The sequence below is a fragment of the Triticum aestivum genome, chromosome 7A (assembly GCF_018294505.1).
Source record: "Triticum aestivum cultivar Chinese Spring chromosome 7A, IWGSC CS RefSeq v2.1, whole genome shotgun sequence".
Lineage (NCBI taxonomy): Eukaryota > Viridiplantae > Streptophyta > Magnoliopsida > Poales > Poaceae > Triticum > Triticum aestivum.
The window spans coordinates 9,082,232-9,226,410 of NC_057812.1; the positions used below are offsets into that span (position 1 = coordinate 9,082,232).

Here is a 144,179-nt window from a genome sequence, read left to right on the forward strand (position 1 = left end):
GTCAGAAAACATCTTAACGACAAGTCGAGCTTTCTTAATGGTGACATTTACCATCATCGTCCGTCTTCCTTTTAAAACCCATATGTACCTAATAGCCTTATGACCATCAAGTAGTTCTTCCAAAGTCTACACTTTGTTTTCATACATGGATCCTCTCTCGGATTTTATGGCCTTGAGCCATTTATCGGAATCCAGGCCCACCATCGCTTCTCCATAGCTCGTAGGTTCATTGTTGTCTAGCAACATGACTTCCAAGACAGGATTACGTACCACTCTGAAGTAGTACGCATCCTTGTCATCCTACGAGGTTTGGGAGTGACTTGATCCGAAGTCTCATGATCAATATCATAAGCTTCCACTTCAATTGGTGTAGGTGACACAGGAACAACTTCCTGTGCCCTGCTACACACTAGTTGAAGTGACGGTTCAGTAACCTCATCAAGTCTCCACCATCCTCCCACTCAACTTTCCGAGACAAACTTTTCCTCGAGAAAGGACCCGATTCAAGAAACAATCCATATTGCTTTCGGATCTGAATTAGGAGGTATACCCAACTGTTTTGGGTGTCCTATGAAGATGCATTTTATCCGCTTTGGGTTCGAGCTTATCAATCCTGAAACTTTTCACATAAGCGTCGCAGCCCCAAACCTTTAAGAAACGACAACTTAGGTTTCTCTAAACCATAATTCATACGGTGTCATCTCAACGGAATTACGTGGTACCCTATTAAAGTGAATGTGGTTGTCTCTAATGCCTAACCCATGAACAATAGTGGTAATTCGATAAGAGACATCATGGTACGCACCATATCCAATAGGGTGCAACTATGATGTTCGGACACACCATCACACTATGGTGTTCCAGGCGGTATTCATTGCGAAACAATTTCCACAATGTCTTAATTGTGTGCCAAAACTCGTAACTCAGATATTCATCTCTATGATCATATCATAGACATTTTATCCTCTTGTCACAATGATCTTCTACTTCACTCTGAAATTACTTGAACCATTCAATAATTCAGACTTGTGTTTCATCAAGTAAATATTCTCAACATCTACTCGAATCATCTGTGAAGTAAGAACATAACGATATTCACTGCATGCCTCAGCACTCATTGGACTGCACACATCAAAATGTGTTACTTTCAACAAGTTGTTATCTTGTTCCATCTTACTGAAACCGAGGCTTTTCAGTCATCTTGTCCATGTGGTATGATTTGCATATCTCAAGTGATTCAAAATCAAGTGAGTCTAAACGATCCATCCGCATGGAGTTTCTTCATGCGTGTACACCAATAGACATGGTTCGCATGTCTCAAACTTTTCAAAAATGAGTGAGTCCAAAGATCCATCAACATGGAGCTTCTTCATGCGTTTTATACCATTATGACTTACATGGCAGTGCCACAAGTAAGTGGTACTATCATTACTATCTTATATCTTTTGGCATGAAAATGTGTATCACTACGATCGAGATTCAATAAACCATTCCTTTAGGTGCAAGACCATTGAAGGTATTATTCAAATAAATAGAGTAACCATTATTCTCTTTAAATGAATAACCGTATTGCGATAGACATAATCCAATCATGTCTATGCTCAACGCAAACACACAATGACAGTTATTCAGGTTTAATAATAATCTTGATGGTAGAGGGAGCGTGCGATGTTTGATCACATCAAACTTGGAAACACTTCCAACACATATCGTCAGCTCACCTTTAGCTAGTCTCCGTTTATTCCGTAGCTCTTTTATTTCGAGTTACTAACACTTAGCAACCGAACCGGTATCTAATACCCTGGTGCTACTAGGAGTACTAGTAAAGTGCACATCAACACAATGTATATCCAATATACTTCTATCGACCTTGCCAGCCTTCTCATCTACCAAGTATCTAGGGTAATTCTGCTCCAGTGGCTGTTCCCTTTATTACAGAAGCACTTAGTCTCGGGTTTGGGTTCAACCTTGGGTTTCTTCACTAGAGCAGCAGCTGAATTGCCGTTTCATGAAGTATCCCTTTGTTCCCTTGCCCTTCTTGAAACTAGTGGTTTCACCAACCATCAACAATTGATGCTCCTTCTTGATTTCTACTTTCGCGGTGTCAAACATCGCGAATATTTCAAGGATCATCATATCTATCCCTGATATGTTATAGTTCATCACGAAGCTCTAGCAGCTTGGTGGCAATTACTTTGGGGAAACATCACTATCTCATCTGGAAGATCAACTCCCACTCGATTCAAGTGATTGTTGTACTCAGACAATCTGAGCACAAGCTCAACGATTGAGATTTTCTCCCTTAGTTTGCAGGCTAAGAAAATCGTCGGAGGTCTCATACCTCTTGACGTGGGCACGAGCCTGAAATCCCAATTTCAGCCCTCGAAAACATCTCATATGTTCCACGACGTTTCGAAAACGTCTTTGGTGCCTCAACTCTAAACCGTTTAACTGAACTATCACGTAGTTATCAAAACGTGTATGTCCGATGTTCGCAACATCCACAAACGACGTTTGGGGTTCAGCACACTGAGCGGTGCATTAAGGACATAAGCTTTCTACTATCCGCATAATCGTTACTGTCAACTTTCAACTATATTTTCTCTAGGAACATATCTAAGCAGTGGAACTAAAACGCGAGCTTACGACATAATTTGCAAAGATCTTTTGACTATGTTCAGGATAATTAAGTTCATCTTATGAACTCCCACTCAGATAGACATCCCTCTGGTCATCTAAGTGATTACATGATCCGAGTCAACTAGGCCGTGTCCGATCATCACGTGAGACGGACTAGTCATCATCGGTGAACATCTTCATGTTGATCGTATCTACTATACGACTCATGCTCGACCTTTCGGTCTCCGTGTTCCGAGGCCATGTCTGTACATGCTAGGCTCGTCAAGTTAACCCTAAGTGTTTTCGCTGTGTAAAACTGTCTTACACCCGTTGTATGTGAACGTAAGAATCCATCACACCCGATCATCACGTGGTGCTTAGAAGCGACGAACTGTAGCAACGGTGCACAGTTAGGGGAGAACACTTCTTGAAATTTTGTAAGGGATCATCTTATTTACTACCGTCGTCCTAAGTAAACAAGATGCATAATCATAATAAACATCACATGCAATTATATAGTTGTGACATGATATGGCCAATATCATATAGCTCCATTGATCTCCATCTTCGGGGCTCCATGATCATCTTGTCACCGGCTTGACACCATGATCTCCATCATCGTGTCTTCATGAAGTTGTCACGCCAACGACTACTTCTACTTCTATGGCTAACGCGTTTAGCAATAAAGTAAAGTAAGTTACATGGCGTTTTTCAATGACACGCAGGTCATACAATAAATAAAGACAACTCCTATGGCTCCTGCCGGTTGTCATACTCATCGACATGCAAGTCGTGATTCCTATTACAAGAACATGATCAATCTCATACATCACATATCATTCATCACATTCTTCTTGGCCATATCACATCACATAGCATACCCTGCAAAAACAAGTTAGACGTCCTCTAATTGTTGTTTGCATGTTTTACGTGGCTGCTATGGGTTTCTAGCAAGAACGTTTCTTACCTACGCAAAACCACAACGTGATATGCCAATTGCTATTTACCCTTCATAAGGACCCTTTTCATCGAATCCGTTCCGACTAAAGTGGGAGAGACTGGCACCCGCTAGCCACCTTATGCACCAAGTGCATGTCAATCGGTGGAACCTGTCTCACGTAAGAGTACGTGTAAGGTCGGTCCGGGCCGCTTCATCCCACAATACCGTCGAAACAAGATTGGACTAGTAACGGTAAGCATATTGAACAACATCAACACCCACAACTACTTTGTGTTCTACTCGTGCAAAGAATCTACGCAATAGACCTAGCTCATGATGCCACTGTTGGGGAACGTAGCAGAAATTCAAAATTTTCCTACGTGTCACCAAGATCTATCTATATAGAAACCAGCAACGAGGGGAAGGAGAGTGCATCTACATACCCTTGTAGATCGCTAAGCGGAAGCGTTCAAGTGAACGGGGTTGATGGAGTCGTACTCGTCGTGATCCAAATCACCGATGACCAAGTGCCGAACGGACGGCACCTCCGCGTTCAACACACGTACAGCCCGGTGACGTCTCCCATGCCTTGATCCAGCAAGGAGAGAGGGAGAGGTTGAGGAAGACTTCGTCCAGGAGCAGCACAACGGTGTGGTGGTGATGGAGGAGCGTGGCAATCCAGCAGGGCTTCGCCAAGCACCACAGGAGAGGAGGAGTATGGAGAGAGGTAGGGCTGCACCAAGAGGAGAAGTTCTCATCTGTTTAGCAGCCCCAAACCTCAACTATATATAGGGGGAAGGGGGGGCTGCGCCCCCTTTAGGGTTTCCCACCCCAAGGGGTGCGGCCAAGGGGGGAGGAGTGCCTCCCAAGTCAAGTGGAGGCCTCACCCTTTAGGGTTTCCCCCTTCCCATGCGCATGGGCCTTGGGGGGCTGGTTCCCTTGGCCCATAAAGGCTAGGGCGCCCCCTTACAGCCCATGCTACTGTATTGGACGTGGTGGAACAATTTCCGGACCTCCGGACCCCTCCGGAATCCTCTGGAAGCTTCCCGGTACAATACCGAAAAAACCCGAACCTTTTCCGGAACCCGAACAACAACTTTCCATATATAAATCTTTACCTCCGGACTATTTCGGAACTCCTCGTGACGTCCGGGATCTCATCCGGGACTCCGAACAACATTCGGTAACCACATACAAACTTCCTTTATAACCCTAGCGTCATCGAACCTTAAGTGGGTAGACCCTACGGGTTCGGGAGACATGCAGACATGACCGAGACGTTCTCCGGTCAATAACCAACAGCGGGATCTGGATACCCATGTTGGCTCCCACATGTTCCACGATGATCTCATCGGATGAACCACGATGTCAAGGACTCAATCGATCCCGTATACAATTCCCTTTGTCTAGCGGTATTATACTTGCCCGAGATTCGATCGTTGGTATACCGATACCTTGTTCAATCTCGTTACCGGCAAGTCTCTTTACTCGTTTCTGTAACACATCATCCCGTGATCAACCCCTTGGTCACATTGTGCACATTATGATGATGTCCTACCGAGTGGGCCCAGAGATACCTCTTCGTTTACACGGAGTGACAAATCCCAGTCTCGATTCGTGCCAACCCAACAGACACTTTCGGAGATACCTGTAATGCACCTTTATAGCCACCCAGTTACGTTGTGACGTTTGGTACACCCAAAGCATTCCTACGGTATCCGGGAGTTGCACAATCTCATGGTCTAAGGAAAAGATACTTGACATTAGAAAAGCTTTAGCATACGAACTACACGATCTTTGTGCTAGGCTTAGGATTGGGTCTTGTCCATCACATCATTCTCCTAATGATGTGATCCCGTTATCAACGACATCCAATGTCCATAGCCAGGAAACCATGACTATCTGTTGATCACAACGAGCTAGTCAACTAGAGGCTCACTAGGGACATATTGTGGTCTATGTATTCACACGTGTATTACGATTTCCGGATAATACAATTATAGCATGAATAAAAGACTATTATCATGAACAAAGAAATATAATAATAACACTTTTATTATTGCCTCTAGGGCATATTTCCAACAGTCTCCCACTTGCACTAGAGTCAATAATCTAGTTCACATCACCATGTGATTAACACTGACAGGTCACATCACCATGTGACCAACATCCAGAGAGTCTTGGGTTTGATCATGTTGCTTGTGAGAGAGGTTTTTAGTCAACGGGTCTGAACCTTTCAGATCCGTGTGTGCTTTACAAATCTCTATGTCATCTCCTAGATGTAGCTACCACGTTCTACTTGGAGCCATTCCAAATAACTGTTCCACTTGGAGCTATTCTAAATTGTTGCCCCATTATACGTATCTGGTATCTCTACTTAGAGCTATCCGGATAGGTGTTAAGCTTTCATCGACGTAACCTTTACGACGAACTCTTTTACCACCTCCATAATCGAGAAAATTCCTTAGTTCACTAGTTACTAAGGATAACTTTGACCGATGTCTGTGATCCATTCTTGGATCACTCTTGTACCCCTTGACTAACTCATGGCAAGGCACACTTCAGGTGCGGTACACAGCATAGCATACTGTAGAGCCTATGTCTTAAGCATAGGAGACGACCTTCGTCCTTTCTCTCTATTCTGCCATGGTCGAGCTTTAAGTCTTAACTTCGTACCTTACAACTCAGGCAAGAACTTCTTCTTTGACTGATCCATCTTGAATACCTTCAAGATCATGTCAAGGTATGTGCTCATTTGAAAGTACCATTAAGCGTTTTGATCCATCCTCATAGATCTTGATGCTCAATGTTCAAGTAGCTTAATCCAGGCTTTCCATTGAAAAACACTTTCAAATAACCCTATATGCTTTCCAGAAATTCTACGTCATTTTTGATCCATAATATGTCAACAACATATACTCATCAGAAATTCTATAGTGCTCCCACTCACTTCTTTGGAAATACAAGTTTCTCATAAACTTTGTATAAACCCAAAATCTTTGATCATCTTATCAAAGTGCACATTCCAACTCCGAGATGCTCACTCCAGTCCTTAGAAGGATTGCTGGAGCTTTGCATACTTATTAGCATCTTTCGGGATTGACAAAACCTTCCGGTTGTATCACATACAACCTTTCCTCAAGAAAAATCGTCGAGGAAACAATGTTTTGACATCCTATCTGCAAGATTTCATAAATAATGCAGTAATCGCTAATATAATTCCAACAGACTCTTAGCATCGCTACGAGTGAGAAAGTCTCACCGTAGTCAACTCCTTGAACTTGTCAGAAAACATCTTAACGACAAGTCGAGCTTTCTTAATGGTGACATTTACCATCATCGTCCGTCTTCCTTTTAAAACCCATATGTACCTAATAGCCTTATGACCATCAAGTAGTTCTTCCAAAGTCTACACTTTGTTTTCATACATGGATCCTCTCTCGGATTTTATGGCCTTGAGCCATTTATCGGAATCCAGGCCCACCATCGCTTCTCCATAGCTCGTAGGTTCATTGTTGTCTAGCAACATGACTTCCAAGACAGGATTACGTACCACTCTGAAGTAGTACGCATCCTTGTCATCCTACGAGGTTTGGGAGTGACTTGATCCGAAGTCTCATGATCAATATCATAAGCTTCCACTTCAATTGGTGTAGGTGACACAGGAACAACTTCCTGTGCCCTGCTACACACTAGTTGAAGTGACGGTTCAGTAACCTCATCAAGTCTCCACCATCCTCCCACTCAACTTTCCGAGACAAACTTTTCCTCGAGAAAGGACCCGATTCAAGAAACAATCCATATTGCTTTCGGATCTGAATTAGGAGGTATACCCAACTGTTTTGGGTGTCCTATGAAGATGCATTTTATCCGCTTTGGGTTCGAGCTTATCAATCCTGAAACTTTTCACATAAGCGTCGCAGCCCCAAACCTTTAAGAAACGACAACTTAGGTTTCTCTAAACCATAATTCATACGGTGTCATCTCAACGGAATTACGTGGTACCCTATTAAAGTGAATGTGGTTGTCTCTAATGCCTAACCCATGAACAATAGTGGTAATTCGATAAGAGACATCATGGTACGCACCATATCCAATAGGGTGCAACTATGATGTTCGGACACACCATCACACTATGGTGTTCCAGGCGGTATTCATTGCGAAACAATTTCCACAATGTCTTAATTGTGTGCCAAAACTCGTAACTCAGATATTCATCTCTATGATCATATCATAGACATTTTATCCTCTTGTCACAATGATCTTCTACTTCACTCTGAAATTACTTGAACCATTCAATAATTCAGACTTGTGTTTCATCAAGTAAATATTCTCAACATCTACTCGAATCATCTGTGAAGTAAGAACATAACGATATTCACTGCATGCCTCAGCACTCATTGGACTGCACACATCAAAATGTGTTACTTCCAACAAGTTGTTATCTTGTTCCATCTTACTGAAACCGAGGCTTTTCAGTCATCTTGTCCATGTGGTATGATTTGCATATCTCAAGTGATTCAAAATCAAGTGAGTCTAAACGATCCATCCGCATGGAGTTTCTTCATGCGTGTACACCAATAGACATGGTTCGCATGTCTCAAACTTTTCAAAAACGAGTGAGTCCAAAGATCCATCAACATGGAGCTTCTTCATGCGTTTTATACCATTAAGACTTACATGGCAGTGCCACAAGTAAGTGGTACTATCATTACTATCTTATATCTTTTGGCATGAAAATGTGTATCACTACGATCGAGATTCAATAAACCATTCCTTTAGGTGCAAGACCATTGAAGGTATTATTCAAATAAATAGAGTAACCATTATTCTCTTTAAATGAATAACCGTATTGCGATAGACATAATCCAATCATGTCTATGCTCAACGCAAACACACAATGACAATTATTCAGGTTTAATAATAATCTTGATGGTAGAGGGAGCGTGCGATGTTTGATCACATCAAACTTGGAAACACTTCCAACACATATCGTCAGCTCACCTTTAGCTAGTCTCCGTTTATTCCGTAGCTCTTTTATTTCGAGTTACTAACACTTAGCAACCGAACCGGTATCTAATACCCTGGTGCTACTAGGAGTACTAGTAAAGTGCACATCAACACAATGTATATCCAATATACTTCTATCGACCTTGCCAGCCTTCTCATCTACCAAGTATCTAGGGTAATTCTGCTCCAGTGGCTGTTCCCTTTATTACAGAAGCACTTAGTCTCGGGTTTGGGTTCAACCTTGGGTTTCTTCACTAGAGCAGCAGCTGAATTGCCGTTTCATGAAGTATCCCTTTGTTCCCTTGCCCTTCTTGAAACTAGTGGTTTCACCAACCATCAACAATTGATGCTCCTTCTTGATTTCTACTTTCGCGGTGTCAAACATCGCGAATATTTCAAGGATCATCATATCTATCCCTGATATGTTATAGTTCATCACGAAGCTCTAGCAGCTTGGTGGCAATTACTTTGGGGAAACATCACTATCTCATCTGGAAGATCAACTCCCACTCGATTCAAGTGATTGTTGTACTCAGACAATCTGAGCACAAGCTCAACGATTGAGATTTTCTCCCTTAGTTTGCAGGCTAAGAAAATCGTCGGAGGTCTCATACCTCTTGACGTGGGCACGAGCCTGAAATCCCAATTTCAGCCCTCGAAAACATCTCATATGTTCCACGACGTTTCGAAAACGTCTTTGGTGCCTCAACTCTAAACCGTTTAACTGAACTATCACGTAGTTATCAAAACGTGTATGTCCGATGTTCGCAACATCCACAAACGACGTTTGGGGTTCAGCACACTGAGCGGTGCATTAAGGACATAAGCTTTCTACTATCCGCATAATCGTTACTGTCAACTTTCAACTATATTTTCTCTAGGAACATATCTAAGCAGTGGAACTAAAACGCGAGCTTACGACATAATTTGCAAAGATCTTTTGACTATGTTCAGGATAATTAAGTTCATCTTATGAACTCCCACTCAGATAGACATCCCTCTGGTCATCTAAGTGATTACATGATCCGAGTCAACTAGGCCGTGTCCGATCATCACGTGAGACGGACTAGTCATCATCGGTGAACATCTTCATGTTGATCGTATCTACTATACGACTCATGCTCGACCTTTCGGTCTCCGTGTTCCGAGGCCATGTCTGTACATGCTAGGCTCGTCAAGTTAACCCTAAGTGTTTTCGCTGTGTAAAACTGTCTTACACCCGTTGTATGTGAACGTAAGAATCCATCACACCCGATCATCACGTGGTGCTTAGAAGCGACGAACTGTAGCAACGGTGCACAGTTAGGGGAGAACACTTCTTGAAATTTTGTAAGGGATCATCTTATTTACTACCGTCGTCCTAAGTAAACAAGATGCATAATCATAATAAACATCACATGCAATTATATAGTTGTGACATGATATGGCCAATATCATATAGCTCCATTGATCTCCATCTTCGGGGCTCCATGATCATCTTGTCACCGGCTTGACACCATGATCTCCATCATCGTGTCTTCATGAAGTTGTCACGCCAACGACTACTTCTACTTCTATGGCTAACGCGTTTAGCAATAAAGTAAAGTAAGTTACATGGCGTTTTTCAATGACACGCAGGTCATACAATAAATAAAGACAACTCCTATGGCTCCTGCCGGTTGTCATACTCATCGACATGCAAGTCGTGATTCCTATTACAAGAACATGATCAATCTCATACATCACATATCATTCATCACATTCTTCTTGGCCATATCACATCACATAGCATACCCTGCAAAAACAAGTTAGACGTCCTCTAATTGTTGTTTGCATGTTTTACGTGGCTGCTATGGGTTTCTAGCAAGAACGTTTCTTACCTACGCAAAACCACAACGTGATATGCCAATTGCTATTTACCCTTCATAAGGACCCTTTTCATCGAATCCGTTCCGACTAAAGTGGGAGAGACTGGCACCCGCTAGCCACCTTATGCACCAAGTGCATGTCAATCGGTGGAACCTGTCTCACGTAAGAGTACGTGTAAGGTCGGTCCGGGCCGCTTCATCCCACAATACCGTCGAAACAAGATTGGACTAGTAACGGTAAGCATATTGAACAACATCAACACCCACAACTACTTTGTGTTCTACTCGTGCAAAGAATCTACGCAATAGACCTAGCTCATGATGCCACTGTTGGGGAACGTAGCAGAAATTCAAAATTTTCCTACGTGTCACCAAGATCTATCTATATAGAAACCAGCAACGAGGGGAAGGAGAGTGCATCTACATACCCTTATAGATCGCTAAGCGGAAGCGTTCAAGTGAACGGGGTTGATGGAGTCGTACTCGTCGTGATCCAAATCACCGATGACCAAGTGCCGAACGGACGGCACCTCCGCGTTCAACACACGTACAGCCCGGTGACGTCTCCCATGCCTTGATCCAGCAAGGAGAGAGGGAGAGGTTGAGGAAGACTTCGTCCAGCAGCAGCACAAAGGCGTGGTGGTGATGGAGGAGCGTGGCAATCCAGCAGGGCTTCCCCAAGCACCACAGGAGAGGAGGAGTATGGAGAGAGGTAGGGCTGCACCAAGAGGAGAAGTTCTCATCTGTTTAGCAGCCCCAAACCTCAACTATATATAGGGGGAAGGGGGGGCTGCGCCCCCTTTAGGGTTTCCCACCCCAAGGGGTGCGGCCAAGGGGGGAGGAGTGCCTCCCAAGTCAAGTGGAGGCCTCCCCCTTTAGGGTTTCCCCCTTCCCATGCGCATGGGCCTTGGGGGGCTGGTTCCCTTGGCCCATAAAGGCTAGGGCGCCCCCTTACAGCCCATGCTACTGTATTGGACGTGGTGGAACAATTTTCGGACCTCCGAACCCCTCCGGAATCCTTCGGAACCTTCTGGAAGCTCCCCGGTACAATACCGAAAAAACCCGAACCTTTTCCGGAACCCGAACAACAACTTTCCATATATAAATCTTTACCTCCGGACTATTCCGGAACTCCTCGTGACGTCCGGGATCTCATCCGGGACTCCGAACAACATTCGGTAACCACATACAAACTTCCTTTATAACCCTAGCGTCATCGAACCTTAAGTGTGTAGACCCTACGGGTTCGGGAGACATGCAGACATGACCGAGACGTTCTCCGGTCAATAACCAACAGCGGGATCTGGATACCCATGTTGGCTCCCACATGTTCCACGATGATCTCATCGGATGAACCACGATGTCAAGGACTCAATCGATCCCGTATACAATTCCCTTTGTCTAGCGGTATTATACTTGCCCGAGATTCGATCGTTGGTATACCGATACCTTGTTCAATCTCGTTACCGGCAAGTCTCTTTACTCGTTTCTGTAACACATCATCCCGTGATCAACCCCTTGGTCACATTGTGCACATTATGATGATGTCCTACCGAGTGGGCCCAGAGATACCTCTTCGTTTACACGGAGTGACAAATCCCAGTCTCGATTCGTGCCAACCCAACAGACACTTTCGGAGATACCTGTAATGCACCTTTATAGCCACTCAGTTACGTTGTGACGTTTGGTACACCCAAAGCATTCCTACGGTATCCGGGAGTTGCACAATCTCATGGTCTAAGGAAAAGATACTTGACATTAGAAAAGCTTTAGCATATGAACTACACGATCTTTGTGCTAGGCTTAGGATTGGGTCTTGTCCATCACATCATTCTCCTAATGATGTGATCCCGTTATCAACGACATCCAATGTCCATAGCCAGGAAACCATGACTATCTGTTGATCACAACGAGCTAGTCAACTAGAGGCTCACTAGGGACATATTGTGGTCTATGTATTCACACGTGTATTACGATTTTCGGATAATACAGTTATAGCATGAATAAAAGACTATTATCATGAACAAAGAAATATAATAATAACACTTTTATTATTGCCTCTAGGGCATATTTCCAACACCCAGTCGTCGCCCCCAGGCGCCGAAATTGGCCCACTTTACAGCCCCATTTCGGCGAATAGAGGGCCCATATGGGCGAGAATAGGCCCATATTCGGTGTGGTTCGCCGTGTCTCGGCGTTCAATTATCTAACACAATTTTTTCTTTTCACATATTTCATCACAGAAAAATCAAATACTTCAACAAAATAGTACAACAACAAATAGTTCAATACAAATTATATAGTTCAACAAATAAAAACTCATATTTCATCACACGGCGTCCCCCTTGAGCCTCCATAGGTGCTCAATCAGATATTTCTGTAGTTGATGATGCACCTGTGGGTCTTGGATCTCCTGACGCATACTGAGATATGCAGTCCAGATTGCCGGTATTGGTGATCAACTTCGGCTAGAGGACCATGCCTGTAATATGGTTCAGTGTCAAACACTGGGTCTTCTTGCTCGCCCTCGATGATCATGTTGTGCAATATGACACAGCAAGTCATAATCTCTCACATTTGATATTTGGACCAGGTCTGAGCGGGGTACCGGACAATAGCAAATCGAGATTGGAGCACACCAAATGCCCGCTCGACATCCTTCCTGCAAGCCTCCTGAAGCTTCGCAAACCAGGCGTTCTTGCCTCCTTCCACTGGGTTTGAGATCGTCTTCACAAATGTCGACCATCTCGGATAGATGCCGTCAGCTAGATAGTACCCCTTGTTGTAGTGTCGTCCATTGATCTCGAAATTCACTGGAGGAGAATGACCTTCAACAAGCTTGGCAAAGACAGGAGAGCACTGCAGCACGTTGATGTCATTGTGAGTTCCTGGCATACCAAAGAAGGAGTGCCAAATCTAGAGGTCCTGTGTGGACTCGGCCATGCGCCCATAGTCGTCGAGTGAATCACCGGGAGCTATGTATGCAAGCATCCTCATCGCTGTCGTGCACTTCTGGATGGAGGTCAATCCAAGAGCGCCGGTGCAATCCATCTTGTACTTGAAGTAGTTGTCGAACTCCCGGATGGAATTCACAATCCTGAGGAAGAGCTTTCGGCTCATCCGATAACGGCCCGAAATGTTTTCTCGCTATGAAGTGGAGTAGAGCATGCAGTAGCCTTCGAGACGATGCCTGTTCTTTGCTTTCACCCGCCCCGCTGCCGAGCCACCTCGCCGTGGCTTTTCATTGCTCGCCAGCAGCTGGGCGAGGGCGGCGAGCACCATGAGATGCTCTTCTTCCTGGACGTCGGCCTCGGCTTCCTCGTCCAGCAGCGCGGCGAGCGCTTCCTCGTCATCCGAGGCAGGCAAATCCCCGAACACCTTGCGCCCGGTGGGCGTGTACCCGCCGCTAAACTGCTCCTCCGCGTCCGGAAACGCCCAGCTGCTGTTGGATGGGCTGCCGCGGCGAAGTGCTGCTATTTTTCCGACGGGGAATGGCTATCTAGCGGTGAAGGGCGGCAGGCGGCGCCGGGATATAGCTATTGACGGCTGAGGGCGCGGGGCGTGGGAGGCGAGTCGGGGAAGAAAACCTTGACTTTTCCCCTGACGGTGTGGGCCAGCCGTGCTTTTCCCTTGCGCCGGAGCCCCCAATTGCTCCCCAGTGCGCCGAGTTCAGCCTGTGACCGCCGGACGGAAAAAAGGCCGAACCGACGATTTTCGGCGTTCTGGGGCGCGACCGAGGAGTTTTTTTTGCGCCGGCGCCGAAAAAGTGGCCTGAGGGGGCCTGTTGGAGGCGCGGCTGGAGATGCTCTAAGGACGCCCACACCTCCAGCGATGGAACAGCCGACAACTCATCCTCCTTCCACGACTTCCGTGGCGCCCGAAGCGCCGCCGAGCCAGAATCCTCAGCAATGTCAGCAACCCAATCCGAGGCCGAGAGCATGCTGCGCCATAGGGAGAAAAAGGTCTTCCTGAACAATCAAGGTTTCACAGCTCAACAGCGAGAGGCTCCTCGGTCGGTGGATGTACATATCGATGCCATCCATATGGGCCTTAAAAACGTTGTCGAGTTCTTTGCTGCAGATTTAGAGGTAAGATATTTCATTAATGGGAATCGTGAGCACTATCGTGAGTCCCATAAGCCCTCAGTAGCCTTCCAGGTGAGCCCGTGTTCTTGCTCGCTAGCGCCTGCCTCACGTACGGCCTTGTAGGCGTCCGCTTGGAGGAGGGCGACGGAGGCGAGCGTGCTCGTCACCACGCCACCGGAGCTGCCGTCGGCGGCAAGGTCGAACGCCCCATCGGGGATCCCGCTAGGGCCTGTCCGTCAACCTGTATGGAGGTGAGCTTGGGGTAGTAGACATCGGGGAACGCGGTGCCCCTAAGCAGGGGCGTCGAGCGGCCGCCGCGCCTGGTCTGCGGCACGGCGGGGTCGCCGAGGAGCACGACGCACTCGCAATTGGATCTGCCGGCTTCGTCGGCGGCCAGGTAGTAGAACTTGTTGACGCTGAGCTGCGACACCAAGGAGAGTGACCCCCTGATGAAGCCGAAGCTGCCCGGCTCGCATTCGAGGGGCACCGTGCTGTTGGCGGCGCTGCACCCCAACACCGCGCTGCCGGCGATGCCCCCCACCGCCACGGCGACACACTCTTTGGCGACGAAGCCGGTGGTGTTGATCCCCGGCCCATACACGTAGACGTACCTGCAGCGATCGTCGCCATTGGGGTTGCCGCCGCAGGCGTCGGTGGTGTCGTTGGCCAGGAGGCTCCGGCACGTCTGGCTGGCGCATGGGAGCATGAACGCCGCTACGCACTGCGTTGTCCAGACGAAATCGTTGAGGAGGTCGACGATGCCGGAGACGTCGTTCTGCGTGGCCCCGATGGAGACGTTGTAGAGGACGATGTAACCGGCGTCGTCCGCCGCCGCGCTACCCAGAATGTCCGTGTTGCGGTTCCGACGGCGCGCCTTTTTGAGCAGGGCGTTGGTGCCTGACCTGGGCGGCTTTGTGGACAGAGAGTTGGGCGCCTGGTTGAGGTTGACGGTGGTCGCCCTCCTCGCGGCCGCAGGCGCCGGCGCCAGGAGGAGAAGCTGGAGAACAAGTAGCCAAGCTAGCAGCGTGACGGCCAACGCACTGCCAATAGTGCTTCTCCTTGCAGCGGGGCGCGCCATTTTTTCTAGCTAACTAAAGTAGTAATTTAAATGCTTTTGTATTAGTTTACAGAGGAAGTAGCACGTAATTAGCTAGCTAGTATCCGCTGCAGTATACACACGCGCGTACTGATAAACATGTACTTCCTTCGTTCCTAAATATAAGTCTTTTTAGTGATTTGAAATGAACAACCATATACAGATGTATATAGATATATTTTAGAGTATGACATGATTCACTCATTTTGCTCCGTATATAGTCATTTGTTGACATCTTTAGAAAGACCTATATTTAAGAACTGAGGGAGTACGTATGTAGGAAGCATTGGCTGAGAATCAACCGGGGGTCGGATCGGATGCCATTAATCGCAAGGGTACAGCGAGAAGATGAGCGCCCTGCCTTTGACAGCGATGAAGAACGCTCACGATAATGCGGCGAGTGTGACTGCGTCGGCCTCCAATCATCCGTCAAGGAAGAAGACAACACAACGCACGTATTGAAATTCCAGAGGGAGAAAGGCCTCCTGCTAAGCGGACGAAGCCGAAGGTCCTGGCATCAGGATCAGGTTGCTGGTGATGTTTCAGGTCAGCAGCCTACCCAGAGTTTTTTTTCTTCTTTTTTTCCCCAAGAGGCCAGAGGCCCAGAGGTATAGCCACTTTGTCCCGCTCTTCAAAATATACATGTTCCCGCTCTTGAACCTCCTGTGTGCGTACTTGAACAAGGCCTTGAGTCACGTATGGGCCAATACTTCGGCCAGCCTATCCAGCCCACGATCCCACGTAGGCTTTCGGCTTTTTTTAGAGAGGACAAAGCCCAGGCACAAACGCGGCTCGTTTCGAGCGTGCGAGTCCACACTCTGGCTGAAGCGAACGAACAAGCAGACAGAGAAGCAATTTTTAGTCCCACATGGCTTAGCTTAACGTAAGCACTCCAATTCATAAGCGCGCCAGGCTGTTCAGGAGGCGTGCCTTAAAGAGAGCACATCCATCCCAACCTGTGCGGTCTGCACATTTTATTTTTCATAAGTTTTTCTCAAACATTATTGTGCAGCCTACTAATAATTTCTTTTTTTTAGAGAAGAGGCATGAGCCCGACTTTATAAATAAACCCACACGACACGCAGGCCAGAAATGAGAGAAGAGCAGTCACCACAGAGACGACGAAGCCACCAACTAAGTCAAAAAGATCATCAAGGCAACTATACAGCTGCCTCGTGCCTTGATAAGGAAGACGCCGATGCCCGAATTTTAGAGAATAGAAGATCAAATGCATCCCGGTCTTCCGTCTTAGTCAATGATATCTCCACTGCTGCAGGAACATGTAAGATTTAAATAAGCAGTCAGCAGGTTTAGCAGGAAAAACATGCTCAATGGTAAACTTGTTTCTGGTATTCCTCAAGGCCCAACAAATCGCCCCCAGACCAACCCAAAATAGCCGCTTAGTGACCCCAACCAGGCCATTGGCGAGGAACCGAAGCTCAGAGAAGGAGGAAGGAGCCCAAGACACCTGAAGCCACGACCTAAAACAGCTCCAAACCAGCTTAGCCAGCACACACTCAAAGAAAATATGGTTCGTGTCCTCCAAGGAATCGCATAATGCACAGCGCTCCGAGCTGGGCCATTACGTTTGCGAATTTGGTCAGCCGCAAGGAGACGGCCTTTGAAAGCTTGCCAGAGGAAAATCTTCACTTTAAGAGGAATCCAAGCACGCCAAATCGGACTAAATTTGTTAGTGGGGGAGCCACCAATAAGTTTAGTATAGAGAGACTTAACAGAAAAGCGACCAGAAGAAGTGTGGGGCCAAACCACCGAGTCAACAGTCTTCGAGAGCACGGAAAAGAGAGCAGCAAGCCGCTGCCATTCCTCCAACTCTACAGGGGACAGCGAGCGCCGGAAGGCAAGGTACCTATTATTAGCCGAAAGCTCTGCGATGGAGATGTTCGGATTGGGGCAGTAAGAAAACAACGTGGGGAAGACCACCGAGAGGGGTGAGTCTCCACACCCCAGTCCAGCCAAAAGCGAATGGAAGCTCCATTACCTACCACAAACTTGACGTGGTCCTAAAAAAAGGCCGAACCTTGACAAGGTCTTTCCAAAACTGAGACCCTCCCCTAGAGGAGGCGAACATAGGGTTTGAAGTTGGGAAATACTTAACTTTGAGAATAGAAAACCACATAGTGGCTGTAATAATTCATGCTGAAGCTCATTACACTGTTGAGGAACAGTTGTGGACAACCGGTGGTACATGCTGATATTTTCCGATGATCAGTCTGTCATTGCAAATACCTTCTCATTATAAGCTAAGGGAATATTTCCACTGGTCTTTTCCCCGCAAAATATAACAACCCTTATTATTTTTTCTTTTGAATTAAGGGAGCTCTCTTTGCTTCCTGGTTTCAATTACAAAACCGATAAACCCCACATTATATTGTTCTTTACATAGAAAAGTTGTTTCTTTTCTCTTTTCTAAGAGTACGCAGATTGCGTATCATATTTTATAGAAGGCAGAGAATATGTTACAAGCAGTGCGGGAAGCAAAACAAGCTAAGGTACTGGCAAACATCCACAGACCCACAAGAAAATTACAGGCTACTCTCTCAGAAAAAATCGAAAATACCGAGGTCCAGCCGCTCTCCAAGTCTGAACCTCATCAAGAATGAGGTTTACAAATTGAGCTCCTGCCGCCGGAATACTTGGAGTACTCTGGCTGATCTGCGGGCCCCAATTTTCATATTTTTCTCTTCCGATGACTGCTTCTCTGAAGCTTTGTACTGTGCTGGTTGACGGAGCTTCAGTTTCTTCAATTCCAACCTGCCCGTGCTGCCGTTCAGCTTCAGCACGTCGCTTCTCCCGTTTGGGCTGCATCTGCGTGTTACTACAATCTCACTATTGTAGTTTCATGTACCAAAAAATTCAAACGGTGTTGGTGAATCTAATCCAGTGCAGATTGTGCTAAGCGCAGCGAGCCAGTACTGCATTGCATCAGTGGTTCCAGATTAATGAGCCTTGCGCTGCAGCACCCCATTTAAATAAAGCAATAAACCTCTGATTATGATTAGATATGTGCCTTGGCTACATGATTCAGTCGTGTGTCGAGTATTGACCTGCACTTCAGCAAAGACAATAGATGATGTAGTGATTGCGTACCTTTTATTGGTTCAGAAACTCTTTTTTTTCTCGAAGTAGTTCAGAAACTTCAGACTATTGTTTCACTAAAAAAATGATGTTTTAAAATCGTTCTCATCCATATGTTTGCAACCTTGCGATTATGATGGTCGTGTCATCTGTTTTTCCTCTCGGAGGTATGTCCAGCTTCTTAATTATTTTTCATTCAACCATCAGAACAGCAGAACTAATACTGTTGGCACGAAAAAAGCTGGTGCAAACATCATTTCCATGCATCAGGTATAATCAAACTTTTCTCCAATTGAAAAAATATGTTTATATGGACATACCTCCGAAGTAGTCCAGAAACTCTTTTTTTCCGAAGTAGTTCAGAAATTTCAGACTATTGTTTAACCAAAAGATGATGTTTTAAAATCCTCATCATCAATATGTTTTCAACCTATGCGGTTATGATTGTCGTGTCATCTATTTTTCCTCACGGAGGTATGTCTAGCTTCTCAATTATTTATTATTCAACGGTCATAATAGCAGAAATTAATACCGTCGGTACAAACAAAGCTGGTGCAAAAATCCTTTCCATGCATCATGTACAGTTGAACGTTTCTCAAATTCAAAAATCTGTTTATCTCATAACTCTGGGCTCGCTGAACTAATTCACCAAGTATGATTTTTTGTTTTTTAATGTATAATTGTAGTGACATATAGCAAAAAAAATTAAAAATAGGATTACCAAGTCCGTGTGCCGCGCCTCCCGTCTAGTACGCCATGGAACAAGTGACAGGTCCAAAACAACGTTTTGCCTATTTGCTGCAGAACCGTTATACAAGTCTTCACGGCGGACGCATGCATGTCTCACTTATTGTACTCTCTGACAAGTTGGAAAAATAATGCATGCCCAAAGTTGGTTATTGTTCAGAACCGTTAGACTTGTCATGATGGTATGACTCCGTTTGGTTTCATCCTCTCACTCCAGGAACCACACAATCACATGGCAGCCTTGATGTTATATTATGTTTCCGAACTTCCCTGTTTATTTAACTAATCATGCTTGAATCTTATCAGAAAACATGCATATTGTGTCTCCTCGTACATACTCTTGTCTAGCATCAGGGTCTCCCATCTTTCGTGATGATAAGCATGACATGGTGATGATGATAAGTTCATTTTAAGACAATCCAGCCTTATCATTTTGCAGCTGCTGCTACTTTTATTTCACCATTATATCGTACTATATTTGTTTGTCCCGATGACCGCAAATTTGACCTATACCATACCTCATTGTGCAGTTGCAGATGAATGCCTATGCAACCCTGAAGAAGGTTCAGCAAACAATCGCATGATGTCTGCACAGGAAGAAATTCGATCAGCTGACCGTAAGTAGCACATTCTCTAGCAATACACTGAGAGTGAGGACGTGACATCTGGTTTCGAAACTGATAATTTTGCGCTGCAGATAATTTATCTTAATCCAGTGCCCTTTATAATACAAGTTTACTTATATGCTCCAGCAGCCATTGTTAACACTGATATTTATTTGGTGATCTAAGCTCTAGAGGTAGAGAATTGAGTTGTATATGGGCCGATACGCCACGAAAATAATTGACGCAGGAGCCCCTCTTCAGAGTTTTCTTGCAATAACATAGGCAATACATTCCACACAGAAATTTTTCCTGCTGGTTATGAGATTTCTGGTGTCAATTTGTTCTGGAGCCGTAGCCAACAGAAAAAAAAAATGGAAAGATGGTTTCATATAGCAAACCAAATATGATACGGATCAATTCCCAGATCTGAGTGCCGCGCCTCCCATCTTGTATGCCCATAGAACAAGTGACAGATCGATAACAATGTCTTGCCTATTCCTGCAGAACCGTTAGTGACAGAGTGAGAACAAGTCTTGAGTCTTCAAAGCAGATACATCGATGTCTCCCTTATTGTCCTATCGACAAGTTGAAAAATGAAGTGATGGGTATAGGCAATTGTTTGTATATGAAAGTTGCAAAATATATAAAATTAAGGAAATTATAGAAATATACAATAATAGTGATGTATGGCTGCAAATAAATGAGGGACCACCGGTAGGTACATGTATCAGTCAGTCAGTCAATATACAGCTCATGGATTCCCTGTTCTTATCTCCATTTGCTTCCATCCTCTCTCCAGCAACCACAGAATTCCATAGCAGCCTTGGCGTGTGAAGAGACCTACAGAGGGGTGGCGAAGGAACGAGCAGCAGTACGCTGCTCTTTCAACAATTTGGAGAAGATAAAATTTGGGCATTGTTGAGGTGAATTCTCTGCTCAATCCTTGGCCTTGTTTGTTGTTCTTCGATTGTTCATGTTATGTTTTTATAGCTGTACAGCAGGCCAAAACGCCACTAGATTTTTTATGTATATGTATCAAAAAGTATGTACAAGAGGTATATACAGGAGCTATACAAGCTAAGCTATTAGGGAAAGTAGTGGCTGCACCCACCTTCGGTGCACCCACGCAAGAAAACATAGCAAAACATTTCAAAAAAATCTGAAACTTCGTGAAAATGATCATCAACAAATGTTAGAGAGGCTTGCAAAATTTGGTGGTCAAATAACATTCGAGGAGGTCTATACAAAAAAGACAAATTCATTGAGAATTAGTCAAAATGTAAGTACACTGTTTGACCACATTTTGTAATTTTGTCTTCTTTGTAGAGAGTTTCTCGAATGTTATTTGACCACCAAATTTTGCAAGCCTCTCTAACATTTGTTGATGATCATATCCACAAAGTTTCAGATTTTTTTGAAATGTTTTGATATGTTTTCTTGCGTAGGTGCACCGTGGGTGCACCGAGAGTGGGTATGGAAGAACCACACTCAAGCTATTATGGAACTATAAAATATAAAATAGGAGGATTACAAGGTTGTTCATGTTCTATCAGTGCTTAACCTCTCTTCTTTCTTGCGCTGCAGTTTCTTCTTGCTCCGACCTGCAAGCTCATGGCAGAGTCGCTGCTTCTCCCTCTAGTGCGCAGCATGGCTGGCAAGGCTGCAGATGCACTCATCGAGACGGTGAGTCGTATGTGTGGCCTCGACGATGATCGCCAAACGCTCGAGCGGCATCTACTAGCCGTCGAGTGCAAGCTGGCAAACGCCGAGGAGATGAGCGAGACAAATCGCTATGTCAAGAGCTGGATGAAGGAGCTCAAGTCCATCGCCTACCAGGCTGATGACGTGCTCGACGACTTCCAGTATGAGGCGCTGCGCCGCGAGTCTAAGGTTGGCAAGTCCACTACCCGAAAGGCACTCAGCTACATCACGTGCCACAGCCCGCTGCTCTTCCGCTTTGAAATGAGCAGGAAACTCAAGAACGTCCTCAAGAAGATCAATAAATTTTTTTGAGGAAAAAGAAGATCAATAAGTTGGTTGAGGAGATGAACAAGTTTGGCCTGGAAAATTCTGCCAGTAGGGAGAAGCGGCAACATCCTTGCCAGCAAACACACTCAAAACTGGATGACTGTACCAAAATCTTTGGAAGAGATGATGATAAGATGATGGTGGTGAAGCAACTGCTAGACCAACAAGACCAGCAGAAGGTGCAGGTGCTGTCCATCTTTGGGATGGGTGGTCTTGGCAAGACGACTCTTGCTAAGATGGTGCACAATGAACAAGAGGTCCACGAACATTTCCAGTTGAAGATGTGGCACTGCGTGTCTGAAAATTTTGATGTTATTGCTTTTGTGAAATCCCTAATTGAATTGGCCACAAATGGAAGCTCTCCCATGACTGGCAACATTGAACTATTGCAGAAGTAACTTGATGAAGTCATTGGCCAGAAAAGGTTTTTTTACTTGTTCTCGATGATGTATGGAATGAAGATAAAGAGAATGTGGGAGGATGAACTGAAGCCACTATTGTGTTCTGTTGGTGGACCAGGAAGTGTTATAGTGGTCACATGTCGAAGCAAACAAGTGGCCTCTATAATGTGCACTGTCAAGCCCCACGAGCTAGTATTTCTGAGTGAAGAAGACTCATGGGAATTGTTTTTGAACAAAGCATTTAGCAATGGTGTTGATGACCAACCAGAGTTGGTCGCCATCTTAAGGCGTATTGTCAATAAATGTGAGGGGTTGCCTCTTGCTCTTAAGATGATGGGCGGATTGCTGAGTTCAAAGGAAAAAGTACAGGAATGGAAGGCCATCCAAGAAAGTAACATTAGGGATAATGATGGAGGCAAATATGAGGTAATGCCCATACTGAAGTTAAGCTACAAACACATGTCCTCTGAAATGAAGCAATGTTTTGCATTCTGTGCGGTTTTTCGCAAGGATTATGAGATGGAGAAGGATAGGTTGATGCAACTATGGATGGCAAATGGCTTTATTCAAGAAGAGGGAACAATGGATTTAGTGCATAAAGGAGAATTCATTTTTGATGAGTTGGTTTGGAGGTCCTTCCTCCAAGATAAGAAAGTGGTAGTCAAACCTGCTGTCTATGATGGTGACACACAATATGAGACAATTGTATGTAAAATGCACGACTTAATGCACGATCTAGCAAAAGATGTCACTGATGAATGTGTATGTAAAATGCACGACTTAAAGTATTGTTAAAAGGTGTTCATCACATGCAAATGTCAAAGGCTGAATTGGAAAAAATCAGTGGTTTATGCAAAGGCAGAACATACCTCCGCACGATGTTAGCTCCTTCAGAATCATGGGCGGAGCATAATTATAAATTTTCGAGAAGATCACACAAGGATATTAAGGAGTTGCAACATGTATTGGCATCACTAAGAGCATTGCATTGCTCCCCTGCTCCACTTGTCATTTGCAAGGCCATAAATGCAAAACATTTACGGTATCTTGACCTCTCTGGGTCTGACATCGTTAGGTTGCCAGATCCAATATGTATGTTGTATAACCTGCAAACACTAAGGCTCATATATTGCCAGAAGTTGCAACAGTTACCAGAAGACACGACAAGATTGAGAAAGCTCATCCATCTTTACCGAAAAAGGCTTTCGCCCCGCTTTATAAATAAAGCACCCACCAAGCACAAAGTATCAAGGTAACAACAGAACACAGCGCACACACAAAGGCAACGCCACCGCAAGTCAGGAACCACACCAACAAGCACAGACACACACACAATACCCAAGTTCCGCTGTGGGCACAACACATCACGCCCAACACAAAAGGACGAAGACACAATCCCAGACGGTGGCGGCGGAGTCGACGACATGATGATCTAATCTGGTTCCAGAGGAGGTGGGGGAAGCGGCGGCGTCAATCGGAGGGCCATCGCACGGAGCTGGGTGATGATGGAGGTGATGACGTTTCTCTCCCTGGGCCGGCTAAGCGGCTGGCAAAGCTGCAAGTAACCAGACCATTTGAACAAAGCATCAGTCGCACGACGAAGAGGAATATGCTGAATCACAAGTTTATTCCTAACAGTCCACAGCGTCCAGGCCAGGACCCCAATGGTCAGCCACCTAGTGTGGCGCAACGCGGGAGGGATCGCCTGGAGTTCGGCAAAGAGAGCGGGGAAATTGTTATGGTCCCAGTTTCCACCCACAATCTCGCGGAAACAGCTCCAGAGAAACTACGCGGACATGCAGGTGAAGAAGATATGGTTCGAATCTTCTTCAGGTCCACAGAGCGGGCATCACCCGTCTGCAGGGCCATTGCGCTTCAGAACCTCAACACCAGAAGGGAGGCGGCCACGAATCCATTGCCACAAGAAGATCCTAATCTTCAGGGGGAGGCGAATCTCCCAAATGGAGGAAAGCGCCTCGTGACCAAGCGAAGGGGCGATGGCGAGGTAGAGAGATTTGGTGGAGAATTGCCCAGATGGCTCTAACCGCCATCTGGCACGGTCGTCGTCTGTCGAGAGTTCAGGTTCGTGAAGAGCAGTCGAGCAGCTCCTTCCAGTCCTCGATCTCAGCCGGACCGAAAGGTCTCCGGAACGCTAGTTGCCCTAGTCAGTAAGGGCGGCTGCCACGGAGATCTGTGGCGCGACCGCGATGGAGAAGAGGTTCGGGAAGCGGGCCGCAAGGGGCGAGTCGCCCGCCCATCTGTCAAACCAGAACAAGGTGGCAGTGCTGGAGCCAATCTCGATCAAGGTTCCGATCCGAAGGACAGGGAGGAGCTGGATGATGGACTGCCAGAACTGTGATCCCCCAGAACGCTGGCAGAAGGCGAGGGGCTGACCGCGGAGGTATTTCTGCTGAATAATGCGGAGCCACAGTCCACCTTCTCCATTAGCGATCCGCCATAGCCACTTAGTCAGTAAGGCAATGTTCATGCGTTTGGAGGACATGATACCCAAACCGCCCTGGTCGCAGGGTTTGCAGATCTCCGACCACTTGACCATGTGGTACTTCTGCTTATCACCCTCGCCGGCCCAGTAGAAACACCCCTGGACGGTGGCAATCTCGTGATGGAGGGTCTCGGGAAGGCTGCAGAAGCTCATGATGAATAACAGTAGGCTGGAGAGGGAGGAGTTAATGAGCACCGTTCAGGCTGCTTTCCAGAGCCATCTACCCTGCCAGGGTTCGATCCGGTGCTGAAGCTTCCCCACCGTGGGGCGCAGCTCGGCCACCGTAAGCCTGGAGTCGCTAATGGGGATCCCCAGGTAAGTCGTGGGGAAGCACCCGAGGTGGTAGTTAAGCCGATCCGCAATGCTCTGGCGCTCTTCCTGGGTGTAGCCCAAGACCATCACCTCACTCTTGTCGAAGTTGATCTTCAGGACGGCCATTTGCTGGAAGCACAGCAGGAGGAACTTGAGGTTGGCGATATCACTCTCCGAGCCCTCCACCATGATAATGGTGTCATCCGCATATTGGAGGAGGGATACACCGTTCCACCCAACCAGATGCAAAACTACTCCCTTAATGTGGCCGGCCGCCTTGGCCCTTTCAAGGATGGCCGCCAGGGCATCTACCACCATGTTAAATAGGAACGGAGAGAAGGGGTCACCCTGACGAACCCCACAAAATGTGGGGAAAAAAGGGCCGATCTCCCCATTAATGTTAACTGCAGTGCGCCCCGAGGACACCATCTGCATCACCCTAGTCACCCACCGGTCGTCGAAGCCCTTACGGAGAAGACATTTCCGAAGGAAGGTCCAACTGACCGTCTCGTAGGCCTTGTGGAAATCCAGTTTTAGGAAGACTGCCTTGAGGTATTTGGAGTGCACCTCATGGAGCGCTTCATGGAACACAGTGTGGGAGAGCCTGGAGATATGGGCAGAAAATAGTGTGGGAGAGCTTTGTGATAGCCTGGTAAAGTTCCCGATGCTTGAATTGCTAAGGATAGAAAATTGCCCCAAGCTTGCAAGTATTCCAGTGATCCCTGTCGTCAACGTGTTGAAAATAGTTGGGGTTCACAATACTGTAGTCGGTTTAGTGTTTATGGGCATCCGTTTGGGCTCCTGGCCATTTCTCGTCAGCTTAACTCTTGGGTCCCCAACTAAGACCAAACAGCTAACTTGGCTCTTGGCGGCGGCTCGGGCGGAACCCTAGCCGCAGCCACCGCCGCCCCCCTCCCCTACTTCCTCCTCCATCGCCGTTGCCGGAGGACGCCAGCGGGCTAAGCCCGGCTGGCCGACGGCGGCGGCGGGGCGCTTCCTCGCCCTGTGGTGTGCTCTCGCGGTAGGGGAGGCTTGGTCCTTCCGCGGCCTCTGCACGGCGTGGCGTCGCCGGCGCCGGCGAGTCTTCTTCGCGCCGTGTGGTGGCTCTCCTCCGGCAGTTCTTGGCGGGGTGGCGGCCCCCTTTTCCTCAGATGCGAGCTCCTGCAGGTGCTCGTCGTCGGATGTGGCGACTCGCCGGATCTGGCCCAGCTTCGGCCGGTTCTGGCCCCGTCGGGAGGCAGCCCTGGCTAGGGGCCCTGGTCTTCAGCTTGGATGCGGTGCGGGGCGGTGTTTTGCATGGATTCGGCCCGGTTCTGGAGGGTTGGAGATGAAGTGCAAGTGCTCCGGCTCGGCTCTTGGTGCTGTGCATCAGCCGCGTGGTGGAGGTCTGCGGTTGCCGGCGGCCCCGGATTTGGTGGTGGCGGCTTCGGCCAGGGGGCGGTGAGTGTCTGGACGTGGCGGATTGAGGGATCTCGTGGCCAGATCGGAGTCAGACGGCAGGCGGACCCAGGTTCCGGCAGCGCTGCGGCTGCTGGCCTGGTGGTCGCGCAGGACGGCCTCAGCAGGGGCGGGCACTGGAGGGAGGTGCTCTGGGAGGTTTGGTGGGCAGCGGTTCGTGGCCGGCCGGTTCGGGCAGTTGGTGGTCGAGCTTCACTGGGAGAAATCCTATCTCCGACTTTGCTGGATACGACGACGGCGACGCCCGCGGGCGTCGTGCTCTTTCTTGAAAGCGTCGCTGATGTGTGCTGCTCCTCCCCTCCTCTCCGTGGCTATAGCTCCGGAGGGAAACCTTAGATCTGCAAGATTGGGCGATGAAGGCGTCTTCGCGTCTTCTACCTCCTTGGGGGCAACGCCTTGGAGCCGGCTACAACTGGAGACCAGTGGATGGCGTCATCTTCGCCGCGGTGGATGCGGCATCTTCGCCGCGTGGTTTGCTGAGGCGGCCGTTTCGGGGGCGCTGATTTCTGTTTGGTAACGACAATGGCGCCGAGAGGAGCATGGGTCGCGGCTCGGGCTTCGGTAGTCGGATCTTCCTGGCGTGTCCGAGGTGCTCTTCCGTGGGTTGCTTGGTTGCTTTGAAATCGGAGCTGCGGTGGAGCGAGTCCAGGCGGCAACGATGACAGGCGCTCGGTGGTCGTTTGCAGCGGGCACGGTTGGCGCAAGTCTTGCATATTTCCCAGGTGATGCTTGTCGTCAAAGTTGGAGCTGTCAGTTGTTTGTGCGTGTGGTCATCTATTGGCATGTGCCGTCGTGTCTTGTTGCATGTCGGTGGCCAGGTTGGACGGTGGTGCCCATGTGATTGTGGGTTGGATGTATCAGTTTTAGCCCGGTTTTCCGTCAATTAACCGGGCAATCCTTACTTCTTCTTAATCAATGAAAATGGCAAGCCTTTTGCTTTGTTTCAAAAAAAAAAAACTCTTGGGTCTCCAGAAGACGTACCCTTGTTGCCTCTAGACGCCTAGCAAAACCAAAGTCAAATACCTCTTGAAAAACTGAAGTATTTGGATCTGGAAGGCCCCAACAGCTTGGTCAGAAGCTCCGAATCGTCCAGATCACAGCTTATGGTTTGGAAGTGCTTTTCGTTGGTCGAACAGCTGACGATTGTCAGTTGCAGCAATATTGTCCGCTGACCAACAGAGGAGCTACGGTGCTTGGATCGCCTCCGCATTCTGTACATCGGAAATTGTGTCAACCTGGAGGGCAACACTTCATCCTGTGAGGAGGAAACCCTTCCGCTGTCCCTGGAGAACTTGTGGATTGAAGGCTGCCGAAGCGTCATGACACTGCCTCCAAACCTTGGAAATCTTGCCAAGCTGAGGTGTCTCTATGTGAGGAACTGTCCAGAGTTGGAAAGACGATGCAGAGAAGGTGGGGAGTATTTTCACTTGCTCTCCTCTATCCCATGTAAATACATTGATTTTTGAGGAGGCGTCATGAAATCCAGAGAAGCTGCGAAGTACATCGGTATATGGCTGAGCGCCCTGGTAAATAATCAATCTTGCTGCTGTCTAAATAAAATTTCCCGCATTAAATCAGGTGGTAACATGCGATGAATCGACTTACCTGCAGGTGGGAATCTCTGAAGCGGGCAATGGTAGATCTTCCCCGGAAAAAAATTGTATGAGACCAGGTCTCACGGATTAGCAGGTGAGACCCATCCTGATGGATGACATGTGGCATTCACAAATCACAAAGCATCCCCCCACCCCCCACCTGAAATCAGGGGGGAAGAGATTAGATGCTTTGTGATTTGTGAATGTCACATGTCATCCATCAGGGCGGGTCTCACCTGATTTATATGAGACCTGGTCTCATATAATTTTTTTCCATCTTCCCCCATCTTGCTGCCGTCCTCCTCGGCATGCAGGGCGCAGAGGGGGGAGAGGAAGGTTGGCGCCGCGCGCGCCGCGCCCTGAGGCAACCGCCGTCCTTGTCGCCAGGAATAGCGCACGCTGGGCAGGATGTCATTACTTCTCCTCTCTTTGCGGAGGCCCTCTGCAACTAGTATTTCATTTTTCTAAAAACAATATGTACTAGTATTTCATACACAAGGCAGGAGTGACTCCAACACTATGTGTACAGCATTGCGATTTCTGTGTAGATAATAACAAAGTCTGTGCTGTTGAAACAAGCCTTCTTTTTCACTTTCATCAGGTAGATAATAAACATAACAAAGTCTGTGCTGCCGAAACAAGCCTGACTATAATTAAGGTCTCTTGCTTGTTCAAATATGGTTGAACAATGGTTATCCTCCGTCTCATGGATCCCACAACTCTGTTGCATCACTGACCCGCTGATAATATCCTGGAAGAAGTTAATATGGTTGCTTCATCTCTGCTAGTACTTACTTCATGTTACTGCCTAGTGTTAAGCCTTTTGACTGTGCATGTGTGGGGAGTTCTGAACATTTGCTGCTAACTGACGCCAAACACATCCAATTCTGGTTCGCAGCAGATTGCCGATGCCAACTTGCCTAGTGTTGATCTCAGGTTTTCAAGACCATCATCATGGCTGGGGCTCCAGAGGAACACGCCTGAATTCTGATGCCGCCGTCTGATACTGCACATCCGTAAAGACCATGAACCAAGAACGACTCGGTGTACTGTTTCAGGTAACCAAAACCTGTAACCACAGCCTCAAATCAACACTCTGTTTGCCTGCATAACTAAAAATAAATGCTGAAATCACTTAAACGACATCGACACTGCTGGTTAATCTGAAGCGACGAATGAAATGGTTGGGCACATGAGATTCGGCGGATGATAACATGGATTGCTCACGCGATGTACCTGCAGCTCGGGATTTCTGAAAGCCTCCGCACATGAGTGGACGAGCTGTAAGAGAAAGCCTCCGCCACATCTCGCCGCTGTGCGCGCCGCGACCGTCCTACCTGCCAGAGCGCACGACGGGACACCAGCAGAGGAGAGGTGGGCTGGGCTGGGCCATTACTTGTAGTATTTACCCATTTCAGAAAAAATTATTGTGTTCCCTAAAAAAAACTATTGTGTATCCATTTGGTTTACAGATATGGACGTTTGGTTCCTGGGTGTATATACACCTTATATGAAAAACAAAGAGTAATTACAAATATCAAAAAATCTGATTAAAAAATTAAAGTTGACCTTCTATTATACTTGTAAAAAAAATCTACCAAGAAGAAACGCATGTTGACTTCAGAGCAAAAAGTTAAAAATGTAAGGTCAAATAGTTGTGGAAAGTAACTTGTATATAGCAATATTCTTTTCCCAGAAGTCAACGGTAGTTTTTCCTTCGCGAAAATTTATATACTAGTGCAAAAGAGGTCAAGTTTATTCAAAAAAGTTCTATAATTTTTGACTCCTTTTGCAAAAATCAATATTCCCATATAGAGTGTATATACACTCATGAACCAAAGGGCATTTCCCTTTGGTTTATGGACTATCCACAAAAAAGTGTTTAGCAATATGTGCCCAAGAAATAACTTTTTGAAAGTATTTTTAAAGGACTGCTCTATCTGCAAGTCTTAACTATAATATATATAAGAAACGCTTCCAGTCCTTCGACATATTTTCTTTCCAGTCAACATTGATAGCTTTTCATTTTTCAAAAGCCAGAAGCAGTATTACATACACGAGTTCATTGCTTGAATCAGTACAACATAAGCTAGTTATGCTGATCGAAACTACAACACACACGATGATTCCTTGTAGAAAATTCGCATGATGCAACATCCACTGGTCGCTGGGCTTTCAGTCCACCTCACCGACGGTTCGATCTACTACATCGTGCAAAATCCGTCCGAGGAATGTCGTCTGTATAACACTGCTCTATGCGGATTAGCTTGATAGTGTTCTTGGGAAATTGAAGTAAACAATGTGCCAACTTTTCGATGGGATTGTTTGAACTGCAAAAATGTTCTCTCGGCCACGAACCCACGACAACAACAAATATTCGGAATTTAAGATTCTGATTTAGTGGAAGTTCAAATGACCTGCAGTTCATTTGTTAGAATATAGCTGGATACTTATACCTCTCTGAAGAAAAACTCACTCTGGGAAAATAGTTTCTTATGAACTACTCCTGATTCCAGTGTATGTGTACAACAATGGTCTTACAAGGCTAAACTTTTCATACGACACATGACATAAAATCAAATGATTTTGTGAGTGAAAGCATAACATTTTCTTTGACTTGAACTTCATGTGCAAGATTTCTTGCCTACAACGTGGGTTGCATCCAAACGATCATTCACCGTAAAATCAGAATGTTGTGTGATTGCTAATTATTTTTCAAAATATCGAGATAGAAATATGATGCCATCAATCTACGTAATGTGAAATCACACTAGTAGAAAACCGGCCTTTTGTCCCGGTTCATAAGGGCCTTTAGTCCCGGTTCCCCAACCGGGACTAAAGGGTCGTTACTAATACCCTCACCCTTTTGTCCCGATTCATAAGGGCCTTTAGTCCCGGTTCCCCAACCGGGACAGATGGGCCTCCACGTGGCCTGTGCGCCGAGCCCAGGCAGGAGGGCCTTTGGTCCCGGTTGGTGGCACCAACCGGGGCCAATAGGCCTCCACGCGTCAGCATTTCTGTGGCTGGGGTTTTTGGTTTTTTTGAAAGGGGTTTGGGGGTTTTGGGCGGTTAATTTAGGTATTTCATATATTGTGTTAGATAGCTAATTAATAGAGAGAAGTGTCCTCTCTTATGTCCGTGCTTGGTCGACGCTACGTACTATATACATACGTATAGAGAGGACTAGTCACGCTAACTAGCTAGTAAGCAAACGAAGGAAACAGAAGATCGTCATGAACATATATGCATACAGAGAGAAGTGATATCGACCACCTCTCCTTCTCCGAGAGATTGGTCGAACAACAAGTTCTTGTATATCTATCGTCCGACACTACCGGCTACATATATACAATAATTATCTCTTACAAATATAATCTCCTACATTATGGACGCATGGTCCACATAGTATTCTCCGTCTTCAGCGATCACGTGGTCAAGAAAGAATGCCGCCAATTCCTCTTGAATTGCTCACATGCGATCTGGTTTTAGGAGTTCATCCCGCTGCCGAAACATCTAATTTGAAGAAGGGGGTCAATACATATATATATATGAACGAATGGAACTCAACACAAATGATGGTAATAAACAAAAATTGTGAATATTATTTCTTACGCACTTCATATTGTTTGTCAGAGTAGCCCCGCTCACAGGTCGTGTGGCAGATGGACTCGCAGATGTAGTATCCACAGAAATCATTCCCTTGTTCCTGCCACAACCACTTTACAAGAAATAGAGGTCAATCAAACAGATAAGCAAGAATGCCAAATGGTATTGATGAAACTAGCGCTTGAATCAATAGCTAGGAGACGCGCGGAACATGGTACTATATGTACTTACTTTCGGGTATCTAAATTGCAGCTCCTTCGGGAGTCCCGGGGATTTTGTGCTGAATTTTCTCCAAACCCTACCAGACAAAAGAAAACAATTACTTGATATCAGGAATTGAACAAATTTGTTGATATGGTGGATAATGATCGATTTAACTTACTTCTTGAGGATTTCAGTCATGTCCGCATACACCTGGGGATCTTTTCGTCTCGAGTCCAAGACAGTTACTACTCCCTGCTCAAGCCTAATCTCCAGGAGAATATAGTGGAAACTGCGCACACATGCATAACTCATCAATTACATTACTATAACCTAGACTAATATATAAGGGAAACCGAATATGCACAAGACATCACTCACTTGAAGTTGTAAGGAAAGAGTATTATATCTTTGTGTTCATTTATTTTGAATGATCGTAGCAAGTTGGCCTCGGTTTCTGCGGCATGATCTTTAACCTGAACTGCATCTATGAGATTTGTGTTAATGAACCCAATATCATCGATTTGTCTTTTCTTCAATTCGGCGATCTTCAATCTGCATAATATAGTGAGGATAATTATAAATACATGCAATGAAAGAGCTGAGCTATATAGAGAGACTGAATGACAGAAATAGTAGTACTTACAGACAGTAGCAGGTGACCGTCGCTTTATCGAGGGCCAATTGATTGAAAAACTGATAGAACTCCTCAAATGGAATAGGCAACAATTCAATTCCAACGAGGTCATGCTCCGGTTTAACTCTCGCATACAAAGTACTCCTCCTCCCATACTCTCTGCAGATTTTCAAGTACCAATCATGCAATCTTCGCATCATCGTTGTTAGAGATTTTTCATCTTTGACGAGGGGCTTCCCGTACTCGTATCTGCGTATCTGCACGTCCAGGAAATCATAATGTACAGCGTCGGGCAGGTAATCGTCAAGATTGTTATAACCGGGCACCATCCTCGGATCGACGCTAGGCACCTTGAGCGGGGGGGGGGGGGGGGCGATTGCTTTGCTTGTTCGCCGAGCTGGGCAATTTGTTTCGCATCTCGTCGTTCTTTCATCCTTTGATCACTGACAGTACTTCCCGACTGCTGCGCTTCGGCAAATGCCTTTCCAATAATGCGCTCATAGTTGCCTTTCGGCGGAGACTTGGGTGGTTTTGCCAGGGCAGCCAGAGTGCACTTCACTTTCACCGGATCTACCTTCTCCTTCGGAGGTGGATGTCTCTTTGCTTTCAACCCTTTAAACCAGCCATCCACCTCGGTTTGCGCGATCCTCGCGTTCTCCTCCAGGGTCCTCTCATATGGTAACTTCTCTGGAGTCTTCAGAGAAGGACCGAATCTGTATTTCCTCCCGCCTCTAGCTGTACAGCTAGACGCCGGCAGAGCAGACGGAGCGGCAGTCTTCTTGACTTGCTTACGAGGCGGAGGAGAAGGACTACGACGCGCCGGAGCAGCTGCCGGAGCGGTGGCGGGTCTCTTCCGCCCTTGCTGACGAGGCGGAGAAGGAGTAGGCTGGATGCTCGGGCGCGCCGGCGCAGGCGAAGAAGGAGGCGGAGTGCCGCCACGCGCCGAAGAAGGAGCCGGCCGAGGGCCCTGATCGTCACTCGCCGGAGGAGGAGGCGGTGGAGGAGGCGGAGTGCCCTGACTCGCCGGAGGAGGAGGAGGAGGCGGAGGCGTCCAGTTTGGAAGGTTGATGAGCTCCTTCTGCCATAGGCATGGAGTCTTCAGAGCAGAACCCAGCCGAGTCTCCCCTTCTCTGGTAGGGTGGTCAAGCGGGAGGTCCTCAAATCCCTCCGTTATTTCATCCACCATCACCTTAGCATATCCTTCTGGAATCGGCTGGCAGTGTAAAGTTGCGTCGGGTTCATTAGGAAAAACAGAGCCAACAGCCGCCTTGACCTTCATATTCATCCATTGCGTCATAAGGTGGCAATTTTGAGCCTCCGTGATAGCATCCACGAGATAGCTGGCAGGAGCCGTCAAGACAAGCTCTGGCTGAAGCAGCTCGGTGGAAGCCACGCTGCTTCTCCGCTGAGATGGCGGGGTACCTTTAGGGGAAGCTTCGGCAGTTCGTTTGCTGCGATTTGCTTCTCGTTCCTCTATCCCGAGTGCCCTTGCTTTAAGCGCCTGCAGTTCGGACTGCTGCACTTTCTTCCTCCTCTCATGGCGTTTGTAACCGCCTGCGTCCGGAAACCCAGCCTTCCACGGAATGGAGCCTGGCGTGCCTCGTGTCCGTCCAGGGTGCTCAGGATTTCCGAGGGCCTTTGTGAGCTCGTCGTTCTCTCTGTCTGGAAGGAACGTCCCTTTCTGCGCTGCAGCGATATAGTACCGAAGCTTCTTCAAGGGTATGTCAAGTTGCTCATCTGTCCAAATGCACTTCCCTATTATAGGGTCCAAGGTTCCGCCAGCCCCGAAGAACCAAGTCCGGAAACGGTCTGGCCAGCTCATTGTCTCTGGTTCGATCCCTTTATCAAGCAGATCCTTCTCAGCCTTGGCCCACTTAGGCCGGGCTACGAGGTAGCCACCTGACCCCATGCGATGGTGAAGCTTCTTCTTCTCAGCATTTTTCTTGTTTGTCGCCGACATCTTCTTACTCTTTTCCGATGTCTTGTAGGCCACAAATGCAGGCCAGTCATCTCTGATCTTCTCATATATGCCCTTGAATTCCGGTGTCTCTTTTTTCTCGACAAACCTATTCAGGTCATTCTTCCACCTCCTGAATAGGTCTGCCATCCTCTTAAGAGCAAAAGACTTGATTAATCGCTCTTTAACTGGCTTCTCCGGATCATCCTCTGGCGGTAGGGTGAAATTTGTCTTCAGCTCAGTGCAAAGATCATTTTTCTGCATATCATTGACGTAAGACACCTCAGGGTCTTCTGTAGCCGGCTTGAACCATTGCTGGATGCTGATCGGGATCTTGTCCCTAACCAGAACCCCGCACTGAGCAACAAATGCCTTCTTTGTTCGGATGGGTTCAATAGGTTGACCGTCGGGCGCGATTGATATGATCTCAAACCTTTCATCCGAGCTTAACTTTTTCTTCGGTCCTCGTCTCTTTACCTCAGTTGTGCTCGATCCGGAGGGCTAGAAAAAAGAGCAAAGACTTAATTAATATGTGTACATACCAAAACAATGAATGCATCAATTAGCTAGTCAGCACAGGCTTAACTAATATATATACCTGGCCGGACTCGGTTCGGTCACCGGAGCCGTCATCACGGTCTCCTTCTTGCACCGGCATTGGGTCACCGGAGCCGTCCTCACGTTCTTCTTCTTGCACCGGCATTAGGTCACCAGAGCCAGCTTCTTCACCCTCTCCTTCCACAGTACCATCGGTGTCGTTGAGATACAACGAGACGGCATCACTTCCTTGTGCGATTATGTCCCCCAACATCGCTTCGTTTGCTTCGTTTGCTTCGTCTCGGGCGGTGTCCATAGTTTCTACAAATATTTACAACATGGCAATTATTATGCAAACATGACAAATGGATATATTAGTGGCAAACGTAGAACTAGCTAGCTAATCATATAGTAAGGAATCATATATATTAATTAGTGGCCTCGATGCTGCTTCTCTAGGGTTTGGGGTGGCCTCGACAACGCTTCAAGGGTTTGGGGTGGCCTCGAGAACGCTTCAAGGAGGGGGTAATAATGACCCCCCCCCCACGTGTTGAAGCTATCGGGAGGGGGTATATCGACAACAACGACACTACATCTATGTCCCTCGACGACCCTCGTTCCCGATAAAAAAAAGAGGAAGAAGAAAAAAGAGAGGAGAAGAAAGAATAGTTCTCCTCTATTCTTTCTTCTCCTCTTTTTTTTCTTCTTCCTCTTCTTTTTTTATCCTCTTCGTCCTCTCATGTTCGAGAGGATCGCCGAGGGGTCGGGAGGTTGCCTAGTGCCGAGCGATCCTCGACCCCTCGAACCCTCGACCCTAGTTCCCGACCCTCGACCCCTCGGCGATCCTCGACACCCTCGTTCCCGATAAAAATTAAGAAGAAGAAGAAGAAAAAAAGAAGAAAAAAGAGAGGAGAAGATCGAAGAAAAAAAAGAAGAAAAAAAGAGGAGAAGAAGAAAGGAATAGTGGAGAAGAAGAGATTCTCTTCTTCTCCACTATTCCTTTCTTCTTCTCCTCTTTTTTTTCTTCTTTTTTTTCTTCTTATTTATTTCTCCTCTTCTTTTCCTTTCCTCTTCTTCTTTCTTTCCTCTTCTTATTTTCTTCTTTCCTATCCTTCTTTTTCTAAAATTGTAACTTTTGCATATATGAAACTTTTCTAAAATTGTAACTTTCTATATATGAACAAAAAACTTTCTATGAACAAAAAACATTTTTAACATATATATTTTGCAAATTCTAGCCACATACACCACATACACATATACGTTATAGCCACATACGCATATACATCACATATGAACAAAAAATAAACTAATAAAAATAAAAAAACATATTGCAACATATGAACAAAAACATATAGCCACATACATACACATACATTATATATATATGAAAAAAAATTAAACTAATAAAAAAAGTGGTGGCGCCGGCGGGGCAGAGGGGCATGGCGGCAGCGGTGGCGCCGGCGGGGCAGGGTAGTGCATGGGCGCGGGAGCGAGGCAAGACAGGGGCGCGAGAGGCAGGTGCTCACAGAGGGGTGGCGGAGCACGGCGGGCGGCGTCGGGGCGCGGGGAGCGGCGCCGGCGTCGGGGCAGATGGCGTCGAGGGCGGCGGCGATGGCAAAGTTGAGCAGCCTGACCGCGTCGGAGGCGGCGACGACGGTGAGGTGGACCAGCCTGACGGTGTCGGAGGTGGCGGCGACGACGAGGTGGAGCAGCCTAACGGCTCGGCGGCGACGGCGACGAGGCAGAGCAGTGGGCGTCGGGCGGAGAAGAAAGGGATGGATTTTGGAGAAACTGCTAAGTGCTGCTTATATAGCAAAGCCTTTAATCCCGGTTAGTGGCACAAACCGAGACTAATGCCCCTCTTTAGTCCCGGTTGGTGCCACCAACCGGGACTAAAGAGGGGCATTAGTCCCGGGTCGTAGCACCAACTGGGACTAATGCCTGTGCTGCCCCGAACTCAAATATTTAGTCCCACCTCGCTAGTTGAGAGGGAGGCGCACCTGTTTATAAGGTGCGGTGCGCCATCCCTCTAGTGCTCCTCTCTAAAGCAGGCTTTTGGGCTTAACACTGCAATTTGTGCCTGTGGGCCTACTGGGCCTCCCGCGGGCCTGAATCCTGGCCCATGGTAGGGTTTCTAGTCGTATTCAGGCCGTGGGGCCCCAGTAGATGGCACTTTTTTTGTTTTTTTTGTTTCTACTTAGAACTAAATACTTATTGTTGCTATATTTAAATTTTTTCCAGTTTTTTGTTTTGTTTTCTGCATTATTTATTTTCTTTTGTTTCTTGCTTTATTTTTTAATTCTTTTAGCTTTTAGTTTTAGAAAAATTATAAACTTTCTGCTGGTGCCATTAGTTTTCAAATTTTAAAACACTTTTTTAGTTTTTTTGTTTTGTTTTCTGCATTATTTATTTTCTTTTGTTTCTTGCTTTATTTTTTAATTCTTTTAGCTTTTAGGTCTGCAAAATTATAAACTTTCTGTTAGTGCCATTAGTTTTCAAATTTGAAAACACTTTTTTAGTTTTTTTGTTTTCGTTGTTGCTTTATTTATTTTATTTTGTTTCTTGCTTTATTTTTTAATTCATAGTTTTCAAATGAACGCTGAAAAAGTTGGCATAGCATACTCGTCTATTACAAATTTGGCATGGTATCATCATAATAGTTGTGGGAGAAAGTCTTCACTTTTTCTTCGCTTGTGTCATTTGCTTATTGCGCCGTAACCATGGATAATCTTCATCGTTTATCAGGACACTTGGGTCAGCCTTGACATTGAAGGGAGGAATTTCATGAAATTTTTCATAATCTTCAGACATGTCTGTCTTGCCCTCCACTCCCAGGATGTCCCTTTTTCCTGAAAGAACTATGTGGCGCTTTGGCTCATCGTATGATGTATTCGTTTCCTTATCTTTTCTTTTTCTCGGTCTGGTAGACATGTCCTTCACATAGATAACCTGTGCCACATCATTGGCTAGGACGAACGGTTCGTCGGTGTACCCAAGATTTTTTAGATCGACTGTTGTCATTCCGTACTGTGGGTCTACATGTACCCCGCCTCCTGACAGATTGACCCATTTGCACTTAAACAAAGGGACCTTAAAATCTTGTCCGTAGTCAAGTTCCCATATGTCCACTATGTAACCATAATATGTGTCCTTTCCCTTCTCGGTTGTTGCATCAAAGCGGACACCGCTGTTTTGGTTGGTGCTCTTTTGATCTTGGTCAATCGTGTAAAATGTATTCCCATTTATCTCGTATCCTTTGTAAATCAATATAGTCAAAGATGGTCCCTGGACAACAAGTACAACTCATCACAAACAGTGTTGTCACCTCTGAGACGTGCTTCCAACCAACTGCTGAAAGTCCTAATGTGTTCACATGTAGTCCAGTCGTCGCACTGCTCCGGGTGTTTGGAGCGCAGACTGTTCTTGTGTTCATCGACATACGGGGTCACCAAGGTAGAGTTCTGTAGAACTGTGTAGTGTGCTTGAGACCAAGAATGCCCGTCCCTGCATATTATTGAGTCCGCTCCTAGCGTGCCTTTTCCAGTCAGTCTCCCCTCATACCGCGATTTAGGGAGACCTATCTTCTTAAGGCCAGGAATGAAGTCAACACAAAACCCGATGACATCCTTTGTTTGATGGCCCATGGAGATGCTTCCTTCTGGCCTAGCGCGGTTACGGACATATTTCTTTAGGACTCCCATGAACCTCTCAAAGGGGAACATATTGTGTAGGGGCCCCAGAACGACAATCTTGTCGACTAGATGAACTAGGACATGCGTCATGATACTGAAGAAGGATGGTGGGAACACCAGCTCGAAACTGACAAGACATTGCGCCACACCACTCCTTAGCCTTGGTACCATTTCTGGATCGATCACCTTCGGAGAGATTGCATTGAGAAATGCACATAGCTTCACAATGGCTAATCGGACGTTTTCCGGTAGAAGCCCCCTCAATGCAACCGGAAGCAGTTGCGTCATAATCATGTGGCGGTCATGAGACTTTAGTTTCTGGAACTTTTTCTCTGGGATATTTATTATTCCCTTTATATTCGACGAGAAGCCAGTCGGGACATTCATACTGAGCAGGCATTCAAAGAAGATTTCTTTCTCCTCTTTCGTAAGAGCGTAGCTGGCAGGACCTTCATACTGCTTCTGAGGCATGCCGTCTTTTTCGTGCAAACGTTGCAGGTCCTCCCGTGCCTCAGGTGTATCTTTTGTCTTTCCATACACGCCCAAGAAGCCTAGCAGGTTCACGCAAAGGTTCTTCGTCACGTGCATCACGTCGATTGAAGAGCGGACCTCTAGGTCTTTCCAGTAGGGTAGGTCCCAAAATATAGATTTCTTCTTCCACATGGGTGCGTGTCCCTCAGCGTCATTCGGAACAGCTACTGCGCCGGGACCCTTTCCAAAGATTACGTGTAAATCATTGACCATAGCAAGTACGTGACCACCGGTACGCATGGCGGGCTTCTTCCGGTGATCTGCCTCGCCTTTGAAATGCTTGCCTTTCTTTCGACATTGATGGTTGGTCGGAAGAAATCGACGATGGCACAGGTACACATTCTTCCTGCATTTGTCCAGGTATATACTTTTTGTGTCATCTAAACAGTGTGTGCATGCGTGGCATCCTTTGTTTGTCTGTCCTGAAAGGTTACTGAGAGCGGGCCAATCGTTGATGGTCACGAACAGCAACGCCTTTAGGTTAAACTAGCGGAGTGACCCGCGCATTTGCTCGGCTAGCTTTCTACATTTATGCTACAGGACATACTGATATGATAGTTCATACATAATTAAAAACCTATACCCAAGTTGCTTGGCATTGTTTCTTAGCCAATTATTTTCCACACAATTTTTGCTTGATATAATCCTAGTAAACATGCATGTCATACTTATATTTTTGGTAATATTTACATGCATTTGATACTTATATGGAATGTTACTTTGCCTTCTTTTTTCTTCCATCACTACATATTGCATGGCATCGATGGAAACCTTTTAAAAAAAGTTCTAATCTACAACTACATATCACCTATAGGTTTTATATTGATGTAATTCTAAATAGCTAATTTTGTTTCATTGTATAGTCAAATTTCATATTTTTATCAAGAAATGATTTTTTTACTTCATATAGAACTAAATTGCTTGCCAGGTGTCCAACACATTATAGTGGCTATGTTGCTTTTTAGTTATTATTTTTATATATTTTAATTTTAAAATTCAACCATTTATAATCTATTTAATGTTTTGTCTATATGTCACATTGATTATTAAATTTCTATCATTTGTCCCTTTGCATGAACTTCATTCCTAGGTTCACAACTATTAGACATGTTGCAGAAACTCCACCAAGCATGAAGGCATTATTTTCATACTCTCACATATTACGCATTGTTTTGTGTCAATAAATCAATCATCAATGGAACCTCCCTCTCTTTGATTTTTAATGGCTCTTTAGCCACATGTCTTTAGCTATCGTCCTCGAATGACACATCTTATCGGTAGTGCCCACTACATAACAACTTATTAATTGTCATGTGTTACATGTTCTTCTTGTCCCGAGTCAGTTTCTTCTCACGAATCACTGTATCGCACCATAATCTCAACAATATATAACCTTCCCCTGATTGATCGAATGGCTTCCTCTCTAGCATTTTTAGAAGGTGGCATCATACTTTGCCCGGTTTCTAAAATAGTGACTCATATGTTGTAGCCAATTGTTATGTCGCTTGATCATTCTCTCTCACTTACTGTCCTTGTAGCCTATTGTTTTTCATCGTGACCATGTTGTTTTGAGGTTTCCATCTCAAAACATTATTTTCTCCTATGGTACGATATGGTCACTTGCATAGTAGCATGTTGTTAATTATCCACCTTCTCTTATTCAATGCCATGCATGCATGTACGCTCCAGATCCTTAGCGTAGATTGTATGTATGCTCCAGATCCTTAGCTTAGATTGTTTGACTACCCATTGTCGATGCCTAAGCCTGTTTTTCTCCTTAAAATAAGTATTCTCTCCTACTATGTAATTATTTTAGAGACATCATGCATGTCTAGTGCGTGGTACTTCTACGTGTATATTCTCTTTGACTCCTCGTAATCTACCACCTCTCTATTAGCATTTTTGGAGAAGGTGCCTATGACTTTTTTTTGAGAGAATATAAGTCAACAAAATCGAGAACTGTATTTGGTCCGACAGTTTATGGTTTTAGCTATCCCTATGCAGTTAGGGTCGTTAGGTAGCACTGGTAGAAAAAGGGCCTATAGTCCCGGTTCGTAAGGGCCTTTAGTCCCAGTTCCTGAACCGGGACTAAAGTGTCGGTACTAATGTCCCGACCCTTTAGTCCCGGTTCAATCCAGAACCAGGACTGATGGGCCTCCACGTGGGCAGTGCGCAGAGCCCAGGCAGGAGATCCTTTGGTCTCGGTTGGTGGCACCAACCGGGACCAATAGGCATCCACGCGTCAGCATTTCTTTGGCTGGGGTTTTAGTTTTTTTTTTGAAGGGGGGGGGGGGTTTGGGGGTTTGGGAGGGTTAATTTAGGTGTTTCATATATTGTGTTAGCTAGCTATAATTAATAGAGAGAAGTTTCATCTCTTATGTCCGTGCTTGGTCGACGCTACGTACTATACATACGTATAGAGAGGACTAGACACGCTGGCTAGCTAGTAAACAAACGAAGGAAACAAAAGATCGTCATGAACATATATGCATACAGAGAGAAGTGATATCGACCACCTCTCCTTCTCCGAGAGATTGGTCGAACAACAAGTTCTCGTATATCTATCTGACACTACCGGCTACATATATACAATAATTATCTCTTACAAATATAATCATACGGACTCAGGGTCCGCATAGAATTCTCTGTCTTCAGGGATCACGTGGTCAAGAAAGAATGCCGCCAATTCCTCTTGAATTGCTCGCATGCGAGCTGGTGCTAGGAGTTCATCCCGCTTCCGGAACATCTAATTTAAAGAAGGGGGTCAATACATATATATATATATGAATAAATGAAACTCAACACAAATGATGGTAATAAAATAAAATTGTGAATGTTGTTATTTACGTACTTCATATTGTTCTTCAGTGTAGCCCCGCTCACAGGTCGTGTGGCGGATGGACTCGCAAACATAGTATCCACAGAAATCATTCCCGTGTTCCTGCCACAACCACTTTACAAGAAATAGAGGTTAATCAAACTGATAAGCAAGAATGCCAAATGGTATTGATGAAACTAGCGCTTGAATGACTAGTAGATGCGCTTAAAATGCTACTATAGTACTTACTTTCGGGTGTCTAAATTGCAGCTCCTTCGGCAGCACCGGAGCTTTTCTGGTGAATTTTCTCCAAACCCTGCCGGACAAAGAAAACAATTACTTGATATATCAGGAAATGAACAAAGTTGCTGATATGGTGGATAATGATCGATTTAACTTACTTCTCGAGTATTTGAGTCATGTCTGCATAGTCCTGGGGATCTTTTCGTCTTGAGTCTAAGACGGTTACTAGTCCCTGCTCAAGCTTAATCTGTAGGAGAATATAGTAGAAACTGCACACGCATGCATAACTCATCAATTACATTACTATAACCTTGACTAATATATAAGGGAAACCGAATACGCACAAGACAGTAACACTCACTTGAAGTTGTAAGGAAAGAGTATTATATCTTTGTTTTGATTTATTACGAACGATCGTAGCAAGTTGGCCTCGGTAGCTGCGGCATGAAATTTAACCTGAGTTGCATCTATGAGATATGTGTTAATGAACCCAATATCACCGACTTGTCTTTTCTTCAATTCGGCGATCTTCAATCTGCATAATATAGTGAGGATGATTATAAATACAGGCAATGAAAGAGCTAAGCTATATAGAGAAACTTAATGACAGAAGTAGTACTACTTACAGACAGTAGCAGGCGACCGTTGTTTTATCGAGGGCCAATTGATTGAAAAACTGATAGAACTCCTCAAATGGAACAAGCAACAGATCAATTCCAACGAGGTCATGCTCCTTTTTAACTTTCACATACAAAGTACTCCTCCCCCCAGAGTCTCTGCAGATTTTCAAGTACCAATCATGCAATCTTCGCATCATCATTGATAGAGATCTTTCATCTTTGACGAGAGGCTTCCCGTACTCGTATCTTTGTATCTGCATGTCCATGGGTTCATAATGTACTTCGTCGGGCAGGTAATCTGCAAGATTGCTATAACCGGGCACCATCCTCGGATCATTAGCGACGTTGTGGCTAGGCACCTTGAGCGGGGGGCACGATTGCTTCGCTTGTTCACCGAGCTGGGCAATTTGTTTCCCAGCTCGTCGTTCTTTCAGCCTTTGATCACTGACAGTACTTCCCGACCGCTCCGCTTCGGCAAATTCCTTTCCAATAATGCGGTCATAGTTTCCTTTCGACGGAGACTTCGGTGGTTTTGTCAGGGCAGCCACAGTGCGCTTCACTTTCACCCGATCTACCTTCTCCTCCGGAGGTGGATGTCTCTTTGCTCTCAACCCTTGAAACCAGTCATCCACTTCGGTTCGCGCGATCTCGGCGTTCTCCTCCGGGGTCCTCTCATATGGTAACTTCTCTGGAGTCTTCAGAGAAGGACCGAATCTGTATGTCCTCCCACCTCTGGTTGTACTGCTAGACGCCGACCGAGCAGATGGAGCGGTTGTCTTCTTTACTTGCTTACGAGGCGGAGGAGAAGGACTACGACGCGCCGGAGCAGCTGGAGCGGCGGCAGGTCTCTTCCGCCCTTGCCAACGAGGCGGAGAAGGAGGAGGCTGGCTGCTCGGGCGCGTCGGTGCAGGCGAAGAAGGAGGCGGAGTGCCGCCACGCGCCGGAGAAGGAGCCGACCGAGGGCCCTGATCGTCACTCGCCGGAGGAGGAGGCGGTGGAGGAGGTGGAGTGCCCTGACTCGCCGGAGGAGGAGGAGGAGGCGGAGGCGTCCAGTTCGGAAGGTTGATGAGCTCCTTCCGCCATAGGCATGGAGTCTTCAGAGCAGACCCCAGCCGAGTCTCCCCTTCACCGGTAGGGTGGTCAAGCTGGAGGTCCTCAAATCCCTCCGTTATCTCATCCACCATCACCCTAGCATATCCTTCTGGAATCGGCCGGCAGTGAAAAGTTGCGCCGGGTTCAGTAGGATAAACAGAGCCAACAGCCGCCTTTACCTTCAAATTCATCCATTGCGTCATAAGGTGGCAATTTTGAGACTCCGTGATAGCATCCACGGGATAGCTGGCAGGAGCCGTCAAGGCATGCTCCGGCTGAAGCAGCTCGGTGGAAGCCACGCTGCTTCTGTGCTGAGATGGCGGGGTAGCTTTGGGGGAGGCTTCGGCAGTACGTTTGCTGCGATTTGTTTCTAGTTCCTCTATCGCGTCTACCCTTGCTTGCAGCACCTGCATTTGAGTCTGCTGCACTTTTTTCCTCCTCTCATGGGATTTGTAACCGCCTGCGTCCGGAAACCCAGCCTTCCACGGAATGGAGCCTGGCGTGCCTCGTGTCCGTCCAGGGTGCTCAGGATTCCCGAGGGCCATTGTGAGCTCGTCTTTCTCTCTGTCTGGAAAGAACTTCATTTGCTGCGCTGCTTCAATATACTGCTTAAGCTTCCTGACTGGTATGTCCATTTGATCGTTCGTCCAAATGCACTTCCCTGTTACAGGATCCAAGTGTTGGGGAACGTTGCAGAAAACAAAAAATTTCCTACGGTTTCACCAAGATCCATCTATGAGTTCATCTAGCAACGAGTGATTGGATTGGATATACATACCTTTGTAGATCACGCGCGGAAGCGTTCAAAGAACGGGGATGAGGAAGTCGCACTCGACGTGATCCAAATCACCGGAGATCCTAGCGCCGAACGGACGGCACCTCCGTGTTCAACACACGTACGGTCAGCGTAACGTCTCCTTCTTCTTGATCCAGCAAGGGGCAGGAGAGGTTGAGGAAGATGGCTCCAGCAGCAGCACGACGGCGTGGTGGTGATGGAGCTGCAGTACTCCGGCAGGGCTTCGCCAAGCTCTATGGAGGAGGAGGAGGTGTTGGAGAGGGAGAGGGAGGCACCAAAGGCAAATGTAAGATACCCTCCCTCCCCCCACTATATATAGGGGGCCTAGGGGGGCGCCAGCCCTAGGAGATGCAATCTCCTAGGGGGGCGGTGGCCAAGGGGTGGGGGGCTTGCCCCCAAGCAAGGGTGCGTCACCTAGCGGTGCTTGTAGGACATATTCTTTCTTGGCAGCTATGAGGATGATCCTCAGGTTCCGGACCCAGTCCGTATAGTTGCTGCCATCGTCTTTCAGCTTGGTTTTCTCTAGGAACGCGTTGAATTTGAGGACAACGTTGGCCATTTGATCTACAAGACATATTGTAAATACTTTAGACTAAGTTCATGATAATTAAGTTCATCTAATCAAATTATTCAATGAACTCCCACTTAGATAGACATCCCTCTTGTTATCTAAGTATAACATGATCCGAGTTAACTAGGCCGTGTCCGATCATCACGTGAGACGGACTAGTCAACATCGGTGAACATCTTCATGTTGATCGTATCTTCTATACGACTCATGCTTGACCTTTCGGTCTTCTGTGTTCCGAGGCCATGTCTGTACATGCTAGGCTCGTCAAGTCAACCTAAGTGTTTGCATGTGTAAATCTGTCTTACACCTCGTTGTATGTGAACATTGGAATCTAACACCCGATCATCACGTGGTGCTTCGAAACAACGAACTGTCGCAACTGTGCACAGTTAGGGGGAACACTTTCTTGAAATTATTATGAGGGATCATCTTATTTACTACCATCATTCTAAGTAAACAAGATGCAAAAACATGATAAACATCACATGCAATCAAATAATAATAATAGTGACATGATATGGCCAATATCACATAGCTCCTTTGATCTCCATCTTGGGGCTCCATGATCATCTTGTCACCGGCATGACACCATGATCTCCATCATCATGATCTCCATCATCGTGTCTCCATGAAGTTGCTCGCCAACTATTACTTCTACCACTATGGCTAACGCGTTTAGCAATAAAGTAAAGTAATTTACATGGCGTTTCTCAATGACACGCAGGTCATACAAAAAATAAAGACAACTCCTATGGCTCCTGTCGGTTGTCATACTCATCGACATTCAAGTCGTGATTCTTATTACAATAGCATGAACATCTCATACATCACATATATATCATTCATCATTCATCACAACTTTGGCCATATCATATCACAAAGCACTTGCTGCAAAAACAAGTTAGACGTCCTCTAATTGTTGTTGCAAGTTATACGTGGCTGCAATAGGGTTCTAGCAAGAACGTTTTCTTACCTACGTGAAAGCCACAACGTGATTTGTCGACTTCTATTTACCCTTCATAAGGACCCTTTTCATCGAATCCGCTCCAACTAAAGTGGGAGAGACAGACACCCGCCAGCCACCTTATGCAACTAGTGCATGTTAGTCGGTGGAACCGGTCTCACGTAAGCGTACGTGTAAGGTTGGTCCAGGCCGCTTCATACCACAATACCGTTGAAGCAAGATAAGACTAGTAGCGGCAAGAAAGTTGACAACATCTACGCCCACAACAAATTGTGTTCTACTCGCGCAAGAAGAACTACGCATAGACCTAGCTCATGATGCCACTGTTGGGGAACGTTGCAGAAAACAAAAAATTTCCTACGGTTTCACCAAGATCCATCTATGAGTTCGTCTAGCAACGAGTGATTGGATTGCATCTACATACCTTTGTAGATCACGCGCGGAAGCGTTCAAAGAACGGGGATGAGGACGTTATACTCGACGTGATCCAAATCACCGGAGATCCTAGCGCCAAACGGACGGCACCTCCGCGTTCAACACACGTACGGTCAGCGTAACGTCTCCTTCTTCTTGGTCCAGCAAGGGGGAAGGAGAGGCTGAGGAAGATGGCTCCAGCAGCAGCACGACGGCGTGGTGGTGATGGAGCTGCAGTACTCCGGCAGGGCTTCGCCAAGCTCTATGGAGGAGGAGGAGGAGGAGGTGTTGGAGAGGGAGAGGGAGGCACCAAAGGCAAAGGTAAGTCCCTCCCCCCACTATATATAGGGGGCCTAGGGGAGGCGCTGGCCCTAGGAGATGCAATCTCCAAGGGGGGGCGGCGGCCAAGGGGTGGGGGGCTTGCCTCCCAAGCAAGGGGACGCCCCCTTTAGGGTTTCCCCCACCCTAGGCGCATGGGCCCTAGGGGGAAGTGGTGCCCCAGCCCACTTTGGGCTGGATCCCTTCCCACTTCAGCCCACGGGGCCCTCCGGGATAGGTGGCCCCACCCGGTGGACCCCCGGGACCCTTCCGGTGGTCCCGGTACATTACCGGTGACCCCGAAACTTGTCCCGATAGCCGAAATAGCACTTCCTATATATAATTCTTTACCTACGGACCATTCCGGAACTCCTCGTGACATCTGGGATTTCATTCGGGACTCCGAACAACATTCGAGTTACTGCATATACATATTCCTACAACCCTAGCGTCACCGAACCTTAAGTGTGTAGACCCTACGGGTTCGGGAGACATGTAGACATGACCGAGATTGCTCTCCAGTCAATAACCAACAGCGGGATCTAGATACCCATGTTGGCTCCCACATGCTCCTCGATGATCTCATCGGATGAACCACGTTGTCGAGGATTCAAGCAACCCCGTATGCAATTCCCTTTGTCAATCGGTATGTTACTTACCCGAGATTCAATCGTCGGTATCCCAATACCTCGTTCAATCTTGTTACCGGCAAGTCACTTTACTCGTACCGTAATGCATGATCCCGTGACCAGACACTTGGTCACTTTGAGCTCATAATGATGATGCATTACCGAGTGGGCCCAGTGATACCTCTCCGTCATACGGAGTGACAAATCGCAGTCTTGATCCGTGTCAACCCAACAGACACTTTCGGAGATACCCGTAGTATACCTTTATTGTCACCCAGTTACGTTGTGAAGTTTGGTACACCCAAAGCACTCCTACGGTATCCGGGAGTTACACGATCTCATGGTCTAAGGAAAGGATACTTGACATTGGAAAAACTCTAGCAAACAAACTATACGATCTTATGCTATGTTTAGGATTGGGTCTTGTCCATCACATCATTCTCCTAATGATTTGATCTCGTTATCAATGACATCCAATGTCCATAGTCAGGAAACCATGACTATCTGTTGATCAACGAGCTAGTCAACTAGAGGCTTACTAGGGACATGTTGGTGTCTATTATTCACACATGTATTACGATTTCCGGATAATACAATTATAGCATGAATAAAGACAATTATCATGAACAAGGAAATATAATAATAATGCTTTTATTATTGCCTCTAGGGCATATTTCCAACACCAAGGTTCCGCCAGCCCCGAAGAACCAAGTCCGGCAACGGTCTGGCCAGCTAATTGTCTCTGGTTCGATCCCTTTAGGAACCAGATCATTCTCAGTCTTGGCCCACTTAGGCCGGGCTACGAGGTAGCCACCTGACCCCGTGCGATGGTGAAGCATCTTCTTCACAGCATTTTGCTTGTTTGTCGCCGACATCTTCTTACTCTTTTCCAATGTCTTGTGGGCCACAAATGCGGGCCACTGATCTCTGATCTTCTCATATCTGCCCTTGAATTCTGGTGTCTCTTTTTTATCGACAAACCTATTCAGCTCTTTCTTCCACCTCCTGAATAGATCTGCCATCCTCTTAAGAGCAAAAGACTTGATTAATTGCTCTTTAACTGGCTTCTCCGGATCATCCTCTGGGGGTAGGGTGAAATTTGACTTCAGCTCAGTCCAAAGATCATTTTTTTGCATATCATTGACATAAGACACCTCAGGGTCTTCTGTAGCTGGCTTAAACCATTGTTGGATGCTTATCGGGATCTTGTCCCTAACCAGAACCCCGCACTGAGCAACAAATGCGCTCTTTGTCCGGGGGGTTCAATCGGTTGGCCGTCGGGCGCGATTGCTATGATCTCTAACTTTTCATCCGAGCTCAACTTTTTCTTCGGGCCTCGTCTCTTTACCGAAGTTGTGCTCGATCCGGAGGGCTAGAAAAAAGAACAAAGACTTAATTAATATGTGTACATACCAAAACAATGAATTGATCAATCAGCTAGTCAGCACAGACTTAACTAATATATATACCTGGCCGGACTCGGTTCGGTCACCGGAGCCGTCATCACGGTTTCCTTCTTGCACCGGCATTGGGTCACCGGAGCCGTCCTCATGTTCTTCTTCTTGCACCGGCATTAGGTCACCGTAGCCAGCTTGTTCACCCTCTCCTTCCATACCATCGGTTTCGTTGAGAAACAACGAGATGTCATCACTCCTTCTGCGATTATGTCCCTCAACAACGCTTCTTTTGTTACTTCGTCTAGGGCGGTGTCCATAGTTTCTACAAATATTTACAACATGGCAATTATTATTCAAACATGACAGATGGATATATTAGTGCCAAACGTAGAACTAGCTACCTAATCATAGTAAGCTATCGGGAGGGGGTATATATCGACAATGACGACACTACATCTATGTCCCTCGACGACCCTCGTTCCCGATAAAAAAAAGAGGAAGAAGAAGAAAAAAAAGAGGAGAAGAAAGAATAGAGGAGAAGAACTCCTCTATTCTTTCTTCTCCTCTTTTTTTTCTTCTTCCTCTTCTTTTTTTATCCTCTTCTTCCTCTCATGTTCGAGAGGATCGCCGAGGGGTCGGGAGGTTGCCTAGTGTCAAAGGATTCAACAAAACCATGTCTTCATCATTAGGTGAAAGTAACATGTGCATGATGGTACGAAGCTCTTCAAAGTTGTTCTGGAACGGAGTCCCAGATAGGATAATTCGCTTTTTGGAACAAAGTTCAGAAAGAGCCTTCCGAATATCGCTATTTGGAAGGCCTTTGCTGAATTCGTACCAAAAGGCGGATTATTCTATCCGGGACTCCATTCCAGAACAATTTTGCAGAACTTCGTACCAACATGCCCTGGTTACTTCCGGCTAATGATGAAGGCATGGATTTCTTCAATACTTTGACACTAGGAAACCTCTCTCGACCCCATATGTCCACTATGTAACCATAATATGTGTCCTTTCCGCTCTCGGTTGCTGCATCAAAGCGGACACCGCTGTTTTGGTTGGTGCTCTTTTGATCTTGGGCGATCGTGTAAAATGTATTCTCATTTATCTCGTATCCTTTGTAAGTCAATACAGTCAAAGATGGTCCCCTGGACAACAAGTACAACTCATCACAAACAGTGTTGTCACCTCTGAGACGTGTTTCCAACCAACTGCTGAAAGTCCTGATGTGTTCACATGTAATCCAGTCGTCGCATTGCTCCGGGTGTTTGGAGCGCAGACTGTTCTTGTGTTCATCGACATACAGGGTCACCAAGGTAGAGTTCTGTAGAACTGTGTAGTGTGCTTGAGACCAAGAATATCCGTCCCTGCATATTATTGAGTCTCTTCCAAGAGTGCCTTTTCCAGTCAGTCTCCCCTCATACCGCGATTTAGGGAGACCTATCTTGTTAAGGTCAGGAATGAAGTCAACACAAAACCCGATAACATCCTCTGTTTGATGGCCCATGGAGGTGCTTCCTTCTGGCCTAGCGCGGTTACAGACATATTTCTTTAGGACTCCCATGAACCTCTCAAAGGGGAACATATTGTGTAGAAATACGGGCCCCAGGATGACAATCTCGTCGACTAGATGGACTAGGACGTGCGTCATGATATTGAAGAAGGATGGTGGGAACACCAGCTCGAAACTGACAAGACATTGCGTCACATCACTCCTTAGCCTTGGTACGATTTCTGGATCGATCACCTTCTGAGAGATTGCATTGAGGAATGCACATAGCTTCACAATGGCTAATCGGACGTTTTCCAGTAGAAGCCCCCTCAATGCAACCGGAAGCAGTTGCGTCATAATCATGTGGCAGTCATGAGACTTTAGGTTCTGAAACTTTTTCTCTAGCATATTTATTATTCCCTTTATATTCAACGAGAAGCCAGTCGTGACCTTCATACTGAGCAGGCATTCAAAGAAGATTTTTTTCTCTTCTTTCGTAAGAGCGTAGCTGGCAGGACCTTTATACTGCTTCGGAGGCATGCCGTCTTTTTCGTGCAAACGTTGCAGGTCCTCCCGTGCCTCAGGTGTATCTTTTGTCTTCCCATACACGCCCAAGAAGCCTAGTAGGTTCACGCAAAGGTTCTTCGTCACGTGCATCACGTCGATTGCGGAGCGGACCTCTAGGTCTTTCCAATAGGGCAGGTCCCAAAATATAGATTTCTTCTTCCACATGGGTGTGTGTCCCTCAGCGTCATTCGGAACAGCTAGTCCACCGGGACCCTTTCCAAAGATTATGTAGTGTAAATCATTGACCATAGCAAGCACGTGATCACCGGTGCGCATGGCGGGCTTCTTCCGGTGATCTGCCTCGCCTATGAAATGCTTGCCTTTCTTTCGACATTGATGGTTGGTCGGAAGAAATCGATGATGGCCCAGGTACACATTCTTCCTGCATTTGTCTAGGTATATACTTTCAGTGTCATCTAAACAGTGCATGCATGCGTGGTATCCTTTGTTTGTCTGTCCTGAAAGGTTACTGAGAGCGGGCCAATCGTTGATGGTCACGAACAGCAACGCCTTAAGGTTAAATTCCTCCTGTCTGTGCTCATCCCACGTACGTACACCGTTTCCATTCCACAGCTGTAAAAGTTCTTCAACTAATGGCCTTAGGTACACATCAATTTCGTTGCCGGGTTGCTTAGGGCCTTGGATGAGAACTCGCATCATAATGAACTTCCGCTTCATGCACATCCAAGGAGGAAGGTTATACATACATAGAGTCACGGGCCAGGTGCAGTGATTGCTGCTCTGCTCCCCGAAAGGATTAATGCCATCCGCGCTTAAAGCAAACCACACATTCCTTGGGTCCTTTGCAAACTCATCCCAGTACTTTCTCTCAATTTTTCTCCACTGCGACCCGTCAGCGGGTGCTCTCAACTTCCCATCTTTCTTTCGGTTCTCATTGTGCCATCGCATCAACTTGGCATGCTCTTCGTTTTTGAACAGACGTTTCAACCGTGGTATTATAGGAGCATACCAAATCACCTTCGCAGGAACCCTCTTCCTGAGGGGCTCGCCGTCAACATCACCAGGGTCATCTCGTCTGATCTTATACCGCAATGCACCGCATAACGGGCATGCGTTCAGATCCTTGTATGCACCACGGTAGAGGATGTAGTCATTAGGGCATGCATGTATCTTCTCCACCTCCAATCCTAGAGGGCATACGACCTTCTTTGATGCGTATGTACTGTCGGGCAATTCGTTATCCTTTGGAAGCTTCTTCTTCAATATTTTCAGCAGCTTCTCAAATCCTTTGTCAGGCACAGCATTCTCTGCCTTCCACTGCAGCAATTCCAGTACGGTACCGAGCTTTGTGTTGCCATCTTCGCAATTGGGGTATAACCCTTTTTTGTGATCCTCTAACATGCGATCGAACTTCAGCTTCTCCTTTTGACTAATGCATTGCGTCCTTGCATCGACAATGACCCGGCGGAGATCATCATCATCGGGCACATCGTCTGGTTCCTCTTGATCTTCAGCAGCTTCACCCGTGGCAGCATCATTGGGCACATCATCTGGTTCCTCTTGATCTTCACCAGCTCCCCCCGTTGCAGCATCACCGTATTCAGGGGGCACATAGTTGTCATCGTACTCTTCTTCTTCGTCGTCTTCCATCATAACCCCTATTTCTCCGTGCCTCGTCCAAACATTATAGTGTGGCATGAAACCCTTGTAAAGCAGGTGGGAGTGAAGGATTTTTCGGTTAGAGTAAGACCTCGTATTCCCACATTCAGTGCATGGACAACACATAAAACCATTCTGCTTGTTTGCCTCAGCCGCATCGAGAAACTCATGCATGCCCTTAATGTACTCGCGGGTGTGTCTGTCACCGTACATCCATTGCCGGTTCATCTGCGTGCATTATATATAATTAAGTGTCCAAATTAATAGAAGTTCATCATCACATTAAAACCAAAGTGCATACATAGTTCTCATCTAACAACATATAGCTCTCCAGAGCATCTCATTAATTAAACCATACATTGAAACTATGTAAAACATTTCAATGCGAAAACAAATGCGATCATAATCGCAACCAAGGTAACAATTGATCCAACGGCATAATCATACCAAGCCTCGGTATGAATGGCATATTTTCTAATCTTTCTAATCTTCAAGCGCATTGCATCCATCTTGATCTTGTGATCATCGGCGACATCCGCAACATGCAACTCCAATATCATCTTCTCCTCCTCAATTTTTTTTTATTTTTTCCTTCAACAAATTGTTTTCTTCTTCAACTAAATTTAACCTCTCGACAATAGGGTCAGTTGGCATTTCCGATTCACATACATCCTAGATAAATAAAATCTATGTCACGTTGGTCCGCATAATTTTCATAAACAATAAATGAACCAATAGTTATAAAGATAATATACATACCACATCCGAATCATAGACAGGACGAGGGCCGACGGGGGCGGATACCAAAACCATCGCACTATATAAGATGCAATAATAAATGTAAGAAAATGATACAAGTATCTATCTAAACATACAACTAAGAATATTTTTTCTTTCAGAAAGAAGATAAGAACAAGAGGCTCACCACGGTGGTGTCGGTGATGAGATCGGCGCGGGTGATCGACGGCGGTGAAGACGGGGACGGGGCGTGACGGATCGCTAAATCTAGACAAATCTCGAGGAAAATGGAGTTTGGAGGTCGAGCTTCGAGAGGAGAAAGCTTAAGTAGTGTGGCTTGGGCATTCCATCGAACACCTCATGTCCATAGGAGGTGAGCTAGAGCACCACAAAGCCCTCTCCCCCTCGGCCAGAAAAAACAGAGCACTATGCTCTGCTCTTGCGCGAGGGGGTATATATAGGCACCTCATTGGTCCCGGTTGGTGGCATGAACCGAAACTAAAGGGGAGCCTTTGGTCCCGGTTCAAGCCACCAACCGGGACCAATGGTGGGGGGCCAGGAGCGAGGACCATTGGTCCCGGTTCGTCCCACCAACCGAGACCAAAAAGTCCAGACGAACCGGGACCAATGGCCCACGTGGCCCGGCCGGCCCCCTGGGCTCATGAACCGGGACCAATACCCACATTGGTCCCGGTTCTAGACTGAACCGGAACTAATGGGCTGACCCGGCCTGGACCAAAGCCCTGTTTTCTACTAGTGTAGACATCCCAATTGTAGAGTAGATCTTGAAGCGCTAATTTTCTTGTTTCCTGATGTAATCTTGACATTAGGCATGCATTCTTGCCAGGACTCTCCGTCCGTGCTGCCGGTGTCCGATATGGACATGTATTACCCTTTACGTGACCCTCTTTTTGTTGACGTCATGATGACATTAGCGCATGCATTGCTGTCAGTACTCTCCGTCCCTGTTCCAAATATCAGATATGGACATGTGCTACGGCTACACTTTAAGTGTCCCTCTTTTTCTTGGCACTCACATGGTCCTTCTCATGAATATTTTTCATGAAAAAATTGATAGTTTATACTATTAACCATTGTAATTAGAACGCGCGTCATAGTTCATTTGTAAAAATAATGCAAGAATATAAATATATATTTTTGGCACTTAGATGTAAACGTATTTTTAGTATGAGTTGCTAACATCTTGTAGTACTTTATCATTAAACAAAAGTGTTTTTATATTTGTTTGCGCCCACACTATATTCCATATATGTGCACATCTACTTTTTTTTATCTCGGCAGAGAAAGATTGTTTTCCAAAAAAAGAGAAAGTTTTTTTTGCCCATGCGTAAAAAATGTTTGTTATCTCAACATGAAGAACTTGTTTTTATATTTCTTTACACCCACACTATATTCCATGTACGTACAAATCTACTTTTTTTATCTCGGCAGAGAAACATTTTTTCCCCAAAATAGAGAAAAAAATTTTGCCCATGCGTAAAAGTTTGTTATCTCAACATGAAGAACTAATGGAGTAGCCTAGATTAATTTTCCCTTAAAGTAAAAAAATATATTAACAAATGATTAATTTGCTGAAATAATATGCTAATATTTTTTTCCTAAAATCAGAGATGTCATCATCATACATGTGGTATTGTGATCGGACTCGTCCTTTTTGGCAGCGCAGGACCTGGACTCCTTAGCAGCCGTGTATTCCTTTTAGTATTTTGAGGGAGCAGTACTTTCCTTTTTGATTTGGCGCTGGCGGTCGTGTTTGTTTTTCAACTATTGGCAGCCTTACTTGCCGATGGCAACGTACGTTCATCTGTGATTGTTTTTTTTATAGAAAGCACATATGACTTGGATGAAAGACGTGTCATACTATTCTTACGTGATGTGCCAAACTATTTGTAGATGACTATATTTGTATGTAACGATGTATCTTTAAATCTGAACCATTAATCTATAAAATTAACTCAATATAATTTAACATATGTGGACGAACGCGATGGCTTGTTTTACTTCTGTTTTAAGTATATAATAGATTCCTCTTGTCCGTGCTCATCCCACGTACGTACACCGTTTCCATTTCACAGCTGTAAAAGTTCTTCAACTAATGGCCTTAGGTACACATCAATGTCGTTGCTGGGTTGCTTAAGGCCTTGGATGAGAATTGGCATCATAATGAACTTCTGCTTCATGCACATCCAAGGAGGAAGGTTATACATACATAGAGTGACCGGCCAGGTGCTGTGATTGCTGCTCTGCTCCCCGAAAGGATTAATGCCATCCGCGCTTAAAGGAAACCATACGTTTTTTGGGTCCTTTGCAACTCATCCCAGTACTTTCTCACGATTTTTCTCCACTGCGACCCGTCAGCGGGTGCTCTCAACTTCCCGTCTTTCTTACGGTCCTCACTGTGCCATCGCATCGACTTGGCATGCTTTCCGTTTCTAAACAGACGATTCAACCGTGGTATTATAGGAGCATACCACATCACCTTCGCAGGAACCCTCTTCCTGTGGGGCTCGCCGTGAACATCACCAGGGTCATCTCGTCTGATCTTATACCGCAATGCACCGCATACGGGGCATGCGTTCAGATCCTTGTATGCACCGCGGTATAGGATGCAGTCATTAGGGCATGCATGTATCTTCTCCACCTCCAATCCTAGAGGGCATACGACCTTCTTTGCTGCGTATGTACTGTTGGGCAATTCGTTATCCTTTGGAAGCTTCTTCTTCAATATTTTCAGTAGCTTTTCAAATCCTTTGTCAGGCACAGCATTCTCTGCCTTCCACTGCAGCAATTCCAGTACGGTACCGAGCTTTGTGTTGCCATCTTCGCAATTGGGGTACAATCCTTTTTTGTGATCCTCTGACATGCGATCGAACTTCAGCTTCTCCTTTTGACTTTTGCATTGCGTCCTTGCATCGACAATGACCCGGCGGAGATCATCATCATCGGGCACATCGTCTGGTTCCTCTTGATCTTCAGCAGCTTCACCCGTTGCAGCATTATTGGGCACAACGTCTGCTTCCTCTTGATCTTCACCAGCTCCCCCCGTTGCAGCATCACGGTATTCAGGGGGCACGTAGTTGTCATCGTACTCTTCTTCTTCGTCGTTTTCCATCATAACCCCTATTTCTCCGTGCCTCGTCCAAACATTATAGTGTGGCATGAAACCCTTGTAAAGCAGGTGGGTGTGAAGGATTTTCCGGTCAGAGTAAGACTTCATATTCCCACAATCAGGGCATGGACAACACATAAAACCATTCTGCTTGTTTGCCTCAGCCGCATCGAGAAACTCATGCACGCCTTTAATGTACTCGGAGGTGTGTCTGTCACCGTACATCCATTGCCGGTTCATCTGCGTGCATTATATATAATTAAGTGTCCAAATTAATAGAAGTTCATCATCACATTAAAAGAAAAGTACATACATAGTTCTCATCTAACAACATATAGCTCTCCAGAGCATCTAATTAATTAAACCATACATTGAAACTATGTAAAACATTTAAATGCGAAAACAAAGGCGATCATAATCGCAACCAAGGTAACAATTGATCCAACGGCATAATGATACCAAGCCTCGGTATGAATGGCATATTTTCTAATCTTTCTAATCTTCAAGCGCATTGCATCCATCTTGATCTTGTGATCATCGACGACATCCGCAACATGCAACTCCAATATAATATTCTCCTCCTCAATTGTTTTTATTTTTTCCTTCAAGAAATTGTTTTCTTCTTTAACTAAATTTAACCTCTCGACAATAGGGTCGGTTGGAATTTCCGGTTCACATACATCCTAGATAAATAAAATCTATGTCACGTTGGTCCGCATAATTTTCATAAACAATAAATGAACCAATAGTTATAAAGATTAATATATATACCACATCCGAATCATAGACAGGACGAGGGCCGACGGGGGCGGATACCAAAACCATCGCACTATATAAGATGCAATAATAAAAGTAAGAAAATGATACAAGTATCTATCTAAACATACAAGTAACAATATTTTTCCTTTCAGAAAGAAGATAAGAACAAGAGGCTCACCACGGTGGTGTCGGTGATGAGATCGGCGCGGGTGATCGGCGGCGGTGAAGACGGGGGTGGGGCGTGACGGACCGCTAAATCTAGACAAATCTCGAGGAAAATGGAGTTTTGAGGTCGAGCTTCGAGAGGAGAAAGCTTAACTAGTGTGGCTCGGGCATTTCATCGAACACCTCATGTGCATAGGAGGTGAGCTAGAGCACCACAAACCCCTCCCCTCTGCGGCCCAGAAAAACAGAGCACTGGAGTGCTCTGCTCGCAGGCGAGGGTATATATAGGCAGCACTATTGGTCCCGGTTCGTGGCATGTATCGGGACTAAAGGGGGGCCTTTGGTCCCGGTTCAGGCCACCAACCGGGACCAATGGTGGTGGGCCAGGAGCCAGGCCCATTGGTCCCGGTTCGTCCCTCCAACCAGGACCAATGGCCCACGTGGCCCGGCCGCCCCCCTGGGCTCACGAACCGGGACCAATGCCCCTATTGGTCCCGGTTCTGGTCTGAACCGGGACTAATGGGCTGCCCCGGCCTGAACCGTTGCCCCCTTTTCTACTAGTGATCAATTACCAAAATTTATAATGTACTCTCGGTGAGTAATGTATTTGCATGACAAAAGAGCTTATACTGACGTGGCTTGAGAAGTGAACATATATGGAAGCTTCATATGTTCAAACCTTTTTTCATCCCTAGGTTCTGAATTCGCAGTTTAGGAATATGGTTTTTATCAGGTCGATGTTCTTATTACTCCCTCCATTCTCTTAGACTAGCCACAGTGGGAGTAACTTCAGCAGTAACATCGAGTCCAACTCAACACATTTGCTTATGTGACAATGAGTTAATGAGGAAAAAGGTAGTTTGAGTAACTTAGCTAGTTACTGTAACATCACATGTCCCAATACAATATGAGTCTATAACCTAATAAATGAAGTTTTGCATGATAAAGCCATGGAGTACTAAAGTTTTTCTAAAGAGGTAGTGTTGTCCAGCACTACCTCGCGTGTGAACCGAACGAACAAACGACTAGAGAAGCAAATTTTAGTCCTACATGGCTTAGCTTAAAGTAAGAACCTCAATTCATAAGCGTGACAGACTGTTTTGTGAGCGTGCTTAAAAGAGAGCACATCCACCTCAACATGTGCGGTCTGCACATCCAGCAACCTCAAATGGATATTGAAACTGAATTCTTGTAGCGTATGACACGTACGCCTGGTTAATAATTTTTTCTTAATTTTTTGTAAATTTTTATTTTAAATAACCTCAAAGATTTTTTATTTATGACTTACGTGTACGCTTGGTAAACAGTCCTTTTATGTCCGTATGCCTGTTAAACAATTCCTTTTACGTCATACACCTGGTAAATAATTCCTTTATTTCATTTCTCATAAACTGGTATTTTAAACCTCAAACCTTATTTGGTATCTACTAGGTAAATGACCATTCTTTGCAATGGGGAGTACGTATTCTAATGGTTCAACATCAATCATGTTGAATCTCTACTCCTAATGGACGAGTTGGTGAATCGTCTCCACGGTTTATTTTCGCTGGGTTTTTTCGTCTCTCCTCCCACCACCCCCTCCCACCCTGGTCCACGGTTTATTTTCACTGGGTTTTTTTTTCGTCTCTCCTCCCACCACCCCCTCCCACCCTGGTCCATCGGTTTATTTTTCTCTCCACTCTTTATCACAACCAGAACTTTCCTAACGTATAACAAATCGCGGATCTAACTTCCTTAAATTATGCAAATCAATCAATTCCTTTTATTGGTTCAATTTGTCTTAGGAAACAAATAACATATTTTCAAGAAACAAATAATACATTTTAATCTAACTTTCTTAAATTATGCAAATCAATCGATTCCTTTTAATCTAACTTTCTTAAATTATGCAAATCAATCGATTCCTCTTATTGGTTCAATTTGTCTTAGGAAACAAATAACAGATTTTCAGGAAACAAATAATACATTTTAATCTAACTTTCCTAACTTATCTAAATCAATCGATTTCTCTTATTGGTGAAATTTGTTTTAGGAAACAAATAACAGACACGTCACAACTTTCCTCCTAATAAATAGTTTCTTAACATTTGCAAACTTTCCTAATCAGACACGTCACAAACGGGCAGGTACTGGTATCACGTTACCGAACAATAAAACCCCATTTGCATAGAAATCAGTTCAAAAATCCTAACTTTCCTAAATTTTTACCTTTCCTTGATAACAACCAATATTTCCTATGTTTTCCATCGATATTAGCATTTTTTTGAACTAAGATCTCCGGGTTATGATTTTTTTTTTTTGCGATTCTTTTCAATTGTGACCTCTCCTTCCACTCCGGCTCCTTCTCGCATAAACACCTCCACCACAGGCAGGTGACACCGCCCCAGACCTCCTGCCTCTCCACACCTTCTCCTCCACCTCATTCTGGTACTCCAGTAACAATCCCTCCACCACATTTGTCCACGGCGGTGTCGAGGGCATGGCGCAGCAGCGTACCAGCGGTAGAGCAGCACATAACAGCAGGAAGCAACACGCAGCAAGCGAGGCGAGCGGCCGACGGTGGAGGGCAGAGATGCGGCCGGCGTGGCTGAGGGGGCGGCCGACAAAAGATGGCCACGACTGGAGGCGGTGCGAGGCAGGGACGCGACAGCGGGGCGAGCGAAGGGATAGGCGGCAGCAGACGGGGCGAGCGCAGCCAGCGAGAGTGTGGCGCGCGGCCAGGGTGTGTGTCACGCGGGGCACAGTGGTGCGGTGGCTACGGCGAGCGCGACGACAGCGGTGGGCGCGACCGACGCGGTGTAGCACTGGTGTGGGCATGGAGAGGGAGTGGCCCCGCGGGCGCGGAAGAAGAGCGGCAGGCTCGGGCATGGGCGTGCATAGGAGCGGGCATGTGCCACGGGGTCAATCCGAGGAGCTCGGTGGCTACCACTGCAATGGCCATGGCGGACGGCGGTTCTCGGCCACGGAGAAATACCTAACGAGAGCAAACGAGAGGGGAAACAGGGGAAAGGCAAGAGGAGATCATGGCGGTGTCAATGGCGCCCTAGGGGAAGACATGGGAGCTCGGGGCGGCGCAGATCGAACGACAATGTCGCGGTGGCCCAAGGTTGAGGAAGACGGCAGCGACGTCGATGCGGGGGTGCTGGACTTGATCTCGTTGGCGCAGACGAAGTAGTGAAGGCGTTCGGAGCTCCTCGACAAGCTCCTAGCCCACAGGAAGGGTAGTGGCCATGTGAATGGGGTCGATCATGGTGGCCGTGGCGTCTGACTTCGTCCAGATCGACGGGATCGAGCGAGCGAGGAGGAGAAGTGGATTTGGGAGGGGCGTCGAGGAGGAGTGAGGTCATGGGGGCAGGGAAGGCAGGGCGTCACCCTTATCCATTCCCCTTCGATGCCAGCGAGGTGGTCGGGCGGGAGCCCGGCTCTGTAGCGACGCGGCTCGGGGAACAGGAGAAGACGACCGCACGGGGACTGGACCGCTGAGCCGGTTCGGTGGCAAGGCCCGGGGGGGCGTGGGGGGGGGGGCAGGCGAATCCCCTTTTACATCGTCCTTTTGGTTTTTCAATGTATTCTAATTTGTTTCTCCTTTTTAACACCGTTTTCTATTTATTCTTATCAACTAAATGATCTCTACTCCTAATGTCTCAGTTGATAGTCTTCGTTCCGGGTTTATTTTCGTCCCACCTCCCGAGTGAGGGAGAGGGGGAGAGAGAGTGAGGAAGAGGGAGGGAGCGGGTGTGTATGTGAGAATTTGATGGTAAAAAATGTCGTCAATGTCACTTAATATGTATGAGAATATTCAATGTAATATTAACATAATTGATATTGAACTTTTAAAGTTAATCTGGCCCCGTTGCAACAAACGGGCGTTCTTCTAGTATATGTGGTTAGGATCCTTACGCGCATCGCAGTAGATCACGTTTCCTCAACCCTCGCAACCAACCTATCCGTCTCCTTTACCTAGTCGGCCACCGGCGCTTGTTATTTCTGTTCCTCTCGTCGGCTGCACCATCGGTCCGCCTCATCCTCTATTGCCTAGCCATGGAGGTGTGGTGGATCCTAGCCTTTGCCGACTGGAGGGCTTTGTTTTTAGATGTTTTTATGGGTTTTGTTAAGGTTTGTGTCCTGCTCAGAGAGACGAGACGACGGAGGGTGTGTGTGGAGACTAGCCCCCGTTCTAGCGGTGCTTCTAGCATCGTTGGAGGGTGTGTGTGTGGAGGTTTGTCTCTGCCGGATCCCATAGGATTCGGTTGGCGTTTGACTTCGGTGGATCCACGTGGATCGGGTCTTCTTTCGTCAGTGATCGCTTGTCTATTGGTTGGATCATTCCGATCTATCTTTCTCTTCATCGACGACGGTTGCTACTGGTGCGCTGGTCCTATAGGCCCTTGGCACGACGACTTTCCGACTGCTTACTATAACAATATTTGCACGGCTACGGTGAGGGAGCGCTGATGATGGCGGCACGCCTTCGGCTCGCTCTAATGCTTGTAGTCGTCGCTAGGTGGTCTACGGACCTAGATGTACTTTTTACTTCTGGTGTTCACTTACCACTTTGACAGTTGATGAATAGATCGGAAGATTTTCCCCCCAAAAAAGGATCCTTACGCGCAATAAACAACATCGTCGGGTTTTTTTAGTTTTAAATCACTCTTCTTCTTCTTCCCAGTCCATGCTCACCACCGCTGTTAATGGTACGTCCCTCTCATACAATGTAGCTTGAGGCGAGTTGTCCATTTGTTTCTGCATATCCATGAGTTTCCTCTGCCCGAGTCGCACTATTTTTCGGGCCTTAGTGAAATACTCTGGGTACTCGGCTTTCGGTGTTATTCCTGTAGTGGATACACTACATGTAGTCTCTACTCAACTCTCAAGGGGCATTTCCAATCCAGTAGTTCACTGCAGCTAGCTGTAGGGGTCTCAGGTTTGTAGTAAAGTGCATTTGCATGAATTAATTAGTTACTGCTAGAGTGTAGTACCGGCCCAACAAAACCGCTTTAGTTTTGAAGCAGCTTGTATACACACGCTGTTTCCTGTAAGCAAGGTCGACAAGGCTTCTAGTCCGTGGTATTGCATGGACGCAGCAAATAGAGCACTAGCTGTAGATGGAACTACACGTATAAAAGTGCAGGTAGATAGATTATTAAAATAAATTGCAGACAGCAAACGATAGATTAATTATCAACTGGACATGTCAAGGAGCGGCGCATTATTTCTACCGTCGTCTCATCCGAGAGCAACATAGTGGCGATCATGGCGAGGTTTGGCGGTGGTTTTCCTATTCGAAAGAGACCCGGAGAATAATTCGGGCTTCTACTTTCATCTCTTTCTCTGTCTCGTGTGGTTTCTCTTGTGGCAGCGACGATTAAATTCTGAATAGTATAACCTCGCACCGAGACAAGGTGCACCGGCCCTCGCATGCAACGCCAATTCGTTTCTGATGATTACGAAGACATTGGTGACGACGCCAGCGTATTTTCGACCAAAGGTGCATCCATCTTAGCTAGCATGCATAAATAGAAGTCAACCATGTGTAGAATTAAATATACTTAACCATTAACACACAAATGCTCTAAATACACCGGTGTAAGAGGGGCGAAAGCCTTTTTCGGCAAGTAACAATGTATTCTTGATTTGTATAAGCAACAGCCCTTGTTAACCATAAGCCTAGACGTATGCATATGCAAGGTTCCAAATATACATGCTAGGCCGCCGCCCTGGAGATTATTTTGTGACACGGACGGAGTTATGACGTTATGTTATGCTCTAAATTTCCCTGCTCACCTAACTAAGGCTGTGTTTGGTTGAGCTGCAGATTCTAAAAAAGCTGCTGTGAAAAAGCTGGAAGCTGAAAAGTTGGGGTACCCCCAGCTTTGAAATTTACACTAGGAAGAAGCTACAGATTCTCAAAAGCTGCTTCGAAAATTTACCCATTCGGTTAGCTTTTGGCTTTTCAAAGCAGAAGTTGGTAAAAAAAGCTGAACCAAACACAGCCTAATCTTGCTTGAATAACTGCTTATTATATTGGACAACATTCATAAAAAGAAAGATGCTACTAGCTGACTGAGCAAAATCGTTCTTTCCATGCTGCAAGCATGGGATGGTGATGATGACAAGTGCATTTTAAGACCTAATTAAGCTTTATCATCTTGTAGTAGCAGCTGCTTTTTCTCACCATTATTCGTACTATATTTGTTTGTCTCAATGACCATAAATTTGATCAACATCATACCTCATTGTGCAGTTGCAGAGGAATGCCTACACAACCCTGAAGAAGGTTACGGGGTTCAGCAAACAATTGCATGCTATTTGCACAGGATGAATTCAATTCAGCTGAGACAATCTCTAAAAAATAGCAATAGTTTAATTATGTGAGGTACTGGAGCCATCGTTAAAACTGATATTTGTTTGGTACTCTCAACTCTAGAGGTAGAAGTGAGTGTGCTAAAAAAATCTCAGGTGGAGAACTGAGTTTTCATTTGGTCCGCTGCGTCATGAAAAGAATTGATACATCAGCACCTCAGAATTTTCTTGGCATTACATAGGTAGTACAATTTGTCCCCATGGAAATTCTTTCTAGCTATGCGATCTCTGGTTTTTAATTTGTCCTGGAGCAGTACCCTGCTAAAAAAAAGTTATATAGCAAAACAAAAATATGAAACTGATCAATTACCAGGTTCGGGTGTCGCGCCTCCCATCTAGTACGTCATAGAACAAGTGACAGATAGAAAAGAAATGTCTTACTTATTCCTGCTGAACCAGTCTTCACAGCAGATGCATGCTTGTCATTCTTATCTCTCCCTTATTGTCCTATCTGCATGTTAGAAAATGATGCAGGCCTGGGGGGTGAACATTATTTGGTTGGAGTCATCTGGGATGATGATACAAACAATGGTTTGCATATGCAAGTTGCAGCATAAACTCAAGCTTATAATTAAGAAAATTATAGAAGTATTCAACAATAGTGATGTATAGTTGCAAATAAAGCTCAGCTCTTGGATTCCTTGATATTATCAGTCAGTATACAACTCAGCTCTTGGGTTCCATGATATTATCAGTCAATATGCAGCTCAGCTCTTTAATTCCTTGATATTATCTCCATTTGCTTCCATCATCTGTCCACCCCATAGCAGCCTTGCCGTGGGAGGGACCTGCACAGTATCATCGCTATTTCACCAATTTGGATGAACATTGATTCTTGTTGTTATTCAGGAGGTGCATGCTCTTGACTAATTTTGCACTTCTTCGGTTGTTCTTCATGTTCTGTTTTTTTTTCTGACAGCTATTGTGGAACTAAGAAATAAAGTAAAATAAAAGCAGGATTACAAGGTTGTTCGTGTTCTGTCAATGCTTAACCTCTCTTCTTTTATTTCTCATGCTGCAGTTTCTTAATTCCTCCAATCTCGAAGATCATGGCAGAATCGCTGCTCCTCCCTCTGGTGCGCAGCGTGGCCGGCAAGGCTGCAAACACACTTGTCGAGGCGTTGACCCACGTGTGTGGCCTCGACAACGACCGCCGAGTGCTGGAGCGCCAGCTGCTAGCCGTCGAGTGCAAGCTGGCAAGGGCCGAGGAGAGGAGCAAGACAAACACCTATATCAAGAGCTGGATGAAGGAGCTCAAGTCCGTCGCCTATGAGGCCGGCGACGTGCTGGACGACTTCCAGTACGAGGCGCTGCGCCGCCAGTCTAAGATTGGAAAGTCCACTACGTGCAAGGTACTCAGCTACATCACGCACCACAACCCACTTCTTCCGTTTTGAAATGAGCAAGAAACTAAAGACCGTCCTTGAGAAGATCAATAAGTTGGTTGAGGAGATGAAAACGTTTGGTCTGGAGGATCCTATCGACAGGGAGGAGCGGCAAAATCTATGGCGGCAGACGCACTCAAAATTAGATGAGTCTACCGAAATCTTTGGAAGAGAGAATGATAAGAAGGTGGTGGTGAAGTTGCTACTGGACCAGCAAGATCAACAGAAGGTGCACGTGATGCCCATCTTTGGAATGGGAGGTCTTGGCAAGACGACTCTTGCTAAGATGGTGTATAATGACCAACGGCTCCAGCAACATTTCCAGTTGAAGATGTGGCACTGTGTGTCTGAGAACTTTGATGCCATTGCTATTTTGAAATCCATCATTGAGTTGGCTGTAAATAAAAGATGTGATATGCCTGACACAATCGAGCTGTTGCGAAAGCAACTTGAGGAAGTCATTGGCCGGAAGAGATTTTTACTTGTTCTCGATGATGTATGGAATGAGAACAAGAGGATGTGGGAGGATGAAATGAAGCCACTATTGTGTTCTATTGGTGGACCAGGAAGTGTTATAGTGGTCACATGTCGAAGCAAGCAAGTGGCCTCTATAATGTGCACTGTTGAGCCCCATGAGCTAGTATTTCTGAGTGAAGAAGATTTGTTTTCGAACAAAGCATTTAGCAATGGTGTAGAAGAGCAAGTAGAGTTTGTCTCCATTGGAAGGCGTATTGTCAATAAATGCGGGGGGTTGCCTCTTGCTCTCAAAACAATGGGTGGATTGCTGAGTAAAGCAACAAGTACATAAATGGAAGGTCATCGAAGAAAGTAACATTGGGGATAATAATGGAGGCAAATATGAGGTCATGCCCATACTAAAGTTGAGCTACAAACACCTGTCATCTGAAATGAAGCAATGTTTTGCATTTTGTGCAGTTTTTCCTAAGGATCATGAGATGGAGAAGGAAATGTTGATCCAATTATGGATGGCAAATGGCTTTATTCAAACAGGAACACTAGATTTAAAACAGAAAGGCGAATTAATTTTCGATGAGTTGGTTTGGAGATCCTTCCTCCAAGATAAGAAAGAGAGCACAAATTTTCATATAAATGGTTTTTCCTGTAAAATGCATGATTTAATGCATGATCTAGCAAAAAGTGTCACAGATGAATGTGCAAGTATAGAAGAACTAACTCAACAGAAAGCATTGTTAAAAGATGTTTGTCACATGCACATATCAAAGGCTGAATTGAAACAAATCAATTGGTTATGCAAAGGCAGAACATGCCTCCGCACTTTGTTAGCTCCAACAAACTCACACAAGGATTTTAAAGAACTGCTACACATATCGGTATCACTAAGAGCGCTGCATTTCCGCCCTTATTCAATTGCACTTTGCAAGTCCATAAACGCAAAACATTTACGATTCCTTGACCTCTCTGGGTCTAGCATCATTAGTTTGCCAGATTCAATATGTGCGTTGTATAACTTGCAAACATTGAGGCTCCTACGTTGTTATATGTTGCATCAGTTACCAGAGAACATGGCAAGACTGAGAAAGCTCATCAATCTTTATCTCTTTGGTTGTGATAGTCTCAGAAGTATGGCTCCAAACTTTGGTGTACTGAACAACCTTCAAATATTAACAACATTTGTTGTGGATACTGGAGAAGGCCTTGGAATAGAGCAGCTAAAAGACTTGCAACACCTTAGCAATAGGTTGGAACTATTGAATTTGAACAAGATAAAGAGTGGGGAGAATGCAAAAGAAGCCAATCTCACTCAGAAGCAAAACGTAAGTGAGTTGTTGTTCTCGTGGGACCAAGAAATAGATGATGGGCCAAAAGATATGGCATGTAATGTGGAAGAAGTGCTTCAGTGTTTAGAACCTCATAGTAATATCCAGAAGTTGGAGATAAGTGGATATGGTGGCCTAGAAATATCACAATGGATGAGAAAGCCACAGATGTTTGACTGCTTGAGAGAACTCAAAATTTCCAACTGCCCAAGATGCAAGAGTATACCCGTAGTATGGCTTTCAGAATCTCTAGAGGTTTTGTTCTTACAAAGGATGGATAACCTGACAACATTATGCACTAACCTTAGTGTGGAAGCTGGAGGGCGCATTACAACTCTGCAAATTTTCCCAAGGTTGAAGAAGTTGTTGTTGCTTGAGTTACCAAACTTGGAGATGTGGGCAGAAAATTGTGTGGGAGAGCCTACTGTTAGCTTGGTAATGTTCCCTATGCTTCAAGAGCTAACGATCAGAAATTGCCCCACGCTTGCAAGTATTCCAGTGATCCCTGTTGTCAGCGAGTTGAAAATAGTTGGGGTTCATAGTACTGCAGTCAATTTAGTTTTGATGAGCATCTGTTTGGGCTCTTGGCCATTTCTCATCAGTTTAACTGTTGGGTATGGAGAAGACATGCCCATGTTGCCTCTAGACGCCCATCAAAGCCATGGTGAAAGACCTCTTGAAAAACTTAAGTATTTGTATCTGGAAGGCTGCAACAGCTTGGTGAGAAGCTCCGAATTGTCCAGGTCACAACTTATGGTTTGGAAATGCTTTCAACTCGTGGAAAGTCTGACGATTAGCGGATGCTGGGATCTCTTTCACTGGCCAACAGAGGGGCTCCGGAGCTTGTATTGCCTCCGCTCTCTATGTATCAGATATTGTCACTACCTGGAGGGGAATACTTCATCGTCCGAGGAGGAAACCCTTCCACTGTGCCTAGAGGAGTTGATGATTTCAGGCTGCCGCAATGTGGTAGCGCTGCCTTCGAACCTTGGAAAACTTGCCAAGCTGAGGAGCCTCTCTTTGTTCGACTGTACATGCCTGAAAGCGCTGCCTGACGGGATGTGTGGCCTCAGTTCTCTTAGGAAATTGGAGATTTGGAATTGTCCAGGTATGGAGGAATTCCCACATGGTCTTCTGGAGCGGTTACCCGGCCTCGAAGACTTAACCATATATGACTGCCCGGAGTTGCTAAGACGATGCAGAGAAGGTGGGGAGTATTTCCAATTGGTCTCCTCTGTCCCACGTAAGTGGATATCATCACCTTAATTTTTTGATGACGGTGTCATGAAAATCCAGAATAACTGCAAAGTAAATCGGCAAAAGCATGACCGCCCTGGTAAATAATCAATCTCCCTTGTGTGTAAATAAATGTTGTCACATCGAATCCTGTGATAACATGGGATGCTAACGCGATGAATTCGACGTACCTGCAGGTCTGAATCTGAAAGCCTCCACGGCATGAAGGAGGCAATGGTCGATCCGCTCCCATCTTGCCGCTGTACACGCCGCGACCTGGAGGGCCAACCGTCGTCCTCGTCAGCAGGGCCGTGGAGGGGGAAGAGGAAGGTTGGTGCTGCGCGCGCCGTGGCCTGAGGCAGCCGCCCTCCTCATCGCCAGAGCGCATGCCTGGGGCAGGACTTCGACAGCGGAGACGTTGAGGAAAGTGGGCGAGATTGGCTGCGCTGACGGAGACGAGAGAGGAAGAAACAGAGGAGGGTGGGTTCAAACTTCAAAGCCCTCTCGGAGGCCCTCTGGAAGTAGTATTGGCATACTCATACACATGTAAGTTCGTTGCTTTAATCTGTACAGCTTCTCTAAAATAAAAATCTGCACAGCAGCTACCACATGTAAGTTATGTTGTGAGGATTAGCTTGATGCTATTCCTGGAAATATTAATGTGTTTCTCCCACAGGCTCCTCCCATGTTCTACCGCATACCCATTCTGCTAATAACAATGCGTTTGCAAGTCATACCTTGTATTGCTAGGCATCTTGCAAGCATTTCGAAACATTTCAGTTCTTCTTTTCCCTTTTTTTGACTCTTGCTGCAGACGACTGAGTGACAAACATGAGGCTTCTTCCTTCTTCTTCTTTTGCAAGAAAGCATGAGGATTCATTACAAACAATTTATTTTTGTGTTTCTCCCCGGAGTTTCTTGTGAGCTGCATCTGACTGACTCCAACCTATGTGTACACCATTGTACTGTAACAACAAATCTTCTTGTCAGGTAGTTGAAGGATCAGTAGTTGGGCATGCGGTTGTGCAGCCTAACGACCCAAGTTCAATTCCTAGAATTGACAGGTGATGCACAGGGGTTTTCCCCCGTTTATTGAGGATCAAGTTTGGTGTGTGGTGAAACCACTCATCAAGAAATATCTTGATACTCATTTAAAAAAAATCTGAGGATCATGTTTATCTTGGTATTCATACTAAAATGGTCGTATGCATCCCTAGTTGGTGCAGAGGCCGGGAAGAGAAATTCTCTCCCATTTTAAAGGAGTCATGCGGGCGACTGGGGTGACTGGGGCGACTCCCAGGGTGACTCCTAGGGCGATTCCCCGGGGGACTGCGGAAGCCGCCGCCGCGCCGTGCCCTCCCGTGGCGGCTGCGCGGGCGGGTATCGGTGGCCGTTTTTGGGCTCTATTGGATGCGGAAGACGAGGATGACGCCGGAGACAACGAGGACTCAGAAGGTTCGCCGCACTCGCCTACGCCTTCGGATTTGATTTGCGATCTATTTCATGCAGGCTATGATGAAGATGATGTGGCCAAGACCGTAGACACGGTAGTGCCGGTGGAGGATCCGGCGCGGGTGGGGCTTGATCCGGACGAGAGGAAGGAATTGGTGCGACGTGTCGTTCATCGGAGAAATGCGGCATCGGCGGTCAGGCCATGGAAGGTCCCTTTACCTAAGGTTCGCCTTCCAAATCTTACTCTTTTCGACAAGATTAGGCCGGATTCGTGGATTACTATTAAGAAACGAAAGAACGGGAAGCTGAGGGGCGAGCGGCCGGCGGCGGCGGCGGCCATGGCGTCCGCAGTGCCCTCCCAGATCGCTGAGATGCGATCGGCTCGTTTGAATTACTTGGTGGGCTGCGATGGGCCGACTTTGTGTCGGTCGGGGATGCGAGGAGATGGGCCTGGGATGGCTGGGTATGTGGCCCAGGTTGGACCGGACCTGAGTCTCTCACGTAGCGATCCCCCATGCACGTACGCAACGATCTCTCTTTCTCCCGTTACCGCGCCGTCGGCTGCTATCGCTAGGGTTCCTAGGCGTGGGACTCCGGGCTTCCCAGCGTGCGGTTCGGGTCGGGCGAAGAGGATCTCACCTCTCAAGGTTATGGCTGGCCGCGGGGCGGCAGCGCCGCCGGCCAAAAAAACCACCGCGGCGGCTCCTTCAGGTCGGGATGGGGCTGCGCTGCCGACGGCTGCGGCTGCCGGACGTGGGGCACCGGTGCCCACAGGCCAGAGGCAGCCGGCGGGTGATGGCGCGGCGCCGGCCTTCCCTGGTCGCGGCGCTGGTACCCAGCGGCCAGGGTATTTGCAGCAGCTGCCTTCGGCCGGTCGGGGCGGGCAGCGTCCTCTGGCGCCAGGCGTGGTTGCCGTGCAGACGGCTGCGGGTCGGGGCGGGACTCGGCCCCCGGCACCGGGCACGGCGCCCGTTGCGCAGCCGGCTGCGGGTCGGGGCGGGACTCGGCCCTCGGCGCCGGGCGCGGCGCCACCGGGTCGGGGTGGTGCAGTTACAGGAGCTACGCCAACTATCGGCAACCAGCCTCGTGCCAAGCCTCCGCCGCACTACGTCGCGCGGCCCGCTCAGGATCGGTCGGGATCGGTGCAAACGAGACAGAGTTCCAACACTACAGAGTCCTATGATCCGCCCCGAGGTCAGTGGGGGGATGATGGTTCTGACGCGTATGGAGATGGACAGCATCGTGGGTCTTCATCCACGGGTGGCGGCCGTGGCTATGCCTGGCAGAGTGACGGGTCTGCTGAGAGACCGTTTCTCGGCCCGACAGGTGGTTTCGTCGAGGGGGCTTCCGGCCCGGATCACCGTCAGAGAGGAGGCTTTTGTGGCCATCGTGGTGGTCGGGGTGGGGGCCGTGGGAGATTCCGCCGACCGCCCCCGCCCAAGGCAGTTGTTCCCGCGGCGCCCACAACAGAGGTTGACCATACTCCCACCGAGTCCCAGGCGATGGAGGTGACGAACGCCGTGGATACGGTCGAGGTTCCTGAGGCTGGGACAGTAGACGAGGCTACTGAAAGGGCGTCCAAATATGCACGAAAGAAGGAACGGATGCTTTGTTACCGCTGCGGTGAGAAGGGTCACTTCATTGCTGAATGTGTGGCCCAGCTGTGCGAGACGTGTGGCAAGACTGTACATGACTCCGGGGAGTGCCCGTTGATGCGTGACCTGCCTCCGACGTTGAATATTTATGGAGTCTATTGTGCTGAGCTCATGTTTTTTGAGTCCCCGGTGGCGAGAGAGGTCCCGGAGGATACCCTGAGCTTGACTTCCGGGATTGTGAAAGCAACCCAGGGCGAGGTGACTGAGGCACAGATTGTGAGGAGGCTTCAGGAGTTGGCTCCCGGGGATTTTCGATGGGAATTGGTGCTTATCGAGGACAGGTCTTTTAAGGTTGAGTTCCCAACTGTGGAGGATTTGCAGCGATTGTTGAGCTTTGGCTTGTGTCGGGTTCCCGGTACTACGTGTATCCTAGAGTTCCATGAGTGGAAGCAGGTTGAGCCTAAGGGGAAGCCGCTTATGCAGGTCTGGTTGCGGTTTATAGGGGCTCCTTCTAAGCCTCGGCAGGACACTTGAGTGGTGGCTAGTATGGGCATCATGGTGGGGAAGACAGAAAAAGTGGATATGGCTTTCACACGTGCCCATGGAGTGGCCCGGATATTAGTGAGTGTTCTGGATATTGAGTTCGTGCCCGATAAGGTTAACTGGACTTACAGGGGAGTGGTGTTCCCGCTAGACATCGAGTTTGAGGACACGGATTTATTTGATGATTCGGTTAATGGTAACGATGTTGACATGCAAGACAGTGATGGCAATGCCGGGGCCAAGGGGGCACCGTCTGATGAGCCCACACGCGAGGGGTCTAATGGTTCTTCTCAGTTGCCCGGGGATGGGACCGGGGTTGAGCATGCCGCTTCCCCAGCGGTGCCCATGACTACTCTGCGTTTTAGGTCCTTTGAGCCAGCCTCGGCACCTCCCAGACTATGGAGTGACCGGGTAGATTCTGATGATTGTCTTGAGCACACGCTCCCCTCGTTGGAGTTCGAGGGGGATGATGGTTTGTTTGCTGGATGGTCGGCCAGGTCAATGGTCGGAGCTACGGAGAGGAGTCCGGAGGGAGCTTCTCTTGGCCAGGTCAATGTGGACGCGACTCCGGTGTCGGCGTATACGGGCACGGTGGGTCGTGGGGGAGGAGCTTCGGGGCAGGCGGCCTCGCCTTCTCCCCACCCCACCTCGCTCTTGGCGGCGCCGGTCACGCCGGCCCCGTGTGGGTCGGCCGGCACGAGGAGCGGGAGCCCGAGGCAGGCGGCCTCAGCTCCGGCTTCACCGGCGGTGGCGGTAACCACCGCGGCAGCAGCGGCGCTGGGGGGGTGCTCGGGCAGGAGGCTTTGGCTCCCCCTTCGCCCTCGACGATCAGGAGGACCATCTCTCCCGCGCCGATGGCTCATTCGTCTGAGCCAGCGGTTGAGGTCGGAGGAGGGTGCGGGCAGGCGGCCCCCGTCATCTCCTCTTCGCTCCTACCCATGACCAGGGTCCCTAGTGTGGGACTCCCGTCTAAGGGGATCGGGAGCCCACAGATGCCTTCTCTGGTAACCCCGGTAGAGCCTGGGAGGGACTCTGTGCCAGGTGTTACTAGGGAGGAGGTTGTCGCGTTTGGCGGGATCCCGGACCCTAGCGTCGAGGGGAGACGGATGAGTGCTCGCATCCTCGACATACCCGAGGTAGATGATATGCAGCAGCGGTGCGCTATGAGGGCGGCCAAGCTTCAGGAGGCTGCTTTGTCTTCCGGTATGTCTGTCAACCTATCTAATTCCTTATTGCATTTTTCTAATGAGGAGATTATAAATAATGCAAACCAATTAGGAGTTTCACTAGGGGCTACGGATAGTGAGATTTCCAATTCGGTGAATGAGTTATTAGATTTGGAGGCGGGATGTGCCTTAGAGACTATTCGTAACCTTGCGGCCGTTAATCCAATGAAGATGATGAGATTGATGCGTTAGGGGTCAGAGTGCTAGGTAATCTATGTGCGGATTTAGCACCACCCAATCATGACTCTGACGAAGATGATGTACCCCTAGAGATTGATGATGGTAATATTTATGAACCCGGTGATGTGGACCGGGCGACAGCACCTAGTAAACCTAAGCGTAAGTGGAATCGGAAAATCTATCCCGCTTCCGCAGTTCGTAGGAGTGCTAGGATTCGTACCACTAAAAAATTCCATGATGAATTATGAGAGGAATTTTTTGAAATAGCAGAGGTCTGAAGGACTTGGCTAAAAGAAGATTCCTTGCTGAGGCAGCTTTAGAGCAGAGGTTAGATTTTGTTGCTCTATCGGAGACGGGTAGAGATAACTTTGCACCCCAATTTCTCTCTTCTTTGGTGGGTGGTATTGATTTTGATTGGCATTGCCTCCCTCCGCGAGGAAGGTCGGGTGGTATCTTACTGGGTGTGAGATGCGATTCGCTTGAAGTCCAAAGTGTAGTGATGGGCGACTTCGCGGTGAAGTTTCGAGTCAGGTCTAGGATAGATGGTTTTAACTGGGCTTTGGTGGCGGTGTATGGTGCCGCACAGCCCGAGCTTAAAGCGGAGTTTTTGGCGGACCTGGTTCGTATCTGTGGGTCAGAACAGCTTCCAATTTTAGTTGGGGGTGATTTCAATATCATCAGGAGGAGAGAGGAGAAGAACAATGATAATTTTGACGGCAGATGGTCGTTCATGTTCAATACCATTATTGAAAGCTTGGATCTGAGAGAGATAGAGCTTTCGGGTAGAAAATTCACCTGGGCTAATGCTCTGCCACACCCAACCTATGAAAAACTTGATCGAGTGCTTGCGAGCGTGGAGTGGGAACAAAAGTTCCCTCTGGTGATGGTGCAAGCTCTTTCAAGGGGCATATCTGATCATACCCCATTGTTCGTGGACTCAGGTGAGCCGAACCATGTGGGTAACAAGAACACCTTCTCCTTCGAGATGTCATGGTTTGAATGTGAGGGGTTCTTGGATTTGATTGCTCGGGAGTGGGATAGAGGTCTTGGAGGCAAGACTGCGTTAGAGCGTTGGCAGAATAAAATTAGGCATTTAAGGAGTTTCTTACGGGGCTGGGCAATGAACCTCAGTGGTGTGTATAAGATGGAAAAGGATAGACTCCTTGCTCTTATACAGGCCCTGGACATACAGGCCGAATCCAATATCCTAACGCTAACTGAGCTTCAGGCTAAAAATGAAGCAGAGACGAGGTTGAAAGAACTGCTCCGTGAAGAAGAATTGAAGTGGGCTTTGCGTGCTAAAGTCTGCAAAGTAGTCCAAGGGGACGCGAATACTCAGTTCTTCCACTTGATAGCCAATGGCAAGCACAGAAAGAAACGTATCTTTCAGCTTGAGCAAGACGAGGGTACCATTTTAGGCCAGGACAACCTAAAAACATATATTACCGACTATTATAAGCAGTTGTTTGGACCTCCGAAGGATAATTGTGTGTCCCTCGATGAGTCCAGGACTGAGGATGTGCCTCAGCTATCGGCTGCCGATAATGATATTCTGGTTGCCCCGTTCTCGGAGAAGGAGGTGTTTGATGCTATTGCACAGATGAAAAACAATAAGGCTCCCGGACCTGATGGATTCCCGGCAGAGTTCTATAAAAAGTGCTGGCACATTATTAAGGGGGATTTACTACCTATGTTCCATGATCTGTTCTCTGGCCAGCTTCAATTATTTCACTTGAATTTTGGGACTATCACACTGCTTCCCAAGAAGACGATGCGGTGAGAATTGAGCAATTCAGGCCGATCTGTCTCCTCAATGTTAGTTTTAAAATTTTCACCAAGGTCGGGACAAACAGACTCACACAGATTGCGCATTCTGTGGTGCAACAGTCTCAAACTGCTTTCATGCCGGACAGAAATATCCTTGAAGGGGTGGTCGTCCTGCATGAAACACTCCATGAAATCCATTCCAAAAAATTAGATGGAGTAATTTTTAAGGTGGATTTCGAGAAAGCGTACGATAAGGTCAAATGGCCATTCCTCCAACAGTCATTGCGTATGAAAGGTTTTGATGAAGCCTGGCGCCGACAGGTTGAATCATTTACGCAAAAAGGTAGTGTGGGAATTAAAGTTAATGATGACATAGGTCATTACTTCCAGACACATAAAGGCCTAAGACAAGGAGATCCGATGTCCCCTATCTTGTTTAACATTGTGGTGGATATGTTAGCAATTTTGATAGGAAGGGCTAAGGAAAATGGTCAAGTAGGTGGATTGGTACCTCATCTAATTGATGGAGGTGTATCCATCCTTCAGTACGCTGATGATACAATCATCTTTATGGAGCATGACTTGGCCAAGGCGAGAAATATGAAGTTGGTGTTATGCCTATTTGAACAATTGACCGGGTTAAAGATTAACTTTCATAAGAGCGAGCTGTTCTGCTTTGGTAGGGCCAAAGATGAACAGGAGGCTTATAGGCAATTGTTTGGGTGTGAGTTGGGTGAGTTACCCTTCTCTTACTTGGGGATTCCAATCCACCATCGTAGGCTGACTAACAGAGAGTGGAAGTGTATTGAGGATCGGTTCGAGAAAAAAATGAGTTGTTGGAAGGGTAAACTCATGTCATACGGAGGCCGATTAATCCTGATTAACTCGGTGCTCACGAGTATGCCAATGTTTCTCCTATCGTTCTTTGAGGTCCCAGTTGGTGTTAGGAAGAGACTGGACTTCTATCGATCGCGTTTCTTTTGGCAGGGTGATGAGCTTAAAAGAAAATATCGGCTTGCTAAATGGGATATCATCTGCAGACCGAAAGACCAAGGGGGTCTAGGTATTGAGAATCTAGAGGTTAAGAATAAATGCCTTCTTAGCAAGTGGCTGTGGAAGCTCTCATTGGAGAATGATGCTATGTGGGCTCAAATCCTACGCAGCAAGTACCTCCAGACGAAAACTTTGTCCCAGGTTACTGTCAGGCCGACCGATTCGCCTTTCTGAAAAGGCTTGATGAAAGTCAAACAGTCATTGTTTAATAGGACGAAGTTTGTCATTGGAAACGGCACGAGTACACGTTTCTGGGAGGATACTTGGCTTGGCGAGACACCCTTGGCCATCCAATATCCGTCTTTATACCGTATTGCTCAACGACGTGAGGTGTTCGTTGCATCGGTCTTTCAATCTAGCCCCCTTAATATTCAGTTCCGACGAACGCTAGCGGGCAATCGTTGGGAAGAATGGCTCCATCTAGTCAGGAGACTGATGGAAGTCCAACTTTCACAACAACCCGATGAATTACGCTGGAAACTGACTAAGTCTGGAGTATTTACGGTTAAATCAATGTATATTGATGTTATTAATTCAAACTCCATTCCTACGTCCAAGCATGTTTGGGATGTCAAAGTTCCTTTGAAAATAAAAGTGTTTATGTTGTTTGTCCATAAACAAGTTATTTTAACTAAGGATAACCTCATAAAGCGTAATTGGATAGGACCTACTAGGTGTAGTTTCTGTCATCGGGATGAGACTATCAAACATCTCTTTTTTGATTGCCCGTTAGCCAAGGTACTTTGGCAGACGGTCCACATTGCTTTTAGTATCAATCCACCGAATTCTGTTTATGCGTTATTTGGGACATGGCTTAATGGGATTGAGCCTAACTTAGCGAGACATATTCGGGTTGGAGTTTGTGCTTTGCTGTGGACTATCTGGACTTGCAGAAATGATTTGGTTTTTAACAGAATATCATGTATACATTTTTTGCAGGTCATATTCCGTACTACGGCACTGATCCGTTCATGGTCGCTACTCACCCAGACGGAGGCCAGGGAGCATTTGGTTACTGGGTCTTTCCGCTGGGAGATGGTAGCTCGGGATATATTCAACCGGTTTGGATGGCGGTCATGTAATAGGATAGGCATTTAGATTTCCTATCTATTTTTTTAGCCAGCCGGTTGTGGCGTCTTTCCTCGGCTAGTTGGTGTTTCTAGCCCCTATTGGCTCTGTGTGAGCTGTCTGTGCTTTTTATTATTTGTGGAGACCTTTGGAACCATGTTGACACTACTTTATTTGGTTAATAAGATGGCCGTATGCATCTTTCTGATGCAGAGGCCGGGAATCACCCCTTTTCCAAAAAAAAAAAAGTTGAAACTTAACAGAGCGAAGAATTTTTCTTCCGCACAACTGCAATATCAGACCGGTGATGAGATTGTTCCAATTCATACAATGCGCATAACAATGCAGTAATAATCTGAGCGCGTGTCTGCTCCTTCCTTGAGTGGAGCCTTTGGGAGCATGACAAGAACTATCCTGATACAACTACTACAGACTAGAGCAGATTTATTCACCTGTTCTGTTGTCCACAACTAATCATCACCAGAATAACTCTTCCATGGAATCAATGATAGCTAGTAGTATTCCAGTGAACACTTGTTGTAATCATGCAGGCAGGCACACACTGACTGATTACGTGCTGGATCATCAGAGAGAGTGTGGATATGTATGCGTCGGCGAGCATCTTGCCAAGCCGGACCTGGGCCTGGGCCTGTGTGATGAGGTGCCCTCTGCTGACGGAGACAAGAAGATGCACACCGTGGGCAGCAGAGGCCCAATGGGTCGAAGCCTGACTATAACTGAGGTGCTTAATTACGCCACTGGATGGGGCATAAGTAAAAATTGTTGCTTCATCTCCTGTAACTGCTCAGTGTTCAGCTTTTTTGACTGTGCGTATGTGTGGGGAGTTCTCAATGTTTTGGTACTAACTGACGCCAAGCAGCAGATTGCCGGTGCCAACTTGCTTAGTGTTGATCTCATGTTTACAGAAGTTGGAATTCGGACAGGCTTTCGAGACCATGCCTTGTGCAGAGGAACACGGATGTATCACGTATGCCAGAATTCTGATGCCACCGTCTTTTGTTTTGATGCTGCGCATCCGTAAAGACCATGAACAAGAACGAGTCGGTGTTTCAGGTAACCACAGCCTTGTACTTATTGATATCGCAGATCCGTAGAGACCATTCATATTGATATTGTTTCAGGTAAAAACAATATTCTGACCAACCTTATAATCAACTTGATGGAAGCAAAATCAACTGAGCCTCATGCGTGCTCTGTTTTCCTGCATAAATAAAAATAAATACTGAAATCGCGTAAACAACACTGCCACTTAATCTGAAGCAAGCCACGAAAGAAACGGTTGGGCACATGAGGTTCCGCGGATGATAACATGGATTGCTCACGCGATGGTTCGGCGTACCTGCAGGTCCAGGTCGGAATCTCTGAAATCCTCCACAGCGGCTTGATTTGAAATTCCAAACGTACCTCTGGTCACACACAGGCAACAGCTTGCATTGGATAGAGACAGATATGTGTACACGGATCGAGTTGTGCCCTGCTGAAAACAAAGGTGTGGGCCTTCACCGACGTATGGGCCATTATGTCACGGTAAGGCCACACACAAGCGCCCTGCAACAGAGAAGCGATTTTTAGTCCCACATGGCTTAGCTGACCGTAAGCACCCCAATTCATAAGCGCACCAGGCTGTTTAGGAGGCGTGCCAACAAGAGAGCACATCCACCCCAACCTGTGCGGTCTGCACATCCAGCAAACCCAATTGGAAATTGAATCAATAGATCTTGTAGCGTATGACATGTACGCCTGGTAAATATATTTTTCTTAAACAATTCCTTTTATGTCGTACACCTGGTAAATAATTCCTTTATTTCATTTCTCATAAACTGGTATTTTAAACCTCAAACATTATTTGGTATCTACTAGGTAAATGACCATTCTTTGCAATGCGGAATACATATTCTAATGGTTCAACATAAATCATGTTGAATATATGTGGTTAGGAACCTTACGCGCATCACGGTAGATCACGTTTTCCTCAACCCTCGCACCCAACCTGTCCGTCTCCTTAACCTAGCCGGCCACCGAGGCTTGTTATTTCTATGCCTCCCATCGGCTGCACCGCCGGCCTGCCTCGTCCTCTGTTGCCTAGCCATGGAGGTGTGGTGGATCCCAGCCTTTGTCAACTGGAGGGCTTCAGTTTTTGATGTTTTTATTAGTTTTGTTAGGGTTTGTGTCTTACTCAGAGAGACGAGACGACGGTGGCTCTCTGGAGTTAGAATAAGATTCTCCTCGACTAGCCCCCGCTCTAGCAGTCCTTCTAGCATCGTTGGTGGGTGTGTGTGGAGGTTTGTCTTCCTCCGAATCTCATAGGTTTCGATCGGCATTTGTCTTCGGTGGATCCACGTGGATCGGGTCTTCTTTCCTCAGCGACTGTGTGTCTATAGGTTGGATCCTTCCGATCTATCTTTCTCTTCATCGACGACGATTGCTACCGGTGCGCTGGTCCTATAGGCCTTTGGCATAATGACTTTCCGACTGTCTACTACAACAATATTTTCCCAGCTCCGGTGAGGGAGCGTTGATGATGGCGGCACGCCTTCGGCTTGCTCTAGTGCATGTAATCGTCGCTAGGTCGTCTACATACCTGGATGTATTTTTTACTTCTGGTGTTCTTTTACCATCTTGACAGTTGATGAATAGATTGGGCTTCTAGTCCATGGTATTGCATGGATGCAGCAAATAATGCACTAGCTGTAGATGGAACTACACCTATATAAGTGCAGGTAGATAGATTATTAAAATAATCTGCAGACAGCGAAAGATAGATTAATTATCAACTGGACATGTCAAGGAGCGGCGCATTATTTCTACCGTCGTCTCATCCGAGAGCAACATAGTGGCGATCATGACAAGGTTTGGCGGTGGTTTTCCTCTTTGAAACGAGTATTTAACCAAAAACTACCACAATTCGTGAATCCGTGCCTACAAACTACCACATTACGAATTTATGCGGAAAACTACCATTTTTTCCCTAATCCCTCGCTAAAAACTACCAAGTATGAAAAATGGTCGATTAAACCTGATTATGACAAGCTAGGCCCACCCGTCCGGGCTGAAATAGTCAACACCGTTACTTTGACCGTCAACCTAAGGGGCCCACATGTCAGTTCCATCTCCTACAACTCCTACGTCTGAAATTCCCCACCAAGCACCAAGCCTGGGCACGGCTGCGGCCATGGCTAGCCAGCATGGCGGGCAGCTTGGCAAGCAGTGAGGCAGCCAGCCAGACTGGCAGCGCGTAGGCTAGCTCGCGCGGCAGTGGCCATGGCCAGCTCAAGGAGTCTGTGTGCGGCAGCGACATCGACTCCGGCGGCGGGGGGACAACCGGATCCAGAGCACAGGGAGGCGGGGGACGTCGAGGGCGAGGCAGGAGCCCACCGCCCGCAGCACGGCCGTACGCCGACGAATCGATCAGCCCCGGCCATCAGCAGGTCAACGCCGCCGCTCTCGAGTTTGTCTCTCGTCGAATCGCACCGACGCCTCCCGTCGCATCTGCCCTGGCTAGCAGCAGGTTAACGCCGCGGCCTTGCCAGAGCAGGCAGGGACGTGCGCAGACGGGGGACTCGGCCTCACCGGAGCGGGCAGTGGCGCCGGGCCTCGGCCTCGCAAGAGCGGGCGGGGATGCGGGCACGCGGGGCTCGGCCTCGCCGGAGCGGGTAGGAGCACGGGCACAAGGGGCATCGGCCTTGCCGGAGCGGGCAGGGGCTCGCGTGGGGGGCTCGGCCTCGCCGGAGCATGCTGGGAGGCCTCGGGTGCAGAGGATGGCCACCGGAGCTCGCAGGCGACGGAATCCCTTATCTAAATCCTCCATGGGGAATTCCAGAGGAAGGGGATAGAACTGACATGTGGGCCCCACATGTTAACAGTCAAAGTTAACGGTGCTGACTTTTCAGTCCTGGCGGATGGGCCCAGTCTGTCATAAGCGCGTTTAAAACGGACGAATCGGTCGATTTACAGACATGGTAGTTTTTAGTCATAGATTAGCAAAAAAATGGTAGTTTTCGGCACAAATTTGTAAAGTGGTAGTTTGTGGGCACGGATTCATGAATTGTGGTAGTTTTTGGTTAAATACTGCTTTGAAAGAGACCCGGAGAAGAATTCCGGCTTTTGCTTAATCTCTGTCTCCGTCTCACATGGTTTCTCTTGTGGCAGCCGCGATTAAATTCTCAATAGTATAGCCTCGCATCGAGACAAGGTGCACTGGCCCTCGCATGGCAAAAATTTATTTATGCATGCTAGTTTCTGATGGTCACGAAGACATCGGTGACAACGCCAGCGTACTTTCCAACCAAAGGTGCACCCATCCAAACTAGCATGCATAAACAAAATTTTGCCGTGCGTAAAATTACATATATTAATTTAACCAGTGACACACAAATGCTCTAAATAAACCGGCGTAAGCCTAGAGCCCTAGACATATATGAGCAAGAGTGTATATTCTTAAAGCATATGAGCAACTACCCTTGATTAACGACATATGCTAGGAAGCCGCCCTGGAGGTTTTGTGTGACAGGGAGGGAGTAGTTATGACGTTATCATGTTATCTTATACTATATGTTTCTGAACTTCCTTGCTCATCTAACTAATAATGCTTGAACAGCTGCTTATCAGACAACATCCATAAAAAGAAATATGCTACTGATGGTGATGACAATAAGTTCATTTTAAGACCATCCAGCTTTATCATCTTGCACTGGCTGCTGCCGTTTTTCACCATTATATCATACTTCATCCATAAAAAGAATATGCTACTGATGGAGTACTATATTTATTTTTCCCGATGACCATAGATCTGATCTACACCATACCTCATTGTGCAGTTGCAGAAAGAATGCCTACGCAACCGGGAAGTAGTTACAGAGTTCAGCAAACAATTGCTGGTGTTTGCACACGAAGCAGAATTCAAGTCAGCTCAGACATGCTCTAGCAATAATATTACTTTTAGTTTACTTATGTGCTCCTGCAGCCATCGTTAAAACTGATATTTGTTTGGTGCTCTAAACTCTAGAGGGAGAAGTTAGTGTGCCAAGAAAAAAAATCTCAAGTAGAGAATTGAGTTTTCGTTTTTTTTTTGACCGGAACTGGCAGGAGCTCTGCCTATTTCATGATAGGAGGGGGAAAACTGTACAAAGTTTCTAAGCAATAGAAACAGGATGAAGGGGGGGAAGCAGAGAGTAACATTAGAGTGGGCTGCTAAACAGCCCCACTACTCAAAATGACCTACTCCTCCCATGCCTCCGAAAGGAGGCTAATGTCATCTCTAGCTCTAACAAGGACATCCGTTGACGGTTGCGCTGAATCCTTAAAGATCCTTCTGTTTCTCTCGAGCCAAATATTCCAAGCGATGTAAACTGCCGCCGTGCATTCGTCCACTTGGCGTCCTTTTTTCTTTAACTTTGTCACTCTGTTCCACCAAGCTGAGATAGATGAAGCGTGCCGAGCAGCTTGGGATGCAAGCGGGAAGAAGGAGCTGGTCTTGAACCAAATTTCTTTGGCAAAAGGGCAGTCAAGAATCAAGTGATGTGCGGATTCCAGCACTTGATCGCAACCAGCACACAAGTCATTGTGATCCTAGTTTCTCGCTTGTAGTCGATCACCGGTCCAAAGTCTATTCTGAAGGAGGGTCCAGATGAAGAACTTTACTTTCTTTTCAGCTGTAATCTTCCAGACCTGCTGCAGGTGTGGTTGTGGGATACGCGTCAAGAACTGAACTTGGTAAGCCGATTTAGCTGTGTATTGTCCGCTAGCCGTTAGCTTCCAAGAGATTGTGTCAGGTCTAGAGAGCAAGGACACATCCTGTAATTTCCTCCAGAGGCTAATAAAAGAGTTCATCAGCCCAGCAGAGTTGATATTCTGTAGTCCTCTCATCCATGCGTCTCCATCAAGAGCCTGACTGACAGTGAGCCCTTTGGACCTTGCCATCCGAAAAAGGTCAGGAGCCCAATCTTTTGGAGCTTGGCCCTCTAACCATCTATGACTCCAGAATTTCACTAAACGGCCATCTCCCAGAGAAATCGAAGTGCATGCCGCAAAAAGATTAAGGTCAGGTTGATTGCAAGGCACCGGGGTCCCTTTCCATGGCCTGTCCGAGCTATCCCATTCATACCAAGGCCATCGAAGCCGAAGAGCCCGGCCAAAAGCATCGATATCCTTGATGCCCAGGCCACCCACGCTTAAAGGTGCCCACGTTTTCGTTTGGCCCTCGGAATTTTATTGGCATAATTCTTTCTGGTTATGCGATCTTTGGTTTTCTATTTGTCCTCGAGCAGTATCCAACACACACAGAAAAACTAAGTTATATAGAAAAACAAAAATATGAAACCGATCAATTACCAGGTCTGTGTGCCGGGCCTCCAATATAGTACGTCATAGAAGTGACAGATAGAAAACAATGTCTTGCTTATTCTTGCTGAACCAGTCTTCACAGCAGATGCTGTTCCTTGTCCTATCTGCACGTTAGAAAATGATGCAGGCCCCAAGGATTGAACATCATTTGGTTGGAGTCATCTGTGATGTTGGTACAAGCAATTGTTTGCATATGGAAGTTCAGGATAAATCAAACTTAATTAGGAAAATAGTGATGTATAGTTGCAAATAAAGCTCAGCTCTTGCATTCCTTGATATTATCAGTCAATATACAGCTCAGCTCTTGGATTCCTTGATATTATCAGTCAATATACAGCTCAGCTCTTGGATTCCTTGATATTATTAGTCAATATACAGCTCAGCTCTTGGATTCCTTGATATTATCTCCATTTGCTTCCATCCTCTCTACCTTTACCAGCCTTGCCGTGCGTGGGACCTGCGCGCAGGGGGGGAACGGTGGAACGACCAGCAGTACCATTGCTCTTTCACCAATTTGGTCAAGATCAAATCCGGTGGTGTTGAGGTGCATGCCCTGGACTTGTTTTGCTGTTCTTCTTCTGAGAGCTGTACAAGCTAAGCTATTGTGGAACTAAGAAACAAAGCAAAATAAAAGGAGGACTGCGAGGAGGTAAGGCATGCTTTGCAGCTAGGAGCATAATGATTCCTGACTCCATAAGAGGATTGCAAGGCTGTTCGTGTTTTGTCAATGCTTAACGTTTCATCTTCTTTCATATGATGCAGTTTATAATTCCTCCGACCGTCAAGATCATGGCAGAGTCGCTGCTTCTCGCTCTGTTACGTGGTGTGGCCGGTAAGGCCACAGACACACTAGTCGAGACTATGACCCGCATGTGTGGCCTCAAGGACGACCGCCAAACTCTCGAGCGGCTTCTACTAGCCGTTGAGTGCAAGTTGGCCAATGCCGAGGAGAGGAGCGAGACAAATGGCTATGTGAAGAGCTGGATGAAGGAGCTCAAGTCCGTCGCCTACGAGGCGGACGACGTGCTCGACGATTTCCAATATGAGGCGCTCCGCCGACAGTCAAAGATTGGCAAGTCCACTACCCAAAAGGTACTCAGCTACGTCACCCGCCGCAGCCCGCTGCTCTTCCGTTTTGAAATGAGCAGGAAACTCAAGAACGTCCTCAAGAAGATCAATAAGTTGGTTAAGGAGATGAACACATTTGGCTTGGAGAGTTCTGTCCCTAGGGAGGAGCGGCAACATCCATGGCGGCAGACGCACTCAAAACTAGAAGAGACTACCCAGATCTTTGGAAGAGATGATGATAAGGAGGTGGTGGTGAAGTTCCTGCTGGACCAGCAGGATCAACGGAGGGTGCATGTGCTGCCGATCATTGGGATGGGAGGTCTTGGCAAGACGACTCTTGCTAAGATGGTCTATAATGACCAAGGGGTCCAGCAACATTTCCAGTTGAAGATGTGGCACTGCGTGTCCGACAACTTTGATGTCATGGCTCTTTTGAAATCCATCATTGAGTTGGCCGTAAGTGGAAGATGTGACATGCCTAACACGATTGAGCTGTTGCAAAAGAAACTTGAGCAAGTCATTGACCAAAGAAGGTTTATTCTCGTGCTTGATGATGTGTGGAATGAAGATGAGAGGAAGTGGGAGGATGTCCTGAAGCCTCTTTTGTGTTCTGTTGGTGGACCGGGAAGTGTAATAGTCGTGACAACTCGAAGCCAGAAAGTAGCCTCTATAATGCAGACCCTTGGACCACATAAGCTAGCATGTCTGAGTGAACAAGATTCATGGGAATTATTTGCGCAAAAAGCATATAGAAACAGTGTAGAGCAGGACCAATCAGAGTTGGTCAGCATTGGCAGACGTATTGTCAACAAATGCTGGGGGCTGCCTCTTGCTCTCAAGACAATGGGTGGATTGCTAAGTTCATATCAACAAGTACAAGAATGGAAGGCCATCGAAGAAAGTAATATTAGGGATAATGCTAGAGGGAAAGATGAGATCATGTCCATCCTTAAGTTGAGCTACACACACCTATCATCTGAAATGAAGCAATGTTTTGCATTCTTAGCAGTTTTTCCCAAGGACTATCAGATGGACAAGCACAATTTGATCCAACTATGGATAGCAAATGGTTTTATTCAAGAGAAGGGAACAATGGATTTGACACTAACAGGAGAATTCATTTTCAATGAGTTTGTTTGGAGGTCCTTCCTCCAGGATCAAAATGTAGTAGTGAAATATGATTACATGGTTGATAAACCAATGTATGAGATGATAGTATGTAAAATGCATGACTTAATGCATGATCTAGCAAAAGATGTCACAGATGAATGTGCAAGTGTAGAAGCACTGACTCCGCAGAAAGCATCGTTAAAATATGTTTGTCACCTGAAAATGCCAGAGGCTGAATTGGAAAAGATGAGTGGATTATGCAAAGGCAGAACATACCTCCGCACTTTGTTAGCTCCTTCAAAATTACACAAGGATTTTAAAGAGTTGGTACATGTATCGACATCACTGAGAGCACTGCATTGCTATCATTATCCAATTTCCATTTGCAAGGCCATAAATGCAAAAAGATTACGATATCTTGACCTCTCTTACTCTGACATTGCTAAGTTGCCAGATTCAATATGTGTGTTGTATAACTTGCAAACATTGAGGCTCATAGGTTGCCGAAAGCTGCAGCAGTTACCAAGAGACATGGCAAGACTGAGAAATCTCATCCACCTTTATCTTTATGGTTGTTATCATCTCAAAAGTATGTCTCCGAACTTTGGTCTACTGAACAACCTTCACATATTAACAACATTTGTTGTGGATACTAAGGATGGCCTTGGAATAGAGCAACTCAAAGGCTTGCAACACCTTAGCAATAGATTGGAGCTATTGAATTTGAACAAGATAAAGAGTGGGGGGAATGCAAAAGAAGCCAATCTCAGTCAGAAGCAAAATCTAAGTGAGTTATTTATTATTCTCTTGGGGCAAAGAAATAGATAATGCAGAAGAAGTGCTTCAGGGTTTAGAACCTCATAGTAATATCCAAAAGTTGGAGATACATGGATATGGTGGCCTAGAAATATCACAATGGATGAGAAAGCCTCAGATGTTTAGATGGTTGAAAAAACTCAAAATTTCTGACTGCCCAAGATGCAAGAGTGTACCTGTAGTATGGCTCTCAGAATCTCTAGAGATTTTGTCCTTACAAAGGATGGATAACCTGACAACATTATGTAGTAACCTTGATGTGGAAGGTGGAGGACGCAGTTCCTCTCTGCAAATTTTCCCTGGGTTGAAGAGGATGGAGTTGATTGACTTACCAATCCTAGAGATATGGGGAGAAAATAGTGTGGGAGAGCGTAGTGATAACCTGGTAACATTCCCGGTGCTTGACGAGCTAGAGATCAAATATTGCCCCAACCTTGCAAGCATTCCAGTGATCCCCTTTGTTACCGAGTTGCGAATAGTTGGGGTTCACAGGACTGCAGTCGCTTCAGTTTTTACGAGCATCCGTTTGGGCTCTTGGCCATTTCTCGTCAGCTTAACCGTTTGGTGTCCAGATGACATAGCCATGTTGCCTCTAGATCCCCAGCAAAGCCAAAGTGAGAGGCCTCTTGAAAAACTGAAGTATTTGAATCTAGAAGGCCCGAACAGCTTGGTCAGAAGCTCCGGATTGTCCAGTTCACACCTTATGATTTGGAAATACTTTCGGTTCGTGGAAGAGCTGACGATTAATGGATGCAGTAATGTTGTCCGCTGGCCAGCAGAGGAGCTCCAGTGCTTGGATCGCCTCCGCTCTCTGCGTATCGAAGAATGTGACAACCTGGAGGGTCGCAATTCATCATCTGAGGAGGAGACACTTCCGCAGTCCCTGGAGGTATTGAAGATTTCATACTGCCGAAGTCTGGCCATGCTGCCTTCGAACCTTGGAAATCTGGCCAAGCTGAAGAGTCTTAGTGTGTATCACTGCAGTGGCCTAAACGCGTTGCCTGATGAGATGTGTGGCCTCACTTCTCTCAGGGAATTGGAGATTTGGAGTTGTCCAGCTATAGAGGAATTCCCGCATGGACTCCTTGAGCGGTTGCCTAGCCTCGAGTTCTTACGCATATATTTTTGCCCGGAGTTGGCAAGACGATGCACAGAAGGTGGGGAGTATTTCCACTTGCTCTCCTCTGTCCCACGTAAGGAGATTGGTGATTGGTAGATTCTGAGGCGTCATGAAAATCCAAGCTGCTGCGAAGTAAACCGGTATACACAAGAGTGCCCTGGTAAATAATTAATCTCCCTTCTGTCTAAATAAATGTTTCTCACATCGAATTGGGTGGTAACATGCGAAGCTAAGGCGATGAATCGAATTTGGTGATAACATCGCAGGTGGGAATCTCAGCAAGCCCCCACCACATGAAGGAAGCAATGGTCACTCCGATTCCGCCCGCATCTTGTCGCTGTGCGCGCCGCAACGTGAGGGGCAGTTGTCTTGTCGTCCTCCTCGGCAGCTGCCCCTCTGCTGGCTGATGGAAGGATGCCTCCTCCGCCGCTGTGGGGCGATAACAGGCAACCGCCGGCTGACGGACACGAGCGGAAGGAGCAGCGGATGCGCGCCGTGGGCAGAGGAGGTCCTCTGGGATTAGAGGGGCCAATGGCCATTACTTTCTTTTGTGTCGGCCAGCAGTAGTAATATTTCATATACAAGCTCGTTGCTTTAATCTGTACAGCAGAAGCAGGTGTGCCTCTAGTATATTTCTACCACATGTCCACATGTAAGTAGTAGCTCTTGCCATTTTCTACCACATAACCAATTTCCCTGCGAATTTCAATGTGTTTGCAACTCATAAGCTTGTATTGTTAGGCATCTTGCAAACATTTCAGTTCTTCCTTCTCATTTTTTTTCTTCTTGGCCACCGACTGAGTTAGTACAAACACGTGGCTTCTTCTTCTTTTTGTGATAAAGCATGAGGCTTCATTGCAAAGAATTTATTTTTGCCTTTCTGACAGAGTTTCTGACGAATTGTGTCTGATTCCAATCTATGTGTGCAAAATTGTATTTTTGCGTGTGTGTCAGGGTTGCACTGTAACAAGTCTTCCTTTCAGGTAGATAAACTTGATAAAACGAAGAATCTTTCTTCTGCGCAACAGCAATGTCGTAGTGCTGATGAGATTGCTCCTTCCCTGATTTGGAACCTTTGGGAGCCTCATATGGAGCATCCTGCTGCTGCTGCTACTACAACTACAGACTAAGCAGACTTATTCAGCTGTTGTCCACAACTAATCATCACCAAATTAACTCTTGCATGGAATCAATGATAGCTAGTATTCCAGTGAACACTTCTAATCAGGCAGGCAGGCACGCACACTGACTACGCACTGGATCATCATAGTGTGGCGATGTATGCGTCAGCGAGCATCTTGTTAAGCCGGACCTGGGCCTGGGTGGTGAGGTGCATGTTGTCGTTGGCGATGGCATCCACGTAGTTGGGGTTCGGCAGATGCATCGCCCTCTGCTCCTTCCTCACCACATCCGCCCAAGTCTCTTCCTGACCATAACTGAGTTGCTTAATTAAACCCCCATTCAAGTCTCTTCCTTGTTCAAATACAACTGGTTGAACTGTCTTTTTGCATGGATTCCAAAACTCTTTTGCATTGCCAGGATCCGCTGATAATATCCTGGAAGTAAATATGATTGCTTCATCTCTACTACTTCCTGTAGCTGCTTAGTGTTAAGCTTTTGACTGTGCGTACGTGTGGGGAGTTCTGAACATTTGCAACTAACTGACGCCAAGCACGCCCAGTTTTGGTTCCCAGCAGATTGCCGACGCCAACTTGCCAACGATTTCAAGTTTGCAAAATTTGGAACTCGGACAGGCTTCAAGACCATGGCTGAGGCAGAGGAACACGCATGTCACGGCCTTCACTCGAACTCGGAACAGAAACATGAGTCAAAACTCGTGCATGCCGATGCCGATGCCGATGCCGATGCGTGTCCTCCAGCCGAGACGGTTTTTTTTCCCTTCCCTTGCCTTGAGCGCTGGCTGAGTTGGCCGCTAGCTGTTGAAAAGTTTCAACACGCAACACACGTGCACGAGTGACGTCATGCTAGCCACAACGAAACGAACGCAATGCACCACACGTTCGCTGCTTGGTTCAAAACTCGTGCGCTCGCTTCTACTTCTTCTTCTTTTTTTCTTTTTTTTCTTTCTTATTATTACTCGTGCACTAGCATGCTTGCTTGCTTCCAACGAGTTCCTTTTTTTTCGGAAAAACTTCCAATCTATTCATCTTCAATCATGATAGTACAACGAACATAAAAAATAAAAATTACATCCAGATCCGTAGACCACCTAGCGACGACTCCTTTTCTGCTTACGTGTCCACACATGCTGACATTGTCAACACGTGGGGGTGTTCAATGCGCTATGTGGGTTCTACTTCTACTCATAGGGTTCTACTTCAATGCGCTATGTGCATTTGGTAGAAGAGTGATGGATAATTGAGATCGACCGTTGGGAAGCGTCCATCCGTAGGAGCTCGACTCTATCTAACTCATTAGAATAGACCAGTTGGCTGCCGAAAACTCTAGCTTCCGGCCCTCGGACCCGCGGGAGCCAAATCTAACGAAACCCAAGAACCCATGGCCAGGGTTTCGGTCCAGTCCAACTCCGGCGCTGCTCTGACGACTCCGGTTGGTCCTCTCCGAAGCCTACCAAGCCCCCGCACGCGGCTCCGTCTCCTGGATGGACTTGACCTGCTCGATGAACACCGATTCTTCCTCGACCTTCGTGACGTGCGCCGGCTTCAACCGACCATATCCGGCAAGCTCACCAACCACGGATTTATAAGGACAAGGAAGCGCGATCCGCGTGATGTGAGGTTCCAAGCGTCGGATCTGAGAAGAGATTGAATCGATCCGTGGGAGAGGGTATTCCACCAATAAAAACGCGACTGCCACTTCATGTCAATCATACTATGTGGAATGTCAAGTCCCGCCCGCTTTCTCTTGTGAAATTTTAGGGCTAGCTTTTTCTCTCTCTTTCTTTCTTTCTTCAGCGCGTGGAGTTTTTTTTTTCTTCATTGAGCGCTCGCTGAGACGGGGCTGATGCATGCGTGCGTCATGTCATGCTAGCAAAAAACGAGCCAACACACCACACACGTTGGTTTTTTTTAGCATCAGTATAGACACAAGCGCTCATATACACGCGCATACACTCATCCCTATGAACGCACACACGCACACCCTACCCCTATGAGCACCTCCGAGAGACTGAGCCGGCGTATCATCTTGAGATTTACGAAGCCACCGTAGGCGCCTCGTCGTCGACGGGAACGTCTCCTCCCACTGAAAGCGCATCGCCGGAAATCCTGAAATAAATCCAGGAATAATGCGAGCACCAGGATTTGAACCCTGATGGGTTGGGGATACCACTGTCCACCTAACCATCTCAACCACAGGTTGGTTCGCACCACACACGTTGGTTGGTTGCTTCATCAAACGGTTTTTTCTCGTTCCTTTTTTTTGCTTATTAAGTGCACTATATAGCTTGGTTGCTTACGTGCCTCGCGTCGTCGTCCACACGTACGCAACTTCTCCCCCGTTGTCCGCACGGATGCATGGCGTCACGCCGGCACGCCCCGCCCCCCTCTCCGAACCGTTCTCTACCTCCTCCGGATGCATGGCATCACCGGCCCGCCAGGTCCTCATGCATGTGTCCGACCATCATGTCCGAGGGGCAGACCGCACGCCGCAAAAGGCGTTTCGCAACCCTCAACGCGGACGGCCATCACGTCCTCGCGCCGGTACTCCGCCCCGCCCCAAAACAATCCACCGAAATTTTAAGCATCAGACCTCCGACCCTGCCGCCGACCCGTCCCTCCAAGAGACCTTACGCCCGTTGGCGCGCCATGAATAATAAATTAATAAAAAAAGGTCACCCAGGACACATGGCTTTTAGTTGCCTCCATCTACCATCCATGGTTCATGACCCACGGTCGAATGCAGATAACTGAGCTTTCACTCCACCTCCACCTGCTGAACTTGGACATGGAAGACACGGATCAGACTTCGGGATCAACTTAACTCGCACATGGAAGACACCGAATAAAATGACCTCATGTCATTGGCGACGATGCCGACATTGTCAACGGGTGGGGGTTCTCAATGTCCAAGTTGTGGAAATTTGACTTACTACATTGTGTGTGTGTCCTTTGTGGTGTCGGCATTTTCTTTTCTCTTTTTTTCGAAGCATTTATCATAAAAATCCAAAAATCTCGTTGCATGTTCGAAAAAATGAATTGCTTAGGGACGGACCGTTTGGTCTCATTTAAGCTAGTTTTTGTAAGCAAATTTCAATAAAATTCAGAAAAATGTAAAACCTTCACATTCTTTCCATGTTTGTGTAAGAGATCGAAACGGTCCGTCCCTGGAGGGTGTGTCAGCTGTGCGGGAGTCACCCAGCCCATGATGCACCGGTGCCAAACGTGCCATCGCGTCAAGAGACAAGCAAGTGACATGACAGTCGCATTGGCTTAGGGTTCGCGAGTCGAGGCAGTAGTGACGATGTACGGCGAGACTAGTACGTGACACGACAACAACAACGACTTAGGGTACGCGAATCGAGGCGGGTGTCGGTCGTACACATCTAGGCATATTGGAATGATTTGGATGCCGGATCATTTCCAGTAATTGATGTTGTGAGGTAATTTAGTTGGTATTATATAGCGTACCAGTGAAAAAAATAACTTTCTCTTGACCCCCAAAAGTAAATATTGTCCCACGTAGCAGGTATAAAACCTACTATCTCTTGACCCCCAAATGTTGGTATTTTAACACGTACCATGTATAAACCAACTTTCTAATAATTCAGGATTCCCAAAAAATGTTTGCATTTTCATAAATTATTTAGAATTTGTGAAAATGCCGCCCTTCTCAAAATTCATTCAATATATCAATTTTTTTTGATATTTCAAAGATGTTCATGTTTTCAAAATTCGTTCACAAAATTTAAAAATGGTCCCATTTTCAAAATTTGTTCGGTAATTTTCAAAAAATGTCTGAAATAGAAAAAAAACAGGGAAAGTGTTCTCTAACCGCATGCGCTGTGCAAGTATATTATAGTACTTTTTTGCTACCAATTTTGAAAATATGAGTAAAGGATCTATGGATGAAGATACAAAAAAGTTGATTTCCAATCGTAACTAAATCTTCTTAAAATAAGGAATATATTTTAGTTCTGCAAATTCATTGCCTGTTATATGTATGCTACTCCAAGGAATTTGCCTATTGTTATTTCTCTAGATTTAAAGGATCTCCTTAAGTTGATTTGGAAACAAAAAAACATGCTTCCCAGGGTTACTAGGAATTCTCTTGCTTCTCCTTGAGCCACATCATCCTATTTAATTTAGTCGTTCGATATACTAGATTACTCGACAGTAGCCATCACGAGGCTGGTGATCGTACGGTGGGTGGCTTCTCCTGCAGCTCAATGCGGAGGTCCGTGGCGTCACATCGCGGGAAGAAAGTATGTGATATAATGTCATAACATATTATTAAGAAATGCATGCATTGTCCTCCTTTCTCCCACTCTGAAGGCGAAGAATACTCGTATGCGGAGCGTCTAGAGGCGGTGGTGCGTTGCCTGCTGGCGGTGGCTCCTCCTCCTCGTCCTCATCATTCTCCTTCTCTATTGTCACGTCCCCATCTTGCGGCTTTGCGCGCCCTACTTCCTGCAGCTCAACAAAGTTACAATCTACAACATCCAATGTTCAACTTTCGGGGATGATGGATACAATTTGACCTACCTTTTGGGTTTTTCCCGTTGATCTCAAGTGAGTTTTTGTTAGCCTCGTTCCTCTCCAGTTCCTCCAATATTCAGTGTTATCTCAATGAATGAATGGCATGTATGCCTCCGCCTTCGATTGGCGGGGATGATGGATACGGTTCAACTTACCACTAAACTAGGATGGAGAATATTCCACCCATGGAATACCAGCGTATCTGCTAGCCTCTTCTTTTCAACGAACAGTTTGCCATGGGTCTACAAGTACATAAGAAAGGTATTACAAATTTAGCAGCATTATCAACATAGAAACTAACATTAATTAGAAATCCACACTCATTAATTACCAATTCACACTCTTTGATATCAAATCCGTTTTGTTCTTCGATGAGATTTAGGAAGTAAATACCAACTCCGGCATTTTTTCTATCAAAGCGGTGGAAGTTAATTAGCTAGTGATATCATCTATTAATTAAACCTAAGAGTAGACTAATTAAAATATAGGAAGTTGTTGTGTGGACTCACATATCGACTTTAGACTCATCTGGCAATACCATATCAAAAGAATTGTTTTCTTCTAAACCAAATAGCGAACTTTGTGATTGCGATGCCTTCTTTGTGCATGCTGCTTTTGTAAAATATTTTGACTTTGACCTCACCAGGGAACTTTGAAACCTATCAACCTGTTAATTCTTTTATGAAGCATATGAATTCATAAAAACCTGTTAATTCTGATACATATGAATTAAATTAGTTGGCTAGAAATTAGTTGAATCTTTTATGAAGCATAACTTAGAATTAGACAGTGTAACAACCACATTTTGTATGACCTTTTGATGGTGCTCTCACTATTGCAAGCGACTCAATGTTGGGCAGAGAAGAAATAGTTTCAGATCAAACAGAGACAAGATGCATAAGACCCAGTGAATATGATTATTCAACAAAATATAAATCTGCAAAACAATATTTCAGTTAAATGAGTGGATCATTTTCATCGGAAATGAAGTCATTTCCTTAAGCCAGCATTTACCCTCTCGAGAAGTTTTATTTCTGCTACTTCTTTCCTAAGATAGTCATCAATGAACCCATCTGCACATTTGCCATCAAAGATCTTCACCTGTTTTGGTGTCAAAATGAAAAATTAGGTAGTCTTTATTGGCATAGTAAATTGTTATCTACTACCCCCATAAAAGCACGATAAGCGAAGAACCAAATACATCTAAGCCATCCAATCACATTGATCTAATGCTCCAAATCATTTCAACTGATCAAACGCGTTTACACACTAGTTACCCACCATGCCATTGCCTCTTTCTAATTCTAATTGTAATCTGAGCAAAAACCAACAGCTACCCTGCACCACCACCACCCCCCCACCAAACGATAACGCCGCTTCTTGGTTGCCGCTCGGTCCCTCCCCTCACGGAAGCCCGCTGCACGGTCGCCACCAATGGAAGCAGATTCCAAGGTTATCAAAAGTTTTGACTGGGTTCAACAAATAGAAATAAAAAATTACTGGGTTGCTATAGTGGCTAAATCAGAGAAAATTTCTTGATGGAAAACGTTGGAGATCTACAGTGTGGCTACTGAGAAGTACAGTGTGGCTACTGTGAAGTTCAGAGTACTTTGATTGAGTATCAACAAGCTCAACATACTAACATGATGGAAGAGAAGGGTGTACTAGATGAAACTGCTAAAACTTTCAACAATTTAGTGAGGATGAAGGGTCACTACTAAAAGTTCAGCTAGAATTGAGAAAGGTAGCAAGTTCATGAAGAATGATGGGTCTGTTGTTGCATGAATGAGCTGGGGATATTATCCAAAGCTCGAGAAAAAGTAATTCTTAGTAAAGAAATGGGGAGTACATGTTTTTTGGAATGTTCATCTAATTTTTTCTACACCCATTCATCTTAGGAATGCTAGCACGTGTATTGCAAGTGCACCATTACTAGTAAAGGAAAGTGTGCATACCACAATTGGCGGATCAATGATCAAGTTGTCGACCTTCTTCTGTGATCTCTAGTCAGAGATCATGGTCTTAAGGACAAAATTCATAAATCCATCGATTACTACTCTTGTTTTTCCTTTAATGAAGCATCATGAATTTGAACCTTTGGATTGCTATTATTTTCTTCTCCCAGCACATGATTCCTATATGTGCCTTCATATTTATCAAGTAATTTCCTATTGTATTTCTCAGGACATGCAGAAAAGCAATGGCCATGGGCATTATTCGCCGATCTGCGACCGCAAACAGGTGGAACAACCTTAAATTTTGAACCCCAGTCTATAGGTAAAGCCTTGTTTGGTGCCTTTCGAGTGTCTACTCTTGTGCATTGTAGGAGTATCACATTAGCCGTTGGACATTCACAAATTAATGAGTCTTAATATGTAGAAGCTTGCTGAAATGAAAAATTAAAAGTTGTTTACAATGCTCTAGATGGTCAATGCGGGCTGAGGAGGTGGAGGGTGCATGACCAATGTGCTAATAACACTTTTTAACTAATTGGCTGATACATTCTTTCATTTGAGTAGCCTCAGAATCTATTGGAAAATACAATTGACACTCACATCAGCTCCCTGAAAACCAATATTGACACAAAATATCAACCCAAGATATTTCAAACAAAAATTCTTCCCGGACCTAAGGAAATGAGTTTGGGCTCTGTACACGGACGTGGTCAGTTGACTTTCCTGCCTGAAAATAACGAGGATGGTCAGACAAGGGCAGAGATTGACAAGTTATGAAGTTACATATCAAGTTAAGTTAAGAAATTTAAGTGACATTACCTCCAGGCTAATAAATGGCAACGCATTAGCCACACGATTTAGATGTACATCCTTGATATACTTAACCGTTGGAATACCAACTGGTGGTGGTTCTAAGTCATGATTTTTCATGTAGTCCACACATATAAGCTGCATGCAAATATATAAGTATAGATAAGTCACAAACAAATTACTGCTAGTAAAGCAACAAATACATAACTTTTGAATTTACATTCAGAATGTGAAGACATTCTGTTTGAATTTCTTAAGCTTACTTTGTTTGAATATCTCTATAGACATAAAAAGATAAGTTGTAAACCACACCAGTTCAAATTCTTTATTTCGGACTTGATGAGATCTTGCAAAGAACTTGTATCTACCTTCCCATGTCTGGAACAAGCTAGAAATATGTTCAGTGTAGCATTCATGAAATAGATAGGAAAATCATCATCAGATGTTTTTTTTGTTTGTTACTTTATTTCAAAGGGTGCTCATACTCATATCAACTAGCTCACTGAATATTATATTACTTGCATAGTTTAAGACATCTTTGTGTTTGTTAATTTCAAAGTCTCCGTTGTGCTAAGAGTTTTGCCCCCAGAGAGAAGATTGTAGCAGTTCCTAAAATAGTTTTTTCAAATGGACATGTTCCTAAAAACCTTTCCCAAGTTTCAGAACACCGGAACTAGCATCATAATCAAAATTGCAAACCATAAATCTTGTAATCTCAACATGCAATTTGCCAACGGGTTCCATGTCAAACACAAAACCCATGTGCATATCATTCACAATCTTCTTCTGTTCATCTGAATGTCCTTTGAGCATTATGAAAACAAGATCGGGGCGACAAAAGTGTGACAATTCTCAGCCAGCTTCCGCTAACTCTTTCAAAGATGACATAATTCCTGACTAACTGGTATAGATAATGAAAAATTACAACAAGGCAGGACATATCAAAGAAATGAAATCCATTTATGACATGATACAGCTACAATGCGCATATATCATGTTAATTTTGGGCTAAATTCAATATAACTATGCATCATTCAATATATAATACATGACGAGTGTGCATCATATCAAACTGGTATAGAAAACTAAGTTTTAAATAGCGGGCTATCACACCGTTATGGCTATGGCATTTTCAGAGATGTTCCACTACAGCTATGTAGTTTTGGCGCTCCATTGCCGTCATTTGCAATGGCGTAGCCAGGATTGGCCGACTCCCAAGCCAAGAACTAAGAGCAAAAAAAATATTTGAAAGAGTACTCTAGTTTTAAAGCATCCTGAAAGTTAAGCACATTTGCGTTACTAATAAGAATCTGAACCCAAATATCATTTGCTATGTAACTAAATTACTTTCTTTATAAAAATTATAATTCAAACAAAAATTAATAAAGCAAATATCATTTACCATGTAACTAATTTACTTTATTCAAAGGGAACCTGTAGCATTCTATCAGCAAACTAAACTCCATGTACATGGTGCTTCTCTTATCCCGTATGCAATTCCTTTGATCAAGCAGCATGTATATGATGTTTTGTTTGCTGTTTGAATGCTACAGGTTCCCCTTGAATAAAGTACATTAGTTACATGGCAAATTATATTTGGTTTATTAATTTTTCTTTGAATTGTAATTTTAATAAAGAAATTAATTTAGTTACACGGCAAATGATATTTTGGTTCAGATTCTTATTAGTAATGCAAATGACCTTGACTTTCAGTATGCCTTAAAATTGAAGTACTCTTTCGGATATTTTTTGGCTCCTAGTTCTTGGCCTGGGCGACGGCCAATCCTGGCTACGCCATTGCACATGACAACAATGGAGCGCCAAAACTGCATAGTTGTAGCGAGACATCTCTGAAAACACCATTACCGTGTTTAAAACTTTGTTTTCTATGCCAGTTGTGATATGATGGTTGCTCGTCACCTATTATATATTGAATGATGCATGGTTATATTGAATTTAGCCCAAAATTAACATGATATATGTGCATTGTAGCTGCATCAAGTCATAAATAGATTTGATTGCTTTGTTATCTCCTGCCTTGTTGTAATTTTTCATTTTCTATACCAGTTAGTCAGCAATTATGTCATCTTCGAAAGAGTTACCGGAAGATGGCTGGGAATTGTCATACTTTTGCCGCTCCGATCTTGTTTTCACAATGCTCAAAGGCCTTTCAGATGAACGGAAGAAGATTGTGAATGATATGCACATGGGTTTTTGTGTTTGACATGGAATCCATTGACAAATTGCATGCTGAGATTAAAAGATTTATGGTTTGCAATTTTGATTATGATGCTAGTTTTGGTGTTCCGAAACTTGGGAAAAGTTTTTGGGAATATGTCCATTTGAAAAACTATTTTAGGGACTGCTACAATCTTCCCTCTGGGGCAAAACTCTTGGGCACAATGGAGACTTTGAAATAAACAAACACAAAGATGTCTTAAACTATGCAAGGAATACAAGATTCAGTGAGCTAGTTGATATGAGTAAGAGCACCCTTTGGAATAAAGTAACAAGCAAGAAAACACATCTGATGATGATTTTTCTATCTATTTCATGAGTCTATACTGAACATTTTTCTAGCTGTTCCAGACATGTGAAGGAGATTCTAGTTTTTTGCAAAATCTCATCGAGTCTGAAATAAAGAATTTGGATTGGTGTGGTTTTTTTACTACTTATCTTGTTAAGTCTATAGAGAAATTCAAACAAAATAAGCTGAAGAATTATGCAGGATGTCTTCACATTCTGAATGTAAGTTCGAAACTTATGTATTTGTTGCTTTGCTAGCAGTAACTTGTTTGTGGCTTGCAGCTTATATGTGTGGACTATATGGAAAATCATGACTTAGAAGCACCACCTGTTGGTATTCCAATGGTTAAGTATATCAGGGATGTACATCTAAATCGCTAGTGTGTTGCCATTTATTAGCCTGGAGGTAATGTCACTTAAATTTCGTAACTTAACTTCATATATAATTTCATAACATGCCAATATCGACCCTTGTCTGACCATCTTCGTTATTTTCAGGCAGGAAAGTCAGTCGACCACGTCTGTGTACAGAGCACAAACTCATTTCCTCAGATCCGGGCTAAAGTATTTTTCGTTTAAAATATCTAGGGTTGATATTTTGTGTCATACTGTTTCTGAGGAGCTGATGTGAGTGCCAATTATATTTCCGGAGAGATTCCGAGGCTACTCAAATGAAAGAATATATCAACAAATTAGTTGAAAAGTGTTATCAGCACATTGGTCATGCACCCTCCCCCTCCTCAGCCCGCATTGACCATCTAGAGTATTGGAAGCAACTGTTAATTTTTCATTTCAGTAGGCTTCTACATATGAAGACTCGTTTATTTCTGAGTGTCCAACGGCTAACATGATACTTCTGCAATGTACACGGGCAGACACTCGAAAGGCACCTAACAAGGCTTTAACTGTAGACGGGGGTTCAAAATTTAAGGCTGGTCCACCTGTTTGTCGTCGCAGGTCGGCAAATAATGCCCATGGCCATTGCTTTTGTGGATGTCCTGAGAAATACTATAGGAAATTGCTTGATAAATATGAAGGCACATATAGGAATCATGTGCTGGAAGGAAAAAATAATGGCAATCCAAAGGTTCAAATTTGTGATGCTTTGGTAACTGAAGAAAAATTTGTAAATTCATTAAAGGAAACAGGAGAAGTAATCGATGGATTTGTGAATTTTGTCCTTAAGACCATGATCTCTGACTAGAAATCACAGAAGAAGTTCGACAGCTTGATCATTGATCCGCCAACTATGGTATGCACTCTTCCCTTTACTAGTAATGCTGCACGTGCAATGCACGTGTTAGCAGTATCCTAAGATGAATATGTGTAGAAAAAATTAAATGAACATTCAAGAAACATGTACTCCCCATATCTTTACTAAGAATTACTTTTTCTCGAGCTTTGGATAATATCTCCAGCTCATTCATGCAACAACAGACCCATCATTCTTTATGAACTTGCTACCTTTCTCAGTTATAGCTAGACTTTTAGTAGTGGCCCTTTGTCCTCACTAAATTGTTGAAAGTTTTAGTAGTTTCATCTAGTACACCTTTCTCTTCCACTCTGTAGATGTCCAACGTTCCATCAAAAAACTTTCTCTGATTTAGCCACTATAGGAACCCATTCATTTTTTATTTCTATTTGTTGAACCCAGTCAAAACTTTTAATGGCCTTGGAATCTGCTTCCATTGGTGGCGATAGAGCACCGGACTTCCGTGAGGAAGGGACCGAGCGGCGACCAAGAAGCAGCGTTACCGTTTGGTGGGGGTGGGGGTGGTGTTGGGTAGCAGTTAGTTTTTGGTCAGATTACAATTATAATTAGAAAGAGGTAGTGACATGTGGGTAATTAGTGCGTAAACGCGTTTGATCAGTTGAAACGATTTGGAGCATTGGATCAATGTGATTGGATGGTTGAGATGTATTTGGTTCTCCACTTATCATGCTTTTATGGGGGTAGTAGATAACAATTTGCTGTGCTAATAAAGACTAGCTGATTTTTCATTTTGACACCAAAACAGGTGAAGATTCTTGATGGCAAATGTGCAGATGGGTTCATTGATGACTATCTTAGGAAAGAAGTAGCAAGAATAAAACTTCTCGAGAGGGTAAATGCTGTCTTAAGGAAATGATTCCATTTCGAGTGAAAATGATCCACTCATTTAACTGAAATATTGTTTTGCAGATTTATATTTTGCTGAATAATCATAGTCACTGGGTTTTATGCATCTTGTCTCTGCTTGATCTGAAACTATTTCTCTTTTGCCCAACATTGAGTCGCTTGCTACGGCGAGAGCGACATGGAAAAGTCATACAAAATGTGGTTGGTGCACTATCTAATTCTAAGTTATGCTTCATAAAAGATTCAATTAATTTCTGGCCAACTAATTTAGTTCATATGTATCTGAATTAACAGGTTGATAGGTTACAAAGTTCCCTAGTGAGGTTAAAGTAACTTTGTGTTCTGGTCATTGGCCAAAATAGGTTTATGCCCGTGCTTGATGATGTGTGGAATGAAGATGAAAGTAAGTGGGAGCATGTCCTGAAGCCACTTTTGTGTTCTTGTTGGTGGACCAGGAAGTGTAATACTAGTCACAACTCGAAGAAAGTGGCCTCTATAATGCAGACCCTTCGACCCCATAAGATAGCATGTTTGAATGAACAAGATTCATGGGAAGTGTTTGCACAGAAAGTGTATAGCAATGACAAACGTATTGTCAACAAATGTAGGGGGCTGCCTCTTGCTCTTAAGACAATGGGCGGATTGGTGGGTTCATACACTAGTAGAAAACGGGCCTTTAGTCCCGGTTCCATAGGACCTTTAGTCCCGGTTCTGGAACCGGGACTAAAGCCCAAAACCTTTAGTCCCGGTTCGCTTACGAATCAGGACTAAAGGGGCTCCATGTGGCCGTTGCCTGGAGCTCCACCTTTTTTAAAAAAAATTGATATTTTTTCACAATTTAATCTCTAATCTCTAATCACCCCTCATCATTCCGAATCGTCTAACTTCCCGTCCGGTCACCCATCCTCTCACTACTCCAGCCTGAGCACGCTTGACTTCCGAGTTCTATTCCCACTCGTTTCCAGGTCTGCACTTGTTGTTTTCCTGACAATAGTAAGCTGTCAATCCTATTAACCCTTGGATTTGAACTTGAGCATGAAGTCACACGTTTCACTGTTTGAGTTTGAAACTATTATTCTTAAAACCAATAATTATTTAGTAACACTAATATTTCTTGAATAAGTAGTTTGACCAGAGTTTGACCAAAAATTCAAAAAAAACATAAATTTGAGGATAACTTTTTTTCCTTTCACAATTTGAGGATTCTACAAATTTGCAAAACAGCCTATGGCCGTCGATATTAGAACAGGATTTTAGTGCTGAACATTTTGATATATTATACGTTTTTTCGACATCATATGCAAAAGTTATAGCCGTTTTACTTTTTCAAAACATTTTTTGCAAAACATGTCCAAATTTAAGTTTTTTAATTTTCCTAACTAGTAGACGTAGTAACATAACTACATCTCGAAGGATTTTAATTTTTGAAGTTTTTATCATTTTCTTTTGTTTTTTTCAAAACTGAAATGGCGATACATCGGGGGGGGGGGGGGGAGTTTGAACCCCTTTAGTCTTGGATGGTGTCCACCCAATCCTACCGTCGACTACATCTGCTAGCACCGTCCCAGCCAGAGTCACAACTAAGGTTAACCAAGCCAGAGTCACATTCTATTAAAGTGGCAAAAGAATAACTTTTTAACTAAAAATAATTGAAAACAACAATTAAAGGACTACATAAGTAAAGCATTACTGTTTTAATTAAAATCCTAATTTAATTTATTCTAAAAATAACCAAATAAATCTTACTGTGACAACAATCTGACATGTGACTAGGAGCAAAAAGAATTAAATTAAAAACTATTTTTAAACTCAAATTATTCACAATCTATGGTTTTAAGCAAATTTGAAAATTGGTATTTAAATCATTCAAATTTGAAAACTAATGGCACAAACAAAAACTAGAATTTTTTTTGAAGCTAATGCAAAAAAGAATCACTCAAAAACTTCAAATATCCTAAAAGATATAAGCAATTTAAAAAAGAAACTAAAAACATTAAAAAATGGAAAACCAAACAAAAAAATTCGAGAGACCCCTTTAGTCCCGGTTTGAGACACGAACCGGGACTAAAGGGCATCGCACCCTTTCGTCCCGGTGAACCTGGACTAAAGGTCCCATTTGAACCAGGACTAATGCCTTCCCAACGCCCTAGCCGCTCGAACCAGGACTAGTGCTCACATTAGTCCCGGTTGCATTGAGCTAGGACCAAAGCCCTATTTTGTACTAGTGATATCAACAAGTACAAGAATGGAAGGCCATCGAAGAAAGTAATATTAGTATAATGTCAGAGGGAAAGATGAAATCATGTACATCCTAAAGTTGAGCTACAAACACCTATCATATGAAATGAAGCAATGTTTTGCATTCTTAGCAGTTTTCCCCAAGGACTATGAGATGGATAAGGATGAGGCAAGTGGTTTTATTCAAGAGAAGGAAACAATGCATTTAACACGGAAAGGAGAATTTATTTTTTATGAGTTGGTTTAGAGGTCCTTCCTCAAAGATAAGCGGGAGTGCAAAGACAATTATGGTACAACAAGTTATGTGACTATTAACTGTAAGATGCATGATTTAATGCATGATCTAGCAAAAGATGTCACGAATGAATGTGGTAGTATGGAAGAACTTACTCAGCAGAAAGCATCGTTAAAAGATGTCTGTCACATGCAAGTGACAGAGGCTGAATTGGAAATATTCAGCGGGTTATGCAAAGGTAGAACATACCTCCGCACTTTGTTATCTCCTTCGGAATACTACAAGGATTATGAAGTGTTGCTATAGGTATCAACATCACTAAGAGCATTGCATTGTCCCCCTCCTAAAATTATCATTCGCAAGGCCATAAATGCAAAACATTTACGGTGCCTTGACCTCTCTAGGTCTTACTTTGTTACATTGCCAAATTCAATATGTGTCTTGTGTAACTTGCAAACACTTAGGCTCATAGGTTATAATCTGTGGCAGTTGCCAGAAGGCATGGCAAGACTGAGAAAGCTCATCTATTTTTATCTTTCTCATTGCCATAGTCTCAAAAGTATGCCTCCAAACTTTGGTCTACTGAACAACCTTTACATATTAACAACACTTGTTGTGGATACTGGAGATGGCCTTGGAGTTGAGCAACTCAAAAACTTGCAACACCTTAGTAATAGGTTGGAATTGTTGAATTTGAGCAAGATAAAGAGTGGGGAGAATGCAAAAGAAGCCAATCTCAGTTAGAAGCAAAGCCTAAGTGAGTTGTTGTTCTCTTGGGTCCAAGAAATAGATGATGGACATAAAGATATGGCTTGTAATAATGTAGAGGAAGTGCTTCAGGGTTTGGTACCTCACAGTAATATCCAAAAGTTGGAGATACCTGGATATTGTGGCATAGAAATATCACAGTGGATGAGAAAGCCTCAAATGTTTAACTTCTTGAGATAACTCGAAATGTCTGACTGCCTATGGATATTGTGGCATAGAAATATCACAGTGGATGAGAAAGCCTCAAATGTTTAACTTCTTGAGATAACTCAAAATGTCTGACTGCCTAGAATGCAAGAGTATACTTGTAGTATGGTTCTCGGCCTCTCTAGAGATATTGTCGTTATGGAGGATGGGTAACCTGACCACATTATGTAATAACCTTGATATGGATGCTGGAGGATGCATTACCCCTCTGCAAATTTTCCCAAGGCTAAAGAGGATGTACTTGAATGAGCTACGAAGCCTCGAGATATGTGCAGAAAACAGTGTGGGACAGCCTTGTGATAGCATGGTAACGTTCCCGATGGTTGAAGTGCTAACAGTCAGAGATTGCCCCAAGCTTGCGAGTATTCCAGTGACCCCCACAGTCAATGAGTTGAAAATAGTTGGAGTACACAGTACTGCATATAGTTTAATTTTTATGAGGATCTATTTGGGCTCTTGGCCATTTCTCGCTAGGTTAACTCCTGGGTCTCCGGAAAACATAGCCATGTTGCCTCTAGACGCCCAGCAACACCAAAGTGAAAGTCCTCTTGAAAAACTTACGTATTTTGATCTGGAAGACCTTAACAGCTTGGACACAAGCTCCCCATTGTCTAGACCGCACTTTATGCCTTGGAAATGCTTTTCGCTCGTGGAAGAGCTGGAAATTGGTGGATGGAAAAGTCTTGTCTGCTGGCCAACAGAGGAGCTCCGGTGCTTGGATCAACTCCGTGTTCTGCGTATCAGATTTTGTGAGAACCTGGATGGGTACACTTCATCGTCTAAGGAGACACTTCCGCTGTCCCTGGAGGAAATAGAGATCTTCTACAAAAGCATGGTGGCATTGCCTCCGAACCTTGGAAATCTGGCCAAGCTGAGGAGGCTCGATTTGATTCATTACACTGGCCTGAAAGCGCTGCCTAATGGGATGTGTGGCCTCACTTCTCTTAGGCAATTAGTGATTATTGACTGTCCAGCTCTGGAGGAATTCCCGCCCGGTCTTCTGCAACGGTTGCCAGCCCTCGAATTCTTAAAAATACATGAATGCCCTGAGTTGAAAGACGATGCAAAGAAGGTGGGGAGTATTTTCACTTGGTCTCCTCTATCCCATTTCCCACATGAAGACACTCATTAATGACGGCCGCATGGAAATCCAGAATAGATGCAAAGTAATCGGTATACGCATGAGTGCCCTGGTAAATAATCAATCTTCCTTCTGTCTAAATAATTTTTCTATCATTAAATTCGGTGAAAACATGTGAGGCAGCTGCAGGTGGGAATCTCTGAAAGCCTCCACGGCATGAAGGAGGCAGCCGCGATCTGGAGGGTGCAGAGGGGAAGGGAGGAAGCAATGGTCAAACTTTAAGAGGAAAGTTCCGCTGCGCGGGTCGCGGCCTGAAGTAGCAGCCGTCCTTTTTGCCAGAGCACATGCCGACGGTAGGGGACGTGGAGGTGAGGGAACGAGATTTTCCTATGCCGACGGAGATGGAGTGAGAGCTAGATGGATGGACGCCATGGGCAGAGACCCAATAGACCAACCGGCAGCAAGAGGGTGGGTTTGAAGCTTCTATTGTTAAGCCATAACCTTAACAAACATCTTTTATTGTTATTCCTGGCAGTAGCTTCTGCCATTTTGTACCACATACCAATGTGTTTGCAAGCCATAACCTATTATTAAGCATCTTGCAAACATCTCGAAACATTTCAGTTCTTCGTTCCCATTTTTCTTCTTCTTGGCCACAGACGATTGAGTTACGAACATGAGGCTTCCCCCTTTTTGACGAGAAAGCATGGGGCTGCATTGCAAAGAATTAATTTTTGCGTTTCTCCACCGAGCTTCTGGTGAGCTGGTTCCGATTCCAACAGAACATTGTAGCTTTGTGTGTACATGCATAACCAGTCTCTATTGTAAGAACAAGTCTTCTTTTGTCTGGTAGATAAGCTTAACACTTAATAGAGCGAATAATTTTTCTTCCGCATATAGCAATATGGTATCGTCCTGCTGTTGTGATGAGATTGTTCCAATTCATACAATGCCCATAACACTTAATAGGCCGGGACTTGCTCCCCTTTCCAAAAAAATCACCAAACTCTTTCGTGTGGAATCAATGATAGTGTAGACTAGTAGTACTAATCAGGTAGGCGCACACACTGATAACTGGTTACTGGATTGCGATTATCATCAGAGCATGGCGATGTCCGCGTCGGGTAGCATCTTGCCGAGCCGGACCTTCGCCCTGGGTGGTGAGATGCATGATGTCGTTGGCGATGGGTAGCACCATGGCGTCCACATACTTGAGGTTTGGCAGCCGCACCACCCTCTGCTCCTTCCTCACCACATCCACCAACTTTCCCTGCCTTTGCCCCTGCCAAAATTCTTTTGCATTGGTAGGATCCACTGATAATATCGCGGAAGTAAATATTGTTGCTTCATCTCTACTACTTCCCTGTAACTGCATGCAAAATTGCCAATGACTTCAGGTTTGCAGAAGTTGGAATTCAGAAGGGAAACACGCATATATGCCTGAATTCTGACTCGACATGCTCTGTTTTCCTGCATGAATAAAAATAAATACTGAAATCGCTTAAACGACGCTGGTGTTTACTCTGAAGCAAGCCATGAAAGAAATGGTTGGGCACATCAGATCCTGTGGATGATAACATGGATTGCTCAACGATGGCTCCATGTACCTGTGGCCTGGGATTTCTGAAAGCCTCCATGGACGGTATTATGGGAGGAAGCAGCTGTAGTGGACGAGCTGTAAGAGGAAGCTTCACGACTCTTGCTGCTGCAGTGGCTGGGTGATCACTGCTAAGAAAAGTTTGGAGATAAATACACCCACGCTCACTGTAATTGCATCGAAAGCACGATACGGTCACCCAACTTTGAAATACGCTCGTTACAGTCATTGTATACGATGGGACGTGAAAATACGGTCACTGTAGCGCGTATGCGATGCGTACACGCAGTTTGACCACGTGTTGACCGCTCGTTGGAGACACGTGGCGAACAGCGGAGGCGCGGCTGTGGAAATATGCAAAAAAAACCTCAGGCATCACCACATCCCCCATTCATCCCTCCTCCACTCACATCGCCTGTTCGTCTTCGTCGTTGGAGAAAGGGGGGCGCTGCATAGGCGACGCCGCCCCGGCGATCATCGGTGGTAGAGCGGAGGCGATGGCCTGATTTCGTGCGTGGTTGAGGAGGCGCCACCACCGCGCGTGTTCTTCCCATGGGAGGCGGCGGCGATGTCCCCTATTCATCGTGCAGAAGGGTTGGCGGCCCCCGTGTACAGTAAGTCCCCTAAACTGAAGAATCCATCTTTTTTGGCACTTTGATGTTGAAAAACCCTCCTTTTCGGGGCGCATTGCTTTACTGGATGTGTTGTAGTTGGTAGATGGGCCGGATTCTGCTAGAGTTTTGGCATGGGATTTGGGGGTACGAGAATTGGGGCTGAGTGTTTTAGATGTCTATATAAATTGATGCTCATGTGGAGATGTCATGTCGATTCTGATGTATGTTGTATATGTGTTGGTGTGACAGGCCGCCAAAGCAGCAATTTCTCTGTGGAAATCAATCATGGTGGTTTTTTTGTTGGGCATGGAAGGATCCGTGCTTATGTTAATGGCCATTCCATTTGGTATGATCATGTGGAGAAGGTTACTTGGTCACCAATTTTCATTGAAAGCCTAGTTGAGGAAATTGGCTATGAGATGGCAGGCAGGCTCAAGGTTTTCTACTGTGTCCCCATCCTTACACCCAGTACTAATGGTCTGAGGGAACTGAGTGATGATGAGCAGACAGATAGAATAATGGTGTTTGTTGATATTGGGCACCACTTTCTTTAGCATCTACCTGGATCATGATGAAAGCTTTCAGGCTAATCTAGATGAAGATGATGTTGTCCATAATCAAAGAGCAGAATTGCCTCCAGTCTTGAGCCATGCAAAGAGAGTTCCCAGCAGTAGTGTACACACTGGAGAGGTCGAGGCAAAAACAGAGCATACAGAGGCAGGGCAGATGCAGAGCTAGAGACAGGGGCACCCATTCCTCTCCAGGTTATATTCCCTGATGTTGATGCAGCAGATGAGAATGTGAATCAGTTTGAGTTTGTGAGGAGGCCATCAACACAACAAGGTGTGGGTAATCAGATGGAGAAAGCAGAGCCAGTTGTAGTGCAACAACCCAGTCATCACAATGATAATGAAATGCAAGCAGAGGATGGTGTTGGAAGCACATCAATGAGGAGTGCTAGGCAGACCAAAATCAATTATGCAATGGACGAAGATGATGCAGCTAGTGACACAGATGATGAGGATTATGACCCTGGTCTAATTGTGGATAGTGACAATGAGATTGACAATGATGATGATGACTTGTATGCAGATAATGTAGATGAGGATGAACCAGAACAGAAACAGGAGAACAAATCAAATGAGAGAGGAAAGCAAAAAGGAAATCAATTCCAAACTAAAGCTCAAGACAGAGGCAAACAGAAGTATAATAAAGATGAAGACTTGTCTGAAGTTGAAGATTTGTGGGCACCTGATTCAGATGATGAAGAGATGCACTTGAAGTTCAAAACTTTCAGACCAGAGGATCTACACAGGCCAAAATTCCATGTAGGTCAAGTCTTTGAGAGTGTAGAACTACTGAGGACATCAATTAAAGAGTACTCCTGCCAAAACAAAGTTGATATCAAGCTGCCTGTCAATGATAGGAAAAGAGTTAAAGCCAAGTGTGATGATGAATGCACATGGTATTTATGGGCATCATTTGACAACAGGACCAAGGCATTCATGGTGAAGAGATATGTGCATGAGCACACATGCAGCAAGAAGTGAAAGATTAGGGCTTTCACATCTAAATTCCTAGCACGGAAGTACTTAGAGAGCTTTAGGGCTGATCAAGATATGAACTTGATGAATTTCTCTAGGGTTGTTCAGAAGGAATGGCACATGACACCTGGTAGGATGAAACTCCAGAGGGCAAGGAGAATGACTATGAAAATAATTTAAGGTGATGAAGAAGGGCAGTATGAGGGAGGAGATCCACTTCCTCCCTCCCCCCAGCCCTAGCCACATCCACTTCCTCCCTCTCTGCATCACCATCCCGGGTCCATCCACCTCTCTCCCGCCTTGCCTCACTCTTCCCATGTCATCCGGCCTCTGCATGGCCCGGCAAAAGAAGACGACGTGTGCTATGCTCACGCCGGAGCGCCGGTTTCAGATTGAGGAGGAGATCCGGGAGAGGCGCGCCACCCGCATCGCAGCCGGCCTGCCTGTGGACTCGTCGGAGCCGGAGGAAGAGGAAGAGGAGCAGTCGCCGTTCCAATGGAGGTGGCGGATCTGGAGGAGGACAAGGCTGAGCAGCCGGAGGAGGAACTGTTGCCGGCTGCGGGCTTCGACATGGAGGACACAATGGCGGAGGTCGCGGTCGCCCAAGCGGCAAAGATGGCGGAGCAGCATGCCATCCTGGAGTCCATCCAGGAAGAGGCCTATGTCGAGGCGAACCAGCAGTTTATCCGGCAGGAACGGGCAGTGACCGACGTGGTGCATGTACCTGCAGGTGGAAATCTCTGAAAGCCTCCACGACATGAAGGAGGCAGTCGCGATCTGGAGGGCGCAGAGAGGGAGGGACGAAGCAATGGTCGAACTTTAAGAGGAAAGTTCCGCTGCGCGGGCCGCGGCCTGAAGTAGCACTCGTCCTTTTTGCCAGAGCACATGCCGACAGTGGCGCTTTGACGGTGGGGGACATGGACGAGAGGGAACAAGATTTGCCTGTGCCGACGGAGATGGAGTGAGAGCTGGATGGATAGACGCCGTGGGCAGAGACCCAATAGACCAACCGGCAGCAAGAGGGTGGGTTTGAAGCTTCTATTGTTAAGCCACAATCTTAACCAACATCTTTTATTGTTATTCCTGGCAGTAGCTTCTGCCATTTTGTACCACATACCAATATGTTTGCAAGCCATAACCTTGTATTATTAAGCATCTTGCAAACATCTCGAAACATTTCAGTTCTTTGTTCCCATTTTTCTTCTTCTTGGCCACAGACGACTGAGTTACGAACATGAGGCTTCCCCCTTTTTGGCGAGAAAGCATGGGGCTGCATTGCAAAGAATTAATTTTCGCGTTTCTCCACCAAGCTTCTGGTGAGCTGGTTCCGATTCCAACAGAACATTGTAGCTTTGTGTGTACATACATAACCAGTCTCTGTTGTAAGAACAAGTCTTCTTTTGTCTGGTAGATAAGCTTAACACTTAATAGAGCGAAGAATTTTTCTTCCGCACACAGCAATATGGTATCGTCCTGCTGCTGTGATAAGATTGTTCCAATTCATACAATGCCCATAACAATGTCACCAATAATCTGAGCTTATGTTTGCTCCTTCCGTTCAGTTGGAGACCTGACCATCCTACAAGTACTACTACAGAGTAAATCAGCTTTATTCATCTGTTGTACACGACTGTACTTGCAGAGGCCGGGACTTGCTCCCCTTTTCAAAAAAATCACCAAACTCTTTCGTGTGGAATCAATGATAGTGTAGACTAGTAGTACTAATCAGGTAGGCGCACAGACTGATAACTGGTTACTGGATTGCTATTATCATCAGAGCGTGGCGATGTATGCATCGGTAGCATCTTGCCGAGCCGGACCTGCGCCCTGGGTGGTGAGATGCATGATGTCGTTGGCGATGGGGAGCACCATGGCGTCCACATACTTGAGGTTTGGCAGCCGCACCACCCTCTGCTCCTTCCTCACCACATCCACCAACTTCCCCTGCCTTTGCCGCTGCCAAAACTCTTTTGCATTGGTAGGATCCACTGATAATATCGCGGAAGTAAATATTGTTGCTTCATCTCTACTACTTCCCTGTAACTGCTTAGTGTTAAGCTTTTGACTGTACATGTGCGTACATGTGCGGGGGAGTTCTGAACATTTGCTACTAACTGACAGCAGACACATCCAATTCTGGTTTGCAGCAGATTGCCAATGCAAACTTGCCAATGACTTCCGGTTTGCAGAAGTTGGAATTAGGACACGCTTTCAAGACCATGGCTGGGGCAGAGGAAGGGGAACACGCATATATGTCTGAATTCTGACTCGGCGTGCTCTATTTTCCTGCATGAATAAAAATAAATACTAAAATCGCTTAAACGACACTGCTGTTTACTCTGAAGCAAGCCACGAAAGAAATGGTTGGGCACATCAAATCCTGTGGATGATAACATGGATTGCTCACACGATGGCTCCATGTACCTTTGGCCTGGGATTTCTAAAAGCCTCCATGGACGGCATTAAGGAAGGAAGCAGCTGTAGTGGACGAGCTGTAAGAGGAAGCTTCGCGACTCTTGCTGCTGCAGTGGCTGGGTGATCACTGCTAAGAAAAGTTTAGAGATAAATACACCCACGGTCACTGTAATTGCGTCGAAAGCACGATACGGTCACCCAACTTTGAAATACGCTCGTTAAGGTCACTGAATACGATGGGACGTGAAAATACGGTCACTATAGCGCGTATGCGGTGCGTACACGCAGTTTGACCATGTGTCGACCGCTCATTGGGGATAGGTGGCGAACAGCGGAGGCGCGGCTGTGGAAATATGCTAAAAAGCCCTCAGGCATCACCGCATCCCCCATTCATCCCTCCTCCACTCACGTCGCCTATTCGTCTTCATCGTTGGAGAAAGGGGGCTCTACATAGGCGACGCCGCCCCGCGATCATCGGCGGTAGAGCGGTGGTGATGGCCTGATTTCGTGCGTGGTTGAGGAGGCGCCACCACCGCGCGCGTTCTTCCCATGGTATCAAGCTGCATGTCAATGATAGGAAAAGAGTTAAAGCCAAGTGTGATGATGAATGCACATGGTATTTATGGGCATCATTTGATAACAGGACCAAGGCATTCATGGTGAAGAGATATGTGCATGAGCACACATGCAGCAAGAAGTGAAAGATTAGGGTTTCACATCTAAATTCCTAGCACTGAAGTACTTAGAGAGCTTTAGGGCTAATCAAGATATGAACTTCATGAATTTCTCTAGGGTTGTTCAGAAGGAATGGCACATGACACCTGGTAGGATGAAACTCCAGAGGGCAAGGAGAATGGCTATGAAAATAATTTAAGGTGATGAAGAAGGGCGGTATAAGCTTCTTTGGAATTATACACATGAGGTTAGGAGAAGCAACCTTGGCTCATCTTTCTATGTCTCCCTTGATAATGGAAGGTTGTCTCATATTTCTGTATCTCCCTTGATAATGGAAGGTTCAGTAAGTTGAACATGTGCCTAGATGCATGTAAGAGAGGTTTTCTAGAAGGTTGCAGACCTGTCATCTTTCTTGATGGTTGTCACATTAAGACTAGATATAGAGGTCAACTGCTTGCAGTTGTTGGGGTAGATCCAAATAACTACCATTTTTCCATTTGCAATAGCTGTGGTTGAAGTTGAGGACACCCGTAACTAGGCATGGTTTCTTAGCACACTTAAAAGAGATCTAGGCATCATAAACACTAAACCTTGGACTATCATGTCAGACAAACAAAAGGGGCTCATCAATGCAGTTGAAGAATTGTTCCCTGAGTCAGAACACAGATTTTTGTGTTAGGCACATGTGGAAGAACTTTCAGCAGTCTGTCAAGGGTGATATCTTGAAGAATCAACTGTGGAAGATAGCTAGGAGCAACAAAGTGCAGCTGTATGAGCAGAGCATGTAGGAAATGAAGATGCCCACAACTGGCTGCATGAGTTAGAGCCTGAAACTTGGGTTAAAGCTTTCCAGAGTGACTTGCCAAAATGTGTTATCTTGCTTAACAACATTTGTGAAGTATTCAACAGGTAAGACCATCTTCTAGTGATGTACCTGTACATAACTACATATGAGTGATATAGTAGTGCTTGCTGCAACCTAATGTGATCAACATGTTGATTGCAGGTACATTCTGGAGGCTATGGAGCTGCCAATCCTTACCATGGGTTATAGGATTTATCGACAACTAATGACAAGGCATTACAACAAGCAGATGGAGTCAGATAAATGGCCAGGTGATATATGCCCAAAGATCAGGAAGAAGGTTGAGAAGGCAACAGAATTTGCAAACACCTGCTATGTGGAGGGATCAGGAGATGGTCTTTTTCTAGCAGGTGATAGAGGGGTTTATTACATAGTAGACATGCACAAGAGAGCATGCACCTGTAAAAGGATACAGAAAGCAGGGGTTCCATGTTCTCATGTCATTGCCTGCTGCAGGAATGACAGAATTGATCCTCTTACCATGGTTGACCCTTGCTACTCAAAGGAGATGTTCAAAAAGGCATATGCAAACATTATACATCCTTGCTAAGATAGGAGAGAGTGGGAGGACTTACATGGCCCCCCAATTGAGCCATCACTATACCAGAAGCATGTGGGTATGTACTACAAGGAGACAAGCACCTGGAGAGGTTGATCATAGAAGGGGAGGGAAGAAAATAATAAGGCGTGGTGTCATCATGCACTGTTCTTACTGTGGTGAGGTAGATCACAACAAGAAGGGCTGCAAGTACTAGAAGGCTGGACTGCCACCACCAAGTGCTGGAAATGTGCCACCTCTAGAACAAGGTGATGGAAATGTGCCACCTCCAGAACAAGAAGATGCTGCAAAAACAACAACATCAACTGAAGCTGATCCAGTTTTAACACGGGTAACACTGTCTTCTTAGTTAGGTAGGCACTTCCATGCTCTCATGTTTGGCAATTATGCCACACAATCTATTGCATATGAGCAGGGTTGACAATCAAGCTGGCTATCCAAAGAAGGCTCCAAGATCTTCATTGTTTGATATCTTTAGGTGGTCTGTATTACATGCAGTTTTTGGTACCTTCCTAATCATTTAACTTGTGTTGTCATGATCATGATGTATGGTACCAATATGCTCATTTTGCAAATGCTGATGCATAGTGACTGCAACAATCTCCTGTAAGAAACAGGGCTGTTTTGTTTTGTATGTGGATGATGGGCAAGACTTATTTGGTTATCACTACAAGTTATCTCTCCTTTAGTGTCAAGTTTTGAAGCAGTTGTACTAATGGATGCAAATTGTCATGTCAGTTTGGCATGTCTCTGAAGTTTGGCATGATATTTGTCAAGTTTTGATGCAATTGTACTGACGGATGCAAATTTGGTCAGTTTGGCATGTCTGTCAAGTTTGGCACGATATTTGTCAAGTTTTGATGCACTTCTAATGATGGATGCAAATTTGGTCATTTTTGCCATTTCTGCTGAATAGAATTTTGGCCAGCACTGCCTTACATTCTAATAAACCCTTTCAATAAGCATAGATTTTTTGTAGACATAACAAGTGATCACACATTCAAAAGGGATGATATAAGAACAAAATATTGATCAAAGATAACACATGGTTGAGCATAGCATTGTCACTTGAACTTTCACACCATTACATCAGAATAAACCAAACTAAACATGGTTCAACATAGCATTTCCAGTTCAACATTGACACCATTACATGACACAGAACCAAAATAAACTAGGACTGTCCCCACATGAACTAGGACTGCCACCACTACTAACATATCTTCAGACTCCCAAAATGAACCTGGCATCACCAATGCAGCTCATCTTCAACATCTTCACTTCTTCACCATGAATACCACCAATGCAGCAACACCTAACATCAGCACAACAGCAAGCAGCAACTTCATGAGCATCACTAGCTCTCTCCCAAGCTTCATCAGTGCAGCAGCTTGTTGCCTAGTCATGACATTGCCACTCTCCCTCTTCACAAACTTCTTGGACCAGCTGGTTGATCCACTCATTTAGGTAAGCTCTTGTGCTTTCAGAAGTTCCTCCTTGTGTTCCTCAGCCGCACCAATAGCATCCATAGCGGCATTGCCGACCAGATAGTGATTGTCAACGAGGTACTCGACATACTCCAATTCTCAACGCCAGAACTCACAACTCACCTATCCCAAAAAGACATGCCATGGTCAAAAACTTCAATCTTTGGATCCAAAACATAATAAATCCATGCAAAGGAGATAAATCAAACCACTAACCCCATGATTTTGGCACTTGTAGAAGACCCACCCGTCATGCTTCTCAGTGGTGGAGACAAACATGTGCACCTTCTCCTTGCAGCCTGCGCAGCAGATCAGCGGCAGCGCCAACGCCCGGCGGCGGACATCAAAGGAGGACGAGCTTGCGGGGGAAAGCGGCAGAGGAGAACGAGCTGTCGTCTAGATTGGATCTGCCGGGCTCTGCCCTATTCGACGGCGGCGACGATGGTGGCGGAGCATAGCGACAGAGGCGGAGGGGGCCGAGGGGGTTAGGGATTTGAGGGGGACGCCGCGGCTTAGGGATTTGAGGGATTGGGGATTTTGGTTCTTTTACAGAAAACACCTCCATGCATCATTGGCCAAATGAGAGACCACTACGTGGCGGTCAACAGTTGGTCAAACTAGGCATGTACGCACCGCATACGCGCTACAGTGACTGTATATTCACGTGCCATCGTATTTAGTGACCGTAACGAGTGTATTTTAAAGTTCAGCGACTGTATCGTGCTTTCGTCGCAAGTATAGTGACCATGAGTGTATTTATCTCAAAAGTTTAACCCGTCCATGCCTTTGTTGCTTTGCAGCTTTCAATCACTAATCCTCCCTCTATAATTTCATCCTTCATTATTTCCTTTTGGCGATCTTGCACAATTGGTTCTCTAACTGAAGCTTTTCACCTCATTTTGAGGTTTGCTCCCCTTCTTAATGAATGAACGCATGGATGATGAATCTAGATGCGTGTCGTAAAAATAATAATAGACAAGGGCTATGTTTGGTGACTTGTGGCGCATACCAAGTCGAGGAAGAGGAAGTCGATCGAGAAGAACAAGTTGTACATTGCGGTACACTACTCGGGGAAGAGATGGAGAAGTTGTGCATAGAAAGTACAACTACTTTCTCTGTAAAGAAATATATAAAGTATATACTACTTTAGTAATCTAAACGCTTTTATATTTTTTATAAAATAAGTATTAATTTGTACTCTCTCTATTCTGAATTACATGTTGAAAGAATATACTTAGACATATTTTATTTATAGATACATAGCAAAGGGAGTAGTAGTTTCTACTTCGACTAATGCTAGGCCTACAAAGGCTTCTCTATAAATTTATTGGACCTGCAAACGCGAAGGTTTAAAGCATCTACAACCGGGCACCACAAACCCACCTTAAATGCTCGGGCCCACGGCCGGTCAGTAACGGGTAAAAACACTTGTCCCAGACAAGCGCTTCAAACACCCGGACTGATCGGTACCCCCCATATTCAGCCCAAATGTAGGGTGGATATGGGGAGGCTTAGGCGCGGTTGGGTGCATCCGCCACGTCGAACTGGCGATGGGGTCCCACTGGAAAACACCCGGGAAACCGATGGTTCGACGGGCATCTCGTTCGGTGGGGTGTGAACGTCGTGTGGCGTCGCTCCGGCTCTCCGTCCGAGGGACAAAGTCTGTCTATTTAAGTCGGACAGTGCCCCCCTCCCCCCAGCCCTAGCCACATCCACTTCCTCCCTCCCTGCATCGCCATCCCCGGTCCATCCACCTCTCTCCCGCCTTGCCTCACTCTTCCCATGTCACCCGGCCTCTGCATGGCCCGGGAAAAGAAGACGACGTATGCTATGCTCACGCCGGAGCGCCGGTTTCAGATTGAGGAGGAGATCCGGGCGAGGCACGCCACCCGCATCGCAGCCGGCCTGCCTGTGGACTCGTCGGGGCCGGAGGAAGAGGAAGAGGAGCAGTCGCCGTTCCAATGGAGGTGGCGGATCTGGAGGAGGACGAGGCTGAGCAGCTGGAGGAGGAACTGTTGCTGGATGCGGGCTTCGACATGGAGGACACAATGGCGAAGGTCGTGGTCGCCCAAGCGGCAAAGATGGCGGAGCAGCATGCCATCCTGGAGTCCGTCCAGGAAGAGGCCTATGTCAAGGCGAACCGGCAGTTTATCCGGCAGGAACGGGCAGCGACCGATGTGCTTTTCGCCGAACTTGACATGGAGGAGCCATAGTTGCGGCTGCCGCACATGTACCCAGAGCTGGGCATAGAGATAGTGGACATCTCCAAAGAGGATTGTTATAGTATAGGTTATTTGATCAACATAGTGCATGGATTTCCTTGTTTGCATGCTTTGTAATGATTCAGTGTTTCACGTATGAGGAATCAGACGCAAAAAAGCAAATTTAAGATGTGATCGGTCACTGCCAGCCTAGGCTTGTCCATTGCGTTTGCGTGCCCAGATTTATTGTCCCCGACTGTAGATGCTCTTAGCATCGGAAAATAGGACGATGGAAAGGGGCCCCGATGAAATCAGGGGAGAATTTGAGAATCTACAACCAGACACCCTAAACCCTCCTCAAATGCCTGGGCGGGCCGCCCGATCACTGACCGGTCATGATTTTTCGATCCAGACAACCTCCTCAACCGGGCCTCAAACGTCTGATCTGGACGACATCCCTTATATCTAGTCTAAATATGAGGCGGATATGAGGGCACCCGGACGCCCGCCACGTCGGACTCGGCCCACGCTCTCCCACCAGACCCCGCATATATTCCTTCCCATCCGCTCGCCGGACCAAATCCTAGCCACTTCATGCCACTCCTCTCAACGCCCCTCCGCCACCCCGAGCTCACCTCCGGTGGTTTTCGGCCGTCTCCGTCATGGCAGGCAGCGGATTCGAGTCCTTCACCTCCAGATCCGTCGACCCCGAGCTCCTCTCACGCGGCCCCGTGGAGGAGGCCCGTGCACAGCAGCGCTCGGACTCCTTACGTCGAGAATCCATTGCATCCGTGCAAATGGCGCATGGATCTGACGCTAGGGCAGCCGTCGCGGCCTCACCGGAGGCGATGCGGTTCGTCTGGCGTCCGAACGCGGTTGTGGACGCGCAACCCCTCTGTTGGCGCGCCAAGCAGCGAGACCCACGATGGGTCTCGTCTGACGAGAAGATGGCACAACGTGCCCGCCGTGCCAGGCACCGGGCGCGGGAGGCGACGGCAGCCCTCGCGGCGCTGGACATCGGCGAGGCGGAGTCACATTTTCTGGCGCCCCGTATGGTGCATCAGTTCGGGCGCCGCAACCGCGCCGTGGTGCACGTCGCCGGCACGTCCCATGACAAATCCATCATCGTTCTGACGTGCACCGGCACCGTTCGGGTTACGAGCTCCGACGAGGAAGAATAGAGCATGGGAGACAGCGGCGCCTTGCGTACCGTGAGCCGGCGTGTGTCTCATGCCCTACTCTACCTTACCGGCGACCGGATCAACACTTTGGGGAGCGCAGCCGGCCGCCGGACATGGCCACGGCAGAACCGAGCGAGCTCTGGTTTGATTATGTTTCACATTGCATGTAATAATATGAATTTGCGGTTTCTAATTTAAGGTGTCCGGTTATAGAATCAAATATTTAAGACGTGACCAGTCAGTATCCGTGGAAGCGTCCGCGGGCGTTTGCCGGGCCGGATTTGCCCATCACTACTGTAAATGCTCTTACTTCTTACTTTGTAGTAAAAAGCATCCTTGGATGTAAGATTATATTCTACTGATTCACCCACAGGGTGCCGTTACTCTTTGCTTGTCTGGCTTTTCACAGCATTGCCTTTTGGTTCCTCCGACGCCAGTACTAGTCTTTTTAGGTCCAAAAAAACAATGCACCGTGGTACTAGTCATGTGCTCTTGTGCAGTGGAGTCCAAGCTCGGACAGCTCATTTGACGCCTGTTTCGAGCCAAGCGCGGTTGCCCGTGACAGACACACATGCCACTGCCGCTGCCTGCCACTCCCTCGCCCCCAGACAAGAAAGCTAGAGGACAGCATCACACACCGCCGCACGCCATGGCGGATTGGCCATTGTCCCTTGCCGTACCATTTCTATATCATACCATCTCCCCACGATTGGATCCAGGCATCCAGTACTGCCAGGCACCCAGTGAGCACAGCTCGTCGAGCGAGCCACCGTCACCTTGGGCCTTGCCGGGACAATGGAGCCAGCGGCGGCGACGATGCTCTCACGACCGCGAGTGTTGCCCATTCTGCTGGCCGTGTTCGCGCTGCTCGCGGCGGCCGTGACGGTGGGCGCGCGCGGGGGCGCGGAGAGGGCGCCGACGCTGGTGTTCATCCTGGCGGGGCAGTCCAACATGGGCGGCCGGGGCGGCGCCACGGTCGGCAACCGCTGGGACGGCGTGGTGCCGCCCGAGTGCGCGCCGTCCCCGCGGACGCTGCGCCTCTCCCCGTCCCTCCGCTGGGAGGAGGCCCGCGAGCCGCTGCACGCCGGCGTGGACGCCGGCAACGTGGTGGGCGTGGGCCCCGGGATGCCGTTCGCGCACGCGCTGCTCCGCTCCCCGGCCTGCCCGCGCGGCGCCGTTGTGGGCCTCGTCCCCTGCGCGCAGGGCGGCACCCCCATCGCCAACTGGTCCCGCGGCACCGAGATGTACGAGCGCATGGTGACCCGCGCCCGCGTCGCCGGCGCCGGGACGGGGAGGAGGATTGCGGCGCTGCTGTGGTTCCAGGGGGAGGCCGACACCCTGCGGCGCGAGGACGCGCTGGCGTACGCCGGCAGGATGGAGGCGTTTGTGCGGGACGTCCGCCGCGACCTCGCCTTGCCCAACCTCCTCGTCATCCAGGTATGTCCGTCTGTCTGTCGCCACAGTAGCTACATCCATGGATGATGGATCCCCTGCCCCGACTCCATTAATCTCAACTCTGAGAGTGAATGCGTCATCCATGATTTCTTGGAACAGGTTGGGATCGCGACGGCGCAGTGGCAGGGGAATAAGCAGGGGAAGTGGCTGGACCTGGTGCGGAAGCAGCAGAGGGCGGTGCGGGTGGCGAACCTCAAGTACGTGGACGCCATGGGGCTCCCCCTCGCCAACGACATCACGCACCTCACCACCCAGGCCCAGGTCCGGCTCGGCAAGATGCTTGCCGACGCGTACATCGCCACGCTCTGATGATAATCCAGTACGCAATCAGTCAGTGTGTGTGCCTGCCTGCCTGATTAGTATCATTGATTGATTCCACGGAAGAGTTGATTTGGTGATGATTAATTAGTTGTTGACAAGAGATGAATAGATCTGCTTTGGTGACGAGGAGTCAGGCTCCAACGAGCTCAGATCATTGTTGCCATTAGTTGTTATCGGCATTGTAGGAACAACTGTAACAGTCTCATCACCAGTACGACATACATTGCCGTTTTGCGGAGGGAAAATCCTTGGCCATTGTGATGTTTATTATCTACCTGGAAGTGAAAAGAAGCCTTGTTTCAGCAGCACAGACTTTGTTTGTAACTCATTGATCTGACACACAGAAATTACAATGATGTACACATAGATTGGAATCTACAGCACGGACTTGAAAAGAAGCCTCATGTTTTCTCGCAAAAAAGAAAAAAAGAAGTCTCATGTTTGTAACTCATTGCAAACTCATTGATATTGACTGGAGCTATCAATATCTATCAATGAGTTTCTTATGAACTGCTTCCGGTTCCAGTAATAGCTATCAAGCCGAGCCGCGCAATTAACTTGCGATACATTCGTACGGTAAGAGTGTTGGAGTCACACCTGCCTTGCGCTGTACAGATTGAAGGAACGACCTCGTGTATTACTACATACTCCGTATATGTTTTTTTGAGAAAAATGAAATTCTACTTGCAGAGGACCTCCACACACACATACAGAGAGACTAGCAAAAAGGCCCGTGCGTTATAGAACCTCTAGACCTTTCTTCTCCTCTCCAGTGCTACTGTAGGAGGCGATAAGGGAGGCGAAAGGAGGGCGACCGGCGTCGCTCCGGTCGGTGAGGCCGTCGGGCCGCTCCGTCTTCGGTGCCCCTCGGGGCCTTGGAGATGCAGCGGACCACGGTTCTCCCCCGGCCGGTGGCTGTACTGTCTCTGCGCTATGTAGGCTAGTTCTCCGGCCAAGTTCGCTATCACGGCACCGGCGGGCTTGGGTAGGAATAAGGTCCCTCCGACTGCGGTGCCGTTGCAGCGGCGAGTTCTCCGGCGTCGTTGTGGAGTCTGCGAGGGGGAGGTGTACAGGAGTTGCGCTTTTGAAGCGCCGCTCGTCTGCGGCTGCCATGTGTGGCGAAGCTGTGGGCGGGCGCGAAGGCGAGCAGCTGCGGCAGTCATCGGTACGGGGCAGTGGCGCGTGGATCTGGCCGTCTCGGTGTGGACGGAGTGGTCAAATCCCCAGATCCGAGCCGATGCAAGCTCGGAGAGCGCCTCATGGAGGGAGGTTGCCTCCGGCCGCCGGATCCTTACCGGATTTCATCCTGGTCTTTAGGCTGGGAGGCTATTGCGGCTCAATAAAGCCAGAGGGCGAGGGGCTTCACCGGCTCTGGTTTTCATGCTCTGCGTCGGTGGTTTTTCTCCAGCAGTTTCTACGGCGGAAGACAATGGCGCTGAGCATCTTCGGCTTGTACGGAGAAGACGATGGACCAACTTGTTATTTTGTTCCTTTTATGATCTTCTCTGCTGTAGTTTGGTGGTGGCAGCCGCACTGTTTGTATCATCTATGTATGTTTGTATTTGTACGAGTCCATGTACTGTTTTCCTTGACGTATAAATACAAGTAGCGCGTATAGTTGCGGGTGTACGCTTTCAAAAGAGAGAGAGAGAGAGATAGATAGATTGACGAGGACGGCGGTTGGCCCTCCAGGTCACGGCGCGCACAGCGGCAAGATTGACCATTGCCTCCTTCATGCCATGGATGCTTTCAGAGATTCAGACCTGTAGATATGTCGAATTCATCGCGTTATCACCGGATTCAATGTGAGAACATTTATTTAGAGTTTTAGACACAAGGGAGATTGGTTATTTACCAGGGCGCTCATGCTTTTGCCGATTTACTTTGCACCGTCATAAAAAAAATTAAGCTGATGATATCCACTGACCAATGGGAAATACTTCCCACCTTCTCTGCATCGTCTTCCCAACTCCGGGCAGCCATTTATGAATAAGCGTTCGAGGGCTGACAACCGCTCCAGGAGACCATGCGGGAACACCTCCAAAGCTGGACTACCCCAAATCTTCAATTCCCTAAGACAAGTGAGGCCACACATCCCATCAGGCAACGCTTTCAGGATGCTGCAGTTTCTCACAAAGAGACTCCTCAGCTCGGCCAGATTCCCAAGGTTCGAAGGCAGCGCTATCACACTCCGGCACTCAGAAATCGCCAATGCCTCCAGGGACAGCGGAAGGGTTTCCTCCTCAGACGATGAAGTGCTCCCCTCCAGGTTGTCACAACGTATGATATACAGAAGGCGGAGGCGACCCAAGCACCAGAGCTCCTCTGTTGGCCAATGGACAAGATTGCTGCAACCATCAATCGTCAGGTCTTCCACGAACGAAAAGCATTTCCAAACCATAAGTTGTGAGCTGGACAATCGAGAGCTTCTGACCAAGTTGTTGGGGCCTTCCAGAGTCAACCACACAAGTTTTTCAAGAGGTGTTTCACTTTGGCCTTGCTGGGCGTCTAGAGGCAACATGGGTTTGTCTTCGAGAGACCCAAGAGTTAAGCGGGCGAGAAATGGCCAGGAGCCTAAACGGATACACATAATAACTGAACCGACCGCAATACTGTGAACTCCAAGTATTGTCAAGTTGCTGACATTGGGGATCACTGGAATACTTGCAAGCTTGGGGCAATTTTTGATCTCTAGCTCTTCAAGCACTGGGAATGTTACCAGGTTATTACTAGGCTCTCCCACACTATATTCTGCCCATATCTTCAGCCTTGGTAACTCAATCAACCTCATCTTCTTCAACCTAGGGAAAATTTGCAGAGGGGTAATGCATCCTCCACATTCCTCATCAAGGTTATTACATAATGTTGTCAGGTTATCCATCGTCTTTAAGACCAAAATCTCTAGAGAGACCGAGAGCCATATTACAGGGATACTCTTGCATTTTGGGCAATCAGACATTTTGAGTTCTCTCAAGCAGTCAAACATCTGAGGCTTTCTGATCCATTGTGATATTTCTAGGCCACCATATCCACATATCTCCAATTTCTGGATATTACTATGAGGTTCTAAGCACTGAAGCACATCTTCCACATTACATGCAATATCTCTAGGCCCATCATCTATTTCTTGGTCCCAAGAGAAGAACAACTCACTTAGATTTTTCTTCTGATTGAGGTTGTTTTGCATTCTCGCCACTCTTTATCTTGCTCAAATTCAACAATTCCAAACTATTGCTAAGGCATTGTAAATCTTTGAGCTGCTCTATCCCAAGGCCATCTCTAGTACCCACAACAAATGTTGTTAATATGTGAAGGTTGTGAAGTAGACCAAAGTTTGGAGACATACTTTTGAGACTATCACAACCAAAAAGGTAAAGATGGATGAGCTTTCTCAATCTTGCCATGTCTTTTGGTAACTGTTGCAAGTTCTGACAATCTATGAGCCTTAGTGTTTGCAGGTTATACAACATACATATTGAATCTGGCAACCTAACGATGTCAGACCCAGAGAGGTCAAGATACCGTAAATGTTTTGCATTTATGGCCTTGCAAATGACAGTTGGAGAAGGGGGGCAATGCAATGCTCTTAGTGATGCCAATACCTGTTGCAACTCCTTAATATCCTTGTGTGATCTGCTTGGAAAATTATAATTATGATCCTCCCATGATTCTGATGGAGCTAATAAAGTGCGGAGGTATGTTCTGCCTTTGCATAACCCACTGCTTCGTTGCAATTCAGCCTTTGACATTTTCATGTGACAAACACCTTTTAACAATGCTTTCTGCTGAGACGATCCTTCTATACTTGCACATTCTTCTGTGACATCTTTTGCTAGATCATGCATTAAGTCATGCATTTTGCATACAACTATCTTATATTGTGTGTCACCATGATGGATTGCAGATTTGACTACCACTTTCTTATCTTGGAGGAAGGACCTCCAAACCAACTCATCAAAAATAAATTCTCCTTTCTGTACTAAATCCACTGTTCCCTCTTCTTGAATAAAGCAATTTGCCATCCATAGTTGGATCAACCTATCCTTCTCCATCTCATAATCCTTGTAAAAAACTGCACAGAATGCAAAACATAGTTTCATTTCAGAGGACAGGTGTTTGTAGCTTAACTTCAGTATGGGCATGACCTCATATTTGCCTCCATCATTATCCCCAATGTTACTTTCTTCGATGGCTTTCCATTCTTGTACTTTTTCCTTTGAACTCAGCAATCCACCCATTGTCTTGAGAGCAAGAGGCAACCCCCCACATTTATTGACAATACGCCTTCCGATGCTGGCTAACTCTGCTTGCTCCTCTACACCATTGCTAAATGCTTTATGTGCAAACAATTCCCATGAATCTTGTTCGCTCAGACATTCTCGCTTGAGGGGTCGCAGGGTCTGCATTATAGAGGCCACTTTATGGCTTCTAGTTGTGACTACTATTATGCTTCCTGGTCCACCAACAGAACACAAAAGAGGCTTCAGATCATCCTCCCACATCCTCTCGTTCTCATTCCACACATCATCAATCATGAGCATAAACCTGTTTTGGCCAATGACTTCCTCAAGTTGCTTTCGCAACAGCTCAATGGTGTCAGGCATGTCACATCTTTTATTTCCGGCCAACTCAATGATGGATTTCAAAAGAGCAACGACATTAAAGTTGTCGGACACGTAGTGCCACATCTTTAACTGGAAATGTTCCTGGATCTGTTGGTCATTATACACCATCTTAGCAAGAGTTGTCTTGCCAAGACCTCCCATCCCAAAGATGGGGAGCACCTGCACATTCCGCTGATCTTGCTGGTTCAGCAGCAACTTCACCACCACCTTCTTATCTTCATCTCTTCCAAAGATTTCCTTAGTGTCATCCAGTTTTGAGTGTGTTTGCCTCCAAGGATGTTGCCGCTCCTTACGGACAGAACTCTCCAAGTCAAATGTGTTCATCTCCTTAACCAACTTATTGATCTTCTTGAGGACGTTCTTGAGTTTCCTGCTCATTTCAAAACGAAAGAGCAACGGGCTGTGGCGCGTGATGTAGCCAAGTACCTTGCGGGTAGTGGACTTGCCAATCTTAGACTGGCGGCGCAGCGCCTCATACCGGAAGTCGTCAAGCACGTCGTTGGCCTCGTAGGCGATAGACTTGAGCTCCTTCATCCAGCTCTTGACATACCCGTTTGTCTCACTCCTCTCCTCGGCATTCGCCAACTTGCACTCAACGGCTAGCAGATGGCGCTCCAGCGTTCGGCGGTCACCGTCGAGGCCACACATGCGGCTCACGGTCTCAACAAGTGCGTCTGCAGCCTTGCCGGCCACGCAGCGCACTAGAGGGAGAAGCAGGGACTCTGTCATGCGGCTCACGGTCGGAGGAATAAGATACTGCAACAGGAAAGAAGAGAGATTAAGCACTGCAGAACATGAACAACCTCGTAATCCTCCTATTTTATAGTTCCACAATAGCTTAGCTTTGTATAACTCGTGATAGCCCTCTTGTACATACTTTTTGATACATACACAAAAATTCCAGTGGGGTTTTGCCTACTGTACAGCTAAAAAAACAGAAGATGAACAATCGAAGAAGAGCAAAACAAGGCCAAGGATTGAGAAGAGAATTCACCTCAACAACGTCCAGATTTGATCTTGTCCAGATTGGTGAAAGAGCAGCGTACGGCTGCTCGTTCCTTCGCCGCCCCTGTGTAGGTCTCTCGCTAGCCAAGGCTGCTATGGAGTTGTGTGGTTGCTGGAGAGAGGACGGAAGCAAATGGAGATAAGATCAAGGAATCCAAGAGCTATATTGACTGAAGATTGTCCCTCATTTATTTGCAACCATACATCACTATTATTGGATATTTCTATAATTTCCTTCATTCTATAAACTTTCAAATACTCTGTTTTATTTATACGCAACTGTTTCTTAAGATCCTTTTAGCATTGCCATTGCGTTAGTGCGGTGAATTATATTTTCTGAGTTTATTTAATATTCGTAAGACAATCCAGAGTAGATGGTGTACGTCTAATTGTTCAGTTAGTACAAATAACTGTGGAAGGAAACATTTTTCTCAGAAAAAGGCAGTGGAAGGGAATAAAGATGGAAAGGGTGTGGAAATGTTGTATTTAGGTCGACAACACTTCCCTTTCATTCAATAAATACTGAAATACCGATATTCAAGCTAGCTTTGAACTTATTTTGCAGCTTGCATATACGAACAATTACCTGTACCATTATCATTTCATTTTCCAACTTGTCGATTGGACAATAAGCTAGACATCGATGCATCTGCTCTGAAGACTGAAGACTTGTTCTCACTTGTGTCACTCACGGTTCTGCAGGAATAGGCAAGATGTTGTCAGTTACTGCTCCAGAACAAATTGACACCAGATTTTTTTTTTTGAAATGGAAGACACCAGAAATCTCACAACCAGGAAGAATTTTTGTGTGGAATGTATTGCCTATGTGAGGCCAAGAAAGCTCTGAAGAGGCGCTCCTGCGTCAATTCCTTTCATGACGCAACGGGCCAAGTGCAACTCAATTCTTTAATCTATTTTTTTTAGAAATGGAGGAGGACCCCCGGTTACTGCATCTGGATGATGCATGCAGCCATTTTATTAATTATTCACACAAAGACCTTACAAAGTATAAAAATTGAGGGAGAATTTCACTTCCCCGGCCTCTGCACCAACTGGAGATGCATACGGCCATTTTTAGTATGAGTATCAAGATAAACATGGTCCTTATAATTTTTTAAATGAGTATCAAGATATTTTTTGATGAGTGGTTCCATCACACACCAAACTTGATTCTCAATAAATGGGGGAAAACCTCTATGCATCATCTGTCAATTCTAGGAATTAAACTCGGACCGTTAGGCTGCACAACTGCATGCCCAACCACTGAGCCAAGGCTCTCTTTGCTTAGATCACCAAATAAATATCAGTGTTAACAATGGCTGCTGGAGCACATAAGTTAACTTGTATTATAAAGGGCAACAGAGTAAGATTAATCATCTGCAGCGCAAAAATGTCAGTTTCAAAACTAGATGTCCGGTCCTCAGTTTCAGCCTATTGCTAGAGAATGTGCTACTTACGGTCAGCTGACTGGATTTCTTCCTGTGCAGACAGCATGCAATTGTTTGCCGAACTCCGTTGTACAGGAGACTCAGTATGCATGTACGAGGAGACACAATATGCATCTTGTCTCATAAGATTCAAGCATGATTAGTTAGATAAAACCAAAAAAGGCTGCTATGGGATTGTGTGGTTGCTGGGGTGAGAGGGTGAAACCAAGTGGAGTTAGATATTGACTGATATGTGTACCTACTGGTGGCCCCTCACTGATTTATAGCTATATATCACTATTGTTGGATATCTCTACAATTTTCTATATACTTTCAAATACTCTGTTTTGCCTGTACACAACTGTTTTAAGATCGTTTTAGCATTTACCAACATGTTAGTGTGGTGAAGTGTATTTTTTTCCCATTTAACCTTCTTTAGACCATCCACTGTAGATGGTGTCTAATTGTTGAGTTACTACAAATAATTTTCCATTTAACCTTCTTTGGGTGCTGGAGTGCAAGGCTCATTAATCTGGTACCCCATCGGCCCATAGGTTCGAACTATCTGGGGTGCTGCAGAGCAGCTGTGCAAAGGCAACAGGGGCAGGTTGGAACTGAAGAAACTGAAGCTCCGTCAACCAACGCAGTGCAAGCTTCAGAGAAGGCAGTCATCTGAAGAGAAATATGTGGGAGTTGGGGCCCGCAGGTCAGCCAGAGTACTCCAAATATTCCAGTGACGATCGGGTCAAGGTGTAGATCGAGGGCCGCCTAGTAGCTATAATGAGAAGCAAACGCTTGGGCAGTCGGCTGCATCCGAGCCCAGTGTCGCTGAATCGCTTCTCTCGTTGAGCTGTCAAATTTTTTTTGGAGTCTTTGAGCTGTGAAGTGGGATATCAACAAAGAGCATCTATTTATTTTTGACAGTGCTAACTCCCAGACGTCCTGATTTTAGCGATGACGATCCACATGCAGCCCATTCAAACTCGCGATTGCGTGCAGTCCGTTTTTCTCCACATGCATGTGGTAATTAATGTTGCTTTTTCTTCATCAAGACATCTCCAATGGTTGTATGATCATCGTTTGTAAAATTGGCACATAGACTGTTTTAATGAAATGGCATGTAATAAAAGAAGAGAGAGAATGAAATCGTATGATACTGAAGCTACCTCCATGCACAAGCTCCGAGGCAAGTCTGTTCATTTCTTCAACATTTAGTGGACCCGCCTGGATTTTTAACATACGTCTCATTGAAGAGCTTGTATGATGTGTTGTTGGCTGCTGACGTGAACACTTTTACCAACGATCAAACATACAAGCTGTTGCAGATGCCCTCATGCACATGCATGGCATTTGTTAGAAAACTTAATTACATACATGTGAGACAAAATTAATGACATCACCATAGATTCCCCCATGATTCAAAAAATTATAAATGTTTCTTAGGCCAAACCATTGCTCCGATCAAAAAATTATTTTCACATAAAAGAACCGTCGCGGCGAGAACTTCGAAACTAGATCCCATGTTGATATGTTCCGACGACTTTTTTTAGGTAAAAGCTACCACACATAGGATATGCCAGTTATCACGTATATGATACATCAGTTACCATGATGTTTACATAGGCAAATTTCGGGCATAAAAATTGACTTCTTCCACCTTCTCCCCACATGCAAATGCACTAAAAGTGCAGAAAAGCTAATGTCATCATGGATTCTTTTTGTTTTAAAATTTCAAAATGTTTTGTCGTTCGAATCACCTGTTTGATCCAAAATCTGTTTTCACAACAAAAAAAACCCGCCGCCGCGAGACCTTCGAAACTAGATACCATGTTGGCATGTTCCGAATACTTTTTTGTGTGTGTCAAAAGTTATCATGCCTGGGGTAAATAAGGTATCAACTCTGGTGTGCGTATATTACCATATTATTTACACAGATCCTACCGAGTATTTTTTTTAACAACTTTTTTTCACGGGTCAAAAGTTATTGAGGTGATTGTACCTAAGTCATCAGGTCCAGAAGCCCATATTACCATGTTATTTATACAAATGTTATCGGAGTATGTTTTCAAACAACCATTTTACACGGGTCAAAGTTATCATGGTGTTTGTACCTAAGTTATCAGGTCCGGGAGCCTATATTATCATGTTGTTTGCACGAGAAGTTATTAGTGGTATGTTTTCAATAAAAAAATTGACGGGTCAGATATATCGTGTTGTTTGTACCTAAGTTATCAGGACCGGGAGTCTATATTATTATACTATTTACACACAAAGTTATCGGTGGTATGTTTTTAACATCTTTTTTTCCCGGGTCAATGTTATCGTTGTGTTTGTACCTAAATTATCAGGTTCGGGAGCATATATTACTATGTTATTTACACAGATGTTACCGGAGTATGGTTTCAACAACTTTTTTTCATGGGTCAAAGTTATCGTGGTATTTGTACCTTAGTTATCAAGTTCGTGAATGTATATTATCATGCTATTTACAAAAAAAGTTATCGGTAGTACGTTTTTAACAACTTTTTTCCTCGGGTCAAAGTTATCATGTGTTTGTACCTAAGTTATCAAGTCCAGGAGCCTATATTACCATGTTATTTTAGACAGATGTTACCGGAGTATATTTTCCATATTTTTTTTCAAGGGTCAACGTTATCATGGTCTTTGTACCTAAGTTATCTGGTCTGCGATGTGTATATTACCATTCGATATACAAATAAGTTACCAGGGGAGTTTTTCAAGAACTTATTCCCCGGGTTAAAATTACCCCTTGGTATTTATATGCAAGTTATCAGCTCTGTGAAGCCTAAATTATCATGCTATTTACATAGAATTTATCGGGCTGGTTCAGTTTTTAGCGTTTTCATAAATATAATAGGACATCTACTTGACACAAACTGTATCTACTGTCCCTCCGATTTATTTCTTGAAACTGAATTTAACTCTTAATTTACCAAGCTGCATTTCACAGAGAGAAAACAGAACAATGAAAGCCTGAATTTTCTGAAAACTAATAATAGACCTTGGTCTCGTACACTTTCTTAAGAAAAAAGAACACTAAAAAACTGAATTTTCTGAACTGAAACGATGCATTTGTACTCGAGCATGTTCTAGCTGATGCTGTCGATGCTCAATTGGCACTCTAATTGGAACGATTCACACTGAATTGGTACTCTAATTGAGCACCGAATAGCTGTTGTTGCCGCTGCTAACTTGCGAAGTGCAGTTTCTTCAGAGGCCACCGGAAAATACATTGGATGTCATGGGAGAATATAACTAAGGCCAAAAGAAATGGAGGTATGGGATTTAGAGACATGCATCTTTTCAACCAGGCGCTCCTTGCAAGGCAGAGTTGGAGATTGCTATAAAACCCAGGAAGCCTTTGTGCCAGAGTTTTAAAATCAAAGTATTATCCTCATGGAAATCTATTGGACACGGTCTTTTCTACAGACGCATCCCAAGCTGGGAGAGGAATTGAGTGGGGTCTAGAATTGCTCAAAAAAGGCCTGATTTGGAGAGTGGGAAATGGAAAGAACATCCAAATTCAGAGAGATCAATGTATCCCGAGAGAAGCTGGACTGCGTACGACTGCTTTTGTGAGAAGATCACATTTGCGGTGGGTAAATCAGTTAATGAAACGGGGTACTAGAGAATGGGACCTGAGTCTGATAAACCAAAATTTTCATTCCTTTGATGCCGAGGAAATCGCCAAAATCCGGATCCCCTCAGTGGAATATGAAGACACGGCTGCATGGCACTACGAGAAAAACGGGGTTTTCATGGTGAAGAGTGCATATAAACTATCCGAACAACTCATGTGGGACAGTTTGTCGAAACCATCAAAGCTCAGGGAGCGAGGTGGGTGACCGAAAATTGTGGGACTTGATAGTTGATTTGGAAGGCAAAGGTCCCTGAAAAAGTTAAAATCTTCGGATGGCGAGTGGCAACGCGAACTCTGGCGACAAAACATAATGCTCTAAGGAGAACCATTGCAACAGATGACATGTGTGAAATCTGCGGAAATGAAAGGGAGGATGAATACCACGCTGTGATCACATGCACTCAAAGTAAGGCTGTTAGAAATGAGATGAGAGCATACTGGGAACTCCCAAAGGAGGAATTCCTTCGGTATACTGGGGAAGACTGGCTCCAACTGCTGCTAGACCCGCTCAATGAAAATGTCAGAACAGACACCCTCCTCGTGTGCTGGGAGGCGTGGAACCTGCGGAATAACTTAATTCATGGAGATGGAAAAAAATACTGTATCGGGTTCTGTTGCAGTCTTGCGCAAGTTTGGCCTGGATTGGGCTAATAGCCAACTGCCTGATGCCCCAGCGAATGGCAGTAGGAGTGGATCCCCTTTTGATGCCCAACCATGCAGACCTGTTGCAAACACAGCCAATCATTGGGTAAAACCAGGTGTGGGAACGGCGAAAATCAACATGGATGCGGCATTCCAGAGGGAATCAGGTAGAGCTTGGGCCGGTGCTGTTGTTTGAGATGCTGTTGGGGCTGTATATATTTCAGTATGCAGAGATCTGGGGTACTGTGCTTCGGTCGAAGAAGCAGAGGCAAGTGCTTTGTTGAGTGGCTTACAGGAGCTCGCACGGGCCTACCGAGGTGCACTAGAAGTCGAAGTTGATTGTGCAGCAATGGGCAAGGAGATTTTGTCAAGAGAGCAATGTCGATCGGTGAGATACCCGCTGATAGCAGACATTAAAGAGACACTGAAGCTGTTTCCCTCTCCTCAAATCAGGGTGGTAGGCAGGAAATGCAATAGCCTCGCTCATGAGCTGGCAGCGGAGGCCAAAAGAAGTGGCAACAGTTTACTTTTCGAAAGAGTTCCTGTATCTCTGGAGCAGCTCCGTCTGCGTGAATGTAATCACCAACCATGAGAGTGAACTCATTGGTTCTCAAAAAAAAACTGCAATTTCTTCAAAACTAGTGATGTTACCATGTTATCTCAACATGAGTGCAGAACAAAATGATATGTATAAGCAGCTGCAGGGAGCAAAGCAGAGGATGGATCCAATGCAGAACACTCCTCTTTATTTTCTTCAGTGTACCATAGGTCATCTCTAGTGTGAGCAGGTTCTGCACCACCGGCAGCGGGAGCGCGTGCACGGACTGTAGCAGTATGCCCCTCGGCGGCAGTAGCTTCCTTGCGGCGAGCATGTCGAGAACTGCATTGGCGCCGCACTGCTGCTGTGGCTCCTGCTTGGCCGACGGGGGCGGGCTGGCGCTTCTGAGCAGTGCGATGAGCGGCCGCAGTGCCCCGAACGACGCTATGCGAATCCGCTTGTCCGGGTTGCGCTTGGCCAGCAGGCGGGGATCCATGGCGGCTCGCCGGAGCGACTCCATGGACGCCGTCGACGGCTCGAGCTCGGCCACGAGCGAGGAGATCGAGCAGCCGTGGGGCATCCACCGATGCCGTCTCTGTCCTCCCCTCCGTCTCCATCCGCGACTACCACAAGCACGTGCTGCTCTCCATCGACGACAACGGCCGCTCCTTCGAGCCGCATCTAGATTTACTCCTCGCGGGAGGGCAGGTGAGGCCCTCTCTCGTCGCCAGTCCAGGCCGTTTGGTGACCGATGCGAATCGTACGGTTGCTGGGTCGTTCGGACTTGTTGCAAATTTCCAGACGACTGGAAAGTAGCTTTCTGGATTTCTATATTTATATACTAGCAAAAAATGCCCGTGCGTTGCAACGGAAGAAAAGAAATTGTCCCTCATCCACACACCGATGACATCAGAATATCACTTGAAATCTTTCACGGTGCCACACGACAAACAACATGATAAGTGGTGTTGCACAAAAATATAAAGGTGGTATGATTTTTGAAGTGTAAGGACATGCATGCCAAATGTTTAAGGTTACATCAACATCGATATTCTTTAAAAAAATCTTTATGGGCACAATTTCAAAGAATATGGAAATCAACGCTAAGGCACTGGTTTACGTAAAGCTCGTATCAACAGTTTAGTGTACATCATCGTATAGGGTATGGTTATAGTGCACTGTTAAATACAGAGAATGCTTATGTGCCTGTTGTAACCTTTAGCATATAATAGCTTGTAGGAACCAGAATCCCCTATGGCTCCAAAAATAGTTTTTATTGAAGTATCAAGCTATCATATCTACTCAATTTAAATGGGGTAGGAAACATATACAATAGGCATTTTTAAAATACCCCATGTAAAGAAGACATTGGTTAAGGTTTGGGCGCCCACCTGAATTTTTTTATCGAATGAAAAAGGAGAAAAAGGGTAGGAAGGGAGGATCAAACCTGGGTCTCCAAGGTGGAAGGGAGATGCTCTATCCGATGGGCTGCTTGACTCCTTATGTTATGTGGCGGGGTTGAACATAATTGAATCAAAGGCAATGGTCACTTTGTGGATGGAAAAATGATTCATTTTTTCCTCACTTATGGGTGGCATGGTGAGTAATTTATGACAACTTTACGAGTAGTTTCAAGATGGACGGGCGGACAGAAACACTAATCCCTTTATTATTAGGTACATATAGCAAATATGACCTTGCGTTGCAACGGAAAAAAAGATATCGCACTCCTCTAGCCAATAAACATCCACATCGAATTTTTTCTAAAACATGACACTGGTTTGGGAGAGTTAATCTAAAGCTTATATGTGGTTCTCAACCTTTTCCTGCTCCCTTTCTCCTTCGCCGGAATCCGGTGAGTTCTTAGCCTGAAGCTTATTGTTTTTGCTCCATTCAATTCCACCTTTTTAGGATCTTCCGTAGCAAGAAAAATTTAGTTTACGATCGAGAATCGTCTATTCAGGAAAAAAATGTTCAAGTCAGAATTCGGTCGCTCTTTAAATTTACATCATTGATACAAAAAATTGTGATGTGTGTGAAAGAACAGATTATAATCTTCCTAAAAAGAGGTGAGGTGCAAACTGAGTAGAAGAATTGTCTTCTAACTAATTGTACAGTCGTGTATGTAGTGTAACCAGGGCTGTTTACAATCGAAATTTCAGAGAGATTGAATTTCAGTCAAGGTTTCTGCTCCTTTCCTATGAACTATAATATTTAATTTATTTCCAAGATTACAGTCACATGAATATAAGCATATGGTTTACTAACATGGAACAGTCAGTGTACCAATGTGAGAAGGGTCGAGGGAGCAAAAGGAGTTCAATACAGGACACTGAGAACACGTTAGCAAAATAAACCACAGTCGCACATAATTCCAACGGATGAGCACCGAAAAATATTCTAATCGGTGGTGCTAGCACGCTCCAGTAGCTTCTTCCAGTCTGAGCATCTAGCAACAACAAATGATTAAAAAAGGAGCATTAGCCAAATCCCCACCGAGCGCCCACTGCGTGCCCCTTCTATGCTTATCCATCCACATCGCTATTCCTCCTCAGTCCACAGCGCCGCTCCGCCCAGGCCCGGTCCTGGGATTTTAGGGGCCCGGGACGAAATTAGAGCTCGGGGCCCCTTAAAGCGTTGCCTTCGGGATCGATTACGTAGGTCTTTCTCGCTTCCCGTTGATCCCAATATTCAATCTTGCCTTCAACAGCCACTGAAATTATTTTACTCACTAGGATGGAATTGGGAGTGCTATCAAATTCATTGTATTTAGAGAACAATGGATTAACCATAATCATGGACTAGTGCTTGCATCTCAGTGTTCCATAGGAAATTGCAAAGAACAACCATGATCCAATCAATTATCTTGACAAAATTCTTATTAATTATCACAATGATTTCAATGACAAAGTCTCTAAAATCTACGGTAACCATGTCCAATCTATCAATTATTAATGCCCTATGAAATAATGAAGAGGGAGTATTGATTATAGGTGTTGATTATAATTTATAATCTGTACTAATTATCATAGGAAAAGCAAAATCGCTAGGGCACAGTACCTTATCTAGAATAAACTTGTTGAATCGATGATGGGGCGTCTCCGGCTAAAATTGTAGTGCAGGGCTCATGTTCGCTGGCCATCCCTTTTCCGCCGTAGTTCAACTGGTTCTGGCGATCGCGAGGCGAAGAGGCGAAATCCATCCGGGCATCCGGCGGCGGCGGCAGAGACCGTGCCTTGCGTGCGTGCGTAACTGACGCGCCTTTCCATGAAGACTGATTCGATCCATGATCGACGGCATGCGTAACTGTTACTCCATATATAGACGCACGACGTAGCTAGCCTCACGACGTAGTACTTCCAAACTTGGGCCAGCATGGCAGTGCGTTTTTTTTCAGTCCATATAGACACACGCAGCAGCAGGCCTATAACACGTACGTCCCCGTGGTGGGGGCCCCTCCGTTCCGGAGGCCCGGGGCAGCCGCCCCCCCTGCCCCCCCATCAGGACCGGGCCTGCCTCCGCCTCTATCTTCCTCCTCCTGCAACCTCACCACCAAGCGCTGCTCCTCCCCTCTTCTCCATCCATCCACCTCACCACCAACGCTGCTCTCCTCTTCTCTATACAGCGCGTCCACTACCGGCTTGGCGCGCGTCGGCCCTACCCCAAGTGCTCTCCTCCTACCGACGCATGCCGTGCTCCACCCCACCAGCCGCCCGTGCTTTGCCGATGATGCACTCTGTTGGATAAATTATGCATCTCTGGGATGCCATTAGCAGGAACTGATTGCATCTAGATCACCTAAAAGCATGAACAGAGAAGGGTTTAGGGGATCATTACATGTCACGGCAGTGGACATGATCGCCTGCTTGGTGCAGGCTTGATGCAGGGGTGATGTAGTCGAAGTAGAGGTTCTCCTCGACGTCCTGATTCCTTCAGGGCGCCACCGGCACTGCCCAGGGACAGCGGCGGCGGCTGGCTTAGGTCTTCCCGTCGCTGCAGCACTCCCCCTGATCGGATGGGGTGAGAGAATATCGGGAGGAGAGTAAACCTTACGTGAATTGTGATCTCGCAGGTGGCCAGCTCTCTCCCGTATCATTTTAATATGGCGCTGGCGACAGGGGACCCAAAACCTGAGTTGGTTTTTGGGCGCCCCCGATCAGGGCGCGTTAGTTCTGATCGAGACTCACGTACGTTGGTACGTGGACCCCTTCACTTATCGGTATCCCTTCATTTTTTTCTGTTAGACTAATAGATCTAACTGGCATGTTTAAGCCGTCAGATCAAAACCAACATTCTCCCCCTTGATCGTTAGGCTTAACTTCATTCGCCCATTCTACATAGGAATGATGTATCAAAGTGAGGTGTTACTACATCTCGAAACGCTATAGAACCTCAACACTTATAGCACACCCGCCTATTTCGAAATGGAAAACATTTTGCTAATTGGGGAGTGGTTTATTTTAATGGTCCTCTTATTCCAGAATCATAAGGCTTCCGGTAGTCCCATGCCGGCAACATGCTCACGAAAAATACTGGGTGGTAAGCCTTTTGTTAGCGGATCCGCAAGCATATGCTTCGTTCTTATGTGTTTAACATCAACTATTTGATCATGGATTCTATCTTTCACAACACGATACTTTATGTCAATGTGTGTGACAGCATTACTTGAACTGTTATTACTCGTATAGAAAACTGCTGGTTCATTATCGCAGTACAATAAAATTGGTTTAGATATGCTGTCAACTACTTTAAGTCCGGAAATAAAATTCTTTAGCCATACAGCCTGCCCGGTGGCCTCATAACATGCTACAAATTCTTCTTGCATCGTAGATCCAGCAGTTAATGTTTGTTTGGAGCTTTTCCATGATATAGCTCCTCCCGCGAGTGTGAATATATAACCTGACGTGGATCTCTTACTATCCACACACCCGGCAAAATCAGAGTCTGAATAACCAACAATTTCTAGGTTATCAGTTCTTTTATATGTAAGCATGAAATCCTTAGTTCCTTGCATATAACGCAAGCATTTCTTTGCGGCCTTCCAGTGGTCCGGTCCTGGATTTGATTGGTATCTTCCAAGCATCCCGGTTACAAAACATAAATCTGGGCGTGTACACACTTGAGCATAATGATGCTTCTGACAGCTGAAGCATAAGGAACCGACCTCATCTGATCAGTTTCATATTGGTTCCTCGAACATTGAAATATCCCAAACTTATCGCCCTTAACTATAGGAGAAGGTGAGGATGAGCACTTATGCATATTGAAATTTTTTCAGTACTCTCTCAAAGTATGCTTTTGAGATAGTCCTAACGTTCCTCTGGACCTATGTCGATGAATCTCGATGTCGAGGACATACGAGGCTTCACCAAGATCTTTCATATCAAACTGGATGACAGAAAATTCTTGGTCTCATGCAGCGTATCCTTATCGCTACATGCCAACAATATGTCATCAACGTATAGGACTAAAAATGTGAACCTACTGCCTTTAAACTTAACGTATATGAAGTTGTCCACAACATTTTCGGTGACACCAAAAGTTTTGATAATTTTATCAAACTTGAGGTACCACTCTCTTGAAGCTTGCTTCAAGCCATAAATTGATTTCTTTAGACGACATGCTAAATGTTCCTTCCCTTCCACAACAAATCCTTCTGGCTGAGCCATGTAAACGTTTTCTTTTAAGTCACCATTTAGAAATGTCGTTTTAACATCCATTTGGTGTAGTTCGAGGTCGTAGTGAGCTGCTAATGCCATTATGATTCTGAAAGAATCCTTGGTTGACACAGGAGAGAAGGTTTGCTTATAATCAATGCCTTCTCTCTGTATATACCTGTAACGCCCCGAGACCGATGTGCCAGGTGTCATGCATTTATTCGCTGTTGTTGTCTTGTCATTGCTTGCGTGTCATGCATTGCATATCATGTCATCATGCGCATTTCATTTGCATACATGTTCGTCTCATGCATTCGAGCATTTTCCCCGTTGTCCGTTTTGCATTCCGGCGCTTCGTTCTCCTCCGGTGTCTCTTTCTACCTTTCTTTCATGTGTGGGGATTAAACATTTCCGGATTGAACCAAGACTTGCCAAGCGGCCTTGGTTTACTACCGGTAGACCGCCTGTCAAGTTTTGTGCCATTTGGACTTCGTTTGATGCTCCAACGGTTATTCGAGGGACCGAAAAGGCCTCATGTGTGTTGCAGCCCAACACCCCTCCAATTTGGCCCAAAACCCACCTAACTCTGCTCCATCATCTAGAGCGTTCGATCACGATTGTGTGGCCGCAAACCACACCTCATTTGGACTCTCCTAGCTCCCTCTACCTATAAATATGTGGCCATCCCCGAAATTTTCGCGGATGAACCCTAGCCCCGCTCCTCGCGCATCGCCGGACATGTCCGCGCCGCCGCCACGTCGTCCGGCCAATCGTGTGCCTCCACCTCAGCACCGCCGCGCCCCGCACCCAACCACCGCGCGCCACCTGGCCTCCCGCTCCTCCCCGCCGCCGCGGCCCACGGAGCCCGTTGCGGGCCCAGATTCCGCCGCCGCCTGGCGAGGCGCCCGAGCTGCCCGGCTCCGCCTAGCTCGCCGCGCGCCGCCGCCCGCGACCGCGACCGCCCGCCGCCGCGCCGCCCTGGTTCCGGTCGCCGTACCTCGTCGCCGCCATGTGCTCCGCCGCCGCCTGCGCGAAGCCCCGCGTCGTCCGAAGCTCCCTGCCCGCCGTTGCGCCACCGCGCCTCACGGGTTTTCCATCCCTGACCGTCTCCGCCGCGACGCCATGGCCGCCACCCCGCCGTCCTTCTCAGTCCCGGCTGCCTCCTCTCGCCGCCGTGCCCCTCGCCGCCGAGCCGCCCGGTCACCGGAGCTCCTCGAGCCGGCCACCGTCTCCCCCGTCTCCGGTGAACGTCTTTGGCGAGATCCGCGAAGCGGGATCAGATCCACCACTTCCCGATCCAAACGGCGCCATCACGAACCGGATCCACCCCATCCCGGATATCCTCATCCCGCGTTGACTTTTCGCGGAGGTATAATTTTCACCAAGTCCCGGAGATTCCCTGTTTCATATGCTCATGTTTGTCGCATCGTAACTCCGCATCTGTAGCTCCGATTTGAGCATATAGCATATCAAAATGTTCGCCTCAGAGAGTACATCATTTCATTCCATTGCATCATTTTCATTTGAGGTAATCTTGATGCCCAAAATGCTGTTAGAAGAGGGCTACTTGAGTTAATTGTCAGATCTGCTACTTCATCTTAGACATTTGTCATTTTTGCCATGATTATTGTGTGCATGATATGCCCATGAGCTCTACATATGTTTTGTTAAGGGTTTTGTCATCTTTCCAGAGGTGCAACCCATGTATTTTTGTGATGTGTGTGGTGCCTAGTGCAAGCTTGCAAAGTGAGGCACTTGGTAACTCTGTTTTCAGGGACTTAGTAATTTCACTAAGTCCTGGGATTGTTTAGTTCATGATGCCATATGTTCATGCTGTTTCCTAGTGATCCGTGCCTTTTTTGAGGATGATCAGTAAAGGAGTTTTATTAATATTGTAGTGCTCTATCCATCCATGTCTTTTTTTGCAATTATGGATCACCCTAGCTTGAGTCAATCGAGCTCTGCTTTTGCTTCGTTGTGAATCTGGGCAGATTGTCAACTGTTTGCAATTTTGCCGATGTTGTTGTAGTTGATCCATGCATGCTATGCCATTGTTCTTGCCATGTCTAGCTTGAATTTTGTGCCTTCTTAATGGATGTATGCTTGCCTTGCCATAACTTGCACCGTAGTGAGTGCATCGAGCTTGTAAACATGCCTACTTGAGTTATATTTCAGCATGTGCCAGTTTTCACTAAGTCTGAAAACTGATTATGTTTTTGCTATGTTCGTGTGCTTGTTAGTATATTTTCGAATCCCTTTTGGCTCAAGGTCACTAAGGGACTTTTGTTAAGCTTGTTGAGTAGCTCCATGCCATGTTCTTCTTTGTCCTATTCAGGACCTGTAGCATGTTGTTTTGTTGCTCCGAAGAGGGCTATATGATCTGAAATTTCAGACAAGTGTTAATTTGACTAAGTCTGAGATCTGTTTTCCATTTGCATTTTTGCCATGCTTGTTTGAACCTGTTAATGGATGATTTGGCCGTAGCTCAGTGCTAGACTTTTGTTAAGCATCTTGAATGCATCCCTGCCATGTATTTTGTTGCCATGTTTGAGTGCTGTAGTATGTTCATTTCATTGCATTTAGATGCCTACTTGCTGTAAATCGCAGACCGGTGTCATATTTAAATCGCTTGCCATTTCCAAACCGTAACTTCGATTCCGGCGATCTTCATATCGTTTTCAAGCGATTTCATCTCATCTTTCTAGTGGAATACTTGGTTTTCCAAGTTGAGGCCAGGTTCATTCATTTCTTTGCAAATCATGCATATGCATCGCATACGCATCACGCATATCATACCATGTTCATGTGTTGGTTGTTTACTATGTTGTGTGCTTCTTTTCTGGTGTCTGCTTCTTCGGGTTGGTTCCGATAACGTCGAGTTTGTGAGGACCCGTTCGTCTACGTCCATTTGTCTTCTTCATGGACTCGTTCTTCTTCCTTGCGGGATTTCAGGCAAGATGATCATACCCTCGAAATCACTACTATCTTTGCTATGCTAGTTTGCTCGCTCTTTGCTATGTCAATGCTACGATGCCTACCATTTGCTTGTCAGCGTCCCCAAATTGCCATGTCAAACCTCTAACCCCCCATGTCCTAGCAAACCGTTGATTGGCTATGTTACCGCTTTGCTCAGCCCCTCTTATAGCGTTGCTAGTTGCAGGTGAAGATTGAAGTTTGTTCCTTGTTGGAACATGGAGATATTGTTCCTCGTTGGAACATGTTTTCTTGTTGGGATATCACAATATATCTTATTTAATTAATGCATCTATATACTTGGTAAAGGGTGGAAGGCTCGGCCTTATGCCTGGTGTTTTGTTCCACTCTTGCCGCCCTAGTTTCCGTCATATCGGTGTTATGTTCCCGAATTTTGCGTTCCTTACGCGTTTGGGCTATTATGGGAACCCCTTGACAGTTCGCCTTAAGTAAAGCTCTTCCAGCAATGCCCAACATTGGTTTTACCATTTGCACTAACAACCTACCACCTTCCCTTGGGTTCTGCAGACTCAAGGGTCATCTTTATTCTAACCCCCCCCCCCCCCGGGCAGTGCTCCTCTGAGTGTTGGTCCGAACTAGAGTCCTGTGCGGCGCCCCCTCGGGGAAACTCGAGGTTTGGTTTTAGTTGTACGGAGCGCTCATCTGAGTGTGCCCTGAGAAAGAGATATGTGCAGCTCCTATCGGGATTTGTCGGCACATTCGGGCGGTGTTGCTGGTTTAGTTTTACCCTGTCGAAATTTCTTGTTGTACCAGGATACCGAGTCTGATCGGAATGTCTCGGGAGGAGGTCTATTCCTTCGTTGACCGTGAGAGCTTGTGATGGGCTAAGTTGGGACACCCATGCAGGGATTTGAACTTTCGAAAGCCGTGCCCGCGGTTATGGGCAGATGGGAATTTGTTAATGTCCGGTTGTAGAAAACCTGAAGTCGACCTTAATTAAAATGAATCTACATCGTGTGTAACCGTGATGGTCTCTTTCCGGCGGAGTCCGGGAAGTGAACACGGTGTTGGAGTTATGCTTGACGTAGGTTGTTTAGGATCACTTCTTGATCATACTTTTATCGACCGTGCTTTGCCTTCTCTTCTCGCTCTCATTTGCGTATACTTTAGCCACCATATATGCTAGTCGCTTGCTGCAGCTCCACCTCATACCTTTTACCTTACCCATAAGCTTAAATGTCATACCTTTTACCTCTTCGAAAATGGATTTATGACATCAGCATGATGTCATGCTGACATCAGCAGTCAACAGGGGTTAACTGAGTCAAACTGACGCGTGGGTCCAGTGGGACCCACCTGTCATACTCTATTAGGTTAATTAGGGTTTAGTTAAACTAATTACTGTTTAATTAAGCTAACATGTTAATTAGATTAATTAATTAAGGTTAATTAACTTAATTAATTTAATTAATTAATTAATTAATTAAATTTATTTTTATTTTAATTATTGTTTTATTTATTTTTATATACCTTTTTAACGTTCTGGGGGCGGGCCCCCTTTGTCATAGGGCCCTGGGGGCTAACGGGCGTGCGGTTGCCGCGGGTGCGGGCTCTGGGCGTCGGCACCCAACTGGGCGAGCGCCCAGATCGACAGGCAGGGGGGGCAGCCACGGGCGTGGCGAGGCCACCGGCGCCCACGACGCCGGCCAAGGGAACAGAGGGCGGCGCCACGGGAGGGCGGTGACGGGCGTTCAGCGCGGCAAGGCCTCGCGCGAGAGAAGGCGAGTGGGGCGGTCGGAGCTGGCCGCGGACATGGCGGCGTCGCCAGTGCAGGGGGGTGCAGGAGCGGGGCAAGGCGAACAGCGCAACAGCGGGTCATGCGAGGCAGGGCACAGCGGCCACGGGGTGAGGCGGAGGCGGTGTGGGGCGTGGCCGGGCGCGGCCATCGTGCGATGGATCGGCGCTGGCATGGGGGCGCACCTGGGCGCGGCATGCGGGAGAGGGAAGGAGACGAGGGAGGCTCATGCTCACGGTGGGCGTAGGGTCAAGGCAGCGGGGCTCGGGGTGGTCGACGGCGACGATCGGGCGACGAGGAGGCAGGCCGTTGAGGCGGTCCGACGAGGAAGGCCGCGGCAGTGGCGTTCCGTGCGGCGGCGGCGGTTCGATCCCCCCGATCCAATCGAGGGCGCAGAGGAGGGGAAAGGCAGAGGCTTGCGGAGGGAGGCGAGGCGACGACAGCAGGGCGCGCCGGCGACGGGCGCCGTCGTCGAGGTCGCGGGCGGGGCGGGATCGGGGCGATCCCGATTCAGATCGAGGAGGAGCGGGCGACGTGGGGATCGAGCGAGTGGGGGTGTGGGGATTTAGGGTTTCGGTCGACGGGGGGTTATGAGGAGTGGGGTGGGCCGGCCTGGTGGCCCAGAGGCCAGTGAGGCCGAAGCCCAATGGGGGAGGGGGTTTGCTCTTCCCCCTTTTTTTCTTCTTTTTTTTGCTACTGTTTTCTATTTATTTCAGCTGCCATATGCCTTTTGTTCACTATGAAACTTTGCACATAATTCCTAGTCAACATTATAAGGTCGCACAAAAAGTTTGAGGCCAATTGGAAACGTTCAAATTTATAGTTGAATAAAAATGCTTTTATTTAATCTTGTTATTCCACTGAATGAATTCCAGGGGCAATTTGGGAAACCAAATGTGGTTGGTTCCAACATATTCATTACTTAGTGAATATTTGCCACCCATCGAACATTTTTACTTATCAGTTTGAAGAAATATTATTTTGACTTTATTTTAAATTTTGAATTTGGCTTTGATTTTATCAAGTGGCAATTTGGCTTAGTTAATCTTGATGACCTGGCACCATTAGTCTGGAGTTACTGTAGCTTAACTATCCGGGCGTTACAATTCTCCTCCACTACAAGAAATCTTGTCCCGAGATTTAGGAGGCGAAAGGGGGGGGGGTTCTGGTTACGAAATACTAGCAAGTGTTCTCGGTCTTAGTTGCTCTTCTCGAAGTGGTCGATCCATTATATTGATGTCTTCATTTTTCTGCTTCAGGTCATCAAGATGAAGTCGGCATCCTTTCTTCAGGATCTCCATCGTACTTACGACAGAATAAGGGGGGTATTCCAGGAGAAAACAGACCTCGACAAGGTTGACTATCTGGTCGATAACATCAGGGA

General features: G+C 46.1%; 2 protein-coding genes and 4 pseudogenes across 2 annotated transcripts; 4 read left to right on the forward strand and 2 right to left on the reverse strand.

The window, feature by feature from the left end:
* Positions 1 to 14,536: 14,536 nt before the first annotated feature.
* Positions 14,537 to 15,588, reverse strand: LOC123152756 (aspartic proteinase nepenthesin-2-like; annotated as a pseudogene).
* A 5,230-nt stretch (positions 15,589 to 20,818) lies between these two features.
* Positions 20,819 to 23,279, forward strand: LOC123146904 (putative disease resistance protein RGA4). The gene is made up of 2 exons (XM_044566168.1): positions 20,819 to 20,968; positions 21,630 to 23,279. The coding sequence occupies exon 2, from the start codon at positions 21,657 to 21,659 to the stop codon at positions 22,056 to 22,058; it is 402 nt and encodes a 133-aa protein (XP_044422103.1). The 5' UTR covers positions 20,819 to 20,968; positions 21,630 to 21,656; the 3' UTR covers positions 22,059 to 23,279.
* A 3,282-nt stretch (positions 23,280 to 26,561) lies between these two features.
* On the forward strand, positions 26,562 to 68,649 carry LOC123152757 (putative disease resistance protein RGA1; annotated as a pseudogene).
* Positions 68,650 to 71,573: 2,924 nt separating this feature from the next.
* LOC123152759 (disease resistance protein RGA2-like) lies at positions 71,574 to 88,503 on the forward strand (annotated as a pseudogene).
* A 30,829-nt stretch (positions 88,504 to 119,332) lies between these two features.
* On the forward strand, positions 119,333 to 120,819 carry LOC123151375 (probable carbohydrate esterase At4g34215). Its single transcript, XM_044571102.1, has 2 exons — positions 119,333 to 120,172; positions 120,290 to 120,819. Exons 1-2 carry the CDS (start codon positions 119,531 to 119,533, stop codon positions 120,497 to 120,499), a joined length of 852 nt encoding a protein of 283 aa, XP_044427037.1. The 5' UTR covers positions 119,333 to 119,530; the 3' UTR covers positions 120,500 to 120,819.
* A 1,234-nt stretch (positions 120,820 to 122,053) lies between these two features.
* LOC123151376 (putative disease resistance protein RGA1) lies at positions 122,054 to 126,258 on the reverse strand (annotated as a pseudogene).
* Between the last annotated feature and the right edge of the window lie 17,921 nt (positions 126,259 to 144,179).

What these genes read in the sequence shown, in the direction of transcription:
- LOC123151375 (XM_044571102.1), top strand. Translation starts at nt 119,531, where the DNA reads ATGGAGCCAGCGGCGGCGACGATGCTCTCACGACCGCGAGTGTTGCCC. An exon ending in CCAACCTCCTCGTCATCCAG is followed by an intron (nt 120,173 to 120,289) that starts GTATGTCCGTCT and finishes TTCTTGGAACAG; the next exon opens with GTTGGGATCGCGACGGCGCA.
- LOC123146904 (XM_044566168.1), top strand. Translation starts at nt 21,657, where the DNA reads ATGGCAGAGTCGCTGCTTCTCCCTCTAGTGCGCAGCATGGCTGGCAAG.